At 37.9% G+C, this 144,179-nt stretch overlaps 4 protein-coding genes across 7 annotated transcripts; 1 reads left to right on the top strand and 3 right to left on the bottom strand.

Moving 5' to 3' along the window:
- Positions 1-19,906: 19,906 nt before the first annotated feature.
- On the bottom strand, positions 19,907-48,754 carry LOC140227477 (E3 ubiquitin-protein ligase CHFR-like). Its single transcript, XM_072307880.1, has 19 exons — positions 48,236-48,754; positions 44,915-45,014; positions 44,457-44,502; positions 42,966-43,032; positions 42,309-42,371; positions 41,551-41,684; positions 40,491-40,590; positions 39,715-39,955; positions 38,762-38,837; positions 38,185-38,263; positions 37,504-37,568; positions 37,025-37,134; positions 35,899-36,029; positions 26,399-26,578; positions 25,059-25,142; positions 24,645-24,715; positions 23,518-23,608; positions 21,400-21,516; positions 19,907-19,986 (listed from the first exon to the last, which is right to left on the bottom strand). Exons 1-19 carry the CDS (start codon positions 48,336-48,338, stop codon positions 19,907-19,909), a joined length of 1,938 nt encoding a protein of 645 aa, XP_072163981.1. The 5' UTR covers positions 48,339-48,754.
- A 2,259-nt stretch (positions 48,755-51,013) lies between these two features.
- LOC140227545 (uncharacterized) lies at positions 51,014-80,640 on the bottom strand. Of its 2 annotated transcripts, XM_072307950.1 has the most exons (15): positions 80,601-80,640; positions 77,102-77,629; positions 76,264-76,433; positions 73,568-73,672; positions 72,253-72,399; positions 71,332-71,596; positions 70,029-70,198; positions 67,910-68,017; positions 67,380-67,529; positions 61,718-61,900; positions 58,979-59,206; positions 58,641-58,760; positions 54,706-54,780; positions 54,157-54,369; positions 51,014-53,219 (listed from the first exon to the last, which is right to left on the bottom strand). In XM_072307950.1, the coding sequence occupies exons 2-15, from the start codon at positions 77,571-77,573 to the stop codon at positions 53,043-53,045; spliced, it is 2,583 nt and encodes an 860-aa protein (XP_072164051.1). In that variant the 5' UTR covers positions 77,574-77,629; positions 80,601-80,640; the 3' UTR covers positions 51,014-53,042. The 2 variants fall into 2 exon arrangements, with proteins under 2 accessions (XP_072164051.1, XP_072164052.1); XM_072307951.1 differs by lacking the exon at positions 77,102-77,629 and having other exon boundaries at positions 80,601-80,629.
- A 16,292-nt stretch (positions 80,641-96,932) lies between these two features.
- LOC140226840 (uncharacterized) lies at positions 96,933-102,896 on the top strand. 2 transcript variants are annotated; one of them, XM_072307267.1, is made up of 4 exons: positions 96,933-96,990; positions 98,933-99,081; positions 100,011-100,144; positions 100,919-102,896. In XM_072307267.1, exons 2-4 carry the CDS (start codon positions 99,003-99,005, stop codon positions 101,048-101,050), a joined length of 345 nt encoding a protein of 114 aa, XP_072163368.1. In that variant the 5' UTR covers positions 96,933-96,990; positions 98,933-99,002; the 3' UTR covers positions 101,051-102,896. The 2 variants fall into 2 exon arrangements, with proteins under 2 accessions (XP_072163368.1, XP_072163367.1); XM_072307266.1 differs by lacking the exon at positions 96,933-96,990 and having other exon boundaries at positions 98,686-99,081.
- A 1,240-nt stretch (positions 102,897-104,136) lies between these two features.
- Positions 104,137-110,106, bottom strand: LOC140226841 (uncharacterized). Of its 2 annotated transcripts, XM_072307270.1 has the most exons (4): positions 110,049-110,106; positions 107,958-108,106; positions 106,888-107,021; positions 104,137-106,114 (listed from the first exon to the last, which is right to left on the bottom strand). In XM_072307270.1, the coding sequence occupies exons 2-4, from the start codon at positions 108,034-108,036 to the stop codon at positions 105,983-105,985; spliced, it is 345 nt and encodes a 114-aa protein (XP_072163371.1). In that variant the 5' UTR covers positions 108,037-108,106; positions 110,049-110,106; the 3' UTR covers positions 104,137-105,982. The 2 variants fall into 2 exon arrangements, with proteins under 2 accessions (XP_072163371.1, XP_072163370.1); XM_072307269.1 differs by lacking the exon at positions 110,049-110,106 and having other exon boundaries at positions 107,958-108,353.
- Between the last annotated feature and the right edge of the window lie 34,073 nt (positions 110,107-144,179).

Raw genomic sequence — 144,179 nt, forward strand, 5'->3', positions numbered from 1 at the left:
ATTTGCATGGTGTCTGCAGAGTTTCACCAGCTCCAGGAATACAAAGAGAAAACAAATATATTATGAAGGCGTCTGTCGTAGTGGTCAACAGATATCATAAAACTTTCATCGAAACTTGCAACCTGGCTGTTTCTTAAAAGAAGACTGTACCCTCCACCTTTCCTCCTTAACAATGATTTAAGACTTGAGACTTGAAATGTGAGTGTCTTGTAAACGAAGGGATATTTATGGACACTGGCAGGCGTAGGCCTACCTGTGTTTCGCAAAGACTTTGATCCTTAGTCCTGTCAGTGAACTGAACTTTGACCCCCTGCATTAGATTCTCGCGTGTAAATCCGCAGCGATGCTTTGGATTTTATCATAATCTTGTTAAAATTCCTCAACGACGATACTGGTTTTGCTTGAATCATATTAATTTTGTCACAAAGATAGCACTAGAACCCACAGAACATTTCAAATATTAAAGATCACTGTGACAGTACAAACGACGAAGACATTCCGATTTTTGTTCAAAGTCAAAATGTGTTTGCTTACATATTAATATTGTAATCATCTCCGAGGTTGAATATTAAAATACCACATCCACAAGTGTTATTCTGAAATAAAAATGATGAGTCGAAACAAAGAACCAAAGCTATGTACGACCAAATTCTGGCCAAGAATTAAGGAAAGAAAGAAAGGAAGAAAGAAAGAAAAAGAAAGCACATGCCGATTTTATAATACAGCATCTATAGATATAATAACGGTGCAGTACTTCTATGTGTGTTCACGTGATCGCGCTGGATTGTGCGTTGCCGTTGCTTTTAACACAAAATAATTTCATTGTGAGATTTTCCTTGAATTCGGAATATGAAGACATGGTCACAAACACAATCATGAGAATGGATATTTGACAGTGCATTGGCTAAAACTGCCGATGTTTACTGCCGCGTCTATCTTTTGTAGTTTGAGCAAAACACAATCGTACCGAATAGAATTATCATGAGGTTGATGGGGATTATGAAGGGTTACAGTTAAAACATGGGCCTGTTTTTATGAAGAGTGATAATCAATTATATAGTTGATTTCTATGGTAAGTCTATGGTAATCGATTATATCTTTTGACAAAACAGGCCCAGGACTTCTACATTATTATCATCATTAAGAGAAGGGAAGACTCAAAATTTCCTAGATACGCTGTTACCATGGTTACATACCATTACACTCAAGGTCAATCTATTGACTTATTCATTTTAGATCACTGTGCGGACCTTAATGAAACCATGAAGGTTGTGAGAGACTACCCTGCGGGCGTCAGACATTGGAATCGGGGGAAGACCTCTTGATTACTTGTGTCTATGACAAATAAATCAAGAGGTCTTCTCCCGATTCCAATGTCTTATAGGCCTACATGCGCTGTAAAGTACAATGTTCATGAAGTGCGCTCCGTCTATATCATTATTACAGAGAAATAAATATCAGGAAGGGCATGTCCAAAGCTCACGCTCTTTAATAAGAAACCTGCTCTGCTCTGGTGCTGCATGGCTCGCCGGAACTGCGGAAAGAAAACGGCGGAAGCTATGGGACTGATGTTGCTGCTATTACGGCTTACACACCTACACGATTTATTGCAGGGACACGTCACACAACGGTATTAATCAGGTGTGTTCTGGTGAATACAAGCCATGTATAGATTACAGTTTCGGAAACTGCCTCTACTTAAGATTGCCAGTAGTTATAACCACACACGATATGTCAAGTCCTACTAGTTCTACTTGATACGGTAGCATAATAGTTGCCATAGGTCATCATTCAAGATTAAAGGGTGTGTACAGTTCTGGTCGAGGTGAGGATTTAGCTTTTATCGTTTTGCGAGATATTCAGAAACCACTCTATGAGATGTCAGGGAGCATGCAATTCTAAGGGGTATCAAAAGTTTATTTGATGAAAATCGGTTTTGAAATGACTGAGATATCCAAAAACAAGGTGAAACATAGCGATCCTAATAAAAGGCGTGGCCTGTAGTCTTTTATTATTATCATTTTTTTTTGGATATCTCAGCCATTTGAAAACCAATTTTCATCAAATGAACGTTGAATCCTTCTTAAAATTACATGCTCTTTCATATTTCATAAGAGGTTTAATTCTCATTATCTCACTTAGGAATGTTCAAAACATGAATCCCCACCTCAACCAGTACTGTACAGCCCCTTTAAACACGTGCAGCTGCCTTCCAGTGCTCAAGTTCAAGTTCAATGAATTTTCCTCAATATATTCCTACATGCAAAGTCATTATAACCACATCACGGTCATGCTTTATACTAAATCTATATGTTGAATACTTAGGTGGTTTTTTTTTTTAATTCTAAGCTTGCATTATGAATAGCATTTTTTTCCTTTTTACTCTTTTTTTTTTGTTTCACAAACACATCTGTTCAAAAGAACTACACAACTAAATGAAATAAGACTTCAACCCAAGATTCATATTTCAGCAATCTGACCAAAATATAACAACTCCCTCCGTTTTCGACCGCATGCAAAAATTCTTCGTATGATATACACGAAATGGAATGACCATGGACCTGTGTAGGTCCATGGAATGACCCACTCATGGTGATATATCACACGTCACCAGAATTGAAACACCGCAAGTGCAACTTGACTGCCACCGAAACAGAATTGATTATCATAATATATAGGGTCAAAGGAGAAATGAGCGACAGGTACGCTCTTCTACAGCTCACTGATGTATTGGAATCATATAAAATTATATGTATATGTATATGTATATGTATATGTATATGTATATGTATGCATATATATATATATATATATATATATATATATATATATATATATATATATATATATCACTCTCCCTCTCTCTTAACAACCTATGATCTCCTTGAAATTATATATTCCATATGCTTCAAGAGATCATTATGTGCATGCTTATCATAACCTATAATCTCCATAAAATTATATATTCCATATATGCCTCAAGAGATCATTATCTACTTATCATAACCAGGTCCTATGATCTCCATGAAATCATACATTTCATATATGCATCAAGAGATCATTATGTGCATGCATATCATAACCTATGATCTCCATAAAATTATATATTCCACAATTGTCATGCCTCAAGAGATCTTTATGTGTTTATCATAGACTCTGACCTCACTAGTCTTGTTTACGCTTTCTCTTTTCCATGTGAGTAGAACTGGGATAATCATGAGACAATATTCTTGAAGTATATATATCTCTCACCTGACGACTAACTTAATACTTATCAATCGGCAAGTTCACATGGAAGTAGCCCATAAGATCAAGAAAGAAACTGTAAGTATATTGGTACATGTAAAATCTATTCACGTACACGTTTGAGTGTATTTAGACAGACGCTATGATTTGCCCACGTAGTTTACGTGGGTAGCTATAGGTTATGAATGGGAGAGGAATGCGAAAGGAAACTAGTCATGCAAGTTTATGAATTTTGAGATAGGCATATATGTATAGCATAGCATACCAGCTGCACTCTGTGATTTTTGGAAATCCAATTATTAACACTGTCGTGATGATGCTCGTTATTCCGAAGGCTCGTCAGTCCGAAAATGAAAAGAAGGCGCGTATTACAGACCATCAAACCTTCGGAATTACGAACCTTATTTCAGTTTTCGGATTAACGAATCTTTGGAATAAATTACCTTATAAATTTTCGGATTAACTAACCTTAACTGTTAGCGGACTGTAACTAATGCCGAGTGTAACCATAATTTGATTAAGGTGTGCATAGCAGCGTGCTCTCTTGTGACCAATCCCTTATCTTCGGGGAACATCTGCATTGTTATTGTCAGCATTTTGATTTTATCAATATCACTTTATCGACGCAGTTGGAGGGCCATCGAAATCGACTAGTACAGAACAATAATGAGAATATCCAAGAGCATGACTGTGGTACGTATAACGGGTGGAGAATACAACATTTTTCTTCAATCTTTTCACAATAAACTACCTTATTATGATAAACAATATTATCTGAAACAGTGAGGCTTTCGTTTTAGGATCACTCTGATAAAGATAAAAACGAATAAAAAATCTTGGTGTAGTTCATTGCAAAAAAGTGAAGCGATGATAAAAAATAATGATGAAAATGAATGGTATTAATAATCACAACATGATGTGACTATAAATTATGATTGTATTAGAATGTTATTGATGATAACAAAATCGAAATCATGAAAGTGATAACAAAAATCACCGACACTGATTATTACTGGAAAGGCAACATTCTCCGAAGCAACAATGAGAGCAAGCTGATAAAGAAAACTCACCGAAGAGGGGAATAGCGACCTTGTGGCACACCATCTTCATCGATCGAGCGGTGCTGACCTTTCCAAGACCATTAGTTGTGGAATGATCGACTCAGACTTCCACGCACAGACGTGATTACCTGAAGAGAATGAGTCAGGTGCGAAGACAAAACCAAAGAGAAGTAAGAATTTGCACCATCCACACGTGGAAGGTTCCTGCTTTACAGCGTAAAGTGTCACATCGTCATTGCGGCCAAGTTCAAATATCATATGACAAGAAAGCTGCATGCCATGGGTACCAGCAGCTGCTCATCATAACGACATAAACTGGATGTGGCGATGTGATGGGTATATATTTTGTGGCCATTGGTGCAGTGTGTCTGTCCGTCAAACGCACGTCCTGAAAGTTCATGAAAAGACCGCACGCGTCACACTTTTTTGTTTTGTTTTGCTGTTGTTGTTGTCGTTGTCGGAGCAGGGACAGATTCGTCTACGTGGGTACATCACTATCGTCTTCGATTCCCGATCTTGTTGTAAGGTATAGTATTTGTGTAATTGCCTTTTATCACTAGAGACAAATGTCTGCATTTTGCAAATCACTGTGCTAGAACTGACTATACACGTAGATTTGTGCGGTTCCCTGGCGCTCTATCATACTGACAGAGATACTTGGGTTTTTATCTCAAAATTTCCATTGCAGCTGTTGGTTTATGTGAGATCTATTTCACTATTTCATTTATCCATGATAGGCCTACATGTAATTGTAAACGACCGCTGAAACGAAACTATATTATCATAAAATTTTGCTAAAGTTATGTTTGCTACAGAGCAAACAGTCTTCAAGGTCGAATACGCAAATTGATAATGTCCATACATTTGGAAAGTCAACGAAGACAAAAATGTGCAGAATGAGACGTAACAATTATGCTAGCATACTCCACGCTATCTGACAGTATTTTAAAGGATACGTTATGATTGGTGTTCCAAAGTTTTTCATTCTCTCTACAAAGCTCAGAATCACTGGGAGTAACTAGAACACGCCCGGTGAGCTACTACATGACTTGAAGTTAATAATTCTGTCCTTGAAAGAAACACACACACGTTATGAAAAAAAAAAATATGCTGGTTCAAAACAAACGAACAAACAAACAAACAAACAAACTTAAATCATTATATTATATCTGTAATCTTTCCTGTGATATGCCTGGCATATCACAGGAAAGATTAAAGGGAGCTAATTATAAAAGATGGTTAAAACAAGGCCAGACACAGCGTCTCAATTCCCAGGATAATTCTATCCCCATTTTGATGCAAATAAGATACGTTGATAGTATTTCCAGTCATCTTTTCTCTCTCTCTCTCTTTCTTTCTCTTCTCAAATTTGTTTTGAAAAAAAAAAATTATCTTTAATCTCTTCATCTATCTATCTATCTAACTAACTAACTATCTATCTATCTATCTATCTATCTATCTATCTATCTATCTATCTATCTTTATCTCTTTATCGATTTCTTTGGCTCTATCATAATATTCAAGTATCTTGATGTCCTTCGTCGTGTTTTATCACGAAAAAGACTCGGGTAATAACTCACTCTCGCCAGTATTCACGTCACTATAACCTTTCAAAAAACAAATATCGCGGTTCCAGCAATGCTGATGTAGGCCCCCTGTATACACTGGTATGAGCAACTGAAGCACTTTTGGGGGAAAAGAGTTCATCGTGGATTATTCTCCTATAATAACAATAGTAATAAAACCCCGAAATCTACGGACTTGTAACGAGCGATCTGCATGTCCAGTTGGTTATAGAAGTGTGATATCATTATGGTTCCTCTGGTAAAATAAAATTGGCGTATGATCGGAAGACACAGTGTCAGATATGCCTCTAAAAAAGTTTGGACCTTTTCGGGGAGGGGTGATATTTGAATTTGTATAACGCATAAACCTGTCGTCAGCTAAGGCGATGGAAGCAAGCAGTGATCATAAGAAAAAAAAAAAAAAGAGGGGCATGATGATTTATCTTTGGTTCGAAAGGATGCGTTTTAACGTGCCGCTCGCGTAATGGCATAGTTTATGATCTCTGCGTATTTCATGCGATCACGTTCGCGATCACGTTCTTCTTTTCTTTTTCTTTTTTTAATACTGTGGCGTTTTAGTGTGGTTGAAGCGGCTGAGCATTCCAAAATCCCGCTCTGAGCCCATATTGATTCAATAAATTAAGTTAAAAAAATGAATCTTTTCATTCATACCGGAAACAAAGACGGAGCATCATGGCATTGAACAATTCCACATGACGTCATGAAGCATATCTTGATTTCTGCATGTGCGTATCATGGGAGACTGACGAAACGATGATAATTGTCATCATCACCATCTCATCTCATTTGCATAATTACGTGGTTGATGCTTTATAAAAACATGGCAAGATCAGAATTTCAGTGTTTTCTCACAAGCTTCGTACAATATGTTTGTTTTCTTTTGATATATTCAATTAAGACAACTTACACATGATGTGACATTTCATTGCAGGGATTTGTAATCAAAAGCAAGCGCCCGTTTTTCCCCTGTTTTCTTTTTCTTCTTGTTTTCCGATAGAGCCTCAATTCATGTCTGACAATCTTAGTTTTAGGGCCTATACTTATCAACTAGTAAGTCAATGCACAAATGATATAGGCCTATACCATGTTGCATTCATATTATCAACTCTCTGGTAAACACAAATATCACATTCGTTGTAAATTTTTTTGTAACAAGAAGAGAGAAAGAGGGAGAGGGAGGGAGGGACAGAAAGAAGAATGGAGAGAGGGAGAAAGGAGAGAAAGATGGAGAGAAAAATAGTGACGGATTATATAGGGCCTACACAACGCGTATTCCACATTCAGTTTTTAAAAACGTTATACGATATACCACTATACTAAATTAGAATGTGTGGTGTTCTTTTCTTCAGATATACCATTGTTTTGATATTGCTCTCATTTTTCCGTCATTTGGCGTTAGCAGCTAGCAGACAGCTGATGTGCAGAGACGAACGATGGGTCTCAAAGGAATGTGCCCACTCCTTCTAAGGAATGTGCCAATAAATCCTTTCAAAATATTTGCCTCCCTTTACACTCGTCTGTTGGTGGTCAGCCTGCAAGCATTACTTGTTGATTTATTAATGTCATTTACGGTTATGCGCTATCTCTGCCCGCGGTATGGGGGAGGGGGAGGGGGAGGGGGGAGGTAGCACAGAGACAAAACTCCCTCGTAGTCAGCTTTTAGGATCACTTTGTTTGACTTCTAAACATGACATCTATTTTGCTGGCCGTAGGCACTGGTTTCAATCCTATGTTCGAGAATGAAGGACCGAAATCAGTATATATTATGGACATACCCCACACATGACATGCATGATGCAAGTTAAGTGCTCGTTCTCCGTTCATCTGACTTTGGGTTTATATGACCCTGCAATCGAAAAAAAAATGAAGAAATTGATTAAAGACGACAGAAAGACGGACGCAACCGTTGCCAAAAATTTCACCGTTCATTCATATCCAACACGTCAGTCGTCCGATTACCATCTCGAAAACCCCAGAATCATTTTAGCTCAAAAATCTTTAAAGCACAATGGACCAGATATTTGGAATTCTTTACCCCCTAATTTAAAACAACGTACGTCGTTGAACATTTTTAAACGAGAACTAAAAAACACCCTCATAATCCAGTATACTTCTGACACATAAAAATATTCATACCACCTGGTCAACAAACACCCTAAACAATGAGTTCACGGCCATAACTGAAGTAATATTCACCTCATCACACTGATACACAAAATAACACTCAACGTACAAACCAAGATTCATCCCAACACAATGCACACCGCACTGCACCGCACGCCCTTCGCACAATTTACTTCCCACTCAGTGAGTGGCAAGATTTTCTTTATGTATCTCTTCGTTGTGCCCTTTGCACAATTACCCCCCACTCAGTGAGTGGCAAGATTTTCTTTATGTATCTCTTTACCTGGGGCCATCTTCCTCGTCAAGCTTAGCTTATGATGATGGTCCCCTGCATTTCATTTTTATCATTTCCTATTGCTTCCTTTCATATATGATATTCGTTCTTGAAAAAAAAAAAAAATGTATGTAAGATCCAAACGTTACGAATATTAGCTGTGTAAATGACTATCTAAGTATTTTGTTGATTTGTGGATTTGTATTGATTTTGAAATGCAGAAATAAAAACTGAACTGAACTGAACTGAACTGAAAAAAGACTCCTCGACCGATTCTAGTGAATCCGACGGGTCAATAATGATAGCAAACAAACAACAACAACAATAACCCCACCAAACATTCGCATGCTCCGCCCCCTTCACACACACACACACATACAGCATCGCGAATATGTAACCTTATAGCAAATTCACCTCTACTTATTGGAGTGTGTGTATGGAAACGATTATTTCAATTTCAATTTCAAATTCAATTTTCTTTTCGCATTTCTCGATGGAAAATAAATAAAGTACAACAAAATATGATAATACATGGTACCCAGCTTGGATATAAACAAAAAATACAAACGTAGTACATAGCGGTCAATGTGTCAGTATCAATCAAAGTAAAAGAATGGTATAGAGAAATACGATGGAACCTATTAAAAAGCAAGCTTGTTGAGTGTAGGGCCCAACAAAAGCCTAGTGTGAAGAACAGGATTAGGAGAACGGGTACAACTAAGGATCAAACTTAAAAAAAAAAAATGACCATTAATACTCGGGGTACAGAAGATTCTTCTCAAATACAATGAAAGCAGAACAAGTTCAACCACATGCTACACACAGATTAGTTGTTGCTCTGACAGCAGTATTGACAGAGGGAGTGATAATGTGAATGTGACACGGCTTCCATTGAAAATACACAGAAAGTGTCGGAAAATGTGACATTATTTAACCTAGAACTCTAAACTCTTCCAGTGTACACCGCGCAACTCATGACTTGTAATGAATGAGCCTGCTAGAATCCAATTAATGGCTTAATACTTTGTCAGTAAATGAGTAGTCTATGGACAAATACAGTGCCTGTCGTTTTTGTTGCACGTAAGACGAGTATATTGACACAAACTTGATAAGTATCTATAACGGTATACACATGGGGCGTAGTTGGGGGAGGGGGCTGAATATAAAAAGACATAGCCTTTAATAGCTGCCATCTCACGTGATCCTTGAAGAAAGCGACTGAAAACTATCATTATGATTGGGACCTAAATTTTCGTTTGGTCTTCACTGACCTCACAATCAAGGGACTGCTAGATCAGGGAGGTGGAAAAAGACCCAGGCCGGGTAATGGTTTCATATCGTGTTGAGAGTGTGTGAAACGGTGGTGCAAAAGTCTACAAAACATGGATTTGCCGTTCCAAGGACTCACCTTATGTTTCAGTCCAGTCAGAATGTACGATTAATTTCCAACTGATACCACTTACCTTGAAACCGAAATACGATCTGAGAAGGACTTAAGCAGCTCTTCGTACCGTTGACTAGACAACTTCCACTAAATCATAGTATAAAGCCGTAGTCATCACTAGCATGAGCATGCCATGGATTCGAACGCGTGACACCCTCTCTGCTAATTAGTGCAAAACCGAAGCAAGTCCGTTGCAGACGGTGCAGTTAGCCGGAGTGGTGTTTGTTTAGCTAATGACACAGTCCGTTAATGATTAAATGGATTACGGCGCGCTCTCATCAAATGTCTTCAACGTGGTAATGAACAGCCTGAATACGGGTGCAGCAAAATGTATTCTGTGATTTAAACGTCAACGTTTTTACTCGAGAGCTGTTTTAATGAACATCGTAGCAACATCCATTGTCAGGTAATTCAAAAGCATCACTATGGGCACAGGTGACAGAGATATTAGATAAATGAAAGATGCTACCGTCTTGTAGAAAGATCGAAAGATATCACCGAACAAGAAAGTTTAATAATGAATGATAATCACGATTGAGTTGATAACGAATTGCAGCCACAGTCGGGCCAATGAATGTAAAGGAAAAGGTGAAGGAAAATGTCTCATCTTGACATAGATCACACGGGTGTCGAGGGATATTACAAGCAAACCCATTATCGTCCCAATGCCTACCGAAAGTCTTTTTCTTTCCTGCTCTATCCTCCACACTTCATTTTTTTTTTTAATTCTTATTTTTCAAAGATAGGTGAAAATTACGCTCAAAATATCCCTGTGTCTTACTGAATATTTAGGTCAGCGTAATTCCACTTCTGTTTATTTTACTCCAACTAATACACATGAGATGTTATCTTCTTTAAAAAACAAGAGGAGTTCTGGTTATGATGATATAGATACTTTTATTCTTAAAGATGCTATATTTTCAGTTGCTGATCCACTTGCTCATATTTTTAATTTGTCAATTTCTAATGGTGTGTTTCCTGATTAGATGAAACTGGCTAAAGTAATTCCATTATTAAAGAAGGATGACAAATCTGAAGTCAGTAATTATCGTCCAATTTCATTATTATCATCGTTGTCTAAAGTTTTGGAGAAACTCATTTATATGAGAATTATTAATTTTTTTGAAGTTGCACAAAATTTTAACTAATTCCCAATTTGGTTTACGAGAAAAGCATAGTACAACTCATGTTCTTCTATATTTCGCTGATATAGTAGCTCACGCAACTGATAATAATTTTCATTTAATTAGTATTTTCTTGGACTTCTCCAAGGCCTTCGACACAATTGATCACGATATTTTACTCCATGCACAAGTTATCACATTACGGAATACGTGGGAAGGCCTTGGAGTAGTTCAAGAGTTATTTAGGAAATAGAAAACAATGTGTTACACTCAAAGACAATTATTCAGTAATAAGAGAAGTAAAACGTGGCGTTCCACTGTCCACAGGGAGGTTTATGAGGGCCACTTTTATTTATTGTTTATATTAATGATTTTTGTCAGACATCTGAAGTACTTTCCTTTATCCATTTTTCCTGAGGATACCAATGTATTTTGTTGCCCATAATGATGTTAATTTTCTGGTACAAAAATTCAATTTTGAATTACAAAAAGTGAATAATTGGGTAAGAGCCAATAAATTATCGTTGAATGCCCCCAAAACGAAATATATGATTTTTAGTAATACTATTGACACTTTGAATACAGCTATAGTTTTGGATGATTTTCATTTAGAAAGAGTTTCACATTTTAAATTCCTTGGAATTATTGTTGATGAAAAACTTTCCTGGAAGTTGCATATTGATTATATTTGCAACACAATCTCGCGTAATATAGGCGCTATAAATAGAATGAATTGTATATCCCTCAAAAATCATTACTTATGTTATACTCGTCATTGATATTGCCTTATCTTAAATGGTGTTTTAGTTTGGGGCAACACTCACCAGAACCTATTGGATAGAGTTTTCCTTCTACAAAAGAAAGCTCTCCGTGTCATCTGTTATCCGTCCATACCCTACCACTCAAATTTGTTATTTGCCTCTAATAAGCTGCTAAAATGAAAGATTTGTTTTTATTCAATTTGGAGCAATTTATGCATATGTATAGCAACAACTCACTACCGTCCGTTTTCGATTCTCTGTTTCTAGGAAATCAGTCATTCCATGAGTATCCCACTCGACGTTCCCATGAATTTCATTTACCTCTTTTACGAACGATTTTTGCTAAGAACACACTTACATATTTATACTGGCCCAACTTATTGGAATTTTCTGTATAATAATATAAAAAATGCCCCTCTATATATTCATTTAAAAGGAGATTAAAGTCCTTTCTATTGCAATTGCATAATCCCACAGAATTGAATTAGCCTGTTGGCTTATTGTAATTCCGTAAGAACTAATTGGATTACAAATAATATACTGTCATGTATTTTTCTCGTCCTTGTTGTCCTGACACTTACAGAGTAGATTTTATTTTACTACTTCTGCATCTATTTCTCTATAATTCTGTATTATATCCTTTTCACGCATCCCATTATCATTATTATTATTTTTTGGATATAATTCTGTCGAGGATCGCTGTATCTGTTATGCCTTTCTGTCCGTTGTATTTTCTTCCTGTTATGTTTAGTTTTGTCTCATTCTGTCTTGTCTTTTAGTCTCCCTTTATTAGTTTCATCTCGTCCCAGTCTCGTTTTATATTCATTCGCCTGTGTATGTGTATCTGTTTGTAACTCTGTCTTCTTAGTGGGCTTCAAGACTTTTTTTTCTGACTTTTTTTCCCAGCCTTTTTTCCCCTTTTTGCATCAGTTAATTTTTTTTTCTATTTGACATTCTGTACCTGAGGGGCCCACATTCTACTAGCCTTGTCTTTTTAGTGGGTCCCTCCATTTTTCGATGTTTTGCGTATTGTTATATCGTCTATATCACTTCAGTCAATTTTCATGACAACGTATTTGTAACTCCAAGGTCCCACAATTATATTTTTTTCTCAATTTACTTTGTTTTGATTATGCAACCTTATTCTCTGTTACCAAAGAAAGTGAAATATTTATGTTCTTTTCGAAATATGAAATAAAGTTTGAATTGACATTGAAAAATCTTCCCTCTCTCGTTAGTAAAATTTGGCAGAAAAACAAAAACAAATAGAAGAGCAATTAAGGTTATAGTGGCTTTGGAATAAAATCTTAAATGTTTATCTTTCGTAACGTCACTATCAAATTTGATGTTATGTGTTCCAAGATCGGTCTACATTAGATACAAATTCCAAAATATAAAACCTTGCTTTAATCATCTCATTTCTTTCATTCGTTTGAAATACAAAACAGAATACTCAATAGCTTCTAAAAACAGGAAATTTATCGGTGCTCACTTCAAAAAGTTTGCGTTCTTGCTCTGATTTGCGATGACAACTGCAGTGTAATGTTACAACGTCTTGAATGACTTGGATATTTCTAAGTATAAAATTAGTATTTCTGCTAAGAAAAAGAAGAAGAAAGAACATGGTAAATGAATCCATGTGTTACAACATACAACCCCCCCCCCCCCACAAAAAAAAAAAAAAAAAATCCTTTGTAGCTTCAGGTACATAATTTGTATATTGTATTCAAATAGTCAAGAATGTCAAAGGAGTTACTCTGGCAACTCCTTGGAACGCCCCACATTACAGTAGCAGCGCATAACAGTAAAGAAAAATGCATGCTTAGTGCTGTCTAAAAACATTAAAATCTTTATTTTTGGTTGGCTCGTCGATCACGATCAGGGTTGGGCAAATCTGGAGTAGAGGGCAGCATTTATCATATTAAATACATACCGGTAAACATAACGATTCCATTGGTAATGTAACCCCTCGTACCAGTTTTGCAGGTGAAGATGCTCATCTATCCACGCTGACGACACGCCCATATTGGCATCCAGTTTCCTCGACGTTCATCGCCAGCTGATACGACTCATCTGTCTGCGGTCTTATCGCTCCGAAATAACTCCCGCCACGAGAGGCGAGAAAATGCCGACACTCCTGCCCTAGCTGAACATGGACAGCTATAAGTTCATCTGATACCAATCTCCATCTTCATTCATTACACATTTGCCCAGACATATTAACATTCCACAATTGAATTACGCCATACAGCACCACCGTCTTGAAAGCTTGTCTGATCGAGATTCCGTATTATTGTCATAGTACATGTACGCAGTATAAGCCAGTTCGGGGTTAGCTCATGGGCACATCGGTACAAATGACCTTTCTTCTTTCTCAGTTGATTAGGCACTCCACGACTTTTCAAGCGAGAGAAGGTATTTCAGCTTACCCGACGTAACAATTTATGGAATTCATCAGTCATGTTCAAAGAAAGAATGAACTTGCGTAGACCAGGTGACCAGAATGATCCATCAATTAGCACTTTGGAAAGCATTCATTTCATTATTTCGCATTGAATGTATTAACAATCTTTTTCTATTCATATTGTCAAATACCGCATTTGCTGTCAGGTGGATGTGCTAGCAAGCACCACTCATAATGATCACTTGAATAATCATTACATCACAGATGCTTATCTCAGTGAATAAAAAACCAACATACTCTGCCGGTACTGATGACCTTTTTCTGCTCATGCTCAAAGTGGAACCCCGAACTGGCTTATTGTCAGAGCATGGTCAGAGTGTTGCACAATTTTGGACGAGAGGGTGTCGTGTTGCAGGCAAGCTCGGTAAATTTCGTTTTAGAGAAGAGAAGTGGAGGCAATCTGCATACCGGTATTCACATATCTATGTTAGAGGAGATACCATGGAGGGCCTCGGTTGCTCACCTTGTGAATTTGTTTACATCAGAAATAAAACACACACACTACGCACAAATGTCAAGGCACACATACATTAAAAAAAAAAAAAAAATACACACCCGTATAAGAGGCCCGACATAGCGAGACGAGATGTTCACCCATCCAGTCAGCTCACCGTTCAGTATATTTTTGTTTGTTTGTTTGTTTGTTTGTTTTAATCCTGAGGCCTCTGGAATGTGTATTAGATAATTCTACCTTGGACGCCAGTTCAAGCGCAGTCAATATTTGTAGCAGCGGATGGAATATCATGACACTGATCAGTCTCTGTATCTTTTTCATCAAATGAGTATGTTTATTTCTTGCAAGAATTGCATTGTTTCCCATACTGATATAAAATAATCTGTGCTACTCTTCCTCATAGTATTTGCATACCCGCAAATTTTATTTCAAATTGCTATGGTTGCTAAATTTCTGTAATACCAATGCATATACCGATATAGACACCAACTTTAACCAGAGATAAGCATTATCAGCTGCATAAAACTGCAGTTCGAGTTGACGATGAAATCTGACATATTTACAATTCAACTCACTGTTCATCTTCACAGTTCAAATTGTTCATATGGACAATCACATTATTAAATTCCCCAAGTGGCATATGCATTGCACTTTATTGATATACAGTATTATGCATATCATATTAGAGCAATACTAAAGCATTATTCTGTTTAGAACAAACATAAATATACATATTATGGGCTAAAATATTTCTGCACAACATGTCAAGAGCCGCTGTATAAAATGTGTACATCTACAATCTAGTCACAGTCTATTATATCAACTGCTAAAATATTCAGACGTTTGTGAATATATGGCTGAAAGAATGATCTACAATTACGACAAGCATCTGCAAGATCATTCCAATGATGTCTAACCTTCTAAATCATTAGGCACTTTTCCAGTTTGGTGTATGTTGCCCCATGGAGAAAGAAATACAGATTTCTGCAAAATGTGTCAATGACATCCTATATAACAGTGAACCGTAAAGAAGACTTGGAACAATAAAAATAAACACACAGAGACAAGAAGTAACTAAACAATACATTTACTAATTGATACCTAGTTTTTTTTTTTGTTTTTTTTTGCTTTTTGAGAGTAAGGAATAAAGAAATGGCAAGCTAAGTCAACATGATTTTTTTCTTCTTTCTACAAAGTTGTATTTTTTCCTAGACTTGGGGGAATGTTGCTTATTCGTAATAATGATGCTTTCAATGCAAATGCAGATTCCTATGACAAAGCATGCTGTTAAAGTACCGTTTCATAAGTAAATTACGGGCCATTTCCAACAGCTTTTGATGATTTACGACAGCAGAATAACGGCGTATCCGTAGCCAAGCATGTGGTGCATGCACACTACCAGTCATCGCTCCCAACAGAATGGGAAATTAATTGCGTGTTTAGGGCTGTCTGTGTAAACACTGCCCTCTCCAGCAACACATTCACACTGCTCAATTCATCATGGTCCCGTGGGCACTTGGATCCACTTTTGAACCCATCCTTCAACATGCCGTCACAAGGAATCATAAACCTGACAAAGCACATATTCATTGTGGAAAAAAAAAATTGACAACGCCCACCTTACAGTCCTCATGCCGTAATGGATTAAGAACCAATAAAACTAAAGAGTCTGATCACTAGCACTCAAGATAATGACTGAAACACAGGTTGTGCAGAGTACGGACCTTAATTCCAAACCAACCAGGGTGGTCTCCAATTTACGCCAGTGCAGCGGCAACTTCTTACAAACGTTGGACAGATTTATGGGTGTTCTGCAAAAGAATTACTCCATATTTCGCTGACCCCATGGTTTCGTAACATTAAACAGCAAGTATTATTTCAATATGTATGACGTGTTTATCTACTCGGCAAATGATGTTGCACAATGCCGAGAAATGCATCATCCTAAATACAGTGTACACTCTTTTTCTTTCAATATGACAATGAAAACGGTGCAACCAAATTCATGGTGACTTTGGACTTTGCTTATAGATAAAATCTATTTTTCTTACATTTCCAGCAAATCTCTTGAGAACAATTTTTTTTTTTCTGAACACAACAAATATGAAATACAATACATAAATTCATATGCACAGATATCAGCTTCAATTATTCGAGGCTACATTCCACATCAGCATTTATATCTCAGCAAGATATGATATGTATTTTTGAGAAAGAAAGGCAGTCTGTAAAATTTTCTTTCATGCACCACCAGTAGTAATATCACAATAATGAAAAAAAAAATGGCACAAGGAATATAATATATACAATATATCTGTCTATCTATCTACTGTAAAAGTGGAAATTTTCATGGAAATTTTCGCGCAACCAGAAGCTAGAGCGAAAATGAAAGCACGTGAATATTTTTGCGTGCTTTATGTTCCAGTAGTTGACGTCTTGATTCAGCGGAATTAAAAACACGTGAAACTCTTCTTACCTGGCCAAGCTTGAAAAATTAGTCGCGCGAAAATATCCACTTTTACAGTATTATCTATCTATCTATCAATCTATCTTCATATGTTATATGTATACAGATCATAAACAGCCAACTTTGCTTAAAACTCATCCACTTACATAAATTTCAACTTTTACACAAAGTCAGGATAAAACATTCAGGATAAAACAATTTTCTTTGACAGCAATTTTAGGCTTAGCCAAGTTTTGACTTGTGCGGGGTAGACTTACACAAGGTTGACTGTACCTACACACACACACACACACACACATTATACATACATACATACATACATGCAAACATACATATACATATACATGGCATGTCAGCATGTTCATACATTATGATACCATTACTAGTCATGGGAAAGCAGAACTCACTCAAGCTAAGTAAATACATGTATGAAATATTTTCAAGGTACTGCGGCTGAAATATGAAAACTGATACATTGTACAACCAATGTATTCATACTCTGACAGGAATGCCTGTCACCAAAGAAGCAAAAAGACATTAATCACACTGCCTTTACAGTGTGTCAATGCCTTTCTTGCTCTCAAATGTCTGCCTTCGAAATTTCAATTGTACCTCCAAATCAATTTTTTTTTGTCCAGAAAGGTATATGATGAGAAACAACGAAATGTCTTTGGTCTACATTAAAGCCATAATCTTGTTTCACATGGAGCAAAACATTGAAGATGAATATTTCACTTTCTCCTTGCAAAAGTTACGTCCTTTCATTCTTTGTATTTTTTTCTGATATTGTGCAGAGGTTAATACTCCTTTATGCTCCCCCCCCCCCTTTTAAAAGTGTGCTACCTCAATAACTGATTCAATGATTACTTCATCTTCCACAGTGGGAAGTATCCTATCCAAGGAAATTTGATCTTCGAATGGAAACCGAATTGTTATACATTTCTCATAAGGTGAATTGCTTATCACAAGCACGTACAACAAAAATGGACATTTTGGCATTGGATTAGAGATGACGTGCAGATTGATCAATGAAGTAACTGTAGGGGCTATGTATCACTTCAGCGGCCCATAACATTTGGGGAACCAGTTGTGAACATGCTGAAAGACAAAACTCTTCTTATCCATGACAAATCAGGACTCTACTTATGCAATTAGTATGTACTACTAAGACTCTTAAACCTTAACTCGTTGAGGACGGTTTGATTTTGCTACAACATGCATTTCCCATAGACGCTTGCATGAGATTACTCAGGACTCATCCTCAACGGGTTAAGCTGAATCTATCCATCCTTTGGTACGAGAAGACTCAGAACTCTTGCCATCATCAGCTCTACCTGTAGCTGACTGCTTCGATCAAAACCGTGTTTGATCACAGATGTGGTTGAAGTTTCTGCAGGATGTAAAACAAAGATTTGTTTTCATGGTAAAAACAAATAAACTTAAATGAAAATAATTTGTTTGCTCCCTCACAAACTAAATGTCAGTGGAGTGGCAAAATAAAAGTACAGATATTGGTGGTGATGGATGAAAAGAAATACACTGCTTTGTGAGTATGTGTTACAGAAGATACAGACATATGTTAGGATACAAAGAAACAGTAAATGTAGATGGGTAAACCGATAGAAAAATAAATGAATCAAGAGATGAATGAGAGAGTGATTAGATAGAGAAAACAATAAACACAATCAAATACACATATAATCATTCAATTTGCATTTCTAAACACTCTTCTTTCTCTTTTGGCAAACCCAGCAGTGAGATATTGCTTCTTCTATTGTAGGATTAACATTTAAGTGTGTGACATTTCAAATTGTCTGATCATCTGTAGGCTCTTGCTAGTATCTTGGCAATGTCAAATTTGCAGAGGAAAAAAAATGATATAAAACTTAGTGTGTGAAATACACTTATCTGCTGTTCACATTTGCATATATTTTTATAGAACCTCGTTATAAAGAGGACCTAAAAACACCACAATTAGCTTTTTATATCAGGTTTCCCACTATATCAGGGTACAAAAATGACAACATGGTATAAAGAGTGGGGACTTGTACAATCAACTGGTTACAATTGGTGTATACAAGAGTTTTGTTCTATATGACCTCTTTATAATGAGGTTCACTTGTGTAACATGATGTTATTGCAATAGCCATCACAATGAGTAATACAATCTCATAACACTGTTCCATGACAGATCAGGTTTCAGGACCTCCTCTGCTGATGTGTGCAGAAAGTGTGCCATTGTCTGATAAGCCAGTCAGCAAGCTTAAAGGACAAGTCCACCTTCAAATACAGACACATGGATTGAGTGAATGCACCAATCCAAATAGTAAAACACGTCAGTGAAAGTTTGAGGTCAAACGGACAATTCAAAAGTTATGAATTTTTGAAGTTTTTGCTCAGTCACTGCTGGATGAGTTGACTGCTATAGCTTGTGATGTCACATGTGTACAACTGTAAGTGCATAGAGAAAACATAAAGAAATTTCAACATATTTTCACTTTTCTCACATAATAGAAGAATGCTGGACTTGCCTCTATCAGAAGGCAGGGGGCATAATAATACCCTTAACACACATCAGTGACAAATCGAGGAAATGTGCACTTTTTCCAAAAATTTCTTCAAATTGTCTTTACATTTTCCTTATATCATTCTACGCATGTGACATCACACACTGTAGTAGTCTTCTCATCCAGCAGTGACTGCTTAGATATACTTTAAAAATTCATAACTTTTGAACGGATAGTCTGATTTCCCCCAAACTTCTCTGATGTGTTCTACTGATATTGCTGCATTCATTCAATCCACATGTCTACGAAGGTGGACTTCAGGGTTGATGGCCTCCAAGTTATCCTGAAAACCCAATGCCTAGCATCAGGCCCATGAGGGGGTAAAGAGAGACACTCACGCAGCATGGTGCGGCTTGTTGTACTGTGTCCTGCAATTCTTCCCCCAGTGACAGTTTGCTCTTGCTGCTATGTGGGCTGCATTATGTACGGAAGACAACACACATGATAGTCTAACATTAATTAACTACCACATCTCAGGAACCAAGCAACTCAATGCATCATATTTGGAATTATAGAACACCTTAACAGATTGTTGCTTATCTCTGTGGTGATCTGATCAACATGCAATATTTGCTATTTCAACAAAGTACATTGTACCATTGTTCATTGTTGAGCATGCAATATCTGTTGAGCAATTTTGAATATTGCCCTCTAACGTGACATCAACCATGTGCATCTACTCCTAAGAAATGCTTTTTATTAAACTCGTAATCTTGGACCATAGTTCTCCTCTGATGTCACAATAAACATACTTTGCAGTGTGTGCTCAATCACTTATTGATTTCATCAACCCGTCACTTCCTTGTACAGCTGTATCATTTGCTTTTCCTGAAAACACAGTTGCAATTACTGTACTACATGTATATTCAGAAACCAACCTACTGTATACGCTATAATTTTCGTGTACATAAATTTTCGCGAATTGCCGATGTCACACATTTTCGCGAGTGGTTAAATTCGCGAATGGGGGACCAGAGAAAATATGAAGTGGCAAAGAAAGTGTGAATTTTCAACTTACTAGCAACGAATGCTACAAGTACCACAGCGACTGGGCTGTGTATACTAAATGTAGTAACCGTTAGTTAGACGTGGACATGCATATTATGTACGTAAACAAGCTTTAATAGCCAGTATGGTCTGTTCGGTACGCCGTAAAATGTTCGTATCGTCAAGGCAAGGGATTCATTTTGGAAGGTAATATTTTCGCGTGTTGTTAATTTCGCGAATAGCTCCCGACTCGCGAAATTCGCGAAAATAAAACCCACGCGAAATATATAGCGTATACAGTATAACACTATCTGTAATGTCGGAGGTCTTGCACTAAACAAATAATGAACAAGATTTTGCAATCAGTACAAAATCTTGCACCAAGGCATTCGTGACCACTCACTATCTATACTGATAGATTGACAAGCTGAAATAACACAAGTTGATAATAATGGAGAAAGCACTAGCTGTCCTCTTCTAAGTGGAGATGATAAATGCTTCATTGAGAATCGAATCATAAAGATAGCATCGACAGGATTATGAGTTCTTTGACAAGTCTAACACTCGTCCATCACTTTTGAGTGCATGAAATTTCACTGAGCTGCCAAAGCTGACAACCTGAACGAATGATTGATTGATTCATGGGGAAGTTATGGACAGACTTTTGCCATATATGTTCCCATCAGTGACAACCACATGTAAATCTTGTTTATTTGAATTGATTTTGATAAAAAAAAAGAAAAAAAAAGAAAAGGAAATTCAATACTATTGAACCCTGTCAAGTGTATGTATAACCCGGCAGGTATGGGAAAGAGGTTCCATCGAGGGTCTGAGGCTTACCAGGGAGGTCGGAGGCAGGGATTGACACTCTGTACTCGTAAGCTAGGTCCCTGAAGATTGGCCAGGCACACATGAAACACATAGGGGTCTCTCCTGTCAAGTTATGCTGCCTTGTTTCTGAGGAAGCAACCAGATGACATTGAACACACATTAGCTGGCAATTGTACATGTTAATGATCACTGCACAAATTAATGCACTTTACGTGTATATGTATGGGTATCAAAATTAATTTCTTATGTTTTTTTATTGTTTTATCAATTTTTTTAATGTATTTCTTTGTTTTTTGAACTTTTGTTTTTGTTGTTTTTTTCAGCAGAATTTGTCATGCACATTTTTTGAAGCATAATTATACTAAAATAAATTGATTTCAGCCATTAAAATTAAAAATATGAATTCTTATATGAATTAATTGAAAAAACACAATTTGTATTGACTTTGTACACAAAATCACGTTTTTGAGCAATTTTGGGGTTGACGAAAATTTTTTGAAGGGGCGTGGCTTCGGAACGGTATGCCCGGGCACAACAAATTTGGTCTCAAAAGTTGCGCAAGACTTGAAAGTAAAAAGTCAGTGAGTGGCACGGTCAAAAAATTTTGCGCGCCGGAATGGTCGTGGAATTCGTCGGGGGGGGGGGGGGGGGGGCCAGGTAAGTTAGGGTTAAGAGGAAGGGAGGAGCAGTTAGACATAGCTACATTTCAACAGGTATTCGGTTGTCCAGTCTTTTGGACCTTCATTAGGATCCCGACTGAGTTGACTAGTGAAAATCAATCCTTACAGCAACTCTCTGCACAAAACAATATGGGTAGAATAATTACAATGCTTGTAAAGCATGGTAAACTAACAATTTTACAGTCCAATAATTTCAGTGAAAAAACTCTATATTTGGGTATCATACAATAACAACATTTATAAAATGGGTTCAAGAATGTAGCCAATTGGAAGCGCTGAAATGAGTCACATGTGCGTACATTAATTTCTCACTAACATGCACGGCCTGACGTCACAATGTTTACACTAGCAGTGCGCACTTAATCAGTTGTTACAAGCGCGTCGCGCGCTACTATACACGCTGTCAATCCTGTAAACAACTTCTAGTTCGGGCTGCCGGCCGGCCTTTCTTGTGTGCATAACATGTGTGGCGTACGTATACTCTTATACGTACAGTACTTATATGTGCGGGATTTCCGATTGGAGTGCGACGTGCGTAAATGTTTGGGACGAACATCTTCGGACATCTTGATTCTTCAGCGAGTGCTACATGTAGCTGACTGGTATTTACTGGTAGCTGTCGGGTATTTACAATGTAGTGCAACATGCACTCGGCTTCGCCTCATGCATGTTTCACAAATTGTAAATACCCTCGAGTGCGCTACATCTCCACTAACGCACTCTATCTTGTGCATCATTTGTATATTATAAAATGGGTTCAAGAATGTAGCCAATTGGAAGCGCTGAAATGAGTCACGTGTGCGTGCATTAATTTCTTCAGGTACACACTAAGAAGAGTCTCTCTTCCACCTCCCTGGCCTGACGTACGTCACAATGTTTACACTAGCAGTGCGCACTCAATCAGTTGTTACAAGTGCGTCACGCGCTACTATACGCGCTGTCAATCCTGTAAACAACTTCTAGTTCGGGCCGCGGGTTGCCACAACAGCCGGCGGCCTTTCTTGTGCATAACACGTGGCGTACGTATACTCTTATACGTACGTACAGTACTTATGTGCGGGATTTCCGAGTGCGACGTGCGTAAATGTTTGGGACGAACATCTTCGGACATCTTGACTTTTGAGCGAGTGCTACATGTAGCTGACTGGTATTGACCCACAAAGGTACGTGAATAATGCTGTTAGTTTTCGACCCATTTTATAAAACAAATGATGCACAGGATTATTTCGTGGCGTTAGTGAAGGTGCGGCGCTCTCTCGAGTATTGACAACGGTTGCAAACATGCACTCGGCTGCGCCTCGTGCATGTCGCACCATTGTCAATACTCTCGAGCGCGCCGCACCTTCACTAACACACTCTATCCTGTGCATCATTTGTATATTATGACAACTCATGGATTGTACGTAAAAATTATTAAAAAAATAGAAAAACAACTTTTCTCTCTTACGAGGTGAAGAAATGCTGCCAGCATCCAGCTTGTCAACGCATTTCCTCAGAATCTCCTTGGCTGTAGTGGCCCCATTACTCCTCATGTAGTCCTGTGAAAGAACATAAGAGAGACAAAGACTAAAGGGACATAGCTTAATAAAATGTTGCTTTTCAATGATTCTAATCACCGTCAAGTTGACAATAATGTAAAGAATAAAGAGCAGAAGAAAATTCTAAATACCTTCGATTGCATTTCAAGTGAAAACTGATCCACAGAAACATGAAAGAATCATATCTAGCAGTATAAAGCCAGATTACTAATTCATTCCATTAACAGATTTTTTTTTTTTTCAGAGATTTCATTTTAACTGAGGATCATCAATTCCTTTTTTCTTTAATTTTCATTTCAGATTCATTTGAATACTTACACCCCATTTACATGTATAACACACATTATTATAGTAACTGAAACCCCCCCCCCCCAAAAAAAAAAACGCATGGAGAGCACAGACCTCTATCAAGCAGCTCATTTTTATCCATAAATGTATGCCGAGATTGAACAATTTGACAAGGAAGCCTTGCGTTAACCTCATCAGCTCCAAATATGCGCAGCTTAAACTCCCTAGTTCATTGGCCCTATTTGCCAAAAGATAAAAAATCCTTCAAAAATTCATCAAAATTCTGGGATCACTATCAAAATCATATCATCTTTTCTTGTAAATTTCATCCAAACCTGTTTACAACTTTTTGAGTTATTTTGCAAAAGACACTATCAGCACTATTATCATTATTATTATTACTTTATCATTGCTACTACTTCTCTTTTTACTACTTCTAAAATAATAATAATAATAATAATAATAATAATAATAATAATAATAATAATAATAATAATAATAATAATAATAATAATAATAATAATGCCTGATGATAATAATAATATTATCATTATTATTATCATTATTATTATTATTATTATTATTATTATTATTATTATTATTATTATTATTATTATTATTATTATTATTATTATTATTATTATTATTATTATCATTGTTATTATTATCATTATCATTATTATCATTATTGTTATAACATAAATATTATCATTATCATTACTTACATCTGTATCACAAATGTACTTACAATGAATACTTGAGTCTCAAATGTGTTGCGGTTGATAATATCATGCAAGACTTGATCTTGAAAATGCATCTCTGAGGAAAAGCAATGAGCAAAGAAACATACAATTAAAACACACATTAACCTTGCAACAACAGATCCTAAATCAAGCATGAAATCAGAACACTTTTACTACAAAAATCCAAACTAAACACAACAGACCCAAGAATAAGATTCAAAGAAAGTATCTGCCAAATTTTGAGATCTGGACCAATAAATGGACGGACAAACGGAAGGACAGATGGACAGGATGGACAACCCGAAAACATAATGCCTCTGGCGACACTTCATGGCGGAGGCATAAAGACCATCCATATTCCATTAAATTTTAGATATCAGTACGTATTGAAATTCCCTACAGTCCCTTTTAATACAGACCTTTTAATTTGTTGAGACAGCCGTAACAATTGTGCTTCCGGCAACCCCAGTACAAATGGCAGAAGTATCGTCTGCATACACCACCTTAGATGGAAATATTCACAGAAGGAAAAGATAAACATCATCAATGCTCTCAGATGGATGGATGTTGGGCCAATTTTGTTATCTGCCATATGAAATATAAGCTGCTGTATCTATGAGACAACATTGAATATCATCTTGTGTAGCAAAGACTGCTCTTCAACTCATTCTACATAAAGTTAAAGGACAAGTTCACCCTCACAGACATGTGGATTGAGTGAATGTGGCAATATTAATCAAACACATCAGCAAGAGTTTGAGGAAAGTTGGACAATCCATTTAAAAGTTATGAATTTTTGAAGTTTCTGCTCAGCCACTGCTGGATGAGAAGGCTACTACAGCTTGCGATGTCATATGTGTACAACGATATAAGGAAAATTCAAGTTATTTTCACTTTTCTCGCATAATAAAAGAACATTTGACTTTTCTCTTTCAGAAGGCAAGGGGGAATAATATTACCCTTAACATACGTCAGTGACAAGTCGAGGAAATGTGCACTTTTTTCAAAAAGTAAACTTTTGTGAAATTCTCTTCATATTTTCCTTATATATTTTTGTATGCATGTGACATCATACACTGTAGTAGTCTTCTCATCCAGCAGTGACTGTGCAGATACTTTAAAAATTCATAACTTTTGAACGGATTGTTCAATTTTCTCGATTAACATGCATTTTATATACATTGTAGGTCTAGGCCCTAAGAGAAGTACTAACTGTTAGATTTAACATTCGACTCACCGTAGATTTCTTGCATACAGAGTGATAACCTTGTTTACGTACAGCTAGCTCAGCCGCGGATGTGCGCATTGCTAGCTACTTTCTGCGTTCAGTGCTCTATGCGCGCATTCGATGAAAGGTTTGGCCTTGTCCTACTACGTCCCTCGCGGCGCAAATCTCTGCGTAGACAAAGTGTAGGCATGCTGTAAGCGATCAGTGTAGTGGCACGACCGTGCTAATTTACGAAAGTTTTCCCATAATCATGTCATGCAATCTAACCAATCACAGCCCATATCTTACTCTACCTATTTACTATAGACAAATGAATACCCCTGGTAGACAGGTTGACAGATGAATAGATAGACAGATAGAGAGAGAAATGGATAAATGAATAGATAGACATATATGGATAGATAAATAATGATATATGAATAATAGATATATCCGATAGATGGAAAGTCAGATGGATAGAAAGATAGAGAGATAGATAAACAGAAGAGAAAAAGAGAGATGGAGAGGGAAAAAAATGTTTGTGTCACTCACATCTCATTGGAGGAAGGTCTGCAGCTTCGGCCCGCAGTGGCATGATCTCTGAACAACAGTAGCAGTTCACATGGGAAGGGAACGGTTGGCACTGGAACGCAGGTGGCTGGGGCATCAGTACAGACACGCCCCCAACAATTTTGCTACGTCCCGTACTACCAGCAGAGTCAGAGGCAGCTCCTATTATTATACAATGCACAAACAAATATGGAAAGCCTGAAGTAACTACAGAGCAGAGGACTTCTAAAACTATTGTAATATCGTCAGCTGAGCATGACAAGGGCTGTAAGTTGCCACAACAGATATAGTGTTTGAGGCAACTTAATGTCCTTATCACTCTCACTCGATGGTATGAGAATCTTCAGAGGAATTAATACTACAAAGCATCCACCACAAATGATGGGAATCAGACCTAAAAATCTATGTTTAACTCTTTATGAGCCACATTCCCATGCCCAACTCAGTCGATGGCGTGCCAACTTCGTATATTCTACTCAGATGCACAAAGCGGCAAAACTTGGCATGTTCTCATCTATTTTCCTCACTACATGTCAAGCCTAACAGAAATCTATAAAAGTCACATAGATTTGAAAAAAAAAAAAAAATGTTTTCTCAAAGTATGACTACATTGTTGACTCAAAATAATGTGGCACACAGGGGGTTTCCACCATGGCACATAAAGAGTTAAACATGTCTCGGGTCTAATGAAGCCGATAACATCAGAGCTTCAACGCAATATCTGTGGCATCAACTTGCTAGTGACTGACTACCAGTTAAATGTTACTCTGCTTCAGGACAAAGAGCTTACAAGGATTCCTACGTCCATGTCATCATAATGAGCATGAACATTTGTGTATTACTATTGCAAAAATGCTGACATAATAGTGCTATTTAAATTTATGAATTCATGCATCAAGTTGTTGTTTTTTTGCAACTGATTGACAAACTGCCCTTCATCGATGTAAATAAGCACCACTTATTAAGTATTTTAGTAATAGCAATTATATTTAAAAAAATCAAGATTTACAAAAAGAATGAAGGGCAATTTGTCAGCCAGTTGCAATAAAACACAGCTCAACATGAGAATTCACAAGCTTAAATAAATACACAGTACCCACTGCATGTTACAAAGATTAAAACCAGCACTGGCTGTCAGGTGGAAGCTTGGTAGATTAGTGGATATTATGTAAAGATGCATGTCTGTTGATCAGGAGATCATAACTTAGCTTGAGACCAACCCAAGTATGTAAGTCCATGATTTTTTTATCATGGCTACTACTAAAACATTGAATTATCAGTGCATATTTACATCAATGAGCAATTGTGACCCTGCATCTCAAAACCGACAAAAGGTCGCCGGATATGGATTTTTAGTTAAGGGCAAATTCTGAAAGCACAGACTCTAAGCTTTACGATGATGTATATAGCTAAATTGAAATGGACTCTCCTAACCTATCTAAATATTGGAAAGGAAGCACACACTATGGACAAGTGTGACCCGAGAAAAAGGGCTCTGAAGTACAGGGTCTATCTGTCTATTCAAGCGCTTAATCTTTACCAAACCGTGCTAGCTGTGCGATGAATGGGACAAAAACAGGATGTAAACTACTGGAGCAACAGCAATGAAGGGATTATCAGATTAAGTTGAAATTGAGCATGCTCTATAAACATATTCTGTCCATGATTAATGCCAACTTTCAAAGCAGTAGCGTTATCCATTCAAAAGTTATCAGACATGAAAGTGAAGAATGTGCAAAGAATTGTCAAGAAATGAAAAGTAGCCTCTAGGACATACCTGATCTCACTACTCTACAAAAAAAGGTTGTAGAAAAACTGCTGAAAATGCATTTTCACATTCATTTTATGATCCCAAACTTAAGAATAATGTAGAAGAAGGGTAGGTTTTTCAGAAAATATGCAAAACTTAATATCGACTTGGTTGACCCGTTTCACCTTTTTTGAGTCCTCACTTAAAATCAAGGGGTGTGACTTTTTGTTTGTTTTGTAGTGCACGGTCACAATTTGTTAATCAGTCCCAACAGTGGAAGACCTACTTTTTTGAAAAATATGAATATAGATTTCCACACATGAAGAAGGAAGGACTAAAAATAGTGAACACAGACAAATTGGCAGCTCTGCTTTTTATGCCTGTATGCATAGCCATATTATGTATCCTGCAAGATGGTACCCTGGCCTTAAAGGTAGGGAATCCCATTTGCATGCCTTAAATGAAGAGTTGTATAAACACAGTGGTATGTTGAAGAGAGTATCATTTTAGAAACTCCCATAAAGTATTGAAAGTGGAAGGTAACATTTAGTACATTTTTATTGACCGTTAGATTTTGAATTGAATTCTTTTCGGGGCTCACCGTAAATTCCAGTACATTACTAGGCTACCTTTGCAGATCCATGCACTGCATGTGTGTCCATCATGTATTATTTTGTGAATAAAGTTCATCAAAACTTACAAACATTTCTATATATATTCTTGCCACACACTCTATATGTCATATATATCACATCAGCCCTTATACTTTTAGATTTGTGTTCATAGATAAAAAAATACAGAAGACTGCAACAAAAAGGCTTAAGTGTGGCTGACACACAGAACTACTGAGTAGTTGAGTTTTGTGCATTATTCAAATTGTAGATAACTGTTGACTTCCAAATTTCTAAGCAGTGGCCTAAACAAGTCCCCTGAGGTTCATATTTAATGTTTTGCTGCATTTTGGGAGTTCTGTAAAAGGTATCCCCTACCTTTAAGTCAATTTCCCACAATTCAGACACACCCACTCAGGCATATCAATGCCAGAATTATGCTTGGAGGTGAATGTGATACACTGTGGTAACTGCTCTCAGAAGGATTAAAGGGATGGTATAGTATTGGTCGAGGTGAGGATTCAGGTTTTAACTTTTTACGAGACACTTTGAAACCACTCCATGAAATGTTCAAGAGCATGCAATTTTAAGAGGAATTCAAAGTTTATTTGATGAAAAACAGTTTTGAAATGGCTGAGATATCTAAAAACAAAGTACAACAAAGCTATCTTAATAAAAGGTGGGACCCACCTTTTATTATAGTAGAGTAGATAAGCCGAAGAATTGTGCAAAATTTGACTAAAGCATGAAACTTTCACCATTGTTAGTACATGCTATAAGATTAATTTTAAGATCGGGAGGTAAGTCTGAATTGACCTCTGATGACCTCTAGAGGTCAATGACCTCAAAATCTAAGAAAATTGATATTTTGCGTCATTGGTTAATGATAAACACAATAATGATGTACTAAAACTTGATATTTGTCACAGTGAAATTGTCTTTATGTTCCACAGAGCCCTGACAGGATTCTACCTTTGACCTCTGATGACCTCCAGAGGTCAATGACCTCAAAATGTCAGAAAATTGATATTTTTCATCATTGGTTAATGATAAAACACAGTAATGATGTACTAAAACTTAATTTTTGTCACAGTGAAATTGTCTTTATATTCCACAGAGCCCTGACAGGTTTCTATCTTTGACGTCTGATGACCTTCAGAGGTCAATGACCTCAAAATGTCAGAAAATTGATATTTTAATGTGTCACTCATAACTGAAACACGATAATTATGTACTAAAAACTAATTTTTGTAAGAGGAATTGCCTCAATGTTCCACTGAGCCTTTCGAGTCAGATTTCTACCTTTGACCTCTGATGACCTCAGATGACCTATGATGAGGCCAATGACCTCAAAATGTCAGAACATTGATATTTGGTGCAATTGGTTGATGACAAACATGATTTAGATGTTATATTCATTTGTATTGCAATTGAATTGTTTTCCTATTCCACAGAGCAAGAGAAATTACTCACGTGTCTCTACCTTTGACCTCTGAGGAAGGTGACAGGCCAATGACCTCAAAATATCAGAATATTGATATTCTATGTATAGTCAATGGTCAACTTTGTAATACCCGATGTACAATCATTTATGCTATAATAGAAGAATCGTGTCATTCCATGGAACATTGGTCATTAGCCTGTGCATTATATCCAACTTTGACCTCTCAGGACAATGAGAGGTCACTGAGGTCACATGTGTAGGCTTACCTGTATTGATGTTTGGCTTCATTGGTGAAATCATAAATGCTTAATCATGTACAAATCACGCACTAATGTTTTGATCAAAGTATGTATGCATATTCCACAGAGCATTGGTTTATAGTAACAGGTCTCTGAAATGTGAGAGGTCAATTACTTCAGAAATAAGCTTATGTTTCTTGAATGATGGCAGTGACCTCAAATACAACTGTTATGTTTGGGTTAGTTATGTAGACTAGCAAATATAGGCAAATATGGCCATTATCTCGACACTCGAGGAAAACAAGGCCCACGAGACTGATATACAGAGTGTCTATTCAGTGTAAGTCTCATAGATCTTTCCCCCCATTTGTCGGACTCATTATGGGACTGGTTTGCCTAAGTGTCAAGCTCATGGGCAATATTTGCATAGTTTCCAGCTGGTGGGCCTGTATTGGCTGGTGTAAAGCTGGTGGGTTGTTACAGTATGACTGCGATGAATGACTCATGGTCCTGGAGTATACAGTCCACAGCTGCGACATCATGGACCATCTTGAAAACTTCGACATACTGTGAGGCCCAACATGCATTCCACATGAAGCAATCCTGTGTATTGCAACTAGCTATTGCCATCCGTGACCTACCCAGGGAATAGATAAGCATTCATGGCAAACCATGGAGAAAGCGGATTGTGCAAAATATTTTGGAGTTCCAATAGGAGGCTCAGCTGGAATCAAATCGCCACAACAGCTTAAAAAGGTTATACTTCAACCAAAGACTCTCTCCAGACGAAGATACGAGTATCATAAAGTTCAGGTGTTTTGCTACTCCATGCCGCTCAGGACTGTCCTGGAATATGCATGCATCATCTGGGATCCATTCACCCAGGTGAAACATCATGAAGTTTGGAATGATCCAGAGAAGATATGCACTCTTTAGCTGCAATGACCATCATATGCAAAACAAGCAGTGTTACAGCCACACTTGAAAAACAAAACAAAGCAAAACAAAACAAAACTACAATGGCAATCCCTGTAAGAAATTCAGCGATGATGTTCTGCATCAAGAGCCCCACAATATTTACTCCGCAGGAAGTTGTGGCTCTATTGCTGCATTCTTCAAAAAGGGCAAATGACCAAAAATGTCAGGCATCATTTGCAAGAACACAAAGTCGGCCTACTCCCAAAAAAGGTGGCGGCTACTCTCGGCCACTGTCTCTTGTATCTCTTTGAAACACTTCAGGAGAGAGATACTCAATATTCAGCTCTGTTATTAAAGATACATATAAGTCTCTCTTTTTGTTTTTGCATTTGTTTGTTGTTTTTTGCTTCATATAGCTCTTTGGATACCTTCTTTAACCAATTAAGAAAAGGCTCCATGGCAGAATATTACAAGATTACACAGTATAATGAAGAAGAAGAAGAAGAAGAAGAAGAAGAAGAAGAAGAAGAAGAAGAAGAAGAATAGGGAAACAAGATCTGCTGTCAATGATGCAGAGCCAATACCAATCAGTTCCATGGCAGATCTTAGTCGGCACTGCAAAGGTTTGGATGTCTCTCTCTGTTGACAAAGTATATTCTAAAGCTCCAAGTAAGTCCATGGGGTGGTTTACATTGTCTGGGCATAGAGGGTTGGGTTGGGTATATGAGGATATGATGCTTTGTTATAACAATTAGGTCTGAGATATCCATTTTTTATGTTTGTTTTGACCATCCCGCATGGATCTCCAACGAAAAGGAATGATAATGTGTTAGACCCAGCCGCCACCGTGTTTTTTCAATAGATTTTGATATTACAGTGTAGTTGAGAAAAAAGTAACCGCTCATTGTCCTAGATGGAAGTCAAAATTGAACTGTGTGTGGAATACTCTGCATACAATTTTGGACACACACACACACACACAATGCATTTTTTTTTAAAATATGATTATTATTTCATAAGCAGCTGGCCATTACAAACCAATGAGACCAGACATCAATATTCTTACATTTTGATGCATATCTTTCAATATCCTCCAGGGGTCAGAGCATCATCGCAAATGTTCATGTGAAATGAGTACACGCCTTTTGAGTTGCTCACTTTTATTGCTATAGAAATACACAATATGTGCATCATGTCAATCATTAAATATTGTATCAGTTTCATTTTCAGTCTTGGATTATTTTTTCTATGTACAAATAAAATCGTGGCAAAGTAAACAACTTTCACATCAAAATATAAACGAGAATACTAAAAAAGAAATAGATGTAATAACGTGCAAGGCAAATACCAGGCCTACATCATTTTAAGGTATACAGGTGAAGGAAATCACCTTATTGATAAACAATTAACTTGACTGGGATAGCGACCACTGAACAATATTGTATCTTAAAACTCTCTCTTCTTTTCAACAAGTGGAATAAAACACATGTACATACCAGGGCATCAGTTTGGAGGAGGGGTGGGGTGGTGACAGGGATAGTTGACCCCCACCCCATTAAATTCTGAGATGTGGACTATGTTTTGTTGTTGTTAGTTTTTGTTGTTTTTTGTTTTTTACTTTTTAGACAGAAAACTGCCCAAGTTTTTCACTTTAAGTGTGCATCGGATTGTTAAAATTTAATTCTGAAATGCAAAATCTCCCTTCTGTGAGAGGGGATATCTCCTTTCGATAGACTCCTTCCCCCTGCTTGGTTCCTTCCACAGATATAACATACTTTGGGGAATGATAATTTCCCTTATTCTATGAAAAATGTTTTTAAGAGATATTTTTATTTGAATTCCAAAGATGAAAAGGCTTTCCCATATATGCACGATTGTTCATTGTGGAGGGCAAGAGGCATTTGCCCCGCCTCCCGAGAAAATATGGGAGGGGGAATGGTGGGGACATAAAACTTTGCCTCCAAGTATTTCCTGAGATTGAGATTTTTTTTCTTCACTTTTTTGACAGAAAATGAATTGTCACTGAACATTTCAGCTATAGTATGCACCAGATTAAAAGGCAGAATCTCCTTTGCATACCCCCTCCCCCACACTATCTTTCGTTATGTCCCCTTCCATATACGCTCAGTGCTTTTGTCCCATTTTTTGTTCTATATCATCACAAAGTATGTACTAGATCTTTAATTTCAGTTCCGACATATTAAAGAAAATCCCTCTTGTTGGAGGGGGTAGTGTATCTTTCAATTAACAATCCCTCCTCGGTTTTTACCCTTAGATTTGGTACACTCCTTTTACTGATAATTTCCCAAATATTCCATCATAAATGTGTATACTAGATTTTTTTTTTACATTTCTATTCTTACTGCAAAGGCTCCCTCGCATGGGAAGGATTGGGGGACAGCCCCTTTCATACCCTCCTCTCGCTGTATCAACCTCTCCTCCATGCATTGATTATGGCTACACATTTGGGTATGGACTTTTTTTTCAAAATGGTAGTTCAACCAAGAGTGGCACGAGATCATTGAATTGCAAACAAAAGAATGCAAAAGCTCCATAATGTGGGAGGGGGATACCTCCACCCACATCCTTCTGTCGATTGGTTTTCCTCCATAGATGGCTGACTTACTACACCTTTTTGATACAATTTCGAGGTATTCCTTCAAAAGTGCCTGTGTGCCAGGTCGTTGAATCTCATTTCTCAAAATACAAGAGCTCTGTCGAATGGGAGTGGAATACCCTACCCTCGCCAACCCTGCGCTTGCTGGGTTCCCATCCATATAGACTTGGTACACCTAGGTGATCCATAATTTTCCAAATATTCCCCAAAAGTATGCATCAGATTCTTAAAAAAAAAAAAAAAAAAAAACTTCGTCTTTGGGAGGAGGGTAGGTGAGATGCGCCCACACCCCATCAACTTCCGTATAAGTGATGACGCACACATTAAACAAGAGCCACACTGAATCACTGATTTCAGGTCTAAACCTGCAAAAATCCAATCCCCCACCCACATCCTCCCCCTCCCCCTCCGCTTCATTCCTTTGCACCATGAACTTATGCTTTTACATATTTTCCAAGTTCCCCCCCCCCCCCACGTGAAAACAGATCGACACCCCTTGCTCTGTGCACATACCCGACTTAGATAATTACCTGAAAAGTTCTGCGGAATGAGTAGCCACCTTTTTGGTAACAGAAATGCATGGTTTGTAAGCCCTACATTATAAACAACTATTAACTATCGCAATATCAATATTAACATCCTCACATTTCATTCGAGGTATTTGACCTTGTGTGATTTTCATAGGTGAACGGTAATGGCTCGTTAATAAACAGGGCCTACGAGTGCTCTCTAAAACATCATCATGTTTACCATTGATGATGCCAAACTATTCTGATACTTTGAGGTCAGTGACCTCTCGAGATCATCAGAGGTCAAAGGCAGAAACTCCTCTGTGTGCCTTGGAATATGAAGACGATGTCATTGTACACAGATATGCTTGTTTTGTACATCTTTACCATGTTTGACCTTTCACCAATGATGTCATACTTCAATATTCTGATATTCTGAGGTCATTGACCTTTCAAGGTCATCAGAGGTCAAAGGTAGAAACCTGTCTGCTCTTTAGAATATGAAGACAATTTCATTGTAAGACAGATATGCTTGTTTTGTACATCTTAACAATGGTTACCATTAACCAATGACATCACAGATCAATATAATATTTTGAGGTCATTGACCTCCAAAGGTCATCAGAGGTCAAAGGTTAAAACCTGTCAATGCTCTGTGGAATCAGAAAATGGTTTCCCTGAAGTATAGATGCCTGTTTAGTGAATCAGAACCACATATATCATTCACAAATGTCTAAAAACATCGATATTTTGATATTTAAAGTTCATTGACCTCTGGAGGTCATCAGAGGTCAAAGGTAAAAACCTGTCAGTGCTCTGTTGAATCTGGAAATGATTTCACTGTGGTATAAATGCATGTTTAGTGCAACATAACCACATATATCATTTGCAAATGTCTAAAAACATCGATTTTCTGATATCTAAAGTACATTGACCTCTGGAGGTCATCAGAGGTCAAATCAGACTTACCTCCCGATCTTAAAATAAATCTTATGGTATGTGCTAACACTGGTGAAAGTTTCATGCTTTAGTCAAATTTTGCACAATTCACGTGATTTTGAGGGCTTATCTGCTCTACTATTAGGATTGCTTTATTTTGGATATCTCTGCAATTTCCAAACCAATTTTCATCAAATAAACTTTGACTTCCTCTTAGAATTATATGATCTTTCATATTTTGTGAGAGGTTTCTAATAATTTCAACAAATTATCATCGAAAACATTGGAAACCAAAATTCACACCTCAACCGAAACTGTACCATCCCTTTAAGCAATAATCCTGGTATTAAGGGTTCTTCCTGGACATTGTATGCTGATTGCTAAACAAAAGTTCATCAGTGGATGTCCCTATCAGCAAACACAATCTAACATGACTGGACCCATTCCCACCTCACCTGCTCCCGATGGACCTGCGCTGCTCGTTGATGGCCCAGGTGTGCCACAGATGGCGCTGGAGAGGGCCGTTACTGCGAAGAAGTTAAGTGGTTGGACGGGTGACACATAATGGGGACACTGTCTGCAGGCTCTGCGTGAATTTTACAAAATAATCAGTGTCAGAAAGACAATAAACAAAAAGTCTCTAGAATTCAAACATTTCTGTTTTTAATACTACAGAAGCAAAATTCAAGAGGACTTTTAAGTGGTATCAAACATCCAAGGAAGAAAGGATATGCTGAAAATCTATGTGTATTTCCTGGACTTTGTGTGTAACATACTTTAATATCTGAGGCAAAGACAACAAACACTTTAGACTCAGTTATCCAAAATAAACAGAGGGCAATAACTGAGCAGAATTACTTTGTTGTAGGGTTGTAAAAATCAATGTAATATGACTGCAAATTGGACCAGAAATGATGAGAATTAACAGACATGGAAAGCAATAAAATGATAAGAGTTCTGCTAAAGTTGAAAAGAAGAATGCTATTTGTTAAAAGTTTCATACCTGGCTCCTATATCTTTTTTTTTTCCAAATCATCCTAGACCGAGTACATCAGTGAATGGCACATCACTTTAATAGGGATGACAAGCCATATATATGACTATATATATATGACAAGCCATCTATATATATCTATATCTATATCTATATATATATATATATATATATATATATATATATATGACAAGCCATATATATATATATATATATATATATATATATATATATACATATATATATATATATTTTTTTTTTTTTTGTGACCATGTGTTGATATTTGATAACATTTTCACAGAAAGGCAATGAAGACTGGTATCACTGTTAAGTGAGAAGTGCATTACATATTTGTGGACTTAGAAGGAGGGAAGTCTAGGCATGATATAGGACCATAAAAATTTGAAGATTTCAAGAGTCTTCTTTTTACAAAGTGTTGTGGAATTATTGAGGGTTAAAAAGCAGGGGGGGGGGGGGGACAATCTGTTGGGAGGTAAGAGACACATTTTGGTCTGTCTACTCCCTATAGTACCCATAGGGCAACGGATGACTCCAGGGCCCTGTGGCCCTGCCACAGCAACACTCACGGTTGGACGGCTACAGGGGAAGGTTCGTCACTTTCGTACTCATCGTCCGGGTCGTAGTCGCCCTCCTCATCCTCGTCATCATCATCGATATCCTGTGAATAGTCAATTGTCTGAAGGGCAGGGCAGGCAAGCGAATATCGAAATGCAAACAAAACGTACATCAATCTATGTTTACAGTGAAGTAGAGTAGTATGTTAACAAAAAAAAAAAAAAATGAATGACTTAACCTGTTGCTATGATTACTTTCCAATCTTTTGATCCAGTATTATAGGGTGTGGGTATGCCATGGATGATATCTACAGGGAATTGAAGTATGTCAAGAGCAACAGGTTTAATTCGAGCAAAGTGCATGCACACAAAATTATGGCATCAACTGGTATGTGAAACATTCTGTCCTTAGCTTTAACCAGAAACTCTCAGAATCTGGGAGTAGATGGGTTAAAAAAAAGAATACAAGATCCAAAGATAGTGTACTATACCTGATTGAAAGGAACCTGGTCACGTTGATCCATTTCAGCAAGCTCTTCTTTTGACCTTTGCTTTTCTGCAAAAAAGCATTTAATACAGAGGATCATCTCAGACATTTTGCTTTTCTTGTGTCACAAGCTTTTCATATCACAGTTTAGGTCAGAAAATAAGGGTCATGTCAATTGCCATGACTTTATTGTTGAGCTTAGTGGTAAGTTCCACTAGGCATTTATAAAGGAAACAATTACTGGGTAGGAAATAAGAAAAGATATCTAAATTCAGTGAACTGCTTTGACACACATAGTATCATAAAAATAATGTAAGATCTGTGAACTTTATTTGAGTGTGATGATAATCAAAATAGTAATGGGTCGCTTCCAGATCATGAAACTTGGGTTTGATACACTCAAATCATGTTTTGAATTCATGACTTGCAGCATGTCAAGAAATCAGCTATGTGGCCATAATCTATTAGTTGTCAACAGCAACAACAAAACCTGCTGGAAAAATTATGATCAATTTGGAAGAAAATACTATTAGATTGAAGCAGCTGTTTTTCTGTGATACAATCAAAATGTTGAAGTAGATTTGGTGCCCCTATCCAACAGATGCTGAGTAAGGTTTACACTGTCTACTCTTTCAACACAGCTGAACAAAAATACTTGTTTCAGTGCTTCGAAGTGATGTCTTACCAGGGTGCTGCTTCAAGTAAGCATCCACGAGGCTGTTGACGATGTAGTTGTGGCCGATGCGACGTACATACTTCCGACACTGCACAAGCAAAAGGGACGGTTTAAGAGACTAACACATGAGTGCATGAAAACCTCATAGGTTTTTCAATATCTCTGAGGTACAAATTTTAGCTTTGTAATAATACTGCATATACAGACAAAATCTGCAGAAATTAATGCATGGGCCACTTCTATAACAGAGCATAGTATCCTGCCATTCCCAACATATACTTACAATGATCCTTTGCTAAAGAGATTTTTGTCAGGATTGGGTTATTTGTCTGTCTATCTGTTTATTTGTTCTGTTTGTCTATTTGCAAACGAACTCAAAACGTTGCAAACAGATTTTGATGAAACTTAATCTAAGTTGCACAGTCTCTTAATCCTTTGAGTGCTTTACTTAAAAAAAACAACACACACACACACGACATATTTGATTGCATGCTACATTCATTAACTGATGCAACAAAACCCACTGCAATGGCCAGGGTTCGTGTGCAGATGTCTGAGGAGCTACACAAGATGATCCCACACCCACCTGGGGACACCTCTTGGAATGTTTCATCCACCCTGAGTAACAGGCTGAGCAGAAGCTGTGCATACAGGGCTGCAAACTGGGAGGAGCAGAATAAAAAAAATTGGTATTTTTTTAAGTTGGACATGAAGTAGACTGCCATCTTATTATTGAGGCAAAATACAAGAATTCAGTTAAATTTTCACATTGACACTATTTAATGGCAGCGTCTCTCGTGTAAATGATGGAAACTGTGATCTTTTTGAAGTATAAATACTGGCTTTGTGATAAATCTTAATATTGATACTATTTCATGACAGTAGTTACAGGTAAAAATTGAGAAAAACTGGTAAGCACAGGTGACATTCGTCACAGGTAAAGCTGTACAGATTGGTGGACAAGGTGGAGAATGGATTTTTATCTTTTCAAGAGATGTTCAGAGGCAACGCGACATCCAGCATGATGAAAATGACAAATTTTTTGTGAATAGATTGGCTTCCGGCCATCAATTCTGAAACAGGATATCGAGGGAGAGAAATAGCAGTTGCAATGTGCCACAAACTAATCAAAATTAATACCCAACACCCTTCATCTCAAACAAAACAAACACATCGACATACACACACACTCTTGGTTCATTTCTCACTTTCTATACACAGCCAACCTTTTTTACCTTACATATCATAAAGACAGACAAGAACAAATATACTCTCACTATGTTCTGGTAAAGTTCCTATAGACCATGTCCACCCTACACCCCTCTCTCCCTTTATCATACTGCCATCACACACCCTCTTACCCAGGGCTGCACACTAACCCATTTTTTTTTCTACTGGTCCAACAGACAGGTCGGACCAGCAGGTACCCAGTTTTTTTCCATGTTTTACTAGTCCATTTCTGAAAAAGTTACTGGTCCGACAGTGATTTTTACTGGTCAGGGACTGTCAGACCAGTGCCAGTGTGCAGCGTTGTCTTACCTGATACACTTGTGGAGAATGTCCTGGCAGATGCTGCAAATCAAAGTCTCCAAGATGTCGTCTGTCTCCTCCTCTTCAGCTTTGGCTCCCTCCGCTTTCGGCTGGTCGCTATCCTTGGGGTCCTTCTTCTCATCACCATCACCACCACCTTGGCTTGCTTTGCTAGCCACCTCCTCCACCTCCTCCTCCTCTTTCAGCCCCTCTTCTTTTCCTGTCTTCTCTTCCTCAGCAGTTTCCTTTTCTGATGGTGAGAGTCATTTTGTTGTTGTTGTTGCGGTTGTGGTTGTTAATGTCGTTGTCATTGTTGTTGTTAGCAAGAAAAAAAAATCCTAATACTGTGTTCTGTGAATGGTCAGTGCTATCAACCTGACAACATACACATCAGTGCACATCACAGTGATGGCTAATACATGCCACACCAGTAGGCATTCTGATTAATTGGTGCTCAGGTTGTAAATTTTGAATGCAATATACATGGAGAGTTTTATTCATTTTATATTAAAACCCCTTGACCTACAGCAGTCAATTTGAGCTGTCTTCATGACTCAGAGTCAACATGTTCGCACAGTTAGATGAAAGGGCATTATAAACCTCGTATTAATAAGATCTGAATTCATTCTTTACTGAACTGCATTTGTTTACCCATTTTCATCATTTCAATTAACATTTACTGTGGATTACTTCTCTTTTGACAAAATCAAGAGATAGACTTTGTAGTGTGACATTACAAACATACTGGCACTAGAAGTAACATAATTTTCCAAATGTATGCTTACCAGCTTGAAGCTTATTTTCTGTGGAAGCTGAACTGCTGTCTTGGGCATTTTCCTCTAATTTCTGCTTCTTCGTGGATGGCTCACTTTCTTCAACTGCTTCCTGCAAGAATTTATAAGATAAAACAAGTGTGCTTCAGTAGTGATGCTGTATATCTTGTGTGGAAATCATTTCAAAAAGGCTGATCTATTGTAATATATAATTTATTCTGGCCTTGAAAGTTACCAAGGGTAAAAAAAAAAAAAAAATCTGATGAGGCACAGTATTAGCATGCAAACACACTTTGCTATTGTTGGAATTGATTTTCCTCTGCCATTACCCCATCTGTTAAATCTACCTCGACAACAAATCTGCCAATAAGAAGTAAAACAAATATGGCACACTACTCAATTGCCTTTTGTGACAAAACTTTACTTTATCATTCATGACAGAAAACTTACGGCCTTGCTTTAAAGTGAAAGTGAATTTGTAAGTATCACAAAAAAAGTAAAAAATATCAACATGCACATTGTCAAATTACTTTTGTTCCATCACTGCAGCTTTTAACATCATAAAAAAAAAAAATGAACATTGAACAGAAAAAAAAAAAAACAGCTCTTTGGACTTTAATACCACAAGTGGCTATTGAGCTTTCCGTCCCTGATTGAGATACTCAGTATTCAAATATTAAACTGTCACTAACACAAGAAATTAGTGTAAAGAAGCTCATGGCTCATTTGCTTATTGGAAGTTTAACTTTTATTCTTGAAGGGTGGAATGACACACAGTGACTGCATTAGTCCATTCACAGCTTGTTCATGCAACAATGTTATATTACAGTGAATCTCATTGTATCAAACATGGTTAAAACGAAACTTTGTTACAACGAAGTGAAAATTAGTCACAAATCATCATCTATATATCTTCATATATTTTATTTGTTCAGCTCTAATGGATTTTTGATGTAACAAATGAAAACTGCTGGGTTCCAAGGACTTCTGTTATAATGTGAGTTGTCTGTATTGCCAGAAAAAGCTGATAAAAATAAACCTTATCCCTTTGACATTGTCACAAAACACTTACTTGATCATTGTCAATCTCTCTCTTTCTCGTGCCTTCCTCCTGGACAGTTTCACCTTGCTCATCATCTTCTTGGGGCACACCTTTTGGTTTGTCGTCATGTTGCTCACCAAAGGCATAGTCTTCAGTGTTTTCATCTGAGAAACACAAATTAAGTGACTTGCACATTTTTTTTTTTTTTTCAAAATAGATTCTTTTGGTTACAACATAAATAAAATAATAAAATATTTACGTCTTCAAAATAATCTGAGTATTGCAAGGTCTTCCATCTCATCTAGAATACTTCCATTTTCAACTTCCACTGATGGTAAGCACTTTTTTTCTTTTTTTTTGCAAAAGAAAATGGGTAAGCATGATTAGCGGTTAGAATATACTGTAGAAACATTATAAAGTTTGTTTGTTTGTTTGTTTGTTGTTTGTTTTTTTCTTTTTACAATTCAGCTACATTGAGAGGATTTTTTTCTGCCAATTGTGATGTTCTTCTGACAGTGTATGACAAAGCACAGCAACAAACCCACAATAAAACTTTAGGCATCATCTTCCCTACCACTGTTGTCAGCAGGACTCAATTCTAAGAGCATTGAATGTTATCTTCAAACTTATCCAGCCTATCATCATGACAATTTCCCCAGTTTGCATTTTTCTTCTCAAACTTTTCGTTTTTCAATTCCTACAAGCTTTGATCAGCATCTACTTGCATTGTTATAATAATTGCTGACCAAAATTGAAAAATCACCCCTCCAATGCCTACAGGCCCTTACCCGAATCTTCTAGTGGTTGAGTTTGATCCAGTTTTTCAATGTCTTCAAACCTGTAGACTATATCTGGAGGAATAAAAGAACTTGTAATATTAAAAACAAAAATTATACATCATGCTCGAGTAAAAAGAAGAAGACCAACAGTCACATGTATGTACCCATTAGATCATGCATGCTGTAAATAATCCCAGTAGATTTCACCATGGTTAGATTGCTCCTACAGGTATAACTTTGAAGTACATGTACACATTCCATACACAATGTATTTTACCTTGGAATCAGATAAAATATGAAGTTTATAGGTATCAAACTCAGTCCTGACTGATCTGGCAATGCAAGACAAATAAACAAAATCAAAACAAACTTACAGTTGTACAAACTGTGTGAACTCACTGAACATATGCGAATAAAATTTTTCTTGAAATAAGATGATTTCAACACTGTAAACCTCTGCAGTTAAATTCATTCCTATATTACTCTTGGCTGATGAGGTGAGAAAGTCAGAGGAGCACACACATAGCCTTTTAAAGTGAGCTACATACATCAATGCACATGGCAAAAAGCTTCGACGAGAATAACATTTCCCTATCCACATCAAGCAAAAATCAAAGGAAAGAAACACAATGTAGCTTTAAAAAAAAAAAATCAATTTGTACTTACTATCTTGTGCTTTGTCTCCTTTCTGGAAAACCAGAGCTATCTCATCCCCATGACATAGTCTTTGTTTCTGCAAAGTCAAACAATTACAGTGAAGTCAAACTATGGCAAACTGCTACACACATACAACTTGCATCAAAATTTTACTCTTTATAGATAGTAATATGTGTCAAATATCAATCCAAAGAAAGAAGAAGAGGCTAGGAGAGTATGTGTGTATTACAAATTTGTAATGTTCTCCTTATTCATCTTTGGAGATGTAAATCTTTTATCATATATCCCGAGTGGAAAATTGCAGTGGAAGCTGTTTTCTTGTCAACGACACTAAGTCAGTGTAGGATATGCTGAAACACAGACCAGAAGGGAGCCAAAAAAAGAAAAGAAAAAGAAAAGGTGTATCCATCAATCAACGAGACATTTCAAGTCCCTTCTTCTTGTGGAATGAACAGTATTTGTGTAGTTCATCACTTCAGAGAGATAGAATCTAAATGCCCCTATAATGTGACAATGCCTACTTTAGATCTTTGCTTGAAATACATAGTAATACAAATGTGACCCGCTGCAACAAAATGATCCTAAAGTCGGGCGAGGTCGATAATTTGAAAATTGCATGATATAATCCCCTAATCTTTCTGCTTTAAATTGATATATAACACATTTTATAAAAATAATCGGATGCGGAGATATCGATGTTTAAAAGAGAGCATGTCGAGACGTCTGGAAAATCACTGTTTCGAGAAAAGCGCCCTTAAAGTCTTCCTTTTGACGCAATCGCAAACAAGGGACACGCAAGTCAGTTCTCACCTCTGGACAATAGAAGGTAAGCCCTAGCAACCCCCGAAGAGTTCATTCAAGCACATCAGCGTCGGTGGTCTCCTCACCAACCAATCAGGGACCAGGATGTGAGAAGCGGCTGAGCATAGCGCACCCCGCCCGCACGCACCAGTCGACTGGGCAGTGTGCGAGCTTCACGCTTCGGTTAGCAGCAAGCAGCAAACTGACCAATGAGATCACTCTGGTCGTTGTTAGGGGCGGAACCTATCTGTGGCGCTCAATCCAAATTTTCGAACCAGTTTCTGCTTCGCTGAAACGCCCAAAAACATGGCTCAAAAAAACGCTTTTTTTGGTCTTTCCTTTGATCATTTTGCTTCAAAATTTCGACAGATGATAGAAGACATGTTAGACTCCAATAATATATCAAAATCAGAAAATCGTAAGTTTTGACCAATTTTAATGCTCTGACTTCATACTCGATTTTCACGGCTTCAACCGTGCGCGACTTTAGGACCATTTTGTTGTAGCGGGTCACAAATGTAGTACTGATAATCAGTGGGCATTCAAGGCACTATCTATTTAAATATATATGAGGAAGAAAAACAAAAAGAAGAAAAAAAAATCCTGGCATCCTTTTCTCTCCCAACTCTGCATCCAGAGTACCAGATACCTCAAAGAATATTTTAACTTAGACAGTAGATGGAATAGCATCTGAGTCACCTGTCCTTTTCCAACTTTGACACCATTCAGCCAAGTCCCATTTGTGCTATGACAAAGAAAAACACAATAAAATGACAATCAAACCATCGTCAAGAGTACATTCATAAAGATCTTTTTGTTCTTCCCGTGGTAAATGAATTAAACTTTTCTGTTATTTTCAATCAAACAATTTTACCAGTGCAAGGTACCTTGTACTTCTGATCTATTTCCAAAAGCTTTGACTGGCAAACTAATATTGGATTCTTCAAAATGCTTGATTTCTTTAAAATAGCATGTTGACTAGGGGGAAAAGTACATTTTTCTTTGAAAAATGGAGAGAACAACGACAGTGTATCTGAGACTGACATCAGGATCCATACATGTAAGTACTTTGAAATGTACCACAAACACTAAGTACTGTATGTTACATTTACATATTGTACATGGTACAGTGTACTACCTAAAAGTATTCTACTAACCTTGTGTCCTCCAGCCAGACGGTATCATTTTGTCCCTGTTTGTAGAGCCTGCAGTGATTGCCAGATATCACCTTATTATCTGGCATGGACAGATCACAAACTGGTCAGAAAAAAAAAAGAGAAACGAAATAGAGAAAAAAGAGAGACACAACCATGAAATGATTCCAGTATGGCATATCCACACACTGCAGAGACCACACCACTTGTCAGCTTTCAAAGGTACCGTAAGAGCCTTGAACTTAGATTTGACATGATTTCCAATGTCACTGACTTGCTTTGGTAAAGTTGTTGTTTTTTTCTCCATTCATTAATCAACCCTTTTTGCCTTGTCTTGTCTTGTCTTGCCCAAGATGCCCACAATCAATAGGTTGATGATCATGGCACTTGGGATGCAGACCAAGCCTGACCTGTCCTGTGTTGACCTTCAAAGCTGCTATTTACACTGTACAATTTTTTTCCTCTTATTTTAAAAAACAATGCCTAGTGATGGTTTATTAACTGCTGACCCTTGACATATATACAGTATGTCAAGGGTTGGATCAGCCACTTCTTCCTCAGGAAGGCTGTTCCAGTCCTTTACAGTTCTTGGTAGGAAAGATGACCCCCTGTATTGTGTTCTGCAAGTGACAAACTGGAACTGTTTGCTGTGAGAGCGCCGTTGGCGAGGGGGTAGTTGAAGAAGTTTTGACTTGATTATTGGGCAGTGGGCAAGGTCATTGTTGATCCTAAAGAGCATGGAGAGACGTGAGATTTTTCTGCAGTGTTCCAGGTACTGCCAGCCAAGAGGCTTGATCATCTGGCTATCACTTGATGTGTTATGGTACCTGTTCAACACAAAGCGAGCAGCTCGTCTCTGTACAGACTCCAGCTTATTGATGTTTTTCTGAGTAGCGGGATCCCAAACACAGGAGGGATACTCAAGTGCTGGTCTTACAAATGCCTTGTACGCTCATTCCTTGATCTTACTGGAACTTATCTTGAGGTTTCTTCTTGTTCTGTGTTCTGCTTGCTTTGTTGTAGATTTCGTTGATGTTGCTTATGTTCTGCTGGACAGTCACTCCGAGATATTTTGTACTTGTGACCCTGTATATACCCTGAGATATTGTAATTAATGAGGAGTTAAATATATATGTACAATTGTAAATGATCCCCAGCAATTCCCACGAGTAGTTATGCTATGGGTAGGCATATACTCAAGAGTCATTACTTCTTATCTACATTTCTACTGAGAGCATGTTCTAGATCTTGATTGTAAGTTTCAATTGTAATGTAAACAATATCTCATGCATCTTTTGACATGCTGAAATGAAATGTCAAGAGACTGTGGAAGTATGGTATAATGCCAATGGTATGCACAGGTATACATTCGCCAATGTTTTAATTGTATTCAATGAAAGATACAACCATATTTGTGTTCTACTAGACTCTAGATCTAGCTTCTAGCTCTGATTACAAATGTCACTGTCACTGGCACTGTCTGTCGTGTCACTGGTCTATAATTTAGTTGCATGATCACCGACACCGTGTCCGTGGACTGCTGAACGTGTTTAATCATGACTCTTATGATGTACATAGAGATCTAGACCAAACTTAGCCTGACCAGACCGCTGTGCAAAGCACAGCAGTCTGACATGTACTAGTGTTTAAACGTTGTAAACGACCATCGCTTTTGACGGCAAGACCACAAAAAATGTCTTTTATTTTGTTTGATTTTAACAGTAATACCACCCACCTATATCGTATTTTGCTGATGGTTCAGTTGAATTTGGTGTTTTGTTGGTATCCAAACCTTATTGTTGAATTTTTCAGATTAGATTGTGCGATGATTCACAAAATCAACGAACTACCACGAACGCTTAACCCGAGGTACCGTGGTAGCATTTTACGTACGCCCGTGCGTTTCGTGTGTTACGTAAAGCTTGTCGTCTTCCGCGCGTGCTGCTCTCATGGGCAATTGTGCACTTTACGGCCCTATATTATCGGTGTGAGATTTTACCCTAATCGAGCAGTGCATGCGAATTCGAGTACCTATCAGGCACCGCGAGTTCGACAGAGTGTCTTCCGGCACTGTACTGTGTACATATCATGTGTGAGATTTCGCATTGGGATGCAGTGTGTGTGAATGTGCGAACGTGTGTGTGCGTGATGAAAGCACTTACAGTACACCACAGGGTTGCTCTATAATCGCCTTTCACTGCGAGGCGCAGCGTGATCGAGCGCGAGCAGACCCCAGCCAGACAAACAGGATGCTATGCATTGGCACACAACGGAACGCAACGGTAAACTTCCGTGCTTCAATCATGATTTTAAATGAATGAATTCTGCGTTATATCTTAAGCAGGGGATCACTAATTAACCTATTTCAGAGGACATATGTCCACTCGTGGCCTTGGCAAAATTATTCTGTGAAATTATAATAAAAAACCCTCAAAATCTTATCCCAATTCGTCCGTCTGTTAGTGTTCATTTCGTCGAGCCCAACCAGACACCGTGCGAAGTGTGTATAGCTGTGTGTGTGTGTGTGTGTACGGGCAGCCATTACATGGACACACACACACACACACGCGCGCACACACAAACACACGAGCCTCGCCACCTCCCTGGTTCGTGCGATCGCACAGTGTTCGATGTGTCGGCTCCGCAGAAGCGCAGTGAGTGAGGCGGGCTCTTTTAGTGACCCTATCACTTGTCAAACGGCGTTCCATACAGCAAGAAAAGCTCGCCAGCTGCTTAGTGCGTGATGCCTGATGGTTCATGGGATATATCACCTTGGCATACAGCGAATAAGGTACCGATAATATAGGGCCGTAAAGTGCACAATTGCCGGAGAGGGATTGCCATTCAATAACACGCAGAAGATGAGGAGTGAAGCAATACGGACGCTTACCACTTACAGACCTGATTTTAAGGACCGATTTCAGTGGGTTTTTGACATAATTAAAAAAAATACGCATACCGATTATTGAATGATTATCATGGATTACGGGGATTCCTTATATTTTAGTTTTACACGATTAATAAAGATATTCATGAAGGAAACGTACACCCACCGCTGAAAAATAACGTCTGCGAAGGAGTAGACGTGCAGCGGCTGCGTGTAGTTAGACCAAACTATAAAAAAAGCCTACTTGTTTGTAAAGTGCAACATTTTACATTACCAATATTAGACTTTCACATTTGATAAAAAGGGAGTTGTAAATATACTAACGTTAGTAGGTTCTATCACGTGTCTTTTCACATTTTACGCTGCAATACTACTCCAGCATAATTTCACGCGTATGGGACTAGACTAGAGAGACAAAAACAAAGTAGCATCCAAACCTCTTCCCCGACCGATACTGAAGGAGTCCGTTGAGATAGGGATGACAAGGCCATCTGCATCACTTATGCACACTAACTGTGCCCAATTCCCAGGATCTGACATGGCAAGATTTACGTTTTATAATCTGCATGCCATGAACGTCAAGCGAGGCGAGGCGGAGACGGGTCCCGAAACAAGCAGCTAATAGCGAATCTCCCTGTCGGGTAACCCGGTGTGTGTGTACGCGGTGTATAATGTGTATACGTGTATGGGAGGTGTGATAACAAACAGCCGCAAAACATGCACACACATGTCGGTGAGGGATTTGATACTAGTAGTCTACATTTCGCAGACACTTCTTTTGCTATCACAATCTTCTAGTTTTCGCAATAGGCCTATAGTAATTGAGAAAAAAAAAAAAAAAAACATATTCTGTTTTAAAACACTGTGAATTAATACAACGAAGTCCTCGGGACCCAGTTTTCTTTCATTATCAAAATTTCGTTATAACAGAACAAATGAACAATAAAAAACATAGAGCAACATTGTTGCGGCCTGAATTTTTACTTCATTGTAACCAGAATTTCTTTATAACCATGTTCGTTTTTTTTTTTTGTTTTTTTTTTAAACAGGAGTGCACTGTTAAGGTCCAAATAGGCCTGTATTTCATTTTTTTTTTTTTTTTTTGGGGGGGGGGAGGGGCATACCAACCCTGCCCCCCCCCCCCCCCCCCCCACCACCACCACCACCACCACCACCACTCAGGTGGTCATCTGGGTCCCAATTCATGAAAGATGTTAGGATAGCAACTCTTGAAGGCATAGCAAATTCCTGTGGCAACAGCCAATCAGGAAGCTTGATTCCTGTTGTTACCATAACAATTGCCATCCCAGCAAAAGTTGCTCTAAAGCCAGGCTATGGCAACTTTTTGTGAAACAGAGCCCTGTACAGTATACGCATTCCTGATTTTTCGGGAAAGAAGTATATTTTAAGGGCTCAATTTTAGGAGAAAATACCAATAAAAAATTGTTGAAATAGGAGTCTTTCAGACCTTTCAGTAGTTATTCCAAAAATATTTTCATTTGGCATGGTTTTCAATTCTTTTCTAAACAATCAGAATCCTAAACAGTGTTAGTCTCAAACCCCAATAAATTCCCAAACAGGGGTAGTGGGGCTTCTACTGGTGTTTTTCCCCAATTCTCTTGAATGTGTTTACTGTGAATATTTTGCTGCAAAGGGTACCGGGCTGGCCTTCTTTTTGCAGGAGATTTTGCCACATGTGTGCTGCACGTACACCACACTGCTTTATTTGCTAGCTTCCCTTTCCAAAAACCTGTGATAGGAGGTCAAAATCTTACCCATTTCCATCCTTAGAGGGTATCTCTAATAATCTGGAAAGATGGTTGACTGCCTGAAAAGGGGGGGGGGGGTGGGGTGGTATACCAACCTATTCTGGCTTCCAGGACCATCTGCTCTACGAATTTCCTTCCCATAATATTAACACCCCCTAAAGAAGTAGCAGGTTTAGCTGCTTTGTCGTGGGTGACAAACTTTGTCGCGGAGGGCACATTTTGTAAAGGAGTACCAGTTGGAAAAGGGTCTGGAAATCAGACTAATGCCAACCAGGAAGGCGGAAGAAAAATCTCTTTCCATCTCCCTGGTATACTGAAGCCCCCAGTGATATATGGCTGAAATTACTCAAATATGTGTTGATTTGAAAGAATGTAGCCATACACATAGTAAAACATAATGGTGGAAGTTTTAGGAAAATCTGATGATCTGTACAAAAGTTCTGAATTTTTAAAAACTTTTTATGCAGCAATTGCTGGATGAGAAGACTATTACAGTTTGTGATGTCACATACAAAGAATGACATAAAGAAAATAATCAAACATAAAAAAAAAATCAACATATTGTCACTTTTCTAGCATAATAAAGGAGCACTTGACTTGCCTCTTCCAGAAAGCAGGGGGAATAATATCACCCCCCAAAAATAAATGTGTATGTCAGTACTATTACAAGTTGAGGGAATGTGTACTTTTCATAAAAAATGAAAAATTTTGAAATTCTCTTCATGTGTTTCTTATATCATTCTACGTATGTGACATTACAAATTGTAGTACCTGTATTCTTCTAATCCAGCAATGAATCAGATGTACTTTTACTGAAATTCAAACAGAGATTAAACATGCTCGTTAGAATATACTGTACATGGACATCATCATAAAAAGTCTAGAAGGGATTGGCTTCAGGAAGAGGACATTGGTCTTATCTTAGATTAAAGGGATGGTACAGTATTAGTGGAGATGAGAATTTGGCTTTTAACTTTTTGCGAGATACCACGAAAACACTTATGATGTAGTACAGAACATACCATTTTAAGAGGAATTCACAGTTTATTTGATGAAAATCGGGTTTGGAATGACTGAAACATCCAAAAACAAAGTAATCAAAGCGATCATAGTAAATTGTGGGTCCCACACTTTATTAGAATCGCTCTTTTTTGGATATGTCATATCTCAGCCATTTCAAAACCAATTTTCATCAAATAAATGTTGAATTCCTCATACAATTACATGTTCTTTCATATTTCATACGAGGTTTCTCATCATCTAACCGAAAAATGTTAGAAACCTGAAATTCGGTCTCGACCAAAACTATACGGTCCCTTTAAAGACTCCCCTGGAATGTTAAAGAGTAAAAAAGGGATTAGTTGTGTCTATTTAAAGTCTTCATGTCAAGCACATTCGGTACATAACTGGAGGACATCTGTAATCAAGCTTCAAAAGACTCACTGATTAAAAACAATTTTCTGTTTTATTGATCACGAGCTTGACATCAAAATCTTGAGGCCCATAAACCAAGTATAGTATGCATAGAGTGGGAACAGCTCTAGCTTTAAATTTACAACAACAAAAATATCTGGAGTCAGATGTAGGGGACAACATTAGTGTCACAGACATCTGTTGCCCAGAGATTGGTATCAACAGACTTTCACCTCATTGAATACAATACGTCTCACTTTCAGAATGACTGCCTGTGAGTGGTTGAGTGTCGAGGCAAGAAGGCTTATTTGACTGGCAAAAATATCTCCAAAAGAAGGGTCATCGTGCATTAGAATGAGGCCTTACATGAGTCCTGTAAGAAATCTGAACTCAGCACTGTCCTGATAACCCTTCGTGTGCTTTGAGTGCAGATCGGCACAGAAAATGCAACAGTCAACCTTACCTACTATGAAGTCAAATCTATTTGGACTGAAGAAACAGCTGCAAATTAGAGAAATTTTGACTTATGAGGGATTAAAATCAATAGAATACAGACAGAAGAGGACTTGAAAAGACCTTTGACTTATGCGATTATCTGACTTATGCGAGGTTGACTGCACGGGTGACTATATATCGTTGTACACACAGTCCATTACTTCTGGCACCAAGAATTAATGGTTATCAAAAAACTTATCAGGATTTTTTTTTTTTTTTCAGAAATTATCTCACAAATATTGACTGCTTTGGCATTTAAAGCACACCAGTCAGTGTATGTATAGTAGCACCAGTGTTGAAAAAAAAAAAAATCAATGTGCTGTCTGGTAGAATTACTTACTACACCTGTACAGTGTATTTGATCCACAGTGGGTGTCAAATATTCTGTACACGTCACTGCATTTCTTTTCGGAGAAATGATGGAAGAAGTCGGGGAAATGCAATTATCTGTAGAGCTATTGCCACTTGAGGCCATAAAATAACTTCTTTTTTTAACTTTTTTAAAAAAAAACTTTGTTATGACTTTTTACAGGCACTTTCAGCTCTAAGACTCCAAATACAAGATATTCCATCTTTTCACAAAAAGCTTAGAAGTGGGGAGACAGACATACTGTGAAAATCGTTGATAGATCAAAAAAAAACAAACAAACAAACATACAAACTACCATGTACCTGATAAATTATTAATCACCCCTCCCCCAATCATTAATATTTGCATTGCTGACAATAGTGTTAGTATTTCTAGATGTAGAAGTAGCTGTTCTAACGAAAGAAATGGCAGAAATCCATCTCTTGTGCATTACCTAGTCAATAGAGGAATTCCTGGGTGCCCCTCATGATTAAATGTGTATATTCTATATGATTGTGATTCCCCATAGTTCAACCTCTCCTCCCAAGAAATACAAATCAATGGAGTGTTGACTCTTTGTGAAACAGATTTCCACATTGGCACTGGAAGTAACAGGTATCGAGTCAATCACTGTTGAAAACAACATATCTTTAAAAGTCAGTTATAAAACCAGAACGGATGCTGGTGCAAAGTTTTCAAGTCTCTATAAAGAAGAGCAACACTTAAACTCAGTCTGGTTGCACTCAAGCACAGTGACGGCTTTTCAGCCCATCACTTTTGTTAATGTTGTCCAACACCAAAATGACCAGCACATACTGTACTTGAATGCTGGAGTTAGGTACACCGTCTCTCCTAAATCACTTTTGTTCGCAAATTTCTGGAGTAGAAAAAGAGAAGTTGATGAAACTATGCAAAACACTTTTGTTTGTTCAGGAAGTCCTTAGAGATTATACATGAATTCAACATGTTCTGATTTGTCGCGATGCAGTCAAGAGTAAGTTCCACTTGGGAATATCAACATCTCAACGACACACGATGTTCCAGACATCAGAGCATCAAACTCTCTTGATGTGGTTGAAAGACGGCAAATCATCAGAGCACGCCTGCAGTGGATGACGAGGATAACGATGATGATTTTAATGATGTTGATGATGACCGCATCCCATGCTACAGGTTTCATTGTCTTTGCATAGCAACTCTGCAGCATTCCTCCTTGGGTCATAGCCACGATTTGACCGTGTCCATATCAACGTTTCCTCCGCACAGTATCACGGCGACGTTCTTGATCTCCGGCGGCAGCAGCGAGAAGTTCTCACTCATCACCACCGCCACGCCCACTCCGGCCGAGGGCTCTATCCACTGCTTCATGTACTGCCACACCAAACATGTCGCATTCTGTGAGGGAACAAAAAAAAAATTGTAACAAGTTGGTGTTTAAGTGTACATAGTGCTAATGATGCACCTGCTGTCCTTATGAAAGTAAGAGGGGGTGCTCAAATGTGTTGGAGCACTCATATGTAGGGAATATAAAAGAAATGTACAAAATACATTGTACTGCAAAATAAATTGATAAAATATATTGAAACTGAATCATGTATATGTGTTTAAAAAAAAAAAAATAACATGGAGATTTACAGATTTCTGTATAATGCAAATGACACATACCCCATGAGCTTATCTGTCACTGTGCTGGACAAAGATGGCAAGAATGCAAGCCAACTTTTCAGTTTGCTCAAGTTTACCACGAGTGAAGAGTATATCAATGTACCACAACACTGAAAGAGACAGCACTCATAAAACAAATCATTAAACCTATTGCCTATGAGAACATGCTGGATACTGTACACAATCTGTGGGAATTTCCTTTCTTGTAAAGAGGAAGCTGGCAAAAAAAAAAAAGTCCAAGAGGAAAGCATAATGTGTGTATTCTTGTTAAGATTTGATGGATTTATGTGTGCTGTGACATCAAATCCACTTGGAAACAGTTTCCAACTCACTAAAAAGACAGATTCATCTTTCATATAGTACCAGAGAATGAGCAACATGTAAATTACACACAAAATAGTGTGTTAGAATCATTTAACAACTAGGTTGTGAAGTATTTATTGAAACCTTGTGGGATTTGAAATAAGAGAATAAAGGTTTACCTGAAAATGATGTAAATCTACTTGCTGTAGGTTCATCTGAAAGCGCTTGTATGTGCATGTTGTTTGTGTAAGTTTGAGCTTGTGTTTGTGTTTGTGGGTGTATGCGTTCATGTGTGTGTGGATGTCTTGTGAAGGAACAATAAATAGGTTCTGGAATAAAATGTTGCAGCTGTCTGTCCACTCACCACAATCTCTTCCTCAGTCACCGTGAAGACGTCATCAACGTAGTTGGCAATGATTGGCCAAGTGCTCTTCCCGATTGACACCTTGAGGCCGTCCGCTACAGTGTCCACGGGGCCTGGCGGCAGAGGGATGAACTTCTTAGCGTGGAACGACTTGAAGCAGTCGTTGGCATTGGCTGGCTCGGCTGCGTACACTTTGATGCTCGGCTTCTTTGACTGTAGCGATCAGGAGTGACAACACTTGCAAAATTAGACTTGAAGCATTTGCCCCTTTATCATCATTCATTATTCACTGTCTGTCCTATTCACACAAAACAATACTTTGACATATTGGCATTTTCTCAAAGGGCAAGATCACCAAAATATATGCATGGGTTGAATGAAAGCAGCAATATTAGTAGAACACATCAGTAGAAGTTTGGGAAGAATCCGACAATCAGTTCCAGTACAGCCATCACTGGACGAGAAGACTACTGCAGTTTGTGATGTCATGTAAATAAAATGTAAAGACATGGCAAGCAAAACTCAAGACGTAGATTGGTTGCAACTGACCTTGATTGCCGTGGCTATTCCAGCAATCATTCCTCCTCCCCCGACAGGAACCACCACAGCATCCAGGTCAGGGATCTGTGAAAGCAACAGAAAATAGATAACTCCTACACATACTTTATATACAGTAGACCTCGCCTAAGTCGACATCGCATAAGTCGACAACTCGCTTAAGTCGACACAATGAAAAAGTCCCGATTTTTGCCTTTGTTATTCCTTGAAAATTTCCTCGTCTTAGTCGACATTTATAAGTCGACAACTCGCGTAAGTCGACCTGATTTTCAGTGCCAACTGAGCTGAAATACGCATCGCATAAGTCGACAACTCGCTTAAGTCGACACAATAAAAAAGTCCCGATTTTTGCCTTTGTTATTCTTTGAAAATTTCCTCGTCTTAGTCGACATTTATAAGTCGACAACTCGCGAAGTCGACCTGATTTTCAGTGCCAACTGAGCTGAAATACGTGTTAATTCCCTCGTCTAAGTCGACATAATTTTTCGCTCAAAATCTTATCGCCATTCTCTGAAAAAGAATTGTTCTCCCGCTCCGATTCGCTGCGTTTCTACTCGGTAATTCGCTAGTGTACGGCGCGGTAGCGTTCGCGCCATGCGTCCATTGTCTTGTATGCCAGAATATAGAAAGGACATACACTCACATGTAGTACCCAAGACAGTTCACTTTACCCCTTTTCTCCCTCTCGTTTTTCTCAAAACGCACAAATTTTGCACACTTATATGTCCCAGTAGGTATTCATTATCCGAACATAAAATAGGTGTTTTTGTAAATCCGAATATTCTAACGTTGATTATTCCGAAGCGGTATTAAAACCAGGGCCCTTTCTAAAAAGATTTATTACAATGCAACTAATAATGCAACTCAAAAAATCAAATGCAGGTGTATCAAATCACACACAACTTTTGCATCTAAACGCAAGTGCGTTGCTGAAAAGACTTGCGTTTGATAATCATATGAAACTAGAAAATAATTGTTACGAACCTGAAACTCAATTGCGTTTAAATGCAACTCTAAAAATCAAATGCAAGTCCATCAAATCACACGCAACGATGTATTTAAATGCAAGAGCGTTGCAGAGAAGACTTGGGTTTTTGTACGAAACTAGAAACTGCGTTTAAATAAATCTCTATACATCTACGGATGTGCGTTATTGTTGAAAAGACTTGCATTACTTTTTTCATTTCATAAGCAAAATTAAAAATTAAACGCAACTCTGAAAATCAAATGTAAGTCCATCAAATCACATGGCACGCTGAAAAGACTTGCGTTTGACAATCACACGAAACTAGAAAATTGTAGGAAACTTAAACTCAGTTGCGTTTAAACGCAACACTAAAAATCAAATGCAAGTCCATCAAATCGCACGGAACGCTGAAAGACTTGCGTTTGATAATCATACGAAAATTGTAGGGAACTTTTTTTTTTAACTCAAATCGCACGGAACGCTGAAAGACTTGCGTTTGATAATCATACCGAAAATTGTAGGGAACTTTTTTTAACTCAATTGCGTTTAAACGCAACTCTAAAAATCAAATGCAAGTCCATCATATCACACGTAATGCTGTATTTAAACGCAAGTGCGTTGCAGAGAAGACTTGCGGTTTTTGTACGAAACTATAAGAAACTGTGTTTAAACGCATCTCTAAACATCTACGGAAGTGTGTTATTGTTTAAAAGACTTGCATTATTTTTTATTTCGTAAACAAAATTACAAATTAAATGCATCTCTAAAAATCAAATGGAAATCCATCAAATCACACGGAACGCTGAAAGACTTGCGTTTGATAATCACACGATACTAGAAAATTGTAGGGAACTTTTTTTTTTAACTCAATTGCGTTTTAAAAGCAACTCTAACAATCAAATGCAAATCCATCAAATCACGTAATGCTGTATTCAAACGTAAACGGTTTTTGTACGAAACTATAAGAAATTGCGTTTAAACGCATCTCTAAACATCTACGGAAGTGTGTTATTGTTTAAAAGACTTATCGTAAGCAAAATTAAGAATTAAACGCAATTCTGAAAATCAAATACAAGTCCATCAAATCACACGGAACGCTGAAAAGACTTGCGTTTGATAATAACACAAAACTAGAAAATTGTATGAAATTTAAACTCAATTGCGTTTAAACGCAACTCTAAAAATCAAATGCAAGTCCGTCAAATCACAAGCAACGCTGTTTTTAAAACGCAAGAGCGTTGCAGAAAAGACTTGCGGTTCTTGTCCGAAACTACAGAAACTGCGTTTAAACGCATAAAAATGTACGGAAGTGCGTTATTGTTAAAAAGGCTCACATTATTTTTTATTTCGTAACGGAACTTTCGCCGTGACCGAACTTAGTCTCCACTTGCAGGGGAAAGTCATCGCAACATTTACACGTTTCAAACTACCGAAACGCATGCTGCTTCACAAAATGTCAATGAAAAAATGATAACGAATTATTGTTAAAGTTCGCTATGCCGAAGTTTTAAATCTCAGTTCAAAGTTCAATTAGTCCGACAATGGTAAGAGGTTTGTTTTAACGAAGGTTAAAGTAGTCCGAAAGATGTCGTTTTCTTCTTCTTTTTATTTCAGACAGGCCCGCACCGTACAGAGCGGTAATAGGGAGCTTTAGATTTTAGACGCGCGGACGTTCAAAGGGAAAAAAAACATGGTCTAAGCGTGCGCAGTAACTTGACGTGCGCTACTGCGCACGCTCAGACCATGTTTTTTTCCCTTTGAACATCCGCACGTCTAAAATCTAAAGCTCCCTAATGTCGCGAATCGGAGCGCGAGAACAATTCATTTTCAGAGTATGGCAATACAAATTTAAGCAGAACAAATATGGCGACTTAGGGAAGGAAAATCGCACATATTTCAACTCAGTCGGCACTGAAAAATAATCTCGACAGAATCATGCGAAATCACACGCATGTCTTCCCAGCAACGCACTTGAATTTAAATCGCAAAGTTTAAAGCAATTTTGGGGAATTTGCCTTTGATATTTCAAATCAAGTTTAAAACGTTAAGTGTCTAGAAACGGGCCTAGGTTTCCGATCCCGCTCTCTCAAAATCTCTCTAGAGATTTGGGAATTGTACGTTGTCGTTACTAACCCGCGCAAGATTTATGCATGAGCTAAAACATTATTGTTGCTCATGTCAGTAGGCATGTTTTGGCGGCAAAAGGAGTAAGATATGGGTAACGATCCGCATCGTGATCCAAATCTTACTCTGTACAGGGGGAATTAATTTTCATTTATAAGTCGACAGAATGTCGACTTACGCATAAGTCGACAAAATGTCGATTTACGCATAAGTCGACATTCGCGTAAGTCGACGTGTTTTGCTCAGTCCCGATTATGTCGACTTACGCGAGGTTGACTGTATGTCTTCATGTATGCATTGAACAGTAAATTACACTGAATACACATTACTTCTTCTTCTTCTGTTGGGGTACCTTGGTTAATAATCCCAATGCTCTGCTAGCTAGGTAGCTGTGTTTAATATAATAGTGCACAGATTTATTGGTGCTATAGACTGACAAAATAAAAAGACGAAATTTCAAGTGTTCAAACAAAAGCAAGTTGTGTGGATAGTTACCATAATCATTCAGTGGCAAGACAAAGTAGACATGAAACACTATCTTAATTGTTATCTTAAGTTTATCATCAAATATAATTAAACATCTGTATATCTTAGTCATATTTAATCATGCAATGTTATACTTTACACAATAAATGATCTTGCAGCAAATTTAGTTTGTAGATAAGAATATCATTGTAGTATACAGTTGACCACAGTTTTGAAAGAAATGGATTCCAACTTTAAGGGTAAAAGAGGAAAAATGAATGCGTGTCTGACAATGGGGAATTATCAGGCTGACAAGAAACAAGGGTCGTTGACACCCAATGGGAAATGTACAAGTAAATAAACCTGTCACCTGTTCAAGAAGCTCCAGGCCTATGGTGCCCTGGCCAGAAATAACATCATAGGTCTGTGACGGAGAGAAGAAGTGAGCTCCGGTTTCCTCTACCACCCGCTTGCCAAACTCCTCTCGGGACTGCATGAGAGATCAGAATCCATTAAAAAAGAAAGCCTGTTACATACATGGCAACCCCATCACAGAATTCTTGCAACATGCTCTAAACAATGTCATGGTAGGGCTATCAAATCAAATGTGGATTGATGTAATTGACTTGTATTCAACAACAACAGCAAAAAAATTGATTATCCTTACCCTTGTAATGGAATTTTAGGGTGAATCAATGAGACACAAACCTCTTCAGTTGGCTCGCACATCACCACTCCAGCGCCGTACCCCAAGACAGCATTCCTCTTGCAGAGCGGTGCCGTGGTTGGCATGACGATGAAGGCCTCGATCCCGTTCAGCTTGGCGGCGTAGGCTAGCGCCTGCCCAAAATTCCCTGAGCTGTGCGTGACCACTTTGATTTCTTCTTCAGGACGAGATTCCTTCAGCTTCACAACCGCATTCAGAGCTCCGCGAATCTTCAAAGCGCAAATGCACACACAAAAGAATTACAATTCAGCATGAACATGCGCATTTCACTCACTTATTGTGACTGCTCTACGAAATCTTCCCCTCCTACATACACATTTGTGTAGGTATTGCGGCATCTGCTGTGATATCTGACCCCTACACACAATTTTAACTCAAACCTTGTGGAATATGTCATGTCATAACAAGTGCACTCTTTGACAGTTGTACACAGGTTTATCAACATCACTATACAAAGGGAATCCTTTTCTCTGCCTTTTACTTTGGCTGGCTTGAAATAGTATTGCATTTTCATGAAAGGATCATTTTCTCAATACTTACACGTACAAACCTGATCTATTTCACAGATCTCAGCTTTCATCCATCCAGTGACCATGATTCATTTAGAAGTACTTCATAGACATTTTGATGAACGTGCTATTATGCCAGCTATAGCAGTAGTTGAAATGATTAAAAAACCACTGAAAATAAGGAATCATTGTGATAAAGTACTTCACAAAAATGTTGCTCTCTATAGAATGTGGCTGCCTTTGAATATTACAACAACAAAAAAGAGAAGAAAAATTATGTCTCATGTGATTAATGGTTTCATTTCTAACAATATCTGTTTTACCATTCATAACTTTCAAGTTAATGTTTTACAATGGTTTATAATCCACACTGCTGGAGATTACATGATAAAAAGCCGATACAAAAAAGCATGATATCATTAGTATTTAACCCTATTCTAACTGGGCTATTTGAGACCAAGTTTTTACTGGGGGGGGGGGTCAATTTGACCCCCCCTTCAGATCTCGGCCGCCGATCGCGCGATCGCCGCATAATTTTGCCTGAACATAGAGCCGGATGTCAACTACAAGGTTACATGGTCATACAAAAGAAAAATTTTGATTTTCTATTTTAAGTAAATTAATTATGAAAATTTATGCATGAAATCATATTTTCACCTAGAACTCCATTAAAAAAACTGAATGATTGCTAAATTTTTGTGTCAGTTCCTCAAGACACATTGAACAATTTTCTTGTAAAAAAATAGCACAATCAAAATCAGTTTCGTTTGTGTTTTATTGTTTTGTTAATTTCTTATGTATTTCATTGTTTTTTTACCTTTTGTTTTCTATAATTTTTTGGCCAAAATTTGTTGCAGGCACTTTTTCAAGCTTATCTACATTAAAATTGATTAATTTCAATGGTTAAAAGTTGAAATAATCTAATTTATATCAATTTAACCAAAAAACACAATTTGCATTGGATTTGCACACGATATCATGAATTTGAGCCATTTTCGGGTTGACATGCATACGTAAAACACTATGTAACTTCAGAACCGTGTACCCGGACATCACAAATTTGGTCTCAAAATATGCGGGAGACTTCAAAGAAAAAAGTCATGAAACGACGCGGCAAAATCTTTGCGCGTTGCGGAATCGCGGCGCGAAATGTCGAGGGGGGAGGGGGGTCAAATTGACCCCCCAGTTAGAATAGGGTTAAGGACATGAGTCAGTAGGGCTGGTCTACTCGTGGAAAATATTCATATGAAACTGAAGCTTATAAACAAAAACTCTCACATACAAAGAAAACAATGAAAGTAAATACCGTATGTCCCAAAAAAATTACAACGGGACCCTCAGCAGTGATAAAAATAGTATTAAAAATAGTGAATCAATCCAAATACAAATTCAGGGTACGAAACTATAACTCATTGCCCACATCTTACAGAAAACCCCATTTGATTTGCTTCAGTGGTCAAAGAAAAATGGGGAATTTTGTAGAGGATGTCAAGAATCTCTTCCTCCAAGTTCTGTCTGTTGTTTTCACACAAAGCATCGAAGTGCTAAACTTGGAAGAATCACACTCACCACATGCTTTACAACATTCCACATTTCTCTGTGACCGCTTGACCAAATTGAATGGGGTTTTCTGCAAAATAGAACTAAAATGTTATATTTTAAGACCCTGAAGTAGCATTTAGACAGTTTTATCATATTGGGTGTTATCAATGCGAACATTTGTTTGTAATTTTTTTTGGGGGGACATACTGTATATAAATGTGACGCCTGGTTGAGGGACAGATTACACTTGCCACTTGCCACATGAAAGTCTGGGCAACAATTGAATATCATACAGATATTACCTCTTTAGAGGTGTAATTTAGACATTCCAGAAGAAATTATATTTTCCCCAAGAGACTACTGTTTATACTTTCCTGAAGCATGCAGTGCTGAGGGATAGTATTGTCTTGGGAGAGGACTGTCAGCATTATTGTATAACAATGGTACAATAGACAAGGCAATATTTGTGATATTGCATGGTCTATATACATACACATCATTCTATTCTGCCTCTGTCAGCAGCCAATGAAATTCTGGAATCATGCCATTTTACCCGACGTGACGACACTGCACGCAACATAATGAATTTGATCGTCACTGCATTTAACAGTCAAGTGACTGCATGCATAACAAGTACCTATACGTAGACCATTCAATATGACTTCTTACCTTAAAGGACCCGGTCTTCTGTAGCAACTCACACTTGAAGAACAGCTTCCTGCCCTGGGCCCGACTGTCCAGCATCCCGCACGTCATGACCGGGGTCATGTGAATGTGACCTTTGACCCTGAGGGCAGCTTCTTCTATAGATTCTAGTGTTACTGCTTGCATGATCCTGGCACGTGTTTGCTTCTGGAAGTGAAAAATAAAAATGGGTGGAAAATGTCACTTGTTTGGGCAGTTCTGTGTCAGTTAAAAATTTGAGTGACACACACATGTACACTGTGTACATGTGTGTGTTGGGGGAGGGGTAGGGATCACCCATGCTCAAGGATTAGATGAGAAATAATGTACTTCAAACACGAACATATTTTTTTATATACCTGTTAAGCATAAAAAGGCAGTTTTTCAACACATTCTCTCTTATTAGAAGAAAATAATACATCACTGAGGTGTTAGTCTGACTTCTTTTTCTCTATGGAAAGTGCATGTATGCATGTGTGAATCTGATGTAAAGGCATAAACCCTGGCTTAATGAACACAACATATTACTTTTACAGTGCTAAATGTTGCATGGACCTGCATGCATTGTATGCTATTTCATTATAGCAGTAGAGCGCACTGACATATAAATCAAACACAGTGCGTGCAATACTACAAAGAAAACAATCAAATACACATTCTTCTTGCAGGATTTACATACATGCAAGCACATGGCATGCATGTATGTCAATGGCAATTAATCAATGGAAAACAAAAACAAACCTATGCAAAGTACAACATGTACGTGCACCGCCACGGGACACTAGTCTCACACAGTAACAAAGAAGCACACCACTGCAAAGAAGCTCCCACTATTAATGCACACTCAATGGACAAAATGGTCAAACCTGCTCCAGGGCAGTGGACTTTGGACCCCAAAGGATTTTAGGGTGCTTAAAGGAACAGCAGGGGTTTGGCTCATCCAGATTTAGTATGTGCTGTGATATGGGTGTTCCCCCGTGCTGCAGGTATTTCAATAACTTTTGACATATAATCAGAGAGGGGTTGCTGGGTGTATGGTAAAGGTCCAGTTTACCTTTTGGAGCTGTGATTTAAACATTTTGTCAAGATATCATATTTGATGCATATGTGTAGGTCTGTTGTATCACAAAACATTCTACCATATAAAATTTTTGCAATAAAGCATAAAATAAAAGGAGATATCAATATTTTCTTAATAAAACTGTAACTGTATACGATTTAGTCTGGAAACACTTTTTTTACAACTATGAATACAGGACACCACAGTTTTCATAAAGGGAATTCTAGGGCATTTTATGCAGAGCTGAGGACTTACCCATCAAAACAAGGGAGCTTTCAAAGGGCAATCGGGGGGGGGGGGGGGGGGCACTTGTGCATTACGTGCATCTCAAGGGGCAAAAGTACTTTGTAATTCTAAAATCAGGAAGATTTTTTTTGAATCCTGTTATCGGGACATACAGAGATATTTGAGTTTTCAGGAAGCTGCCTGCACAATCAGGGAGACTTAGCAGCTGTTTTTATACGTGATAGACCTTTAACAATGCTTCTATATGTTTCATAACAACATTACACCAAGCCCTTGGGGGAAACAAAAACAAAAACAAAATCAAAATAAATACCAAACTGCTGAAAGTGAAGTTGAATATGGATCTCAAAAGAAGATTTTGCACAATTTGAAACTTTGCAAAGATACTTTGAAATGCTATTTAAACAACCACTGGGCCCTTCAATTCTACCAAAGGAGTACATGTGCCCTTTAAGGAGTCTATGATAATTCACCAAATGAGTGGGCGCAGAAGATAACTGACGTTTGAGTCCAAAGGTCAAACTTACTGACAATATGCCATCAACTGTCTTCATACACCAATGAGCACCAAATTAAAGTAAATCCTCTGTACGAGGGTGACATTTTATTCCTGGGCACCAACGTCTATAATTAGGCTATTAAAGGACGGAGTGGGTTAGGGATCTCCTTAATGGTAACCCTTTGCCAATGGAAACCAGATGGAACATTTATTACCCCTGTGGACAATAACAAGATCCAAGAACCAAAGGGTTATAAGGTCCTGCAAAAAGGTGATTAGGGTTAACAAAATTCTGGGTGTCGCCAATACCCTGGTGCCTGTCACGGTGAGCATTACTTTAGATGCATTATGGGATAGCTCTGGGGACAAACTTGCAACCGGTTTTTGGCTGCATGTGCACTCAGGTCATGTGCCATCTTAATCCAGGGGTAGGTATAGTTGAAGATTTCTTTGCTTTCAATCATGTGACCAGCACATTGAAGCCTTGCATTAGCGAACCATACCTCTAGTGACCGCAAATCAGTAAAATTTAGATGTTTTACACACTTTTTTTATGCCTCCGCCACAAAGTGTCGCCGGAGGCATTATGTTTTCGGTTTGTCCGTCCTTCTGTCCGTCCGTCCTTCCATTCGTCCGTCCTTCCTTCTGTCCGTAATCAATTTTGTGGACAGCATAACTAAAAAAATGTTAGAGGTATCCTAATGAAACTTGACATGTATATGTATGAGTGGGCAAAGTTGTGCCTATCAACTTTTGGGTGCACATGCTCAAGGTCAAAGGTCAAGGTCAAGGTCAAATGTTCAAAATTTCACTATTTCTCCCATATCTTTGCAATGCCTGAAAGTATTTTCTTGACACTTAGTGTATACATGTACTACCAAATGAAGATTCTCCATCTGAGACAGTTTGGGGTCATGAGGTCAAAGGTCAAAAGGTCAAGTGAAAATGTCAAAATTTCACTTTTTTTCTCCATATCTCACAAATGGTTCAAGGCATCTCCATGGAACTTTTACATTTGCCTGTACATACTGGCAGTGATTATCAAGGGAATTTGGGGGTCATGGGTCAAAGGTGGGGGGGGGGTCAAAGTTCAAGAAGTTTAAGAAGGTACTATTTCCCTCATATTAATGCAATGCCTGCAGGATTATTCTTGAAACTTAATACATACATGTATTACCCAATATATATTCTTTGGGAAGTTTCTTGCCATAAGGTCAAAGGTTAAAAGGTCAGAGGTGATGTGAAAGTGCTAAAATTCACTTCTTCCTCCATGTCTTGGTAATGACTCAAGGTATCATGTAACTTACAACTCTGTAGTACATATCTATGCATGTTCTACTTGACAGTGATTCTCTTGGGAATTATAGGGTCAAAGGTCAAAGGCCAGTTCAAAATGCTAAAATTTTACTATTTAAATCTGAAGTTACACTTTTTCTCCATATCTTTAAAAATTATTCACTGCATAAGATTATAAAAGGGTAAAAAAATCAAGTAAAAATCCTCACATACCCAAATATTTGCACTCTTAGACAATATAACCATTCATCCAATTAAACCTAGTTCAATGAAAGTGAACATTTAACACAGTTGTGACAACCTGTCATTTTGATATTTTGCCAATTATGTGAAGCCGGTGATAAGCACAATCAGGGTATGCAATCATGACTTTCTCACTTAAAAAAATTGTAACTTCTAAAAGAATGCACCAACTGACTTAAAAATTCACATGCAGCATGCTAAGACATCAGTAATCACATGTGGTAAGACTATAACTAATTTCTTCTCATTTACTGTTAATTATTAAAGATTAATTACCAAAAAGTCCCCCAAAACCCACGTAATGCGTCAAAAAAAAAGAGTTTTACAACTTACGTAAAATCAAGATTTGAGGTCCATATTTTAAGTCTACCCCTATGTGTTTGGTATCAAATTAATGGATTTTTTCCTGGCATTGCTTGCATGCAATAAAAAACAGTGGTTCTTTCAGCTGGAGAAAGTTATAAGGTCTGAAGTCCCATCCTGGTAGGAGTGTAATGCTGGCTTATTTTTGTGACATTGTGACCTTTTAACCCACGCTGTACAGCTATACATGGAGAAACAGCTTATTTTTCTGCTTTTCCTGAGAGTACTGAAGACACACTACAATATGGCGCCCTGTTTGCCAATAAATGTTCAGCCAGTTTGAGTTTTGAGCCATTTTCAAATGCTGAGTAAAATAAGTGCAGCCGTTTTTCAGTATTTTCAGTGAGGTATATCCTAATTTGACTACTTTAAAGAATCTTTTCCCCTTGTTGAATATCCTTGTTTTTTTAACCATGAATTGTACATACGTAGAAATCTATTGTGTGAAAATTTTAGCAAATTTGAGCAATAGGAACTTATTTTTTTATATTTTTACAAATTGCTGAGCATAAAAAAAGTGTGATACACGCCCATGTTATACTGCATGAAGGTCATATGATAAGTGTTCAGTGTTCATATTTCAATGCTTGTTCAATTTCTAAAGATATCATAAGCAAAAACATAGTATTTTGGCTTAATATGTCATTGTTTGAGTGCCACAGCTTGGATATCAACTCAAGTCATCATAAATCTCACATTCATTCTTCTATCTGTGTTTACAAATATGAGAATTGATCCAAACACTGTGCGCACATTCAAGGTCAAACTGTACAGATAATTTTTTAATGAAAAATATAATATCTTCCAAAGTACAAGCCCTAATTTCATAAAAATTTGTAATAATGGCCACTATATGTCTGTTACCTATTCCTGAAAGTTTCACCTCTTCACTCTTTGGCAAAAGTGAAATATGATAAGATATGTAAAAGTGGTTTTATTTGAATTCAAAATAATGCCTACAAAATTGATCATCCATTTCGAGAAGTGAAAATATGAAATTCATTCATATTTTGTGACATGTCATGGCTATGTACTGGTGGTGAATGAAAGGGATATTTATCAGGAATATCTAACAGGCAATATCAGATGAAAAAAACATTCTCCTTTTTTTTAATGCATTTTTCCAATATATTAGTCATTTCAATGTAATTCGACACCCCTAATTTAAATGCTAATTTATGCGCAGTTTAATGCAAAATTTTGACTCTTTCTTTACATGAAATGAAAATTTGAACACTCAGCTACAACAAACAACAAAAAAGCATTTTCACCAAGTTTTTTCATTTTTGCCCTGTTACACAATTGCATACCCTGATTGTGCTATTGACCAGCTGTCATCACACATTATGAAGACATTGTGCTCTAGACCTATTAGGAGAAACATGCATTATAGCGACATTTCTAGTTTAGCTTATTTATAACCGAAGGAAAAAAGCAGCAACCAAAGAAAAGCACACAAAAATTGCACTGAATTGCATGGGAACTGAGACACGTGCAAGACAACTAGAAGCCACACCAGATGCTCCTGAGGAATCCCAAAGTGTATACCTGTGACAGGGCTCTGCAGCGTGCGCAGAAAGGTTTTCGTGCATTGGTGATACCAAAAACTGGAGCACAATTATCTGTCACTTGCTCATTATTCAGGATCTCTACATTGCAAATTTCATACATGTATGGTACTCTCATGATATATGGCTCTCAGAAATCATACACTGTGCATTTAATGAGTGACCAAATGTGACCCTGCACCACAAAATCAACAAAAAGCCGCCAGACATGGATTTCTAGTTTAGGGCAGATTCTGAAAGAGCAGACTTTAAGCCTAAAAAGACTGAGGGGGGGGGGGGGGCATCATGCCCCCCCCCCCCCTCGGAAATTTGCAAATACATTTACAAATGCATATAACATCTTTTACAACATCTGCCTCTGATCTGCATTACCTTTTCGTACACGTGGCTACCCTGGTGCTCTGATTTAAGAGGCAAGCGGATGTAAATTCGGCTCTCTATGTGGAGCGGGATTCCAGCTGACCACATATCCCGGATCTTAAGGCTGATGTTCTTGCGCTTGTGGTGAGAGTGTGGTGGGCACTGCAAAAAATGGCATTCAGGAAAACAAGTCACTAACATCATACACTCATTAGAGTTGTCGGTTATAGGCTATTGCCATTTTTGTTCTAATAGGGGTTTTTCCTATACTCACTCAGACATATCAAGACAATGTCCAAAATTGGGATGAATGGAAATAAATCAAACAACTACACCCTTTTTTCTCTCAAGATTGTTTTGAAGACATCTCACTGTGATATTAAACTATAGAAAGAGGAATGTCAGCAAATAATTATACAGATCAGCAAACACTAAACAGAGTAAGGCTTAATATATCAAGGACAAGCACAGAGACATATTTGAACTAATGATGATCTACACTGATTGACCGGCACTTGCTGGACAATCTGAAACATACCGACCTGGAACTTCTGAAAGCGGATGATTTCTTTCATTTCGATCTTTGCCTGGCATCCTTGCTTGATGGATATCTGGCGTTTCCTCTTCTTTTTATTGGGATTATCGCTCTTCTGCAGAGGAGAATGTCAAGATGATGGCAGGGAGTGTAAACGCAAGATAATAACAAAACACAAGCTGTGTCCATTCCCATGATTTGATATATATCCCGCATTCACACTAGTTCCCACTTTGCAGGGAAAGTCCAGCGTGGCAGGACTTTCCCTTCCAAAGCCAGTGTGGATGCTCACTGGGACTTTTCCCTCCGTCCCCACTAAGCAAGTCGGGGACAAAATTTGGAGAGGAGAGTGACCTTGGGCCACAATTGATAGCACCCAGCTGTATTCATCAAGTGTGCCCATGTCTGAAGTCTGGTTTCACACGGCAGGGCTCACCCCATGCCCCAATTGCACCCATGGCTCGGGGGCAGTCCAGATAGTAGTGTGGATGATCAGTCATAAAAAGGGGAGGATCTCTGATGACTGTCCCAGTGATGCAGGGTCTAGTGTGAACACAAGTATGATGATATCCAGTGCTATAGACATTCCAATGATTTTGACCACTTAATTCAAGCATAATCAGTTTAACTCTTTATGTGCCACGTTCGCACGTCCGACTCAGTTGACGGCGTGCCAACTTTGCATATTCCGCTCAAACGCACAAAAACGCCCAAACCGATCAATAAATCGCCTAATGCCACAGTACGATGAAAGCGTTTCTGGGTATTTCATTCCTCCTGTCTATAGCTTGCATTTTATGTGGTGATTGACTAACAAGCAGTCTTTCCTACTGGATTTCCGTGCAAACTCTAAGTTTCTGTCACTGCTTTGTGTGCAAAAGTCATACATTTACAGTAATGCAGCTACTGGGCATTCGAAAGAAAAGCAATTATAGATTTGTTATATAATTGATATCAATGCATCAAAGCTTGGCATTTTCTCTACAACTTTGCTCACTTCGTCTACAATTTAACAGAAATCTATAAAAGTTATAAAGATTTGAAGAACAGAATGTTTTCTCAATGCATGACTACGTTGGTGTCTCAGAATAGTGTGGCACATGGGGGGGGGGGTTCCACCATGGCACATAAAGAGTTAAAAGTCTGACTTCTTTGAGACTCAGCACCAATTCACACTATCACAGTACTCTTTGGTAATACTACCTCCAGCTAAATGCCTTTGAATTCTTCTAGGTATGGTAAAACAGAATGATCACATTCAACAGCCTACATTTGATTGTTCTAGGCGCACCATGCTTGAAATCACACCTTGAAACCAAGACAATACTGGTAAATAGTTTGCTGTTGTAGAGATGTGCATACAAATGTCACAGTTTTCTTCAACTCAGAGTGTGATGTAATCGTTTTTGAACATCAACCCCCGTTACAAGCTTTGCAAAAACAAAATCTAAAATCGCATATCAGAAATGATGTAAAAAACTTGTTTCCAATTAATATAGACAGGAAGATATGTAAAGTCTGAGATATTAGGTGATACTATCACGTGTGTCCAAATTACAGTGTAATGTTTGGTCACACGTATCAAACTTTGCTTGCTAACGAATCAATACCTGATCCCTTAATCAGGACAGGTGCTCCAATCAGAGAACAGTCCTCCACACAGTCATCTCCATTAAAGACATTATTTACCATTTGCAGATGAAACAAAAACCCAACTTTTGTGCTTCAAAATAGTTCTAAAATGCGAGTTAGGGATAGAAACAACCAATGTAAAAATGTTGTCAGTACAATAAAAATATATACAAATGTGAACAATAGTCATGATAAAACTGTTTCTAGAATAAACTGTCTAAAGTTATGGTTTATTGAGAAAAATAGTGATATCTCCTTTATGTTTTAGGCGTTATTGCAAAATTGTTTAATATACAATAGAATGTCTCGTGATACAACTGACCTAAAACATTTGCATCAAATGTGTTTACTCGAACACTTTTTAAATCACGGCTCCCAGTGGTAAACAGTACTTTTAAGGTGTGGCATCTGTACAACATTTAGTCTGATACTAAGTACTCATCCTGACTGTATGCATGCACACCAAACAGCTTCCTTCCTCCCAAAAGACTCACTCTCAATCTCTCCTCCTCCCTCTCCCGCTCTCTCTGCTTCCTGGCCTTGTGCCTGTCACGACCAAACCGGCAGTTGCGGGTGTACTGTCCACACACTAGAAAGGGCACCCCATCGTACGGGATCACGGCGTCTCTAATGTCCTTGAATCGAATCTTCAGTGCTTTCATGTCTGCCAGCCCAATAGTCATATGAAATGCAAGAAGTCATTGATAAAAATGCAGAAAGTCATATAAGAAGAGGCATGATACTGTGAATGTGTGTGTTCACCATGGAAAGCAGATTTGATAGTAAATACAGTATGTCCCCTAAAAAATTACAATTGGATTTTTGCATTGAAAACCTCCAATACAATTACTGTCTAATTGCTACTTCAGGGTTTTAAAATGCAACAACCTTGCTCTATTTTGCAGAAAACCCCATTCAATTTGGTTAAGTGGTCACAGAAGAAATGTGGATTATTGTAAAGCATATCATGTGTCTTATTCTGCCAGATTTAACACTTGGATGGTTTTGGAGCAGCATATTAATGTGTGAACACATTGGGCAGAACTTGGAGGGAAGAGATTCCCGACATGCTTTACAAAACTCCTCATTTCTCTTTGACCACCGAAGCAAATCGGATGGGGTTCTCTGTAAAATGTGGGCAATGAGTTATAGTTTTAAAGCCTGAAATTGTATTTGGATTGATACACTATTTCTAAAGTTATTATTGCGGAGTGTCCCGTTGTATTTTTTGGGGGGGGACATATGATACAAGAATTAAACTTTATCAGCAATCACTCTTGTGAAAGTGTGGGCCTGAAATGGCTAGGATTGTCAATTTTGGAAAGTTCTTGGCACGAGCCACTGAAAAATGACTTGCATGGTATCAAGAAAAGTGACTGAGAGTCATGAGCTGCGGTGATTTGCCGTACACCACTTACATTTCTAGCTGGTCCTTAATTATGATCTGCTCACAAGTTGCCTGATTTGAGTCACACACAGAATGCTCACCTTAATAACCAATCAGAATGAGCTAATCAAAACACAAGAACAAGCAAACCAGCATTCTCACTGTCATACAAAAACAACAATCACATGCTTACTGGTATGTTTGCCTTTTGTGGTGTCTTGTATGCCATTAAAGATGCTTTCTCAGAACGACAAATAACCAAGAGATAACTTTTGTTTCATCACTGTGCCATTCCAAAGGAAATGAGAATATAAAAGGAGAGAAGCTTTCTGACAATGACCATCTCAACTATGCAACCACAACAGCAGAGACTCAGACAGGGGGATTTGCAAGTCTTTAATACCACCTACCAGTTTGAATGACCTGCTGCATTTTCAGCTGCCCAAAGTCTTTGGTTCTCTTCTCGACGACGTAGGTGTGCCCTGTGTGTCTCTCGAAGCTCTCGCGCACCCTCTCCGCATCCTCCAGCGTGTAGACCCACCCCTTCAGCTGGTCGTCGGAGATGGCGTTCCAGATGGATGACCAGTGAGGGGGCTGCAGGACGGCATTCATTGCGATGGTGGAGTGGTCTTCCTCGTCATCAACGTCAGCCTGGAGTGCGTGAGCATAGTCCACCTGGGGGAGGGAAAAGTGAGAGAGATCAGCTTGAGACATTTCTTATAAATTTTGATGTGATGATAGTGAAAGGAATGGAATCCAAGAATTCTTCTCAGCCTCAGCAGCAAAGAGCTCTCTGGCTTTACTATTAACATAGGCTGTGTCTGACTGTCAAAACAGTAACAACACTTTCACTTTTACAACTGTTGTAATGTGCATTTAACTAAAAGTGTGCAAATTTTCCACCATACTCATACTGTACGAGCTGAAATTTTCGCGTACAGATATTTTCGCGAATTGCTACTAGGAGAATATTTTCACGTGTTGTTAATTTCCAGTTGCCAGGTCTAACTGTGCTTATCTGTTCGCACGTTGTTATTTTCGCGGTTCAAAGGCGATTCACAAAATTCGCGAAAATAAAACCACCGCGAAAATTTCAGCTCTTACAGTATTGCTACAACTGACTGACTACTGAGTAAAGCTTGTGACTGGTTTTATTGGTAGAAAGCAGTTAAACAGCAAGGGATTCAAATGAGCTAAGTCAACAGAACAGAATAACCAGATGTGAAAAATGATTTGTTAGGCTCAATGATTAATTTTTGGACATCATGTGAACTGAAGAGACTGATCACTTTAAGGTGATCTTGATGACCTTTACTGTGACCTGTACTGACCTCTGCAACTGTGTGTCCAGAGTGGCTGCCAGCCGGCGGCAGCACCACGTAAATCCGCCTCTCCTGCAGCATCTTTTGCCGTTCACTGAGTTTCTTTCGCAGCTCGGCTGACGTAGTATTTCGACAGTATGTCGTATCAGCCTCCACCTGCAAAGGGACACAATTCACATTGGATCTAGACAGAAAAAATCATCTTGATATACTATGTTGCTTTGCATGAAACTGAAAAAAAAAAATCAGATGAGTATTTATACACTGGAAACTTTGGGGGAAAAAAAACTCAAACACAAAACATTATGAAATGTTAAAGGACAAGTTCACCTTCATTAACATAAGGATTGAGAGAATGCAGCAATATTAGTAGAATACATCGGTGAAAGTTTGAGGAAAATTGGACAATCGATGCAAAAGTTATGAATTTTTTAAACTTTTGTGTTGGAATCGCTGGATGAGGAGACTACTAAGGCTCGTGATGTCATATGAGTACAACAGTATAAAGAAAATGTAAAGAAAATTCAACATATTTTCACTTTTTTCGCATAATAAAAGAGCACTTGACTTGCCTCTTTCTAAAGGCAATGGGAATAATATTACCCATAACATATGTCAGTAACGAGTCAAGGGAATGTGTACTTTTTTCAAAAGATGAAATTTTGTGAAATTCTCTTTATATTTTCCTTATATTGTTGTACGCATGTGACATCATACATTGCAGTAGTCTTCTCATCCAGCGGTGACAGCACAAAAACTTCAAAAATTCATAACTTTTGAACGGATTGTCTTATTTTCCTCAAACTTTCAATGATGTGTTCTACTAATATTGCTACATTCTCTCAATCCTTATGTTAATGAAGGTGAACTTGTCCTTTAAAGGCTAGAGAGTAAGACAAATTAGCAACTTCATGTGACAATGGTGTTTGGCAGCTCCATCTGGTTTAACCTGGTCACTGGCAATGAAAACACAATGTATACTAATATACAATTACATCTATGAATATAAACATTATTCCATTCATAGACTTAAGCTCAATTCAAAGAAAAATGCATACAATATCATAACAAGAACGTCTTGATACTAGGATAGTCACTAATCATTACTTGGTTCTTCATATGAATACAAAATAATGACGGAGAGAAAGAAGGAATTGAGAAAGAAAGTAAAATATCAACAGGGAATTGATCATTGCTTCAACACCACAGCCTTTAGAAAATCAGTAAATAATGTGATTCACCAAACCAAAAATATTTGTGTGCATTTCATAGACTTCAAAGGAGATTACTGACTAGATAAGAAGGATGTTGAGCGAAAGATTACCGGGTATTCGGGAAACTTGAGGACTTCAAAGAGAGAGATTTGTGCTCCGCAGTTCACTTTTTTGGTGCTTTGTGTCAGAACTCGTCGCTTGATATCTTCATCATCCTATGAGGAGGAGGCATAGAAGAATGTTTATTTCAATGGGTCCGTCAAATTTTGAAATAGGGCAAGTCCAAGATAACGCGTGCATTACGTATGGGACATTTGGAGACTTTTATGACCTGAAAAATAGTGTTAATGGAATTTGATCATATTGAACTTCATCATGGCGATTGATATCTAGAAGAAGTATAATCATGTAAAAAATTGAGAAAAATGACCTTGACAATTATATTCTAGAAGAGAAAATATGTGCCATTACGTATGGGACCAGAAAAATTTTGTTTTTTTGAACATTTTTTTCAACCTCAAAACTCTCTGAAAGTATTTCATTCTATAACTTGTAACTCACTGTGATGAAAGTCACAACACTCAAGATTATCACAGGTAAGTTTCATGCCATTATGCAAAAAGCTCTAATTACAGGTTCTAACTAGAAATGTCGCTACAGCGACTGGTTATACCCCCGCCAAACAACATTTCATAAGCTTTGGTCAAAACAACATTTCATAAGCTTTGGTCAAAAAACTGAGGAAGTAGTTAAACCCGCAAGATCTTTCCTTGATCTTCTGCCATTAATATGCCGTTACCATGGCAAAATACTTTCGCGTACTGTCGAAAAATGCGTCTTGCACATCTACAACCAAAGGCACACATCTGTACCAAGTTTCATGGAAATTGGGCAAAAACTGAGGAAGTAGTTTGCAACACACAATTTTCCATCATTTTGGCTCATAATATGTGAGCTGTTACCATGGCAACATACTTTTTGTCACTGTCAAGAAATGTGTCATGCTGACCTATATCCTAAGACAAACATTCAATATGAATTCCATGAGAATTGGAAGAACACTGATGAAGCAGTTTTGCCATGAAGCATTTTGCCATATATTTTACCAATAACACGCCGTTACCATGGCAACGCACTTTTTGCCACTGCGGAAATATGTGTCTTGCACATTAACATATTCAGATGAACATCTGTACCTAATTTCATAAAAATTGATCAAAAACTGTGGGAGGAGTTCGCGACACAAGATTTGTACCCATTTTTGCCCATAATATGCCGTTACCATGGCAACATACTTTTGGGTACTGTCAAAAAATACGTCTTGCACATCTACAACCCAAGGCACACATCTGTGCCAAGTTTTATGGGAATCGGTTGAAAACTGAGGAAGAAGTTCGCGACGCAAGATTTGCAACGGACCGACCGCCCGACCGACTGTCCGCTGATTCCTATATACCCCCTTCAAACTTCGTTTGGCGGGGGTATAATTAAAGACAGACATGACGTGTTACGTATGGGACAGTTACGTATGGGACAATTTGTCCCCCATTCATTTAGTGTGTGAAGAACCATGTTTATGGGTATTTTGCATAATTATTGAAGTAAAATCAGTTGAAACTACTCAAATACTGATCCAGATTGTCAAGGAAACAATATTCCCCAAATATTCACCATCATAAATCATATTCAATCATATTTTTATACCTCCGCCACGAAGTGGTGCCGGAGGCATTATGTTTTTGGGTTGTCCGTCCGTCCATACGTATGTCCGTACGTACGTCCGTCCCCATCCGTTTATGCGATAACTTGAGTAATATTGACTGGAATTTTACCAAACTTGGTCCAAGTATAAAATATGATGGGGCAATTAATTGATTAGATTTTGGGTGAAATCGGCCAAAGGTCAAAGGTCAAGGTCAAATCATTAAATCGTATCTGTTTACGCGATAGCTCAAGACTGGATTCAGCAAATTTCACCAAACTTTGTCTGAGGATGATGTATGATGGGACAATTACTTGATTAGTTTTTGAGTGAAATTGGACAGAGGTCAAAGGTCAAAGATCAAGGTCAAATCCTAAAATTCATCTGTTTACGTGATAACTCAAAACTGGATGAAGCAGCTTTCACCAAACTTGGTCAAAGGATGATGTATGATGGGGCAATTAGTTGAGTAGATTTTAGTGACATTGGCAAGAGGTCAAAGGTCATAAGGTCAAGGTCAAATGCTAAAAACGTTGCTATTTCCCCCATTATTAACAATTATTCCCTTCATATGTATTTCTTCAATATTTAAAGTAAAGAGTATACCACATGTTCATACACACATTAAGAAAAAAATGCACAAACTAATGTTACAAAACGATTATTTCCTCTTTCCTCAAATCAGTGCTTGCTGTTTCATCACTTTATCCTGATAGAGTAAAAAAACAAGAATGCCAAGGAAATTTTTACATAAGGTGATCTTGATGAAACAATTTAAAGTGGGTGTTTATTTCAAACTAATAATCCACTGGAAACAAAAACACCTTTTCATTGTAAATTGAAGGTCAGAAGGAAAAGAGTCTCATAAAAGTTCTTATTACAGCACATTTTTGTGTAAATGCAATGTAGTCCATGAATGTGATTTCATTCATAAACTTGAGCAGGCCTGTGCATACATGTAGTAGAGAAGTAATACCATTATTTCTGAGCTTTCTAGACAGACAACCATAAAAGGCTTCGTAAATAAATTGGTTCCAGCTACACAGCTGAGACTTGACTCCATGCATGGGATCATCCATGTCAACAATATGGGTCAGCACTTGCCTTTGTCTTCTCAGCGTAGGCAAGCTTCTTCTTCACATTGCGATCTGGTCCGAACTCGCACTCAAGGCCTTTGCTTCCCAGCAGCATGAAGGGCACACAGTCAAACGGAACCACATTCTGGTTGCCAATTTGAAGACTCCACAGGATTCGGTGTGGTCTCTCACTGGCATCTACAGGCAAGACCAGGGGAGTCATTTCATTAAAAGCTGCAATTACAGGAACTGCTGCTGGAATAGCAAGTGCCAGAGCAATGACAAGAATCCTGCCTCCTAAATGGTTGTTGCTATGCGAGGAGACCATTCCAGCAAGAGTTGTTATCCTATTAAACATCTTTCAGGAAATAGGGCCAAAAGGAGTCAAGACCACACAAGTTACTGCATCATGTACTTAGTTGAATACAACTTTTGAACAGGAAAGTCTACAAGTACCTGCATGATAATCATAATTGATACATGATGTGAACAATACATGGAAGTCAAATTAGTAATTGCTACCGTAATGCAAGTTTAAAAACCTTAATTATGTCACAATCATAGTGACAATAAGTCAAATAACACCGCGATCTACTCCTGTACCGCCTGCGTGCTGCAATGCTTAGTCACATAACCTGCAAATCCATAGCAGTTCATACATGTGTAATAATTGATTCAAAGCAGTTTAAGTGGAACAATATCATCTCAGTTTGCAATTACATTTAAAAATACATAAAAAATAAAAATTAAATAGAAATGGCTAGAATATTTCAAATAAACCACTATTGTCTTCACAGCATAGTTCAATCTCTCTTGCAGTCAAAATAATTATGCTCAGCACTTTTGATGACAAGCACCACACTGACCTGTATTGCCAAAGTTTCGTGTTGTTCTGAAAGTGATGAATTTTGTTGACGTCACTCTCTGGTACCTGTCCAAAACCTCCGCGGCTGCCTTGGCGTCCTCTACGAAGCCACACCTGGGATCCACAATGCCCTTCACATGTGGCTTGAGGTCAAATGTCTTCACTTGAACAGCTTCCTCATGGGCTGCTGCATCAGGGGTTCCGTCCTCGCTATACTCACAGTCTTGCCCCGACCCCAAGTCCATGGAAATGTTTGCTGCCTCATCTATGGTTCCCTCTTGGTCCTGCGCCAAGTTTTCGGCCAAGTCTGGTGTGCTCCTCTTCCCGCTCGCCCGTCCACCTGGGCAAGTGCTGAGCATGTAGTCATGATCGCAGCTTATCTGCACAGGCAAGGGTCCCACCTCGCCAATCAACACTTGCCCCTCAGAGATGGAACTGGTGGATTCCTCCTGTTCACTTGCCGCAGAAGCCATTTTGCTGTCCCAATCTGCATACTTTCATGATTTCTACAATTACCTTGCACAGAAGTCTGAAAAGGCAAAACCACAAATTTGAAATTAATTATCTTTTTGTAGAGATTTGTTTAAATGGTTTTGTCAAGTTTAATAGCTTACTACATACAGATAGCCCTTGAATACAAAAATCGACGTTGAATGGTAATGAAAGGTATCACACCGTCAATGGTGAAGGGTAATTGAACGGAAATGAAAGCTAGCATTGTGTTAAAAAAACAAAGGCGTCTACACTATGTGCAGCTGCGATCAAGTTTTGGACAGCCGTTGGATATCAGCTCGTTTGCTTGATTATAGTTGAAGTAGAACCTCATCTGTCATGGAAAGCATGATTCATTATCATTGCCTCGGTCATTCATATTATTATTCATGTGTACTGGCTATATAGTACAAACCACACCATCTTTGAATAATAGCTGCAATCAAACACTTCACCATGTCAACTGGAAACTCTGCCTGAGCTGTGTAGCTCCCTCTAGCTCTCTAATTTGCTCTCAACTCAACGACCAGCTAAACAGACTTTCCTTCAATTCATACCTAGCTGTTCTTGCACAATCTTTGCAGTCAGTACCAGACAGTCCCAAAAAGAAGTACAGTTTGTAGGGTGCCTATAAAAGTAATTTTACACTCCATACTGGACCATATAGAATCCATGGACAATGGTATACCCGTATAGCCATAGCTCCAATTCCAAACACACTGTCACTAGACTACTGTACTGGTGAGCTAGTCTAAAGTTTAGTTCTTCCCTCAACAGCTCAATATACAGGTACTAAAATTTAATTTAATACTCTATTAGAACATCTAGACTAGAAGGTCTAGTCTATATTAAATCTGCCAAATACCATTGTGCCAATTTCAAAGCCAAATCTGATCTTGGTGAAATATGTGCCTCCTTAGACAGAAAGATCCGTCTGTCCGGAGAAGTCTTTTATTTTTTGCCATTAACGCTCTCCTCCGTAGACGTATACAGAGGGGATCCGTGAAGCCAGACGCAGTCTCCGCGGAACATTCCCCGACGGACAGATACAGTGCACTCCCGTTACATCGAACACGGTTATAACGAAATTTCGTTATAACGAAGTAAATCTTCTGGTCCCAAAATTATCACCATTAAAGTCTATGGTACAAAATTCGCTTATAACGAACACGGTTATAGCGAAATTTCCGTTATAACGAAGTCTTTTCCGAGCTCCACAGACAAAGAAAAACAAAAGAAATGTGCTCTGTTATTACGAAATGCGAATTGCTTTCGAAAATATACGTAGCGGAACAAGCATATATAGCGTCTCTGCATGGGTGAACGCTTCACACCACTGTGAGTTCGCTCCTTGTGTCATGCACAGTTTCTGAGGGGAACTTGCGTTTATTATTGTAATACAGTTATCCCATCACATTTCACATAGCTTTCTAGTGTGTGATGACTATTCAGCAAACAGGATATGATATACCGATACGTGGTTTCCTTGTTTTCGTTATATATTGTATTTGTTCGGTTATAACGAAATTTTGTTATAACGAAAGAAAACTGCCGGTCCCGAGCATTTCGTTATAACGGGAGTGCACTGTACAGACCGATCTTCTTCTTCTTCTTCAAGTAAAGTACAGACCGCCATTGGCGTATTATTGTACTTGTGCTTGTCAAGTGCCCAGATGAAAAATGCGAGTAAAAAGATCACTACAGATTCTATATGTGCAGTTAAAAAAGACAGAAGAGGCTTAACGAAGCCTGATCTGTTGCACCCCGTTTGAAGATCTGTAGAGAGGTACTTCTACCTATACTTGGTGGTAAAGAGTTCCATATTTTAATTGCGTCAGGAAAGAATGTCTTCTGATATGTTTGGGTTCTGGCAAACGGGATTTAAACTTTGTTTGGATTCCCTCGTGTAGATGGTCCAGTGGCTGGTATGAAGTGTTCATCCGGAATGTCGATCAGCCTGTGGATTATGGAGTATACCATGCACACTCTCTGCTGAGCCCTTCTCTCCTGAAGAGTGGCCCACTGAATTCGAAGTTGCTTCAACATGTCAGTTACGCTGCTTGTACGGCTAAAATCTCCTACAGCAAAGCGAGCATAGCGGCGTTGCACCATTTCCAATTTCATGATTTTCTTCTGGCTGGGTAAATGGGTCCCACACCACGGCAGCATATTCTAGAAGTGGGAGGACAAGTGCTTTATAGCAGAGCACTTTTGTCTTCAGGGGGCACTCTCTGATGTTTCTCTGAAGGAAGCTACTTGTTGAGTTAGCAGACTTGGTAGTGACATCCACATGTTTGTTCCATTTGAGATTACCCTGGAGATTGAGACCAAGGTATTTTGCCTTTTCAGTTTCTGTCAATGGTATTCCATGTAGACATGTAGTCAGGTGTTGAACTCTTGATTATCTTCCTCTTGTTGGTTAAACTTTTAACATGCATGACTTGGCATTTCTGAGGGTGAAATTTCATGAGCCAGTCTGTTTCCCACACTTGGAGTGCATCCAGATTCCTCCGCAGTTGTTCAGTATCTTCCTCCGTCTTGACCTTGTTTGACCAATTCTATACACGATGCAGTCATCCGCATCTTTCGGTCAAGTGCTTCCTTTACTAAACAACGAAGTTAGACCTAAATTTACTTGTCTACATTTAGGCACCTTACATTTATCTGTACATTTTATGCTGGTCCATCGAAACTAATAACATTGCCCAGTCCAGGCCCTATCTACTACTAGGGGCTACAGTGTTGTACTGCAGTAGACCCTTCTATAAACTTTGTAAATTATGCGTAACTACCATAGGGCTCTAGCTAGGCCTTGGTGGCCTACACCGATTCTAATTAGCGGGACTACAAAACATCCACCGAAGCGATTCACTCCGTTTATTACGCTATCAGCCTCTCACTTGCTCACTTCCCAGGATCAGGCAAGATGAATTTTGAGCTCGAATTTGGTAGCAAAACTTAGTTCATGCTAGGCAGTGTGGTAAGAGTTCCTTTTGTGCCGTACGTACCTGAATGAACTCGATAGAGTCAAGTCGTAGATGGATTACTGTACTAGTAAATGACGCGGGAAATAGAGTTCATCACCACTAGAATCTATGCACTGGAAGATCACACCGGCCCATCCGTGGATCTTGAGCGCGAGCGAGCACCTGAATCTCGACCCCGGCCGGCCGGGCGGGCGGGCGAAGAAGTTGTTGTTTGTGTTGTACGTTGTTGTTGTTGAACTTGTTGTTGTTGTTGAACTTGTTGTTGTTGTTGTTACTGGTGTTGTTAGTTCTTGATGTTGTTTTGTGTTTAGCGGCGTTTTCCATATTCTCCTTATCATTCAAGGAAACGTACAATGCTCTGTAAATTCTCTTCATTTTTCCTTTTTTCACATAAAGGTACATAGTAGGCCTAGGCCCTACTTGTATAGTACAGTATTCATCGCATAATCGGGACAGGTTGGGAGTAGCAAACACGGCCCCTTTAAGCGAGGTGCCCGATTTCGCGATGAGCACTCACCATACACTAATGGCATACGACATGTACATGTAGTGCACACACACACACACACACACACACACACACACACACATACGCATGCATACTGACGTACTGTACATGTACATGAATACACAACCACGCTACCCCTCGGCGCGACCCTCTAGCTCTCCCTGCATTCTCGCAGTGTTGTAGAGTAATATCGCAACTGGTTCTTCTTCTGTCACCTCTCTTCGAACACAAAATATGTGGATGAAAAGCTAGCACTTTCTTAAACATTCGTAAAATTCTTGGACACGTAGGGCGTTCTGTATAAATACATATCCACGACCATGGGAAATGATTACCCAGAACTGATGTGGGAACGTCAATGAAAAGTCCTTCAATCATTCAATCATCACGGCTTGATTGTTTACTTGCCGCGATCACTGCACTGTACATTGTACATGTGTTGTCAATATGTAGCGATCTAGCTCGCCATTTATATACACATGTACAGAAAAGCGAAGGCGGGCAGCGAGCTGAAATGTACATGTACTGGATGGACGGAAGTCAAAACACACCAGTCCGAAGCTTGCTTTGTAAGTTTGATGTAAACAACAACTGATACGGAATCTTTGAAATATTGTTGTGGTATTTTGGTAGATTTTTTGTGTAAAATATCAACAAAATCAAAGATCGCTTGAAGAAAAATTGTCCCGTTTATCAGAGGTCCCCGCCCGATTATCCAGTGAAAATAACGTGCATTGGAAATGTTTCTGGGAAGCGTATGTCGTTTAAGCGAGGTTCCCGATTATCAGATGCCCGATTATGCGATGAATACTGTAATAAAGATCCTTTGCTTTGCAGCTGAGCGGCTGCAACTGTCGGCACGTGCGTCTATAAGTGGGAAATATAGTCATAATGATGTTCTGTTTCCTCCGCAAGTGGCTACTTGCAAGAATTGCGAACATTGTAAAAATGTTGACAATAATCGCGAAAACAGATATTAGAATTGCAGAATAGGCTAGAATTTTTTCCACAAACTTGCTTGTGGGGGAAAGAAGTCTAGATACGCCGACGATGAACTCGCGTATTCAATCCACGATTGAATGTTTTCCATCTTGCTAGAGGGTTTCGTATAACAGACGCCAAGTAGTATCGAGTAAATAAAACTGTGACGAGAGCACAACAACTCACATCCTTCCTTCTGGTATATAATCAGGAAACAATGACACGAGATTTTTTCAAGATGGATAACAACTTTTCTATTCTTCATTTCAATATACGAAGTTTGTATAAGAAACTTGACCAACTGAAGACATTTTTGAATTTACACAATGCGGATTTTTTCTGTTATAGGTTTGTGCGAAACATGGTTGTCTGACGTGTCACTTTCCCTAGTTAATTTGGATGGATATTCTCTTGTGTTTAATAATACAGTAAATAAACATGGAGGGGTGTGGCTCTTTATGTTCAGAAAGGATTCAATTTTGATTTGATTCAGAATTCATGTCATATGACTGAAGATTTTGAAAGCATTTTTATTGAAATCGACATACCAGCTGGAAAGAATATTTTGATTGGTGAGATTTATAGACCACCAAATTGTAATCGTACTGCTTTATTTTTTGATGTACTGATTTCCTTATTGAATTCTGAGTCTTTGCATAATAAACATTGTTTTTTAATGGGGGATTTCAATCTTGATTTACTGCAGTATCACGAAAAGCCCTGTTGCCAGGATTTTGTGGACACTATGTTTTCATGTGCTTTTACGCCGTGTATAATAAACCTACCAGAATATTTGCAGCGTATACAATTATTGATAATTTTATATTTACTAATATTCATTATCTAACTGATCAAGGTATAATAGTTTCGGATATGTCTGATCATTTCCCAGTGTTTGTTTCCATTCCATTTATACTAAATCGCAACTTGGGAAATGAATTCTACAGCTCGTGTAATGTCTGAACAAAATATTATAAGATTTAAGGAAAGCCTGTTTGATATTAATTGGTCAGTGGTTCTCAATGCGAATGAGCCTAATGACGCATAATATGATAAATTTGATCGCTCCTCTTTTCTCTTTCATTTTCCAATAAGATCACAATCTAGATGAAATTATAAAAAAGATACCACGATCCCTCTGGATATTGAAATCTTTGCTGTGGTCTATTAATAGGAAAAATAAGCTTTTTTACATATTCAAGTCTCAAAAAACTGATGCTGCTAAAAGCAAATATACTAGTTATCGTAATGTTCTTACTTCTGTGTTGCGTGAGGCAAAAAAGAAATATTTTTCTTCACTGTTTCTTCTCCATGAGAAGGACATTAAATCGACGTGGAAAGTTATTAATAATGTTCTTCAGAAGAAACGAAATAAATCGGATATCCATTGCATAAGATTTGTTTAAATGACATCGAGTTAAGAGATGATAATGAAATCTCCGAAGCGTTTAACTCATGTTTTGTGAATGTTGGATCTAATTTAGCTGATGCTATTCCGGAAACGGATATATCGTTTTCTACGTATTTAAGTCATCGCAATAATCAATCTTTGTTTTTTATGCCTGTATTAGAATCCGAAATTGTTGACATTGTAAATAATCTTAAAGCCAAAAAAAGTACTGAGTATGATGGAATTTCTAATTATCTTCTGAAAGTTGTACATGAGATTGTTGTACCTCTCGCCCATATTTAATTTGTCATTACTGAACGGTGTAATGCCTACTAGGATGAAAATCGCTAAAAAAAATCCCGATATAAAGGGCCGAGAGGACGAACTGGGAAATTATCGACCAATATCGTTACTAACTTCTTTTTCTAAATTACTTGAAAAGATTGTGTACACACGTGTATTCCTATTCTTAAACGATCCTGTAATGTAAATAGATGATAATCAATTTGGATTTCGTAAAAAGCATTCCACAATTCATGCTATTCTATTAATGATAGAGAAAATTATTAAAGCGATCGATGCCAAGTGTCACACAGCAGGTATCTTTCTTGACTACTCCAATGCCTTTGACACTATCAACCATGAAATATTATTATATACAAATTATACAACACTATGGGATTCGTGGAAGGAAGAACTCATTATTTGTTAGTTTGAATGGCCATGTGTCCAGCTCACAGCCTATACTTGTGGGGTACCGCAAGGATCCCTTTTAGGTCCTTTATTGTTTATTCTTTATATGAATGACTTTCGCAGTTCGTCCTCTCTGTTCTATTTTCTACTTTTCGCCGATGATACCAGTATTTTTTATTCAAATCGAAACCCTCTTGTTTTACTGAATACCATTAATACTGAATTAAAATCAGTATCTAAGTGGATTCAGGCTAATAAATTATCACTGAATTTGATCAAGACAAAATTTATGGTTTTTAGCAATATAATCAATATTTTACCGGGTAAGTTAGTCGTAAACGACGTGGAATTGAACCAGGTGGAATATATAAAATTCCTTGGTCTTTATATTGATTGTAAGTTGACATGGAAAGTTCATGTTGATTTTTTGCGTAAATTACTATAAAAATGTAGGTGTTATGTATAAGTTAAAACAGTATTTTCCTAAACACGTTCTGCATTCATTGTATTCTACTCTTTTTTGCCTTATATTGTAGGTTATGGAATCCTGGCATGGGGAAACTGCTGTACAACTAGACTTAATTCCTTATTATTGATGCAGAAAAGAGCTATACGGATAATTAACTTCGCCACATTTTTGGAACACACTAATGTCTTATTCTTTCCCAGTAGAATACTTAAGATCCAGGATTTACATCATTTCAATATCGGGTCATTTATGTATCAATTAAACTCAGGTGGTCTCCCTGATGTGGTTTCTTCGATGTTTGTCAAAAATTCTGAAGTTCATTCTTACCCAGACAAAAAGATTCTTTTCATCTTTCTCCTGTACGGACCGTATCTGCTTTAAAAACAATAACCACTACAGGACCTAAACTTTGGAATGAGTTGGATAGAGAAATAATCCAATCTCAGTCTCTTCATTCATTTAAGCATAAACTTAAACTAGTTTTTCTGAATTCATATCTAATAGCTATTTTTCAATCCTCCTCGACATTCTCTGTTCATACTTCACATTACTGACATTATCGATTATGTAACATGTGCCTCGCTCGCGATTTCTGTATTATCTCCTGAACTTCCTTTGTACACATTTGGTATCTCTGCTATTGTACACCGCATCTGACTTGTACCTCCCTCGGGTGATCACGCAACTCTCAAGAAGTCTTGTGCCGCGTTTGTTTGTTTGTTTGTTTGTTTGTTTGTTTGTTTGTTTTTTTTACTTTTTGGCGTTTATTTTTCTCCAATTCACAAATTGTCATTCCTTTGATTACAAATACCAAGTAAGAAATATTCTCACATCCGCATCTGGGAATCTACACCCTACAAGCAATGCTTCTATGTAGATTCCTCATATTTCACATGTTTTATTGTCTTATAAGCTGTATTTGACAATTCATCCATGCTTTTGTATTGTGATGTTTATGTTTTATGTATGTCGGCTGCGTTCATGCGAAACTAGAATTACGTTTCTAAACACGTTTAGTCGCTAAACGTGTTTAGTTGCGTTGCGTTCATGCGATTTTTCCATTTAAACGCGTTTCAAAACGCCGATCTGAAACGCGGAAAAAAAGGGCGTTTTGAATCATGATTCTGCCAGAATCACGATCGCAGAAACCGCATGAACGCAACCGTGATTTCAATCATGATTCTATGACGTCATTGTGCGCTGTGCGCATGCGTGTCTCATGGGGTATTGACCGATTCTGTGACGCGCTATGTGTATTTTTGGCATGGGCAGCGCCATTACTGCGGTGTATCATCCGACCCCCCCCCCCCCCCCTCCTCTCTCCCCACCCCTCTTACGCGCGCAGAATGAAAAACTGATGCATGGTTGTTTTAGCCAATGGGCATCTCGTACCAGTGCGCGAATGCTTGCTTAGTGCGCGAACCTTTGTTACAAGTGCGCGATAAACATGTTGCCCGTGGGGTGGGGGAGAGCAGGGGGGTCGGCTGAGACACCGCAATTTGAGCTCATGGCTGCGCCCAGTGCCATAAAATGTCTGCTGCCCTCAACGAACCCGAATCGGTCAATACTGTATCCCACAGCTTCTAGTTCTGTTCGCGCGCTTGTGTACGTCTTATGAATCGTGTGCTTTGGTACCATACTTGCACTTGTTTCTTTACATCAACGCCATACATCGACTCTATGCTAGTATCTAACGTTACCTGTTTAATATAATAATACATGTAATTACTCTCCGATTGAGTTGATAAAAGTAACGGCTGCAGCGCTGTGTCTACCAAGGGAAACAATTGGAGAGACGAAGAATTAGGATTATTCCTCGATCTGTTCCTCGATCTGTGGGCAGAGCTTGAATGCCACAGCTTATCGGAAAGTATTCACCGAAATAAAAACGTAAAGGCCTGTACAGTTGGAATAAGGCGATCTGGCTCGAGTTGCAGAGACGTGATAGACAAGGTCAAACTGCGCAGTGCGCTGCGCAATGGCAAAGGATGAGCTGAGCCAGAATCAGAAGGCGACTCGCTCTGCGTGCCCCCGTAAAGCGCGTTTACCCCACAAACCTGTTGGCCGGCGAGTGGAGCGAGCCGCCTTTATCCACTCGTTCAGGGATGTGTACTTTTGTCGTTGTTGTTGCTTTATAAAAATTCTTTGACAAATTTGCGTACAAATTTGACGCAGAAAATACACACGGCACCAAGGCAAGCCGCGCGCGCTTGCTAACAAATTTATCTACACCTATCCAAAAACTTGTAGTTATACTAACTACGAGCGCAAAAATGCGTTCCCCTAACCACGACATGTGACTTCGATGCCGTTCACACCTACATGCAGTTAGCAAAACCTCGAGGTAAAGATAACTACGATAGAAAATAAAGGGCGCCTAGTTTGCACATAGGGTTGCGCACTATTGTGGAAAAAACTGAGCGTCGTGGTTAACAAAACTCCGTTCACATCTGTCATAGTTTAAGCGCGCTGCCACAGCGCGCTTAAACTACGCGCTTAGACCACGACAACACCCTAAGAAATCCTGTGGTGTTGTCGTGGTGTCTTCGCCTTAAAGTGAAAACTAAGTTCTGGTAAGGGCCTGAGAACCCGTCTGACACCATTTCATATTTGCTTGCAATATATCGAAAGAGTCTACAAAGAAACTTACCTGGCTGACGCGGTTTGCCGGAATGATGAGTCGTTTTGGAGTATTTTGAGAAAAATAATAAAAGTCGGTAGACCGACTTTTATTCCAGAAGGCTCCAGATTAACTCGGTCTCAGGGAAAACTCGACCCTATTTCAGACAATTTACACACAGTTCGTGATCGCCATGTTCATCAGTACTCTATACCGCGGGTACCAAACGAGGCCTTGATGAGCAGACAGGAAAGTGCGTGCTAATCCTGTACAAAACAAATGGACAGCGCGCGGTCCTCAAGCCTAAATACGCACATCACCTCAGTTGCTGAGACGCGCGGTCTTTGAAGTTTTTGTTGTTGTTTATCAAGCGTCTTTGATTGCTTTTAGAGGTGCTTGAGAGGCGCACATTAATTTTGCATGCGCGCCAAAGAGGTTTTTGATGCGCGCGTTGTAACAACCAAAGATAGTAGAGATTAAGCGTCTTTGGTAACAACTCGGACCATTACTGCGAGTAGCCAGAACGTTACAATGTAGTTTATACAGGCCGCTCCCATGCATACGCTGTACAATCCAGAGGGCCGACAACCAATACAACTCATCCCGCCGTCAAGCACAGCGAGACCGAGTTATCCCCGAGTCCGAGTCTAGCCTGACCCCGTTCGGGTAAGTTCTGAGACTGAACGTTTTTGGTTAATATTTCCCATTTTCGTCGTTACCCATCGAATATCTTGTTATTACAGCGTTATTCCGCACATTTAGGCCATGGGGTGAAGCTGAAAAAGAGGCTTAGAAAATGGGTTTCGTTCCAGCAACACTGGCACTACTTTCTGAATGCGGAAATGTGATGTTTTGTACATCCTAAATATACAGTAAAAAGTTCTCCTCGAAATATCCTGCAGTTTTTGCGAAAATCCATATTTTATAAACTGCGACCAGCAGCCCAATACACATATCGTAATGGGGCTGCGGATTGTAGCATTTAGGATCATGACAGGGTAGTATCGCGGACAAACGTCAACCTTAAATCGAACAAAAAATTTTCAATTTGAAGACCTACAAGTAAGGTTGAAGTATTGACAACAGGGTTCGTGCAAGGTTTGGTTCTACAAATAGTAATTTTCTGTTCGAATTGATGACTTAATATGACTAGGTCGAGAGGAATCTGGGAGAGTTACGCTGAATTGACGGTCAGCGCAGGCGCACACATCACTGCGCACAAATTTCGAATCCATTGACTGGATATGATGTCTGTGTGCGCATGCGCTGGCCGTCAATTCAGTGTAGCTCTCCCAGTTTCCTCTCGACCGAGTCACATTTAGTCATCAATTTGAACAGAAAGGAACTATTTGCAGAAGCAGACCTTGCACGAACTCTGCTATCAATACTTTAAATTTATTAATATGTCTTCAAATTGAAGATTTTTTCCGGATTTTAAGTTGATATTTGTCCGCAATAAAATATCCGTCATGATCCTGTATGCTACAGTTCACAGCCCCATGACGCTATGCGTATGGGGCTGCTGGCCGCAGTTTGCGTATGGGGCTGCTAGCCGCAGTATAGTTCCCATAGTGTTTCTAAGCTGAAATACATATACACATTTGTAAAGCACTGGTTTTAGCCACATAGTACCTAGAAAAAAGTGAAGTTTTGGTTTACTAGTTGCATTATATCTCATGTTTCAGCTTTTCCTGATGCTGGCTATGCAAATGAGGACAAGAGCAAAGTGGTTCGAGACCATATTATGAGAGAGAGCACCGACTGACCGTCAGAGGTCAAGGCAAATGCCTTATATTCTGTTCAACGACATGTTATTAATCAAATGACTAATCATTCAAGGCAAAAAAAAAAAAAAAAATCAGAGCGTTTGTTTGTGTGTGTGTCCGCGTGCATGTGGGAGAATCTTATTGTACACACACACACACACACACCCTCCCGTCACATGCACACACATACGCACACACATAGTTATGAAGATACCCAAGTGTATTACAATATTATTCTACATGCCTTGGCCATTTATCACATCAGCATCATAAAAAAGATTATCATAAACATGAACACACACAATGACATAATACATGTATTGATCAGTGCATTACACATACACAGGTGCATAAAAACGCTGACATATTATATACACTCACACGCACATGCAAACTCATTTACACACATGAGACATTACTATATAACAGATCATATTGTTTATCAGTAGACATGTTTTTCTTTTCTTCTTCTTCTTCTTCTTAAGAAGCTTTAATATTAGATCACATAGCAATCACGTTGTTCATGAAATACATTGTATTACAGTACTTTAGAAAATTTAATCTTCATAAAATTTCCTGAAGTTTTCATTGCTATCATTAGGTTGGTGGGACACTACCTCCTTTCATGTAAGATAGCTCAAAATGATAATCAGTCAAATTTTCTAGTTTTAATAAATTTCCTGGAACATTCCATGGTCCAAATATCCTTGAAAGGGTGTAAAAGTTTTGAAAAATGCCAATATATAAAATAAAGGCAATATTATAGTTTACCCATTCATGAGTGAAAACTGCTGGATTCTGTATTGGAGGCAATGTGTACCTGAAAATCTTGGAGAGAGTAAAACAGGTTTGGCATTAAAAATTATGATAACATTGCAATTAACTTCCAATATCAGAGGATCTGTGCAAACCTGACTCAACTTATGCACAATTTTCATTTGGCTGGTATTAGTTTTAGCAAACAGATTTTGTACTCACACCTACATTGTACTGACCTTTCTACATGAACATTAATTCTGTTTCAGTATTAATAATAATTACACATTTTTTCCCCCAGAGTGGGAGAAACAAATTTTAATCATAGTCATTCAGTTTTATGAAAAAAAACCACTTAGGAAAACATCTTTGTTCTTAGAATAATTCAACCCTAATCAAATCATAATAGTGGGCAGAAATGTTTGCTAAAGGGCGAACAATCACATACTGAGGCAAGGAGTCAAAACATGTTGCATAAACATTGGCATTCAAAATACAGGAAGCAATCTGTATTACAAAGACATTTTATCATGCACAACTTTGGTAAGATGTCAATTCTTGAACATTAATCACATTGACCAAAGCATTGGTGCATATACAGTACATTCTGTTGTTTCTGAACTTTGCACTGAAGTTCTTTGTGTATGTGTGTGAATGTTTCAGTGGTGTATATATATTGCTCCATTTTATAAAGGACAACTTATAGTAACATGACAATGTTTTCATGCTTCAATATTAATCATATTGACCTATTTCCCTTGGCAAGTAATGAGCAGGTTGACTCTGTTGCAAATGATGCATTTTACAGGCAACACAGCAGAACCTGAAGAGCTTCCAAAAGAAAATCTTGATCTTGATGTGAGCGTCTTAGGGGAGGAAACAGATGCTCCTGCTGACGGACCAGGCTCCTCCTTCAGCTTTCGTTTCCTAGCGAGATTCAGGCGTTTGCTATCTATAAACCTCTTGTAGCACGTTTCATGGAATCCTATTTAATACAATGGAGAAATGAACAGCAATGATTAGCCGTTGGATTTTGTTAGGGGGAAAAAAAGGCTAAACGCTAGGGGGAGGGGTTGAACATTACACTCAATATATCATTAAATGTACGGTAGACTATTGACTGCCAATATTTGAATCTTGTAATTACCAATAGGCCCTAGTACTATGCCAGGTACACCTCATGATCATTGTCATCATCAACTACTTCAACTTGTACTTGCAGTGCAATTACTGATTTTGAATGACATCTACAGCTTTCAGCACCTGATCACATGCAATATCAATTATCATAATTATGAATACAACTGCCTTGTCATCATTAATACTAGTACATTACTAGTAATCCTTGGCCTTTCACTATCACCACCACCCACTGCTTTATAATTTGGCACAACATAATGGTAATCTTATGTTTTAGGGAGTTTAATTGTTGAAATTATGTTATTGTCATTGTTGGTTTTTTAGACCTAAGTTAATTTAATGAGATGCTAAATGTGTGTTTTGAGGGGGGATTCGCCAATTTCGGGGTGAGAGAGACAGGATGGATTTTTAATATTAATACTCCATGGCCATGATTATGAAAATATAAATTTACATGCAGTTTAACGTTAGACCTTTTTCGGCATGCCCCTTTTTCAATCCAGTCCCGTGTGTCAAGATTTTTACAAAACAATATCACTGATCAGCTACATCAACCTAACCTGGGCTGTACATAGAACAACATGTAAAATTCATCTAGGCTACATTGATAACGGCGCTATGCCATGCCAAGGTGAAATTCAAGATAATTTATCTAAAATGTAACAGACACGCTACTAAACGGCTAAGCTACAGCATTAGCGTCCATTATAATATACACAAGCAACGTTCATAACATAGCTAACGTTGTACTTGTACAGTCATCAAGCATGGTCATTAACATTAGTCATTACGCATAGCCCTATGAGACTGCACGCACTGCAGTGTCGACTGCTACGACTGTACGCACGTAAACTAACCTGTAAATTATCCTATGTAGGTTGCAGTCAGTCCCCCTGAGCAGATGAATCACTTCGTTCTGGTCTGCGATTTCACGGTCTCCCCCACTCAATTTGATCCACTCTTTGGCACACAAAATAGGTTTCGTCTATCTTAGGTTGGAAAGGTTTGTCATAGCCGTGAAATTTTCAAACTTCATCGATGTTACATGCATAATAACGCATCTTAAAAGTTTCGGCAGAGCAGACGACGTAGACGCGTCGACAGGCTCACAGGGGGCGGCCATTTTGACTCGTAAACAATAATTCTCGATACGGATTGGATAACATACATCACATGATCGTTCGCGAATGAATATCGTACACGGCAAAGTGTACATATTCAGCTCCTCAGTGACAAAAAAGTTCACTGTTTCCCCCTAAATTACCAAAATACTGCAGGAGGGTTTGTGTCGAACTTTTTCCTGTAGCCTTTTTGGTTATTTGTTTACACGTAGCTGTGGAGATATTTTAGTCGGAACGAAACAAGCGAAAAAACCAGCTCACCCCATGGCCTAATTTCCTAGGCACACGTTCACATTTTGGAGCAAAATTTGACAACTTTTGCAGGCGTACCAGAACTTTCTTTGGGCTTTAAGGTTTTGTCGTGGTTTTCTAAACTACATGCGTCTACATCTACGCTAACTTGGAGTTTAGTGCCTCGTAGTTTACAAAATCTCGAGGTTTAGAAAACCTTAAGGTAAAGGGACCTAGGTGTGAACCTCACTATTCTTTGACAAATTAATTTGCGTACAAATTTGTTAGCAAGCGCGCGCGGCTTGCCTTGGTGCCGTGTGTATTTTCTGCGTCAAATTTGTACGCAAATTTGTCAAAGAATATAAAGCAACAACAACGGCAAAAGTACACATCCCTGAACGAGTGGATAAAGGCGGCTCGCTCCACTCGCCGGCCAACAGGTTTGTGGGGTACTAGTAAACGCGCTATACGGGGGCACGCAGAGCGAGTCGCCTTGTTTAAAGGCTAGAATCAGCGTTGCGAAAGCCCGCATGAACGCTCTTCCGCTGAATGATACCGTGATTTGAAACGCCGTTTTGAATCATGATTCATGTTTGTGACTCTGGCTACGAAATTCGCATGAACGCGGCCGAAATGTGGAATGTGGAACAATAAAAAACAAAAACAAAAAAACAGTTCACTTTTTCTATGAATTCTTGCAAAATGATGCGATACACTATGAGAAGTGACTCTTCTGTAGTCAATCTAATTGGTGACATGAACTTTCATAAAACATTATCCCCGTTATCGCTCATAGGTCAGTCACTGGACACGCTGGAGAACACAACGCCTATTATAATGAATAAACGTTTCCTGGTTCTATTCACCTTCATAATCTTATTCCGCTTCTCTTTCGCTGTTTTTCCTCTTCATCATCTTTTCATGGAAACTAACAATCATACCTTAAGTGGACTAGAAATTGAGCAGCCCAGACTATGCAATCAGGAAATTGAAATGGAATTATATATATATATATATATATATATATATATATATATATATATATATATTCAATGCGGAATAATCATTTATTCTGCATTTCCCCCTTATGGCTGGAAATATATATATTATTATATATGCATATACCCATTGATACCCATTTGAATATGGAATCTCAGGTTACTAGTGTATGTAAATCAGCATACTATATGATATAAGGGATAACCCTTGACTCCAACTTAAATTGGAATAACCACATTGACAATATAACCACGTTAATATCCAAAGCCATTGGAATACTTCGGAGATTAAAATATTTTGTAACGGAAAAAGTACTCATTATGTTATACAATGCATTAATCTTACCGTACATTAATTATTGTAATGTTGTCTGGGGAAACTGTAATAAAACCAAAGTAAATTTTATTTTTCTTTTACAGAAAAAGGCAATAAGAATATGTACCAACTCACATTATCTAGAACATACTGATCCATTATTCCTTAGACTAAAAGTTCTTAAAGTTGACGATATACACAAATTTCAAACAGCAATATTTATGTTCAAATACACGCAAAATCTACTCCCACTCTTCCACAACGCATTTTCCCTTAACAGGGATGTCCATGCTTACCCCACGCGCCATCGTAATGATTTCCATTTGAATAACCCTAAACTCCTATTAGCTCAAAAATCAATTCGGCATAACGGGCCTGATATTTGGAATTCACTCCCTCTCCACATAAAACAGTGCACATCTCTCTATTCCTTTAAGGCAAATACAAAGAAATATTTCTTGGCACAATATCATACGGTACAGTAATCATTAAACATGTACCTCTTATACTCAACAACAAGGCAATATTTGGTCCACCCCCTTTTCCTTTTCTTTTACTTTGCTGCTTGACCCTTCGCCCATATTATAACATATCCAATCATTCTCTTAGAAGTGCTGACCATCAACACTTTCGCGCTTCATCACCTGCACACGCACTCACAGGCACCACTCCTGTTTACCAAGTAATTGTATAAAACTGGATTTACACGTACTTTAACATGGCCCATCTGTATTAGTGTTCAAGTACTACAATAAAAAATGGTAATTTAACTCTGGCTGTCCGTCTGTTCAAGCGTGGCTTATAACGGCGGCCCTCTGCATTATATGTATATATTATATATTGTACTGTGAATTAAGTCATTATTGGCCATATAAACATTTTGTATGTTATTTAACGTTTCATTTGTCTTTACATACAAAATATGACTTACTATGTAATATGTCAATAATTTTCAGAATTGTATTTGTGTAATTGAACCTGCCTTTGTTATTTCTGTTATTCTGAAAGAAAATATGAAATGCAGAAATAAATCTTTTCAAACATATATAATTTGAGACGCATCCGTAAATATTTCGATCAGGAAAGCATGAAGACTATTGTCCACGCATGTGTTATAAGCAAATTAGACTATTGTAACATTACGGTTTACCGGATTCACAGATAGTTAAGTTGCAGCGGGTTCAAAACACAGGTGCAAGATTGATTTGTAATCTCCCGAGATTTGCTCATGTTACACCACTTTTAAAGGAATTGCATTGGCTGCCCATTCGCCAAAGAATTAATTTCAAGATATTGATGCTGGTTTAAAAAGCTCTGAATGGTCGGGCCCCTAGTTATATCAGTGAATTATTGAACTTTATATCTTAGACTCATAGCCATAATCTCCGCAGTACGCAATAGATTGATATTGCAGATACCCCAAATCAAAACAAAAGTTACCTTTGGTGACCGATCATTTTCTTGTGCAGCCCCAGTATAGGTAGTGGAATAGATTACCATTATACATTCGGAAATGTCAGACTTTAGACAGTTTTAAATCAAAAGTGAAAACTTTTTTGTTTTAGCATGGGCCTATTTCTTTTTGTACTTCCATGCAGCATTGTGCAACATAGGAATTTAAGAGCTCTTGAAGCGCAGTAGAATATATAGACATAGAACTGCGCTTAATAAATGATTTATTATATATATATATATATATATATATATATATATATATATATATATATATATATATATATATATATATATATATATAATACATCTATATATACATATATATAAATATATGTAAACTATCCTTTATTCCGCATTTCCCCTTATGGCTGGAAAAGCGTATACGTATATGCATATTTATAATTATGTATGTATGTATGTATGTATATGTAAACTATCCTTTATTCCGCATTTCCCCTTATGGCTGGAAAAAGCGTATATATATATATATATATATATATATGCATATTTATTGTTTTTTTTTTTATTGTATGCATAGCTTTGACCATAATATGGTCGAATATTTTGTTAGACGTTTGCTAGATTTTTTTTTTTGATGAGAGGTTCAGGGCAGACTAATTTATGTCTTTTGTGTCTTTTAGAGATAAGAAGACAAGACCATTATAGACCTGATCTAAATTTACTCTCCATACCACTATATTATTATGGAATAAATTCAGCGAAAGCCTTTATTGTAAATAATACAAGTCCCATTATCGCCAACATCAGTGCGAGCGAATACATAATACTGTATAATGATATTCAGCAATGACACTCTTGATTACTACTGAGAAGGCAACATTCATAGAAAACCGTTGTTTTTTCAATATTCTGAAATGCAAAGAATGATGTAAAAATGTCAAATTCATCTTTGAAATTAAAACTTCCGATCTCGACGAGTAAATCGTAATAAACCTGTGCGAAATGAAATAAAAACACACATACACGCACGCACGCACACACACATAAAAACAAATAAACACAAACAAACAAACATAACATGCAAAAGGGGCAAGATCGATGCCCAATGTCCATGTTTCGCTTGAATCTTGCCGCTTCTCCATTACGGCTGAGAAATCAAGATTAAGGGAATATGAGCAACTGCTATACGGCTTTCATGCGGTCTGTTTGGTCGTGTTTGCTGTTCCCGTCGTCTTCTCCTGCATTTGACGCACCAACCTCGCAACACAGTCCTGAAATCTGTGAGTCGAAACCAGTAGATCGCTGGATTCAGAACGGCATTGAGTAACGGGAGATACAGGGAAAATTCTTCTGAATGTAGATATGCGTTCGAGATCATGGTTATGTCACTGTCATAGACACCCATGATAGACGAATACGCCAAGATGATCGTGACGGTTTGAGGGCACACACATAGTATAGTCGTCACGGAAATTAAAACAAACGTAATTAAGATTCTCTTATTTGTCTTGTTTCTACGTGATAGATTCACATTTCGAGATGATGACTCAATTGTTCTATAAATTGTGTAATAATTATATTGCCACAATGGCTACACTCTTAAAAATATCTAGTCATTTTGTGACTAGATTTTTGGTTCATATTTTTTCAACTAAATTCTAGTTATTTTGACTAGAATTCTATCAACTTTCAAGCAAATTTGACTACAATCGAGTCAATCGTTTTTACGCTTTAGCTAGAACCGTCTTGTCAACACTTCTTTGAAACGTGATTGGCTCTTGTCTGCGCGCTGCACGCAAAGAGCTAGATGGCGGCGCAGGCAGAGAGCAATTTCAAGCGTACTCGATCGCACGATCCGTGAGGAGTGTATGCTGAGCGTATGTAACGCATCTAGCTACCCTAGCAAGCGCGCCGCGCCTATTTACGTACGTTACGTACTTGATCAAAATGGAGTTTGTGGATGACATCTGAGTGGGGCCTCGACAAATTTATCAAAAATTTGGAGGGTAAGTGCTGTATTTATTTTGTAGCATATTTTAAATCGTGTTTAGAAGCTTGTAGTGTACAGCTTCATATTAGGTATTGATTCAGTATTATCTAAAAAGATAATTCGCTAAAATTGGGCGAGCTCGGGGGAGAGCTGCTGCTGCCTTGGGCCTATCAAGTTGCCTCAAATTGTTCGCGCCTAGCCTAAATGTGTACAACGTGCTGCATGAACCGTTGCGTTGTTGGGCGGCAATGATTAGCACGCGTAAACATCGGTGAACATTGCCAAAAAAAAAAAAAAAAAAAAGAAAATCCCCCCAAAATCGGCTTTGTGACAAATATGGTTTCAAGCAATTGTAAGATATGCTGTTACATTATTGGGAGGTCTTTACTAAATTGGTTAGAGACGATTACGGTGATGTAATCAGATTTACTGCACTTCACCACCTTTCACAATTAGCAGAAGGTTCACTTTTCGAATGAATTCACAAACAACCGCGCACTCGCGAGTCACAGGCTAGGCGAACGAGCCGATCTCCGTCATTTTAGGGGGCTTAATTCATTTTGTCTCAACCCTGTCAGTCCCCACCCGTCCTCTTTCCTTCGGTCCAAGATCTATTTGGCACCTAGTTCTAACTGCATTTGGTACAATGGTAGCCTATAGACCGGTGATCTATCTATCGAGTCTCTGTACTGTGTAGTGTAGACCTATCTACAGTACCAGTAGGCCTAGTACCAGACAAAAGGTCTAGCCTTCATGTAGAAGAACTCTAGTAGATCTGTAGTATAAGGATGGAGGTAAAGTACTAGGTCTAGAGGCATTATTGTGAAATAGGTCCTCATTCATTTCTTCGCACGCGTGAACTTGCGTGTAAAGTACCGTACTAGAATCTAGCAGTTAGTCTTAGTTGCTTGATCTTTTCCTGATACGATAAGCTAGAAATATAGTCAAATACAATATGTTGCTAGATACTTGGTAATTGAACATCTAGTCTAGATCTTCTAACAACAACGTATTCATTTTTGCTAGTCTAAGCCCTTTCAGTCCTCTTCTCATTTGGTCTAGATCTAACTGACACTTGCGCTTGGTACAATGGTAGCCTAGACCTCGGATCTATATAGGTCTACTGTAGAAACTACCACCAGTTCCAGACAAAAGGTCTAGCCTTCATGTAGAACCCCTAAATAGTGAGAAGCTCTAGAGGCATTATCGTGAAATAGGTCCACACTCATTCACTATGCAAGCGCGCACTTGCGTGTAAAATAGTTTTAGACTTAGTCTAGAATAGCCTGACCAGACGCCGTGCGGAGCCGGTTGAGCGACAGGGCTGTGTATGTACTATAATTAAGTCTAGAATTAAAAGTCTAATGACACTGACATATCTAAAGGGAAATTCGACAAACTGATGTGGCTCTAAGTACTGTCATGGAACTGGGTGTATAATCCCCAGAAAATGATTGTGTGCCAGTCATGTTATATTATGGTCTCACACTGGCAATATGTACTGTACCCATTAGGAGAATAATGTGATATGGCGGAGGCATACCAGTGGCATAGCGACATTTCTAGTTTTTAAGTTAAACAAAAAAGTATCCTTTAGGACACCTAAATATTGTGCACCTATCAGGATCAAAGTGGTCATAACTTAAAATATTTCAATTCTATCCCTAAAGATATACATTTTCAAAAATGAATTTCCGGAGGATTTCCAAAATGTAATTGAGAATGAGGTAGGATAAGGTGGTAACATCTTATAAATGGATAAATTTGACTTTTGATCCCAAAATGTCTTATTTTGAACATCCTGTGTGTTTTCCCTTTGCTCTTACCATGAAATTTTCAATATCTTTTAATAATTAATCATGAAATCCCATTTTTGATGATGCATAAGTTGTGATTGGGGTTTGTTAATTTTATAATGAAAGTGCCTACATGTTAACTTCTGCTTTTATATATCACAGGTTGATCAAGGCTTTCGGATACTTTTCGAAAGTGAACTCTGCAGATGCCCTCTTCGAAAAATGGCCGAAAATGTCAGCAAGAGTTCTGGAATATGCAGAAAAACAAGTGCAGTGGAAGAAGATTCTCAATGTCGAAGATCCACATTCAGGTATCACATTACATGAAAATAGCACAATTCTCACGGGAACTTAACCATTTGACTCGTGTATGCATTATATAGGAGGGACAATGATCTAAGCAGATATTGGGGTCACAATTTTAAAGGTCAAGGTCATTGCATTTATATATGTGAAAAGGACACTCTTGTGCTAACTATTTATTTGGTGGATCAAACATGAATCATACTTGCATATAAGAGGAACAACGATCATATTAGAGTTGGGATCACAACATTGGCTTATAGATGGGGAATCTGCATGGTTTACGTGCAAACGTAATGTCAATGACCTTCGACCTCGCCCACCGTTGACATTATTTGATCTGGCCGGCAGCCACTATTTGCATAACACACTTGTTATTCACATCACACCCTTCCCGAGCTGCTGCCCCGCCAAAATAGTCCGGGCTTAATCAGGTTAAGAGTTTAGAATTTTGACCCTGTGCAGTCGAGGATTCATCTGTAGTAGTTTGTTTTTGTTTTGTTTTTGTTTTTTGTTTTTTGTTTTTTTTGACGGGGGGGGGGTGGATCCATTAGAAGAGAAAAATGAATGTGTTCACTCATGCATTAAGTTTCTCTTTGTTTCAAATACCAGGTTAAAAGACCATTGAATGTTCTTTAATTTGATACATAATCTATTGATCTTGTGAAATCTTTGAAAAATATGAATCTTTTCCTGAGTCTTGATAAAGATTTAAAATTAAAAACTCTGATATGAATAAATGAAATAAAACTAATTTTGGTAATAGATTGAGAAAAAATGCAACCATCAAGAGAATGCAACCTTTATAAGGGATTATTTGAATTGAAATGTATATCTTCTTTGTCATTTGAATTTTTACAGAAAGTATTAAAAAGATAATAAAACTCCATGTGTCACATTTCATGAACTTGTTTGCTAATGTTTGTGTTCTCCTTAGATGATGAGAAGAGCAACCTGGCTCTACAGGTTCTTCCTCTGTTGTTTCCAGCTGGGGTGAAGAAACAGGGGCAGAGAAGTGTACAGCGTGCAACTATGGAAGAGAGCATGCCTGCATTCACCAATGTCGAGAAGGTGATGATAGAAATAGGGATCTAACACTGAAAATAGTGCAATACCCTGTGTTGTGTGAATGGGTCAGTTGACATGCTATGAAATATTTGTCACTTGAGATCTATATCCAGTCAAGTGAACACATTCCTTTTATCATTTAATTGACATTTAGTTATCCTTTAATTCACCATATAGTCAAATTGCTCTGAAAATGCCTGCTGATTCCTGTTCATTTAGTGAGTAATCGATGGAATTTCTATTAATGATAATGATAAGAATACTAATAACAGTATTACCACTAGTGCTACTACTAATGATAATAACAATAACAGTCACCATAATAAATTGTGCTTCGTATGTCCATAGTTTACTGCAGCTGGAATTATCTCACTGTCTACTTGATATATTGTAAGGCAAGATCAAGTAAATTAAAACCATAAACTGGTGAAGGGCTGAAGATAGAGGTGTGTAGAAGGAAATGTAAAAAAAAAAAAAAAAATGATATAAAAGTGGCATGGCAAAATCATGTAGATGAAGGGGGCTTCCATTGGCAATATTGTTTTTCCAAATTCAGAAAATGAATGAATCTCCCAATGTTTATGATGGTAACAACAGAATTCATGTTTGATACACTGATTGATGTTTGTGTTTTTTGTATTGGTTAGATTATTCAAAAGCACTTCTCTTTTATGCCTAGGTTGTGGATCAAAATTTTGAATATTTGTCTTTTATCTGTCTGTTAATCTCTTATTAAAGCTATTAGAGAAATTTCTTTATTTGCTTTTTTACATATAGATGGGACGAACCTGCCTATGTATTTGGAAGGGAAACGAGAACCTCATGTCCTGGTCTTCGGGGAGAGAAAGAATCCGGAGCAGGCATTCGTGGCTGTTGAAGGAGATGCGATCCCTTGCACATCTCTGCTGAAAGCAGTAGATGTATGTTTCAAACTTACTTATGTGTTGGACATCAACTACTGCTGGCAGTGCAGTCATACATATACATATTTGCAAAAGTATGTGTATGGGCTGGGAATGGGTGATGGTCCACCAACATCTGTTGTATTGCTTAATAACTTCGTTGAGCAAGAGTAAAGCCGTAAGGGCTCCACTGTACACCAGCTAGAGCGCTGAATTGAAATGTTCATTGAACAGTAACATCGTATATTGATCTGTTTTTGTAACACATATCTATTTCTGAAGATATAGTTGATTTTGTGGATTGTGGCATGTGGAAATTTTCTTTGGGATTGTCCAGGTTTATATGAGCTGGCCATAATAAGGAGGGATGGTCGATTTTGGTGGCCTTATTGTAGAAGCCCTTTTTGTGTTGCCTAGATTAAATAGTGTGATATGATGCAAAAGAAAATGACACCAAGATCATAATATTTGGTTGATTCGTTTTTATTCTATGCTTTGTTGGAGTAACAACGTAATTTCAAAGGTCAAAAGTCAAAGGTCGAGTGACAATGCTAAAATTTCACATTTTTCTTCATATCTTTGAAATGGTTCACGGTATCTTCATGAAACGTAATGCATATACAATGTACATGTATTGCCTGACATTGCTTCTCTGTGGATGTTTTGGGACATGAAATCAAAGATCAAGGGTCAAAGGTCACCTTAAAATGCTAAAATTGCATTATTGAATGCTGAAATTATACTACTTTCTCCATATTCATACGGAGAAAATATGTATATTCATACATTAATGCACAATGATTGTGTAGGAAAAGTTTTGGGTCAAGTGAAAATGCTAAAATTTTGCTCATCCATATATTGAAAGTGGCTCTTAAGTACTGTCATGGAACTTTGTGTATAATCACCAGAAATTTAGTATGTACCAGTCATGTAACATACGGTCTTACACTGGCAATAAGTCCTGCACCTAATGGAGAATAATGTGATATGGCGGAGGCATGCCAGTCGCCATGGCGACATTTTTAGTTAAACATAATTCGAATCTCAAAACCGTCATCTTCCTCAGAAAAATGCTTCATCAAAAAAGGCTTCATCAGCATTGGCAATTTGAGATATGAGCCAAAAAAAGATATTTCATTGTTTTATTGTTCAACTTCAGAATCTACAAACCGAATGGAAGTCTGCACAATGATTCAGCATTGTGTATGAGATCAAAGATGGCCGGGTTTGAGCGTACCCAATGAGAACAATCATACTTTTTGACTCTTTTCAAATATTTGATCCCCTTTATCTATACATGTATATACTCGCCGATTGACTGGGCGTGCGAACGCAATGCAGGAGAGCTGTGTGTATGTGGGGCTCCCTGATCAAATCAATCACTCAATATTATCAAATATCAATGATCAAATTGTCTATGTGAACTTTTTATCCGAAACATTTTTTTTTTGTAAGCCAATGTTTGATCAATTAGATCTCTATCATCATTAACTTGCCATTGTTAAATGTGCTATCAACTTAAAGCCTGGTTATTGTAGTTTACGACATGATGCCTCGTTTGTTATGATCTAGCAAACTTGAGATATGTGACAAGGTAGAATGTCGTGGAAGACCGAGTGAAAATGAATGTTAATTTTGAGAAAAAAACAAAAACGTTCGTGTACATGCCTTGTATTCTACACACATTGTTGATAATGCTGAATTTTCAATTTGCAAAGAGAGAGTTATGAAAGAAAATGAATGAAAAATCATAAATGTTCATGAATCAATGCAATATTCATTGCAAGCTTTATACTCAATGTTACGAGTAGCATGTTCCGATGATTATTGGTTCAGAATAAAATATGCATTTGTGTCAGTTAAATGTTACACAATTTGTCATAGCATTCATAATTGATTTGTGACTGATGTGTGATTGGTGAGATTGAAAAGATGTTCTGGTCATTTTGAATAGAAACTAGTTGAATTTGACTAGATTCATGAATCACAACACTGACTACATATCTAGTCAAATAACTGATCAGTATATTCTAATCATCTTTTACTAGAAACCGGTCAAACTAACTAGATTTTCTAGTCATAAACATTGACTAGATTTCTACTCAAAATCTGTGACTAGTTTTTTCTAGTAAAAATGACTAGAACAGAGTAAGTGCCCCTGGGATCCTATAATCTAGTCAAATACGACGAGATTCTAGTCATATCTGACTAGGTATTTTTTAGAGTGTACTTGGCTGGCGAGAATGGTAACAGCAAACCCAAAAAAAGTATAACAAGACGTTATTGGAAAAAGATATCTGATGAAGAATAGGAGTCCGACAACAAGCCAAATCAAAACAACTGCTATGATCAGCCTTCTTGGAGTGATCCAATAAAATTATTGATGTATAGTGACCTAGCGGGTCGAGACGTATCACAATCAGTCGATGGAAAGCTAGTCCTAGTGTAATCAATATCGACGTAGACAAGGTGGGCACGAACAGCGCTACAGCACTATAGTGAAACCAATACAGCCGGAATAAACTGATCATCTGATTGAGGAAAGACAGCAAAGAGAGACCAACAGCCTATGGTTAAAATCATTATTAGATAATGATATTTCTCATACTAATGAAATAAATATAAAGCAGGAGTAAAGAAAACGTATAATTGTGTCAAGCTGAGCCCATTGATAATGTGTATGGTGTTATAGTCGGTAATTGTTTTGTGCCACATCATACACTCTAAAAAATACCTAGTCAGATATGACTAGAATCTCGTCGTATTTGACTAGATTATAGGATCCCAGGGGCACTTACTCTGTTCTAGTCATTTTTACTAGAAAAAACTAGTCACAGATTTTGAGTAGAAATCTAGTCAATGTTTATGACTAGAAAATCTAGTTAGTTTGACCGGTTTCTAGTAAAAGATGATTAGAATATACTGATCAGTTATTTGACTAGATATGTAGTCAGTGTTGTGATTCATGAATCTAGTCAAATTCAACTAGTTTCTATTCAAAATGACCAGAACATCTTTTCAATCTCACCAATCACACATCAGTCACAAATCAATTATGAATGCTATGACAAATTGTGTAACATTTAACTGACACAAATGCATATTTTATTCTGAACCAATAATCATCGGAACATGCTACTCGTAACATTGAGTATAAAGCTTGCAATGAATATTGCATTGATTCATGAACATTTATGATTTTTCATTCATTTTCTTTCATAACTCTCTCTTTGCAAATTGAAAATTCAGCATTATCAACAATGTGTGTAGAATACAAGGCATGTACACGAACGTTTTTGTTTTTTTCTCAAAATTAACATTCATTTTCACTCGGTCTTCCACGACATTCTACCTTGTCACATATCTCAAGTTTGCTAGATCATAACAAACGAGGCATCATGTCGTAAACTACAATAACCAGGCTTTAAGTTGATAGCACATTTAACAATGGCAAGTTAATGATGATAGAGATCTAATTGATCAAACATTGGCTTACAAAAAAAAAATGTTTCGGATAAAAAGTTCACATAGACAATTTGATCATTGATATTTGATAATATTGAGTGATTGATTTGATCAGGGAGCCCCACATACACACAGCTCTCCTGCATTGCGTTCGCACGCCCAGTCAATCGGCGAGTATATACATGTATAGATAAAGGGGATCAAATATTTGAAAAGAGTCAAAAAGTATGATTGTTCTCATTGGGTACGCTCAAACCCGGCCATCTTTGATCTCATACACAATGCTGAATCATTGTGCAGACTTCCATTCGGTTTGTAGATTCTGAAGTTGAACAATAAAACAATGAAATATCTTTTTTTGGCTCATATCTCAAATTGCCAATGCTGATGAAGCCTTTTTTGATGAAGCATTTTTCTGAGGAAGATGACGGTTTTGAGATTCGAATTATGTTTAACTAAAAATGTCGCCATGGCGACTGGCATGCCTCCGCCATATCACATTATTCTCCATTAGGTGCAGGACTTATTGCCAGTGTAAGACCGTATGTTACATGACTGGTACATACTAAATTTCTGGTGATTATACACAAAGTTCCATGACAGTACTTAAGAGCCACTTTCAATATATGGATGAGCAAAATTTTAGCATTTTCACTTGACCCAAAACTTTTCCTACACAATCATTGTGCATTAATGTATGAATATACATATTTTCTCCGTATGAATATGGAGAAAGTAGTATAATTTCAGCATTCAATAATGCAATTTTAGCATTTTAAGGTGACCTTTGACCCTTGATCTTTGATTTCATGTCCCAAAACATCCACAGAGAAGCAATGTCAGGCAATACATGTACATTGTATATGCATTACGTTTCATGAAGATACCGTGAACCATTTCAAAGATATGAAGAAAAATGTGAAATTTTAGCATTGTCACTCGACCTTTGACTTTTGACCTTTGAAATTACGTTGTTACTCCAACAAAGCATAGAATAAAAACGAATCAACCAAATATTATGATCTTGGTGTCATTTTCTTTTGCATCATATCACACTATTTAATCTAGGCAACACAAAAAGGGCTTCTACAATAAGGCCACCAAAATCGACCATCCCTCCTTATTATGGCCAGCTCATATAAACCTGGACAATCCCAAAGAAAATTTCCACATGCCACAATCCACAAAATCAACTATATCTTCAGAAATAGATATGTGTTACAAAAACAGATCAATATACGATGTTACTGTTCAATGAACATTTCAATTCAGCGCTCTAGCTGGTGTACAGTGGAGCCCTTACGGCTTTACTCTTGCTCAACGAAGTTATTAAGCAATACAACAGATGTTGGTGGACCATCACCCATTCCCAGCCCATACACATACTTTTGCAAATATGTATATGTATGACTGCACTGCCAGCAGTAGTTGATGTCCAACACATAAGTAAGTTTGAAACATACATCTACTGCTTTCAGCAGAGATGTGCAAGGGATCGCATCTCCTTCAACAGCCACGAATGCCTGCTCCGGATTCTTTCTCTCCCCGAAGACCAGGACATGAGGTTCTCGTTTCCCTTCCAAATACATAGGCAGGTTCGTCCCATCTATATGTAAAAAAGCAAATAAAGAAATTTCTCTAATAGCTTTAATAAGAGATTAACAGACAGATAAAAGACAAATATTCAAAATTTTGATCCACAACCTAGGCATAAAAGAGAAGTGCTTTTGAATAATCTAACCAATACAAAAAACACAAACATCAATCAGTGTATCAAACATGAATTCTGTTGTTACCATCATAAACATTGGGAGATTCATTCATTTTCTGAATTTGGAAAAACAATATTGCCAATGGAAGCCCCCTTCATCTACATGATTTTGCCATGCCACTTTTATATCATTTTTTTTTTTTTTTTACATTTCCTTCTACACACCTCTATCTTCAGCCCTTCACCAGTTTATGGTTTTAATTTACTTGATCTTGCCTTACAATATATCAAGTAGACAGTGAGATAATTCCAGCTGCAGTAAACTATGGACATACGAAGCACAATTTATTATGGTGACTGTTATTGTTATTATCATTAGTAGTAGCACTAGTGGTAATACTGTTATTAGTATTCTTATCATTATCATTAATAGAAATTCCATCGATTACTCACTAAATGAACAGGAATCAGCAGGCATTTTCAGAGCAATTTGACTATATGGTGAATTAAAGGATAACTAAATGTCAATTAAATGATAAAAGGAATGTGTTCACTTGACTGGATATAGATCTCAAGTGACAAATATTTCATAGCATGTCAACTGACCCATTCACACAACACAGGGTATTGCACTATTTTCAGTGTTAGATCCCTATTTCTATCATCACCTTCTCGACATTGGTGAATGCAGGCATGCTCTCTTCCATAGTTGCACGCTGTACACTTCTCTGCCCCTGTTTCTTCACCCCAGCTGGAAACAACAGAGGAAGAACCTGTAGAGCCAGGTTGCTCTTCTCATCATCTAAGGAGAACACAAACATTAGCAAACAAGTTCATGAAATGTGACACATGGAGTTTTATTATCTTTTTAATACTTTCTGTAAAAATTCAAATGACAAAGAAGATATACATTTCAATTCAAATAATCCCTTATAAAGGTTGCATTCTCTTGATGGTTGCATTTTTTCTCAATCTATTACCAAAATTAGTTTTATTTCATTTATTCATATCAGAGTTTTTAATTTTAAATCTTTATCAAGACTCAGGAAAAGATTCATATTTTTCAAAGATTTCACAAGATCAATAGATTATGTATCAAATTAAAGAACATTCAATGGTCTTTTAACCTGGTATTTGAAACAAAGAGAAACTTAATGCATGAGTGAACACATTCATTTTTCTCTTCTAATGGATCCACCCCCCCCCCCCCCCCCGTCAAAAAAAACAAAAAACAAAAAACAAAAACAAAACAAAAACAAACTACTACAGATGAATCCTCGACTGCACAGGGTCAAAATTCTAAACTCTTAACCTGATTAAGCCCGGACTATTTTGGCGGGGCAGCAGCTCGGGAAGGGTGTGATGTGAATAACAAGTGTGTTATGCAAATAGTGGCTGCCGGCCAGATCAAATAATGTCAACGGTGGGCGAGGTCGAAGGTCATTGACATTACGTTTGCACGTAAACCATGCAGATTCCCCATCTATAAGCCAATGTTGTGATCCCAACTCTAATATGATCGTTGTTCCTCTTATATGCAAGTATGATTCATGTTTGATCCACCAAATAAATAGTTAGCACAAGAGTGTCCTTTTCACATATATAAATGCAATGACCTTGACCTTTAAAATTGTGACCCCAATATCTGCTTAGATCATTGTCCCTCCTATATAATGCATACACGAGTCAAATGGTTAAGTTCCCGTGAGAATTGTGCTATTTTCATGTAATGTGATACCTGAATGTGGATCTTCGACATTGAGAATCTTCTTCCACTGCACTTGTTTTTCTGCATATTCCAGAACTCTTGCTGACATTTTCGGCCATTTTTCGAAGAGGGCATCTGCAGAGTTCACTTTCGAAAAGTATCCGAAAGCCTTGATCAACCTGTGATATATAAAAGCAGAAGTTAACATGTAGGCACTTTCATTATAAAATTAACAAACCCCAATCACAACTTATGCATCATCAAAAATGGGATTTCATGATTAATTATTAAAAGATATTGAAAATTTCATGGTAAGAGCAAAGGGAAAACACACAGGATGTTCAAAATAAGACATTTTGGGATCAAAAGTCAAATTTATCCATTTATAAGATGTTACCACCTTATCCTACCTCATTCTCAATTACATTTTGGAAATCCTCCGGAAATTCATTTTTGAAAATGTATATCTTTAGGGATAGAATTGAAATATTTTAAGTTATGACCACTTTGATCCTGATAGGTGCACAATATTTAGGTGTCCTAAAGGATACTTTTTTGTTTAACTTAAAAACTAGAAATGTCGCTATGCCACTGGTATGCCTCCGCCATATCACATTATTCTCCTAATGGGTACAGTACATATTGCCAGTGTGAGACCATAATATAACATGACTGGCACACAATCATTTTCTGGGGATTATACACCCAGTTCCATGACAGTACTTAGAGCCACATCAGTTTGTCGAATTTCCCTTTAGATATGTCAGTGTCATTAGACTTTTAATTCTAGACTTAATTATAGTACATACACAGCCCTGTCGCTCAACCGGCTCCGCACGGCGTCTGGTCAGGCTATTCTAGACTAAGTCTAAAACTATTTTACACGCAAGTGCGCGCTTGCATAGTGAATGAGTGTGGACCTATTTCACGATAATGCCTCTAGAGCTTCTCACTATTTAGGGGTTCTACATGAAGGCTAGACCTTTTGTCTGGAACTGGTGGTAGTTTCTACAGTAGACCTATATAGATCCGAGGTCTAGGCTACCATTGTACCAAGCGCAAGTGTCAGTTAGATCTAGACCAAATGAGAAGAGGACTGAAAGGGCTTAGACTAGCAAAAATGAATACGTTGTTGTTAGAAGATCTAGACTAGATGTTCAATTACCAAGTATCTAGCAACATATTGTATTTGACTATATTTCTAGCTTATCGTATCAGGAAAAGATCAAGCAACTAAGACTAACTGCTAGATTCTAGTACGGTACTTTACACGCAAGTTCACGCGTGCGAAGAAATGAATGAGGACCTATTTCACAATAATGCCTCTAGACCTAGTACTTTACCTCCATCCTTATACTACAGATCTACTAGAGTTCTTCTACATGAAGGCTAGACCTTTTGTCTGGTACTAGGCCTACTGGTACTGTAGATAGGTCTACACTACACAGTACAGAGACTCGATAGATAGATCACCGGTCTATAGGCTACCATTGTACCAAATGCAGTTAGAACTAGGTGCCAAATAGATCTTGGACCGAAGGAAAGAGGACGGGTGGGGACTGACAGGGTTGAGACAAAATGAATTAAGCCCCCTAAAATGACGGAGATCGGCTCGTTCGCCTAGCCTGTGACTCGCGAGTGCGCGGTTGTTTGTGAATTCATTCGAAAAGTGAACCTTCTGCTAATTGTGAAAGGTGGTGAAGTGCAGTAAATCTGATTACATCACCGTAATCGTCTCTAACCAATTTAGTAAAGACCTCCCAATAATGTAACAGCATATCTTACAATTGCTTGAAACCATATTTGTCACAAAGCCGATTTTGGGGGGATTTTCTTTTTTTTTTTTTTTTTTTTGGCAATGTTCACCGATGTTTACGCGTGCTAATCATTGCCGCCCAACAACGCAACGGTTCATGCAGCACGTTGTACACATTTAGGCTAGGCGCGAACAATTTGAGGCAACTTGATAGGCCCAAGGCAGCAGCAGCTCTCCCCCGAGCTCGCCCAATTTTAGCGAATTATCTTTTTAGATAATACTGAATCAATACCTAATATGAAGCTGTACACTACAAGCTTCTAAACACGATTTAAAATATGCTACAAAATAAATACAGCACTTACCCTCCAAATTTTTGATAAATTTGTCGAGGCCCCACTCAGATGTCATCCACAAACTCCATTTTGATCAAGTACGTAACGTACGTAAATAGGCGCGGCGCGCTTGCTAGGGTAGCTAGATGCGTTACATACGCTCAGCATACACTCCTCACGGATCGTGCGATCGAGTACGCTTGAAATTGCTCTCTGCCTGCGCCGCCATCTAGCTCTTTGCGTGCAGCGCGCAGACAAGAGCCAATCACGTTTCAAAGAAGTGTTGACAAGACGGTTCTAGCTAAAGCGTAAAAACGATTGACTCGATTGTAGTCAAATTTGCTTGAAAGTTGATAGAATTCTAGTCAAAATAACTAGAATTTAGTTGAAAAAATATGAACCAAAAATCTAGTCACAAAATGACTAGATATTTTTAAGAGTGTAGGCACAAAAGTTGTTAAAAGCATTGAAAAGAGACAGTTTTCACGAGTATCACACCAGATGTAACTGACTGAACGCATATAACAAGAGTTTCTGTAAACGACAAATTTCGGAATAAATAAATAAATGATAAAAAAATATATGATACCCGTATCAGGCATCTGAGCTGTATTCCCCTGTCCTTACGCGCGGGGTTACGCGCCAGCAGGGAGAAGAGGGGTGAATTTCTCATATTCCCCTCTTTGGCAATATGTGATTTGCGTGTTAAAAACGAGGGGAATTATAGCATCCGGGCACTTGAGCTTCCAGTGAGGGAAATTTACTGTTGATGATATTTTCTCGCGAAGTACTAGTAGTTTTGCGACGAAGGGACACGTAAAACTGAAGGACGATATGCCTGAAATGGGTAATAATAATGATATGGACTGTCTACTTTCGGGGGATACGACATTAATTGCCCTCACGAGAATTGTATTACCCCTCGTCTTCACTCGATCGGGCAATAAGTTCAGGCAAACGTATCCCCCTCATGGCCAGTCCATATTATATCAATATTACAAAAGATAATCGGACTTACAGAGAAAACTTATTTTCCTACCAATGACCAACAAATCATTCTCTATTTCTACGAAGAGATATTTTAAGATAATTGAAAGAAGAACAATAGAAACAAACCTCTTTTGTCTGATCAACAAGAACACGATAAGCGATCCATTGATCAAGTCCCCAAATAGCAGTAAGACAATCAGATACGGCCAAGTTGAATATGAGAATGTTCTGTTTCCTCCGCAAGTGGCTACTTGCAAGAATTGCGAAAATTGTAAAAATGTTGACAATAATCGAGAAAACAGATATTAGAATTGCAGAATAGGCTAGAATTTTTTTCCATAAAATTGCTTGTGGGGGAAAGAAGTCTAGATACGCCGACGATGAACTTCCGTATTCAATCCACGATTGAGTTATGTTTTCCATCTTGCTAGAGTGTTTCGTAAAGACGCCAAGTAGTATCGAGTAAATAGTGAACTGTGACAAGAGCACAACAACTCACATCCTTCCTTCTGGTATATAATCAGGAGTTCAAAACAATGAAATACGGGTTTACAAAATTGGTTAACAAATAAAGCCAATCAGAAGCGCTGAAATGAGTCACATGAGTGCTCTTTAGTTTCTTTCTAACATGCACTGGCGTGCAAAAAGTATGCAGCAAAACAGAATAACAGCACTGCGGGCATGTTTATGGCAGATCACACAGATTTCGTGGTAACACATCAGCATAACTAATTTTGTTGAAATATTTTATAATAGTATATAAAGAAATATTATGAAATATTGCATACTTCAGACAAATATATTTCTCTCTTGCACTTGAGGTCAATTATTGTTTTACTTTGTGAAGTGTGATATGCGTGACTGCATTGAAATGCATTTATGTCGGTTGTCAGTTGAACTGGGTACTTGATTGTATCTTAAGACTATTTTCAGGTGAAAATTGTGGGACAGCGCCAGGCATGTTTATATAAAGATAGAAGCAACTATTCGCAAGTGTAGAACGACACTCGTTGAGGCACAACCATTAAATTTATTCATGGTTATTTCATTCAACCAAGGTAGGTGGAGTTGCTATAGAAAAAAAAAAGAGAATCAATTTACATCGGAGCTTTAATGCTGAACATTCGCCACATGTGGTGCTATAAATTGAAGCCATAGAGATTATTTAGAATAAACGGTGTGAGCACTAAGCCTCTAGGATCAAAACATTAATTTTCTCATACCATTCAAAACACTGAAGATGAAACTTTACACTACGTCTATTGAGTAATTTATTTTGTAGGAACAAACCAAGCATCACATGATGCCACGAATCGAGGCCAATTTACATTATATACCTATCGCAAAATTCGTCGTACAGTATTTTACAGTGTAAATGACAGTCATTTACCGCTGAAGTTGAATGAATTCCATACATTGTATTTGTGGGTAGGCCTACACTGACCCTCAATATTGATCAATGTTCATTATCACGGCTAAAACATTCAAGTTTTTGCCTGCAAGGATGAGTAACAATAGGAATGAATCATCCCTATACCAAACCTTACTGATCACTGGCTTTCATTAAGAATTCAAGGCGCATTAACGGTGAAATATGTTTTGTTCCTAAAGGTATGGAGGCTATCAATGTGCACGTTTAGTGTCATTTAACTTTTTCTCAATTCTTACAAAATGATGCGGTACACTATGAGAAGTGATCCACTCTTCTGCAGTCAATGTACTTTGTAACACGAATTTTCATGAAACATTATCCCCATTATCGCTCTTAGGTCAGTCACTGGAGAACACAACGTCTATGAATAAACGTTTCCTGGTTCTATTCCCCCTTCATAATCTCATTCCGCTTCTCTTTAATTGTTTTCCTCTTCATCATCTTTTTCATGGAAACTAACAATCATTCCTTAAGTGGACTAGAAATTGAGCAGCCCAGACTATGCAATCAGGAAATGGAATATAATTTACATACACATTCAGCACGATTATCCCTTACCCTGCACTGAGGTCATTACGTAAAGAAAAAGCGACAGTACAAAATAACAAGTAAACATGAACTCATAATGCAATTCTCTGTCGCGCAGTTTCCAAATTTCCTCACACAGCTTGGAGCACACACACTTTATACATAAACACATAAAATCATGAAAATCGCTTATACAATGGAAAAGGTGGATATGGGTCCCAGCTGTTTATCATAGTTCTTTGTATATATATAATATATACACGCTATTTCCAGCCATTAGGCATGTTAGGGGAAATACGGAACAAATGATAGTTTATAATAATGTATACTGTATATATATATGTGACCGGCTGGACACGTCCAGTCAGTGTTGACCTTCAATAGCTCAGACTCAATTAGACAAAATCAATCACCTGGTTCTATTTAATAAGGACTGGGAAAAGAAGGAATGCTCAAAGATGATTTTACTGTGTTTCCGTTGTAAAAGAAGGGTGTCTTTATTACTTCACTTTGTTGCAGTATTCCAAACTAAACCAAATTCCAAACAACTCCAAAATTGTAACATTAGACTGAACACAAAGCAAACGAATTCAAAACAACGGAGAGCAACTTATAACAAATTCAAAACAACTAATAACAAAACAACACTTACAGCAACTTTAACAACAAAAGTAAAAAGCAAACTTAAACAACGCAAACAACGCTGAAAACAAGTACAAAAAGGCAACGCAAACACTTAAAGCAACTCTAACAACGCAACACTGTCCGACGCAGAATACAGCAAGTCCGTGTCCCTTTCCCACAGAAGCTATACATAACACAAGGGATGAACCAATCATATTATTACGTTACACACTCATATTTACAAAAAATGCAGTGACATCATTGCGATTGGCAAATGTATTTACATTCAATATGTGAACACCAGAGCATATTGCCTGAATTAAAACTGTTGATATTTGGATGGTTTAAGCTTTTGTTGATAAGCAATTCATTTGTATAAAGCATACAGTTTTAAATGTATGATATCATCATTGTGGCCTGCAAACCAAATACAATAAATGTCACGCGAATTCAATAGCGTTAATGCGCTATCGTCAAACTTCCATGACAGGCAAACTCCATATTATCTTCTATTAACAACAGTAACAAAATTATTTGATTCAAGAAGGGAAAGCCATCTGAAAAGTAAACTCTAAAAATGCAAAACATATTATGTCATAGTAATATTCCGCCTGTTGATTTCATTACCATATGATACACAATATTGGGAAAAACTATTCACCTCTGACATTACAGCATGTGCAGTGCGCTGGGGTCCATCCACTTGACAGAAGTCTTGGTGTCTTCTAAAATTGTCAATACAAATGAATATACTTTCTTTTTTCTTTCCCCATGTTGGGAATCTATAAGTGAAATCGCAAACATGTGCTTGTGTGTATGATAAACAAAGCGAATTATTAAACCCAAGCATCGTTCAATCTACTAATAAACCAGTGCTACCTTTATTAGCCGATAAAATAATACATCATACAGAGGTTTGAAAGCTAGACTCAAAGGACTGATCAGTTGCCATCGCTATAAGAAAGCACAGTAATATACATAATAATATACAAGAGATAGATACATATGTACAAGGGATATATATTTCTATTTCCACCATCTAGCAACTTGAAATATACTGTACACGCGTCAATGGGCGTAGAGGCTTTCCTGCCTGAACTAAATCTAACTAGCTACCTCCTTCGCTCATATTATAGAAACAAAGAACAGCTTGTCTACATCTTCATCAATAGGGGTGCACAGTACATAGCACACATCAACCCAAGTCTTTGGAATAGTGAGAGAGGAAGTTTGCCGAGCAGTAAACATAAAAAGAACAGTCCTTTGAATGTAGCCACTGCTTTAATCCCCTGCATAGGCAGTCACCCTTTTGTAAGCCGAGGCACCTACCAGCATATTGTATCATCCCCTGTACTGGGGCCAAGTTCATTCCCCTTTGTTTTTAATCCTCTCGCGTGCCTACCAAAATCAGCTATAGTGTACATCGGGCTGTGTGAACGCTTAGCTTTTATCTCCATGGGGTCGGGCTAACTCGGCCCACGGGACATCTCGTCCCACCCGTCGAGGGTGGGCCGAGTTGTCCCACTCGTTGGTATCGATAGTGATCGTGAGCGCTCGTCTGTCTTTGAGTTTATTTCGTCTTTATGACGTCTTTTCTAACCGTAATTTTCATGGAATTGTGCTCAGTGGTTTCTGTAAAGAATATTTGCCAACTTTTGGGGGATACAACGACGTAAAAATGAAATTTCAGACGTTTTTATCGCGGTTCGCGATCCCCATAGGTTCACGTTCATTTCGCGCGGTGGGCTAACTCGGCCCAGCTAAGTTGTAGCTGTTGTTTTGTCAGTAAATCTCCGTAAAAATATCAATTTTATCATGTATGAAGGTGTATTCAGGGTTCCTTCAACTAATTTCATCTTCGAGGGAATTTAATTTTGCACATGTTTGGTGAAATGTTGGATATTTGTTCGCATGATTTCATCTTTGCCGTATCCGCACCGCACCGGTCTCGCCACCAGCAGCTCGCTCACGCATCACTGTGGCAGAGCTGAGCAGCGCCATGCCCATGCCCACTCTCGGCGAGGCACGGGGCGGCGCGGCGCGGGGCACCCGCGCGAACTGCACAGAGGGAGCAGCCAGCCACTCCGTAAACGTCGCTACGGATACGGGCGGTGGTTGAAATTGGAGGAAAAGGCGTCATTTGCTGCACTTCCCAATTTTCTCGCGTGAGTACTAAATTCTATGCAGTAGTCAGTTGGCATTTTCCTATCCATTGTCTTGAACTTTGAGCTGAGAGCTAGAGAGGGAGCAACTTGTTTCAACTCAACTGTGTTTTGCTGCAACGTCGCGTGAATTGGGCTGAGCTGGTGTGCTACCGCCAGCCAATGCCAAGGTGAAAGGGCAAGGGTTTCTGCTAAAGCCTGGGCATATAGGGGGTTGCTTGACTCTTTATTTTTTTCTGATTTTTTTTTTGTCTTTTATTTTTTTCTGATATTTTTTTTTTCCAGGATGACTCAATAATATGTATTCCAACCTCATGCAGTTTGCAGTTGTCATTTTGCTGTTTTTCTGTCTATCCCCCAGCATCAGCGTTATTATTATTAATGATTGATACTGAATTGAAAAAAAAAAACAAAACAAAACACACAACACACACATAAAATAACGATTTGGATGCATGCTGTATTGTTGGCAATTATCACGTGACTCGGATGACACTATTCGCTATGTTGGGACACTGCTCCTTAATTTACGAATATGTAACATTATGTGAAAAATACGAGTTTTAATATGTGAAAATGTCACTTTTTTGTGTCTGAAATGATTTACTAGTACTATGGTGAAGTCTGTTTTCAAAGTGATATTTATTCAATGTACTGTAATTGCTAACAGAAATACTGTTGTTACTGCTAATGATTGACAAATTGCCCTACACGTACATCGATATAAATGTTTATGTAAATATGATGATTTATAGAGATAATTATTACATCGATGTAGGGCAATTTGTCAATCACTTGCATTAAAAAACATCTCGACGGAAGAATTTCATGAATTTGAAGAAATACTGTTATACCAGTACTGAAATGAATGGAATATATAACCTTGTAACGAAAGCAGCAGATAAAGCAATAGTAAATTACATTGTGATCGAAGTACATCTATGTAGCAACCTAACTTATCACTTTATCATTGATTTTATTTGTCATATAGACTGCACCTTGCTACTAACAATGAACACTATTGGCCCTGAAATTAATTTTACATTAGTACATGTATGTTCTTTCTGTCTTTTACGCCCAAGTACCAGGTATTACTTCTCTGGCAGGATAGACCAGTAAACTCTGTGGTATTGAATTGCATGCAGACTTGTGCAGGATGGATACTGCAAGTAGTAGTAGGGCCTGGTAGGGGAAAATATGACCAGGTAAGCTCTGAGATTGTAATGTAGTACTAGTTTTGGAACTACATTGCATTAAAGATCAAAAGTGGGATTTTTTTTTTTTGTAACACCTATAACTTTCGACAAAGCTTAACATTTGCTAATATTGCACATTTTTTCTTACCTGCGCCTAAAATTGTATTATGATGGCCTGCTATTATGTAGGCCCACGGTAAGACAGCAAACTTGAATTTGTTGAGCTTCTTGGCTATTTCATTCTTTTCAATCTCAGATCATTATATTTTGTTCAGTTTGTAATTGTATAGGTTCATAGGTTGACACACATTCTCATTGACCTGTATGCTGTTTCTTTTTATCGCCCTCATTCCTTTCCCATTCATGTGTTCATCCCTTTCACACCACACCTACTCTTTTGTTTAACATTCCATATTAAGTTCGGTAGTCCGAACTTAACTTCCCTTGTCCAGTCGGCCACTACATTGGGATGTTCGACAGTGACATAGAAAAAGAAGAAATAAGTTCTCACCTCAGCTTGTTGACACCGTCCAGTTTATTTTCATTTGTAGTCATAGTGAGTTGGGTTTTTACATTTTAGTTGGTCTCTTCCATTCCTGTTACTCTCAATTTCAATTTCAATTTACATGTATTTTCATATTTCTCATGAAAATAGTACAGAAAAAATAAAAATGTACAGCAGTCTGTCTCAGCATGAAGTCAAAAGTGAGTTTAGAATTGGGCTATGGTACTAGAAATATGATGGGGCCTATACATACCAGCAAGTTTGTTCAGCTGCAACTTATACATGGAGAATAAGCTCATCAGGAGTCACATTCCAGCAGGGCTCCTACCTAGAACCAGACTGTGTGACCATGGTAACCGGCAAGCTGCCACGTACAAGAATTCTGAAATCGGGTACAATAATGAAGGACTTGTGGAATGTAACAGGCAGGCTGATCAATACCTGCATTCCTGGTTATGATCCCTCCGGAGTAGAAGAATAGACAAGGAAAAAAAGCAACAAGTTTACTACCAGGTACCCGGTATGCACTTGCGTGCCGTAGCTGCTAATAAGATGTTGCTTTAAGGCTGCGTTCACATAGAAGTATACTATTCGGGTATTCGGGTTCGTTTTTCGAGGGCACGCGAATAGCTTGAATCGAACGATAGGATTTCCTCACACCGGTTCACGTAGGAGGGCACTATTCGAAAGTACCGAATAGCTGCGAAAAGTATAGCAAAGTGGGAATCGAGCTTGTTCGATTTTCTTGCAGCGTATACCGTCTCTCGTTTATGAAATAATGACACTTTTGGTCTGGATTTGCCCTTTAGCAAAAATAAGCATGTAGACTGACATTCTGATGCAGTTTAGAAATTGTTAATAAGATTTGCTGGGATGTAGGAGGAAGAAATCCTCACTGCATGGGATGCATGGTGAGTTGACGGTGCGGGTGATGGTGTACTCGGTGCATGGAATATATGTAGCACTGTGGTATATGGAGATGCTACCCTCTGCATCAAGCACGCTTCTCAAAGTCACATAGAATAAAGATGAAATAAGAAACATCTACAGTCCTTCATTAAGCTTGCTGTAAGTGATGTTCCCTACCAATATCACTTCATATTGATAACACTAAAACATAGATATAAAACAGATAAAACAAAGCTACAAATTCTTAGTCGCTAATGCACTTCATGGGCAACTGACATGCCATCCTCATTAACCACTCGTTTGTGAATGAAACCTCATCCATTAATTATTTGGCAGAACCAAACACTCTCAAATTATCATATGTAATATAATGAACACCACATAAATCATGATGTTAATCAATATAAAATAGTAAAGACACATCATACCGATGTTCTTACCTTTGTACAAAGGATGAGGGACGGAACTATGCTACAGCCACAGGAGCAGGTTGATTAAAGTGACGTTGCCTGCTTGGACGCCTTCTCAAGAATGATCAAAGGAGGTGCCCCTTCTGAATAACTTTAGGACACGCTTTACCCCTCACAGGGAGATTCCACTTATGGGGGGGGGGGGGAGCCTAATCCCCATGATTATGTAAATTACCTTCTGACCTTACACCACCGTGTATGTACCTCTACCATCCAACTAGAGTACTGTAATATATCTTGCATATAAATATGTGTGGATAGAGAATCAAATAGATAAACATACATATAAATACATAATATACGAGCGAGTGTAATCACCACAGGTAAAGGGGGGGGGGGTGAGTGCTGATATTACTGTGACCCTCACATTGGTTACATGTAAAAAATATATATATATATACATATACATACAATATATATATATATGTACATGTATAATATATGATATATATGTACATATATATATATATATATATATATATATATATATATATATATATATATCATATATACACATATGTATATATGCTTTTTCCAGCCATGAGGGGAAATAAGGAATAAATGATAATTTGGGGGAATTTAATGAAAAGCATGATAATAAAAAAAAATTCAAATATTGCCCTTTTTGAAAAATTATGCGTTAATAATTTATAAGCTCAATAAGGTATTGAATTGACAAGAGCACAAAATGCAAAATGCATCTTACACCACTAAATTCTGTATGTTAATGAAAAATACAGGGGTTTTTTTTCAGAAAAAGCAGATATACCTACATTCCCTTCATGACCCGTTTTCTATGCACATCCAATATATACACCCATCTTTTTGCATCGCCGACAATTTCCCCTAAATTATCTATATATTGATGGTGCAGTCCTAAATCTACACACACTACGCCATGTGTGTCGTACTGTGGTGTAGTCTTTAGGCCCCAGATCACTGATAAGGCATTGTAAAACATTGTCATAACCTTAAGGGGAATAAAAAATAACCTTTTTGGACGAATTCCCCTTCAGATACCTCGTTTTCGGACGTATATTCTCCCTATGGACTCACACGACTCTCCGTCAGAGAAAAATTAGTGCATGGACAAGAACATTTTTGCTATTTTTTTTTTTTTGACTGGGTCAACAGTGCTTTTGCTTGCACAAAAGGAGCTATAGATCTCTGCTAGCATTGAGAATTGTAGTAACATTGTGATTTGTCATAACACGGAGATCGTGGTCCATGGTCATGACCTGTCCCTCCTTGAAACAACAGTATGTACTATATATATTATATACTATATTCATTTAGTCAGTTTTTAGAAACGAGGCTGAAAAAACGGAACCCTGTTTTCAAGTTCGAAAAAACAACAACATTTGAGTACCTTTGAATTGCTGCAACATGTACAATAACGAATTTCAAGGTAGACAATACGAAGTAGTGTGCATGGAATATTTTCAGCCGCTGTATATTCGAAACGATATACATGCTAATTCTGTCATTCTCTTTTGTGCATCTGTATTCTAATATATTTCACAAATCACTAAAAACAACATGAAAACAGTAGCATGGCCATTAATACAGGAAAATGAAAATTACGCGCTTTATTTACTATACCAAGCACAAAATTGTTTGTAGCTGTACGCACTCACCTGTGTTCAGAAATCATATGCAAGAATACATTAAAAGCCCATTAGCTACCATTTATACAAAAACTGACCATGTAAACATTCTTGTTGACAATCAATAGAGGACACTAATAAGTATCGTAAAAAATACGCACACATACACTGTACCTTTCTTCGTCCATCATCTGCATAAACACGTGATACCCGATGTTAAACAAGTTTCTACTTTTGATATAATGTTTTTCTTTATATTTCCTTTCTATTGTTGTCCACACATGACATCATAACCTTTAATATTCTAGGATCCTCATCCAGCGGTTCCAACAACAAAATTTTAAAAATTCATGACTTTTGCATCGATTGTTCGATTTTCCTCAAATTTTCACTGATGTGTTCTACTAATGTTGCTGCTTTCACATTTCTCTTTGGGTTTTGGTTTTCTTTAACCATGAATTAGAAACCGATGGTATGGTAATACACGCCCCACAAGTACAATGTAGCCCTGTGATAAAATGACTCTTCGTGAATTCTTTCGAAATTTGAAATATCAATTGCTCGACAAGAAACATTGACTGTCCGTTTACACAAGAATAAAAACTCCTTTAGGTCTATGATAGTTCAGTTATAACAGAAACTATTGAATTTACTCGAAAAGCCAACATAGGGAACGCCGCTTGATATTCAATCACCACACAATGCAAGATACATAATTTTGTACATACAAATATACATGTGAGAGGAATGGGATCGCGAGTGAAGCGTTTGGCGATTTGTCAAAAGATCTGGGCAGGTTTGTGGGTTTGAGCAACTTATTAATGCGAGACTTGGCACGCTGCTGACTGAGTCGGGCAAGCAAACGTACGTGGCACCACATAAAGAGACTTAAGACAGAAAAGTGTCTAAACTTAAAAGTGCTAGCGGAATCAGATCGTTCTATCTCAATTCTAAAAATGAAAAAGCTCCGTCGTGTGGAAGAGAGCTACCCCTTCCACCCCAACCACTATCAACTTTATGTATCAATATGGTATCGCACGCGCGAAACAATTACGAGCTGAGCTGAGATACCGCGATTTAACCATTCAGTTATCTGTGAATATTTATTTTTATTACTTTTTTGATAGCCAGAAAAAAATCCAACAATTTTTGCCAAAGGTGTGCACCAGATTGCTGAATTTCAAGTCTGAAGTGAAAAAATCTCCCTGGTGTTGGAATATGGATACCCCTCGTCCCCCCCCCCCCCCCCCATCCATCAAGATGGGACACCCGCCCAATCTGCCCCGAGGTGGATGTCCCATCCTGCCCCATGCACACACACTCTACACTTCTAAGCTCTACACAATACATGCAATGACATACAGTCTGCCTACATTTGTGAAATAAACTTGATGTATATACTATAAAAACCACACAATATCAACGTTCTACCTCTCTTCATAATTATGCCAGGGATAGTATACATTTCTTAACTGCAGAAATTCTGCCGTCATCGATATCAATTTTTGCGTTTGTCCTCCAAAGCTCAATAGAATCTCAGCTTCACAGAGCGTAAAGATGGCTTCCTGACAGCGTGCTTTTTATCAGTGCAGATTATAGTGCCCTCTGATGCTTACTTAGATAGTTACCGCATTGTCCCATCCTGCCCCGTGTCCCATCTTGCCCCACCTTCCCCTACATAACGTGCACATAAGGGGCAAGATCGATGCCCAATGTCCCGGTTTCGCTTGAATCTTGCCGCTTCTCTATTACGGCTGAGAAATCAAGTTTAAGGGAATATGAGCAACTGCTATACGGCTTTCATGCGGTCTGTTTGGTCGTGTTTGCTGTTCCCGTCGTCTTCTCCTGCATTTGACGCACCAACCTCGCAACACAGCCCTGAAATCCGTGAGTCGAAACCAGTAGATCGCTGGATTCAGAACGGCATTGAGTAACGGGAGATACAGAAAAACTTGTTCTGCATAATATAGATATGCGTTCGAGATCATGATTACATAAACATCACTATCGATAGACGAATACGCCAAGATGATCGTGACGGTTTGAGGGCACACACATAATATAGTCGTCACGGAAATTAAAACAAACGTGATTAAGATTCTCTTATTTGTCTTGTTTCTACGTGATAGATTCACATTTCGAGATGATGACTCAATTGTTCTATAAATTGTGTAATATATTGCCACAATGGCTACTTGGCTGGCGAGAATGGTAACAGCAAACCCCAAATAAGTATGAGAGGTAACGGCAAACCCCATATAAGTATAAGACTTTATTGAAAAATGATATCCGATGAAGCATATGAGTCCGACAACAAGCCAAATCAAAACAACTGCTAGGATCAGCCTTCTTGGAGTGACCCAATGGTCGTGACCTAGCGGGTCGAGACGTATCACAATCAGTCGATGGATGGCTAGTCCTAGTGTAGTCAATATCGACGTAAGCAAGGTGGACACGAACAGCGCTACAACACTATATGGGAAGTAAAACCAGTACGGCCGGTAGAATCTGATCATCTGATTGAGGAAAGACAACAAAGACAGACCAACAGCCTATTGTTAAAATCATCATTACCTCCGCCAAGGGAGGAGGTTATGTTTTCGTTACCGTTGGTTTGTTTGTCCGTGTGCAAAATAACTCAAAAAGTAGTTAACGGATTTGGATTAAACTTACAGGAAAGGTTGAGAATGACACAAGACTAGTAACAAATGGATAAATTTTGGTAGTGATTTTTGATATTTTGACTGGTAGGGTAAATGAACTTGGGAGTTCAAGCTGCGGATTTTTGAGGTTTTCAAACGCGCACTATCAAAAGTGCGTGCTCTAGAGGGTTTATGACGTAACAAAGGCTACTATATTGGGAAATCGGGCGATTTTTTAGCATGTATACAACAGCAACAGCAACATCATAGGCACAAAAGTTTAATTGAAAAGAGACGTTGTCACGAGTACACACCAGATGTAACTGACTGAACGCATGTACATATTCTGTAAACATCAAATTTCGGAATTAACAAATATAAGAAAAAAAAACTATTACAAAAGATAATCGGACTTACAAATAAAAAAGATTTTCCTATACCAACAAATCATTCTCTATATCTATGAAGAGATATTTTAAGATAACTGAAAGAAGAGCAATAGAAACAAACCTGTTCTGTCTGACCAATATTAACAAGATAAATGATCCATTGCTGAAGTCCAAAAAGAGCAGTAAGACAATCAGATAAGGCCAAGTTGAATATGAGAATGTTCTGTTTCCTCCGCAAGTGGCTACTTGCAAGAATTGCGAACATTGTAAAAATGTTGACGATTATCGCGAAAAAAGATATTAGAATTGCAGAATAGATTAGAATTTTTTCCCACAAACTTCCTTGTGGGGGAAAGAAGTCTAGATACTCCGACGATGTACTTCCGTATTCCATCCACGACTGAGTTATGTGTTCCATCTTGCTAGAAGGTTTCGTAAAGACGCCAATATAGTATCGGGTAATAGTGAATAGTGACGAGTGCACAACAACTCACTTTCTTCCTTCTCCTTCTGGTAAATATCAGGAGTGCAAAACAATGATATACAGGTTTATAAAAGTGATTTGAGAATAAAAGCCAATCAGAAGCGCTGAAATGAGTCACGTGCCTGCTCCTATTTTCTTACTAAAAAAAAATATGCACGGGGTGCAAGAAGTGTGCAGAAAAATGAAATATCAGCACGGCATGTTTATGGCAGAGTTACACCGATTTCTCCTTAACACATCAGCATACGTTAATTTTGTTGAAAATATATGAAATACTATGATAAACTTGCACACTTCAGACACAATCTATATTTCTCTCTTGCACTTGGGGCCAGATATTGTTGTATTTTGTTAGGTGTGATGAGTACGCGTGACTGCATCTTAATGATTTGAAGTATTTAAGCATTTATGTCGGTTGTGGTTACTGTCATTAATCTATCTATTGTTGTTTGTTTGTTTGTTTTCCAACTGGGTACTTGAGTGTATAAAGACTTTATTTCCAGGTGAAATTTGTGGAACAGCACCAGGCATGTTGATGTAAAGCCAGAAGCAACTATTCGCAAGTGTAGAAAGACACTCGTTGACGCACAACCATTTTATTCATTATGGTTAATCTATTAAACCAAGATAAGATACAGTCGCTAAAATAATAATAATAATAATAATAATAATAATAATAATGATAATAATAATAATAATAATAATAATAATAATAATAATAATAATAATAACAATATTAATAATAATAATAATAATAATAATGATAATAATAATAATAATAATAATAATAATAATAATAATAATAATAATAATAATAATAATAATAAATAAAATGATTGTACATCGGAGCTTTAATGCTGAACGTTCGCCACAGGTGGTGCTATAAATTATTGAAACCAAAGAGGCGACTGCATTGAAAAGGACTGGTCTGAGCATTAAGCCTCTTATAGATCAAAACACTGATTCTCTAGCAATACATGTATACCAAAACACTGACGATGAAACTTTACGCTACGTCTATTGAGTAATTTTGTAGGAACAAACCAAACATAATTTGATACCACTAATTGATGCCAATTTACATTATATTAACTATCGCAAAATTCGTCTTACAGTATTTTACAGTGTAAATGACAGTATACCGCTGAAGTTACAGGAATTTCATACATTGTATTTGTGGGTTTGTTCGTTTGTTTGTTTGTTTTTTATTTCCGTCTTCATGTAAAAATACACACATTACAAGTTGCATATACATTGCTTACAGTATACGTACAGAAGAAACGGGGGATTGCCTGTTCAGTCATATTTTCAAAATATGTCTGTTCTTCCACAGGGTCCCGAATTTACAATACAATACAAAAATAACACACTGTATATACAAAACATAAGAAAAAGTAATGAAAATCATATACCGAATTGGTACACTGAGAGTCAACAATAGTCAGAAATAGGTAGATAAAAAGCAGAGCAAGGATAAGAAAAAGAGGAGGAGAACAAACTTACAAAAGAAAAGGCAAGACTCATATACCCCCCCCCCCAAAAAAAAAAGAAAAAAAAAAAGAAATGGCTCTTACATTTGGTACTCCATTGAGTCCTTTTTTTTTTTTTACTATAATGCTCTATCTAGATAATCAGATATTAACATTTGAAAAGATCTTAAAGTTGTTGCGTTACGAATTTCATTGGGCAATTGATTATACATTGATATTCCCCTGTAAAAGAGAGTTCTTTTACAGTTATTCTGATTTGAATCTTCAATGTCAATCAATGTTCATTATCACGGATAAAACATTTCAAAAATTTTTTTGCCTGCATGGATGGGTAAAATTAGGAATAAATCATCCCTATACCTGTACCAAACCTTACTGATCACTGGCTTTCATTAAGAATTCAATGCGCATTGACGGTGAAATATGTTTTGTTCCTAAATAGTCCAGTCAAAACATGGAATGACCCAAAACAAATTGCAATAGAAACCATTCCACTTGCATTTAACCTGGAAGAGCTAACAAAATAAATTATTAAAAGTTCCCTAAAATTCGGGTGGTAGATCAATGCCTAATTTGCATAAATTCAAAACGGCCGCAATGCAACCTATTTAGGCATAAATCTTTGGACGGAAAACCCATAGAAAGTTAGTTCTTTTGTCTATCCAAACCTATGATTTTTAGGTCAACGGACACTGTCATGACATAAGTAGCAACTTAAAAGCATTCCTTTGGCATAATTTGCATCAATTTGCATATAAGTGCATCCAAAATGGCATCATAATGACCTGCTAATATCTCTGTACATAAAGCCTGTAAAAATTAAATTCTGTTGTCTATACCCGGTTTTTCAGGTCAAGGAACACAATTATGATGTCAGTTGTTACTTTACCATAATTTGCATAATATATATGCATATAATGATTATCAAATTGGCCGCCATATGGCTTGTGCATGCCATAACTCCGATTATTTCATGCGTAAGTGGGTCCCCTTGTGTCTGTTATTGCTGAATAATTGCTGCAGTACTTATATTCAGCAGTAAGTCTCCGAAAATCTGCATGAATATACATATTAATACCCTTATTCGAATCACATTTAGTTAGGATATATATGACATATAGCCTGCACAATGTTGATTTTGACGTCTGTGTCTATTATTTCAAGGGCGCAAAACATTTACAATTCACAACCTTAATGATTGTCTTTACACCTAGTTGCATGAAATTGCATGAATGTGCAAATAGGCCTACGTTGCCACCCATGATTTCCTCAAATAAAGCCTCTGAACATTAATCAATTTAATTAGCACTGAACGGAAACGATTTTCATTTAACTTTATCTTCAAATTAGCTTTCAAGTGTGCTCATTAGGTATATACACAAAGATTGACATCTTTGAATTGTTTAATGCATATTTGTAACTATGTTACAATATTTTTGCAAGAGGGAGGGTACATCAATTCCTTATGAGCATGTTTATCTATAAGTTGATATACAAAAGTTACTTGAGTTTGGTATATATTGTAGTAGACTTTTTTTTTTTTTTTTGGTCATATTTTTGGTGCCTGTCACGGAGTGACTTTCTGTAAAAGAGATCCATGGGTTCCGAGCTCACCTGAGTATCTCAAGTACACCTTCCATGCAGTCTTGCAAACTAATAGGGAGAACACAACGAAGTTGGAAGCCTTTAGAGACCTCCAGGGCCAAGGAAGACTAGATACAAGTGTTAATAGAATAGACTAGAATAGATATGTAGATGCATTAAACATTAAGGCAAATTCTCACATTGTATGCAATTATGAGATGTTTTAAACAATTGAAAATTTAAATTTTGAGCGCACTTGGAAGCTAACTTGGAGTTAAATGGAAATATTGGTTCTGTTTGATACTGTTTACATTGATAAACGTTCAAAGTTTTTATTTGAGGAAATATTGTGGGTGGTACAGTACTTGCAAATTCAAGCAAATGTATAGGTGTAAAGATAATCATTAAGGTTGAAATATTAGATACAGACATCACAATCAACATTGTGCAGGTTGTGTATATACATGTATATGTTCATCCTACAAGTATAAGTGTATTCATATAAGTAATTTGAATGAAAGTATTTACGCAGATTTTCAGTGACTTACTCCTGAATGCAGGTCCCGGTACTGCAGTAATTATTCCTGGCAGTGTAGATAAGAGACATAGGGACCAACTCATGGATGAAATTATCGGAGGTATGGCATGCACAAGCCATATGGCGGCCATTTTTGCAAATAATTGCAAAATGCACGTATATGTAAATTATATGTATACAGGAATGCTATTAAGTTACAGGTGACATCATAGTTCCTTGACCTGAAAAACATACATATAGACAACAGAATCTAATTTCTTACAGGTTTCAATTACACAGATATCAACAGGCCATTATGGATTCATTTATATGCAAATTTATGTAAATTATGTACAAAGGAATCCTTTTAAGTTACACTGATGTCATAATTGTGTTCTTTGACATTAAAAAAGAAAACATAGGTTTAGACACAAAAACTGACTTTTACGTCCCAAGATATAAGCTTAAATAGGTTACATGGCGGCCATTTTGAATACATGCAAATTAAGCATTGATCCACCACTCGAATTTGAGGGAACCTTTAATATGTTATTTTGATAGTTCTTCCAGATCAAATGCAATTGGAATGGTTTCTGTTGCAATTTGTTTTGGGTTGACCCCCCTTTTTTCATATTTTGACTGGACTAAAAGGAATAGGGAGGCTATCAATGTGCACGTTTAGTGACATTTCACTTTGTCTGAATTCTTGCAAAATGATGCGATACACAATGAGAAGTGATCTACTCTTCTGTAGTCAATGTAAATTACGACATGAATTTTCATAAAGCATTATCCCCGTTATCGCTCCTAGGTCAGTCATTGGACACGCTGGAAACACAACGCCTATAAATAAACGTTTCCCTGGTTCTATTCCCCTTCATAATCTCATTCCGCGTCTCTTTCCCTGTTTTTCCTCTTCATCATCTTTTTCATGTAAACTAACAATCATACCTTAAGTGGACTAGAAATTGAGCAGCCCATACTATGCAATCAGGAAATGGAATATGATATGTGTATATATGTATATAATTACTATATAAGATAAGAAACAAAATGGAACAAAGTTCTTGCTGTGTTCACCTACGGTACCTAAATTTTCGAGTGTCTCGCTCTTTCTCAAGATCAACACTAGTCTTGAGAAAGAGCGAGACGCTCGAAAATTTGTGTGCAGGAATAAACCGTTAGTGAATACAGCATGAACTTTGTTCCAGCTTTGTTTCTTTTCTTATATAGAATTGATATAAATGTTATAATGATTGTTAGTGTTTTGTTGATGTCTTGTTGATTTGTATTGAATCTTGTTATCTTGCCAACACGTGGACAACCTACGCAATATATATATATATATATATATATATATATAAGCTATACATACATATATATTCAGCACGAGTATTTCTTACCCCCGACACTGAGGTCGTTACGTAAAGAAAAAGGAACATGAACTCATGCGATTCTCTGTCGCGCAGTTTCCAAATTTCCTCAAAGAGCTTGGAGCACACACATTTTAAACATAAACACTTACAATTATGAACATCGCTTATACTGTACAATGGAAAAGGTTGGATATGGGTCCCAGCTGTTATCATAGTTATATATATATATATATATATATATATATATGTATATATATATATATATATATATATATATATATACACACGCTAATTCCAGCCATAAGGGGAAATGCGGAATGAATGATAGTTGGGGGGAATTTGATAAAAAGCATGACAATATTTAGAAAAAGTGTAAATATTGCCCTTTTTGAAAAATTTTGCGTTGATATGGGCTCAATGAGGTATTAACTTCACAAGAACAGAAAATGTATCTTATACCACTAAATTCTGTATGTTAATGAAAAATACAACTTTTTTTTTTAAAGAAAAAGCAGATACACCTGGATTCCCCCAATCATCCGTTTTCTATGCAGATCCATATAATATACACCCATTTTTTGCATCGCTGACAATCTCCCCTAAATTGTATTGATGGTACAGTCCTCAATCTTCACACACTCTGCCATATAACAGTCGTACTGTGGGGTAGTCCATAGGCCCCAGATCACTGATAAGGTATTGAAAGACATTGTCAAAACCTTAAGGGGAATAAAGAACGTCCTTTTGGAACGAATTCCCCTTAAAGGGATAGTACAGTATTGGTGGAGATGAGAATTGGGCTTTAAACTTTTTGCAAGATACCAAGAAAACACCTATAATGTAGTACAGAACATACCATTTTAAGAGGAATTCAAAGTTTATTTGATGAAAATCGGGTTTGGAATTACTGAAGCATCCAAAAACAAAGTAAAACAAAGCAATCGTAATAAAGTGTGGGTCCCACACTTTCTTAGAATCACTCTTTTTTGGTTATCTCAGCCATTTCAAAATCAATTTTCATCAAATAAACGTTGAATTCCTCATAGAATTACATGCTCTTTCATATTTCATGAGAGGTTTCTCATTATCTCACCAAAAAATGTTAGAAACCTGAAATTAGGTCTCAACCAGAACTATACGATCACTTTAAGATATCTCGTTTTTGGACGTATATTCCCCCTATGGACTGTCATATATATATATATATATATATATATATATATATATATATATATATATGTATATATATATATATATATATATATATATATATATATATACATATATATATATATATATGAAGAGTTTGTTTGCAAAAACCGATAAGTCCATTTTTAAAGATTTTGAGTTATGGTCACTGTCATAAAGAACGAAATAATACCTTTTAAATGATATATCAATATAACATATAAAGGTATATTTTTGAAGTTATGGTCAAAAGAAGCAAAAATTTTCTTATTATTCTCTTTATGTTTCTTGGCCTTTAATCGCAAATATCTCCATTTGGCAAATATGGACTTATCGGTTTTTGCAAACAAACTCTTCATATATATATATATATATATATATATATATATATATATATACAGTATATACGATATTCATAATAGTCAGTTTTTAGAAACGAGGATGAAAAAGCGGAACCCTGTTTTCAAGTTAAAAAAAACACTCAACCTTTGAGTACCTTTGAATTGTTGGAACATGTACAATAACGAATCCAGAACCCGTCTCCTATACCCCATCTGGATTACTTTTTAGGCCAAAGTGTTGTATAATGGCAACTGTCGCAGGATACGATAAAATCCGACGAGAAATGAGGTCAGTATATATAGCGCATTACAAGGAATATGACATGTCATCCTATAAAAGTTTGAACAATGAGAGCGCTGCCAATGAAAACTTTTGTTACCTAGAATAACTCCCCATAAACCTCCATAGCAAGTTTGAATAAAATCCGACAAGAAATGTAGCTTATAGAGCATACGTATACAAGAAATGTGACACGGCCTCCAAGTCGGAACACTGAGGGCGCCGTAACCACAAACGGTTGTATCTAGTAAATCCTTCGTGTAGAATGACCACCCATACACCTCTTTAGCAAGTCTGTTATGAGTAAAATCCAGTAACAATCAAGTTAATGCCTAAATAAGCATGCATTTTTGCAAATTTTGACATGATCAGGGTGACCTTTGACCTTGTAAAAGGTGGAACAGTGAGGGCAGCATTATCAATAGTGTAGGTGTATCATAGAGCTCTATTATACGTACTAGAGTGCGGACTCGTCATACGCGCGCACGTTAAGGCTCTGTGATCGCATGGAGCACGATCCGCCATTACAAAGAGTGGCAAAACTTCAATACAGTGCGAATCGCTTGTGTATTAGCAATGTACCGTTGCGTTGACAACCGCGATGAAAATCAACGATTTGAGTGATAATTTGATAATTTCATTCACAAAACTACGCGTTACGCAATATAACTGCTATTTTTAATGTAAATTAAGGCTAAATAATTATCTCCTCAGTAGTGTATCAATTTTCATACGCTGAGCGCTGATTGTTCATCGCGGACATTCAAGTGCAGCTACGCAGCTAATTAGCTCTGATTGATCGAGTGGTGAACGCGACTTGGAGATAACCCCGGGGGCGGGAATCAGTGCCATAGCTAGGATTTCTCCAGTAGGGGGCACCCTGAACTGCAACTGTGATTATTTTTTTATTCAGCATATTTTTTTTTTCTTCAGGAAGTAGGGGTGGGAGGCCCATGGTGGCATACAATCATTTTTTTTTTTTTTTTTTGGGGGGGGGGGGGGGGGAGGGGTAGGTCTCCAATACTTCCAGTCCCGGGGACACTGCCATTACAAGTCCTGTATTAACACAATGCGTGTAAAAGGGGTTGTTTTTCACGGACGGGCGATGTACGCGCGTATGTGAAAAGGGTAGCAAAATCGCTGAAATCAGAGGAAAAGGCCATACTTTTACAGAAGTAGCCAGGCTACTTGAACAAAGGTAGCTTCAGAGTGAATTTGGTGTATTTTGAGATCAAAGGATCATTACTTGTACACACACATACACGCGCGCGCGCACGGGTGACACAAACACACACACACATACCTAACAAACATAAATACACACACATACACATCCATAACACATCCCTAACAAACACAAGTAGGCCTACACACACATACACATCCATAACAAACACAAGTAGGCCTATAATACACACACATACACATCCATAACAAACACAAATACACACACACACTTACTGAAGGCCCCCACCTCAACCTTAATTAGGAATACAATAATTTGAATGGGACATAGTGAATCATATGCCTGCACACACAAACACACACTCTCTCTCACACACACAAAGTCCTGAACATATCACACAAATGAATACATGTACTACAGAGTATAATTATATTCTATGCATTTAATGTTGTCATGGGATATTAAAGGGACTGTACAGTACTGGTTGAGGTAGGGATTCATATTTTGAACATTCCTAAGTGAGATAATGAAAAGCCTCTTATGAAATAATTATGAAAGAGCATGTAATTTTAAGATGGATTCAACGTTTATTTGATGAAAATTGGTTTTCAAATGGCTGAGATATCCAAAAAAGTGCTAATAATAAAAGGCGACATGCCCCAACTTTATTAGCATCTCTTTGTTTCACTTTGTTTTCGGATATCTCAGCCATTTCAAAACCGATTTTCATCGAATAAACTTTTGATACCCTTTAGAACTGCATGCTCTTTGACATCTAATAGAGTGGTTCTGAATATCTCACAAAACGTTAAGAGCTAAATCTTCACCTCGACCAGAACTGTACACACCCTTTAATTCTCAAATTATTCGACATAAATCATAAATGGCTGTTAGAAAATCTGTAATACAAAATACAAAATTATTTAAAGCCCAAGTACGCACTGGCAATATCGTCTGCTTGCACAATTTTGGCAGATGCAGTGCGCGTGCATAATCCAGCACTTGCCACTCTCACTTGCCACTCTTAGTAATGGCGGCGAGCTCTCCATGCGATCACAGCGATTTAAATGAGTACGCCCTCTAGCGATATGTAAATACAGCTCTATGAGGTGTATAGATTTGACTATAATGCATTTACATACCAAATTTGAAAAAAAAAAAAAAAAATGGGTCAAGAAACAAGGCCAGCGTCGCACACACAAGCAGACCCTGTTAAATTTACCTTTTCATGTATAAAGACGGAACAAGCGAGGGCGCCACCACCAAAAACAATATAGGCATCTTCATTACACTTTTATGCACCTTTTTGCCAAATTTGAAGAAAATGTGATAAGAAATGTGGCTGATAGACAACGGCGTAAATCCATACTGAGGAGGGGGGGGGGGGGGATGGTCACCATCACCACGATTACAAGCCCATAACCGGACCGGCGCAGCCTTTTTTTTTTGGGTGGGGGGGGGGTGGGGGGAGAGAAGCTTTGTGCCCCCTCCCCCCCCCCCCCACACACACACACTTTACAGGGATCGGATGCCCCACTCTTTTGCATGAAATATAAAGTGGGAGAAAAGTGGCAGCAACAACATAAAGACTTTTTGTTCTTGTTGCTTTGTTTTTTGTTTTGCTTGTCAGACGACTTTCGGCGGAAAATCAGACCTTAAAGGTCCAGTTTACCTTTGGGAGCAGTGATTTCATAAATGTTCAAGATATCACATTTGATGCATATGTGTAGGTCTGTTGTATCATAAAACATCCTACCATATGAAATATTTGCAATGAAACCTAAAATATAAGGAGATATCAGGGTTTTTCTCAATAAACCGTAACTGTATACGGTTTAGTCTGGAAACATTTTTATTATAACTATTGTTCACATTTTGTGTATTTAACAACACTTAACATCAATTATACGGATTCAAATTTTGACAGTGGTTGTTTCTATCCCTAACTCACATTTTAGAACTATTTTAGAGCACTAATGCTTTCATCTGCAAATGGTAAATTATGCCTTTAAAAGTATGAACACATTTTTCTTTTGGAAATATCTGTGAGAGGGAGCGGAACGACCGAACGGGGGAAGGGTGTGTATGGGGGGGGGGGGGGGGTATCCCTCTCCACACGAGGAAGATTTTGCATTTTCAGACCTGAAATTCAGCGATCTGGTGCTCACTTGTGGTGAAAATTTTCTTTTCTTTTCTTTCAAAAAACAATAAGAAAATGAAATATTCACAATATATTATTGAATGACAAAATCGTGGTATTTCAGCTCTTGCTGTGCGACATCACTGTGAAGGCCTACTAAATAATGGGGCCTATCATCGGCGTAGACAGGATTTGATCTTAGGAGGAGCGGTTATGTGAGGGAACGAATCAAGCGAGGGGGAGGGTATGGTAGGGGGGTTTTCCCCCTCCTATAATACGGTGAAATCTCTTTGCGTTGAAAATTTTGACATTTTTCTGTCCAAAAATTGCCGTTTGTAGCTATATTCTTCGCTTTGGAAATTAAGGGGGGCACACCAGGCGGAACTGCTGTCAATCACTGGCAGCAACATCAGGAGAATGGCATAGCGATTAAATGCGAGCGAGCGGAGCGAGCGAGCATGAAAATTTTAACATTTTACAGTCTAAAAACTGCCGTTTCTAGCTATACTTTTTCGCTTTGGAAATTAAGGGGGCCGCATCAGGCGCAACTGCTGGCAGTTACTGGCAGCAACATCAGGAGAATGGCATAGCAGTTAAATGCGAGCGAGCGGGGCGAGCGAGCTTGAAAATTTTGACACTTTACAGTCCAAAGACTGCCGTTTGTGGCTGTATTTTTTCGCTTTGGAAATTATGGGGGGCACACCGGGCGCAAGTGCCGGCAATCGGGCAGCAACATCAGAATGGCATAACGATATATTATTATGCGAGCGAGCGAAGCGAGTGAGCTTGAAAATTTTGATATTTTACAGTCCCACATGTCCTTTGTGGCTGAACTAGTATTTTTTCGCTTTGGAAATTAAGGGGGGGGGGGCGCACCGGGCGAAAACTGCTGGCAATTACTGGCAGCAACATCAGGAGAATGGCATAATGATTAAATGCGAGCGAGCGAAGCGAATGAGCTTGAAAGTTTTGACATTTTCCAGTCCAAAAACTGCCGTTTGTTGCTATATTTTTCGCTTTGGAAATTAAGGGGGCGCACCGGGCGAAAACTGCTGGCAATTACTGGCAGCAACATCAGGAGAATGAATAATTAAATGCGAGCGAGCGAAGCGAGCGAGCTTCAAAAATTTGACATTTTACAGTCCCCAAACTGCCGTTTGTAGCTATATTTTTCGCTTTGGAAATTAAGGGGGGCGCACCTGCTCACAATCACTGGCAGCAACATCAGGAGAATGGCATAGCGATTAAATGCGAGCGAGCGGAGCGAGCGAGCTTAAAAATTTTGACATTTTACAGTCTAAAAACTGCCGTTTGTAGCTATACTTTTTCGCTTTGGAAATTTAGGGGGCACAACGAGTGCAACTGCTGTCAATTACTGGCAGCAACATCAGGAGAATGGCATAGCGGTTAAATGCGAGCGAGCGGAGCGAGCGAGCTTGAAAATTAATTTGACATTTTGCAGTCCAAAGACTGCCGTTTGTGGCTGTATTATTTCGCTTTGGAAATTAAGGGGGCACACCGGGCGCAACTGCCGGCAATTACTGGCAGCAACATCAGGAGAATGGCATACTGATTAAATGCTAGCAAGCGAAGCGAGTGAGCTTGAAAATTTTGACATTTTCCAGTCCTAAAAACTGTCGTTTGTAGTTATATTTTCGCTTTGGAAATTAAGGGGGGCGCACCGGGTGCACCTGCTGTCAATCACTTGCAGCAACATCAGGAGAATGGCATAGCGGTTAAATGCGAGCGAGCGGAGCGAGGGAGCTTTAAAATTTTAAAATTTTACACTCCAAAAACTGCCGTTTGTAGCTATATTTTTCGCTTTTGTTTGTCCCACTTTTATTTGAGAACCATCCCCCCCTCCCATCGACGCCTCTATACATATTAGGTTGCTTTTGTTAAGTGAAAGATCTGCTGCACACTCTTTGATAAATTAGGGAATATACGTCTATGTCAAAAGTGTACAAAGTTTATCCCTTATCCTGTATAGCGGATCTTTTGCATGTTCATGATTGCAATACAACGATCTGGTGCATAGTTCTGGTGATATTTGGACAATTTTCCATTAAGAAAGTTCGAGATTTGTCCTCATCTCGGGAATTGCTTGGGGGATAAATGATTTGTCTGTCTAAACACTTCCTTTGGGGCGGGGCAAATGCCCCTTTGCCCCCATAGATTCGACGTCCCTGATCTTCCCTTGGTGTAAATGCCCATAGATGTATCCTGACTGAGTCATCAGTCACTGTCGTTTCTCAGGAATGATTCAGGAAATGGAGGGGATTCAACTATGGCGATAAAGTTGTTGTTATTATTTGTTTGTATGTTTTCGTACATATTTTGCCGATGGTCCCCAGTTACTCGCGTCATAGCATGTTTACATGTAGACCTATACTATTTGACGTTGTCAACGCCTGAGCCATACCTTACAGTGTATGTCGATGTTACTTTCTTCGCGAGCGAGCGAAGCGAGCGAGCGCTTGAGAAAATTAAACATTTTCCTACAAGATAGAATACTGTTCAGCTTTGTTACCTGTCTGAAGGCCGGCGTACAAACGTCATGCAATATGCCAAAATTGATACAATCACATTTCTACTTCCTCCATTTTTTCCCCTCAAAATTCAGGGGGGGGGGGGGATGATTGTACAGGCCATCCCCCCTCCTCCATTTCAGGGGGGGGGATATATCCCCCCATCCCCCCATCCCCCCCCCCCCGGGATTTACGCCCATGCTGATAGAGCACACACGAGTAATGTCCATTGGCGTCCAAGTCGGAACACTGAAGGTGCCGTCACCACAAACTGTTGTGCCCTTCATGGAGAATGACCACCCATACATCTCCTTAGCAAGTCTGAATAAAATCCATTGAGTAACAATCAAATTATTGCATAAATAAGCATGCATTTTTGCAAATTTTGACATGATCAAGGTGACCTTTGACCCTGTAAAAGGTGGAACAGTGAGGGCAGCATTATCAACAGGTATAGGTGTATAGATTTGACTATGATACATTTACTTACCAAATTTGAAAAAAAAAAAATCGGTCGAGAAACAAGGCCAGCGTCGCACACACAAGCAGACCCTGTTAAATTTACTTTTTCATGTATAAAGACGGACAAGCGAGGGCGCCATCACCAAAAACAATTTGGCTTCTTCGTCTTACCATAATACACCTTCATGCCAAATTTGAGGATGATCGAAGAAGAACTGCGGCCAGTAGAGCGCTCAAAAGAAAATCTCTGCGGCGGACGCGGCGCAACGAGGACAAATCCATGGTATCCTCCGAACTCTGTTCGGGGGATACAAATATAAACATAAGCGCTTTATTTACTATACCAAGCACAAATTGTTTGTAGCTGTATACACACTCATCTATGTTCAGAAATCATCAGCAAGATCCATGCAAACATTAAAAGCCTAGTATCAACAAACTACCATGCCCATACAAAATGGTAACCACGTAAACGTTCTTGTTAACAATGAGAACACTAATAAGTATCGTACATAATACGCACACATACCTTTCTCCGTCCATCATCTGCGTAAACACGTGATACCCGATGTAATACAATTAGTTTCCACCTTTCATGTAATTTTTCGTTAAACGAAACCTTTATCATTATCTTTATATTGTTGTCCACACATGACATCATAACCTCTAGTAGTCTCCTCATCCAGGGGTTCCAACACCAAAACTTTAAAAATTCATAACTTTTGCATCGATTGTTCGGTTTTCCTCAAACTTTCACTGATGTGTACTACTAATGTTGTTGCTTTCACTCAATCCACATTCTATTTGGTTTTTGGTTTCCTTTAAAGGACAAGTCTACCTTCATAGACATGTGGGTTGAGTGAATGCAGTAATATTAGTAGAACACATCAGTGAGAGTTTGAGGAATATCGGACAATCCGTTTAAAAGTTATTAATTTTTGAAGTTTCTGCTCAATCATGGCTGGATGAGAAGACTACCATAGCTTGTGATGTCACAATGTGTACAACGATATAAAGAAAGAATAAAGAAAATTCAACATATTTTCACTTTTCTCGCATATCAAAAGAACATTCGACTTCTCTTTTTCAGAAGGTAGGGGGAATAATATTACCCTTAACATACATCAATAACAAGTCGAAGAAATGTGCACTTTATTAAAAAAGTAGTCTCTTTTTTAAATTCTCCTTTCATTTTCCTTATGTCGTACGCATGTGACATCATAAACTGAAGTAGTCTTCTTATCCAGCAGTGACTTCGCTAATACTTTAAAATTTCATAACTTTGGAATGGATTGTCGGATTTTCCCCAAATTTTCGCTGATGTGTTCTACTAATATTGTTGCATTCACTCAATCCACATGTGTATGAAGGTGGACTTGTCCTTTAACGATAAATTAGAAACCGATGGTATGATACTATAGTATATACACGCCGCACAAGTACAATGTAGCCCTGTGATAAAACGACTCTTCGTGAATTCTTTCCAAAGTGACAAGAAACATTGACTGTCCGTTTACACAAGAATAAAACTCCTTTAGGTCTAAGATAGTTCAGACATAATATAACAGAAACTTTTAGAATTTACTCGAAAAGCATAAAGGGCATGCCGCTTGACATTCAATCACCACACAATGCAAGATACATAATATTGTACATACAAATATACATGTGAGAGGAATGGGATCGCGAGTGAAGCGTTTGGCGATTTGTCAAAAGGTCTGGGCAGGTTTGTGAGTTTGAGCAACTTAACTTGACTGAGTCGGGAAAGCGAACGTGGCACCACATAGAGAGACTTAAGACAGAAAAGTGTTAAAAAGTGCTAGCGGAATCAGATTGTTTTATCTCAATTCTAAAAATGCAAAAGCTCCGTCGTGTGGGAGAGGGCTACCCCTTCCCCCAATCCCTGTCAACTTTATGTATCAATATGGTATCGCATGCGCGAAACAATAATACGAGCTAAGATACGGCGATTTAGTCATTAAGTTATCTGTGAATATTTATTTTTCTTACTTTTTTACTTTTACCAAAGGTGCACACCAGATCGCTGAATTTCAAGTCTGAAATGAAAATCTCCTTGGTGTTGGAATATGGATATCCCTTGTCCCCCCCCCCCATCAGATTTTCCTCTCCGTCGTACTGATATTCCAAGTCCACTTGCTCTCTGCCCCCCCCCCCCCCCCCCCCCCCCCCCCGCCATCGTGATAACGGATCGACGCCTGCTCTGGGTTTTGACCATAATTATGGTCGTAAATTTGTTAGACGTTTTGTTAGACGTTTGATAGATTATGTTTGGTGAGAGGTTGAGGGCAGACTAATTTCTTGTGGCTTTTAGAGATAAGAAGTGGACCATCATTATACAGACCTGATCTAACTTTAAAGGGATCGTATAGTTTTGGTTGAGACCAAATTTCAGGTTTCTAACATTTTTTGATGAGATGATGAGAAACCTCTTCTGAAATATGAAAGAGCATGTAATTCCATGAGAAATTCAATGTTTATTTGATGAAAATTGGTTTTGAAATGGCTGAGATATCCAAAACAGAGTGATTCCAGTAAAGTGTGGGACCCACACTTTATTACGATCGCTTTGTTTTACTTTGTTTTTGGGTGTTTCAGTTATTCCACATCCGATTTTCATCGAATAAACTTTGAATTCCTCTTAAAATGGTATGCTCTGTACCATTTCATAAGTGTTTTCTTGGTATCTTGCAAAAAAGTTAAAAGCCCAATTCTCAGCTCCACCAATACTGTACTATCCCTTTAATCTCCATACCAGTATCATATGGTATTCAGCATAAGCCTTTATTGTATATCATACAAGTCCCATTTTCCCCAACATCAGTGGGCGAGAATATTAAGAAGGCAACATTCATAGAAAACCGTTGTTTTTTCAATATTCTTAAATGCAAAGAATGATTTAAAAATGTCAAATTCATCGTTGAAATTAAAACTTCTGATGGATCTCGATGAGTAAATCGTTAAAAACCTGTGCGAAATGTAATAAAAACACACATACACGCACGCATGCACGCACACACAAAAATAAACAAACACAAACAAACAAACTTAACGTGCATAAGAGGCAAGATCGATGCCCAATGTCCGGGTTTCGCTTGAATCTTGCCGCTTCTCTCTCCGTTACTGCTGAGAAATCAATTTTAAGGGAATATATTATTATGAGTAACTGATATTTCGCTTTCATGCGACCTGTTTGGTCGTGTTTGCTGTTCCCGTCGTCTTCTCCTGCATTTGACGCACCAACCTCGCAACACAGTCCTGAAATCCGTGAGTCGAAACCAGTAGATCGCTGGATTCAGAACGGTAATGAGTAACGGGAGAGACAGGCAAACTTGTTCTGCAGATAGATATGCGTTTGAGATCTGCATGATTTCATCACTGGAATTAACAGACGAATACGCAAAGATGATCATGGCGGTTTGAGGGCACACACATAATATAGTCGTCACGAAAATTAAAACAAACGTAATTAAGATTCTCTTACTGGTCTCATTTCTAGGTGACAGATTCGCATTTCGAGATGATGACTCAATTGTTCTACAAATTGTGTAATATATTGCCACAATGGCCACTTGGCCGGCGAGAATGGTAACGGAACCCCCCCCCCCCCCCCAAAAAAAAAAGAAAAAGAAAAAAAAGAAAAAAAAAGAAAAAACAGAAAAAAAGAAAGTATGAGACGTTATTGGAAAACGATATGTGATGAAGCATAAAAGTCCGACAACAAGCCAAGTTAAAACAGCTGATAGGATCAACCTTCTTGGAGTGACCCATTTGTCGTGACCTAGCGGGTCGAGACGTACCACAATCAGCCGATGGATGGCTAGTCCTAGTGTAGTCAATGCCGACATAAGCACGGTGGACACATGGTCTACACTAACAAGTGGAGCAAATTCAGCCAGTAGTCACTGATCTGATTGAGGAAACACAGCTAAGAGACACCAACAGCCTATATGGTTAGAATAATAATTTAATGATATTCCTCAAACGTATGCAATCTTAATCTTTTTAGTGTCTGAGCCTAATTGATAATGGGTATGACGCTATGGTGTTATTGTTGTTGTTTTTGTGCTAGTAGGCACAACAGTTGTTAAATGCATTGAAAAGAGACAACGTATTGTCACAAGTATAAAGTGATATACACGTATCACTTCATAACTTATTGAACGCATAATCATATTCTGCAAACGACAAATTTCGGAATTGATCTTCATAAACATAAAGAAAAATACAGAAGATATAATCGGACTCCCGAATTTCAGATAATTAAAAGAAGAAAAATGGAAACAAACCTCATAATCTGCCTTGAAAACATAAGTAAGCCATCTATGTCCAAAAAGAGCAGTAAGACAATCAGATATAAGGCCAAGTTAAATATGAGAATGTTCTGTTTCCTCCGCAAGTGGCTACTTGCAAGAATTGCGAACATTGTAAAAATGTTGACGATAATCGCGAAAAAAGATATTAGAATTGCAGAATAGAATAGAATTTTTTGCCACAAACATCCTTCTGGGGGAAAGAAGTCTAGATACTCCGACGATGTACTTCCGTATTCAATCCACGATTGAGTTATGTTTTCCATCCTGCTAGAAGGTTTCGTAAAGACGCCAAGTAGTATCGGGTGAATAGTGAATAGTGACGAGTGCACAACAACTCACTTTCTTCCTTCTCCTTCTGGTAAATATCAGGAGTGCAAAACAATGATATACGGGTTTATAAAATTGATTTAAGAATAAAAGCCAATCAGAAGCGTTGAAATGAGTCACATGCCTGCTCCTACTTTCTTACTAAAATATGCACGGGGTGCAAAAGTGTGCAGAAAAATAAAATGTCAGCACGGTATGTTTATGGCAGAGTTACACCGATTTCTCCTTAACACATCAGCATACATTAATTTTGTTGAAAATATATGAAATACTATGATAAATTTACATACTTCAGACACATAATTTATATTTCTCTCTTGCACTTGGGGCCAAATATTGTTGTATTTTGTTAGGTGTGATGAGTACGCGTGACTGCATTAATGATTTGAAGTATTTAACCATTTATGTCGGTTGTGGTTACTGTCATTAATCTATCTATTGTTGTTTGTTTGTTTGTTTGTTTTGCAACTGGGTACTTGATTGTATCTAAAGACTATATTTCCAGGTGAAAATTGTTGAACAGCACCAGGCATGTTAATGAAAAGCCAGAAGCAACTATACGCAAGTGTAGAAAGACACTCGTTGAGGCACAACCATTTTATTCATGATGGTTACTCCATTAAACCAAGATAAGATACAGTCGCTAAAATAATAATGATAATAATAATATAATAATACAATAATACAAGAATAAAATGATTGTACATCGGAGCTTTAATGCTGAACGTTCGCCACAGGTGGTGCTATGAATTATTGAAACCAAAGAGGCGACTGCATTGAAAAGGACTGGTCTGAGCATTAAGCCTCTTATAGATCAAAACACTGATTCTCTAGCAATACATGTATACCAAAACACTGGCGATGAAATTTTACACTACGTCTATTGAGTAATTTATTTTGTAGGAACAAACCAATGATGCCACGAATCGAGGCCAATTTACATTATATCTCATATTCAAGTAATGTGCAGTTTAATGCCCCGTCACTGTACAGGCATGCTATATAACCTGGAAATATTAAACTGCACATTACTTGAATATGAGACCATTCTGTAGCAAATAATTTTCACACAACAATAGATATATAATGTACTCTTAAATGAATCCCACAAGGATTGGAACAATCATCCCCCAGCATTCCCACTGATTCCCAATAATCAGTTACTAGCCATCCCCTTTAAAATTGTGAACATCGCTTATACAATGGAAAATGTTGGATATGGGTCCCAGCTGTTATCATAGTTTGTTGTATATATATATATATATATATATATTATATATATATATATATATATATATATATATATATATATATATATATATATATTCTAGATACTTGCAGTCCGCGTGTTGGTACAGTACAGAAAAGATGACGAAGTATGGTGGTATTCACTGGTAATGCATTTCAGTCCAACAGTGCTATTTACTGTATTCAGACCAAATTTTCGACGAATACATTCGTCTTCATCAGGGTCGACAATGACAATTCTGAAAGTAAACAATATGACTCTGTTCTCTATGTAATAATACAACAATGGAATATTGTTATAAATAAATACTTTATATATATATATATATATATATATATATATATATATATATATATTTCTATATAAACCTCTAAAAAAGTTTGGAAATCTGAGTTTGATATCATTTCTCATTTTTCCTTAGAAATAATTTATTTGTGCTCAATAGCACACAAAGAATTGTTTAATTCTCTTTTAAATGATACCATACTTGTTATGATTATCGTTTACATGGAGGTGCAGTGCTTAAAAATATGAGGTAAAGTGAGAATTTAAAAGCTGCAAAATGGCCCAATTGTTGACGTCCCTAATGGAGTTTCCACATTATGAGTGAGTTCCCCATTGTTTCTTTGGTGTTCATTTACTGTAACATCAGCATTTTTATGGAGTGAAACATGTATGCGTTCAACCAAACAGATAAATACACACACACATACACACACACAGACACACAGACACACACAAATACAAACACTCACAAACACAAACGATCATGACTCAAACCATCTTATCTCACACAACCTCGCCACATTAACCACAACGAAGACATAAAGAAGTGAAATGGCATGTTCTTGATTTTATTGTAGTTTCATCTTTATTTTGTCTTTATTTTGTTGTTATTTTGTCTTTACTTTATGCTTAATCTGTCTTTATACTGTCAATGAACATGATCTGGGCTCAGTATCTGGTGGACGACCCATGTGCTTGCACCACCTTCTGGCACCGTGTCCTCATGCTGTTGATTACTGTAGCTTCGTGATTCGCTGCTGAGGAATGGCGTTCCACTTGTCAACCAGTATCTGACGGAGTCCTGCCAATGTCGTTGCATTTGTGATTTTCTTCCCCACAGCTAGGCCAAGTTGATCCCAAAGATGTTCTGAGGGGTTGAGGTCGGGGCTGCATGCAGGCCCGTCCATTTCAGTGATGCCCTCTCTCTCTCGAGAA

This window comes from Diadema setosum, chromosome 4, assembly GCF_964275005.1.
Source record: "Diadema setosum chromosome 4, eeDiaSeto1, whole genome shotgun sequence".
In the NCBI taxonomy this organism is placed as follows: domain Eukaryota; kingdom Metazoa; phylum Echinodermata; class Echinoidea; order Diadematoida; family Diadematidae; genus Diadema; species Diadema setosum.

Bases quoted from the DNA above. Each gene is read 5' to 3' on its own strand.
- LOC140226841 (XM_072307269.1), bottom strand. From the start codon at position 108,135: ATGTTAACTTCTGCTTTTATATATCACAGGTTGATCAAGGCTTTCGGA. The intron at 107,022-107,957 runs GTATCACATTAC...TGTTCTCCTTAG, and splicing joins TGTCGAAGATCCACATTCAG to ATGATGAGAAGAGCAACCTG. The intron at 106,115-106,887 runs GTGATGATAGAA...TTTTACATATAG, and splicing joins CATTCACCAATGTCGAGAAG to ATGGGACGAACCTGCCTATG.
- LOC140226840 (XM_072307266.1), top strand. From the start codon at position 98,904: ATGTTAACTTCTGCTTTTATATATCACAGGTTGATCAAGGCTTTCGGA. The intron at 99,082-100,010 runs GTATCACATTAC...TGTTCTCCTTAG, and splicing joins TGTCGAAGATCCACATTCAG to ATGATGAGAAGAGCAACCTG. The intron at 100,145-100,918 runs GTGATGATAGAA...TTTTACATATAG, and splicing joins CATTCACCAATGTCGAGAAG to ATGGGACGAACCTGCCTATG.
- LOC140227477 (XM_072307880.1), bottom strand. From the start codon at position 48,338: ATGTCAGATCCTGGGAATTGGGCACAGTTAGTGTGCATAAGTGATGCA. The intron at 42,372-42,965 runs GTAAGTACAAAT...TTATTCCTCCAG, and splicing joins AGGAGACAAAGCACAAGATA to ATATAGTCTACAGGTTTGAA. The intron at 37,569-38,184 runs GTAAGACATCAC...GCTTTTTTGCAG, and splicing joins TTACTTGAAGCAGCACCCTG to AAAAGCAAAGGTCAAAAGAA.
- LOC140227545 (XM_072307950.1), bottom strand. From the start codon at position 77,573: ATGGCTTCTGCGGCAAGTGAACAGGAGGAATCCACCAGTTCCATCTCT. The intron at 71,597-72,252 runs GTCAGTACAGGT...TCCCTCCCCCAG, and splicing joins CTGGACACACAGTTGCAGAG to GTGGACTATGCTCACGCACT. The intron at 59,207-61,717 runs GTAAGAAGTCAT...TGCGCTTTGAAG, and splicing joins AGAAGACCGGGTCCTTTAAG to ATTCGCGGAGCTCTGAATGC.